At 47.9% G+C, this 120,000-nt stretch overlaps 2 protein-coding genes and 1 pseudogene across 3 annotated transcripts in view; 2 read left to right on the top strand and 1 right to left on the bottom strand.

Annotated features, from left to right (window-relative positions):
- Positions 1 to 48,456: 48,456 nt before the first annotated feature.
- On the bottom strand, positions 48,457 to 56,628 carry ran (RAN, member RAS oncogene family). Its single transcript, XM_087999852.1, has 6 exons — positions 56,571 to 56,628; positions 53,844 to 53,928; positions 52,675 to 52,800; positions 52,396 to 52,583; positions 50,802 to 50,972; positions 48,457 to 49,269 (listed from the first exon to the last, which is right to left on the bottom strand). The coding sequence occupies exons 1-6, from the start codon at positions 56,604 to 56,606 to the stop codon at positions 49,225 to 49,227; spliced, it is 651 nt and encodes a 216-aa protein (XP_087855978.1). The 5' UTR covers positions 56,607 to 56,628; the 3' UTR covers positions 48,457 to 49,224.
- Positions 56,629 to 57,427: 799 nt separating this feature from the next.
- LOC148145350 (uncharacterized) lies at positions 57,428 to 90,995 on the top strand (annotated as a pseudogene).
- A 21,824-nt stretch (positions 90,996 to 112,819) lies between these two features.
- Positions 112,820 to 120,000, top strand: part of LOC122562501 (syntaxin-2) — a 70,542-nt gene continuing 63,361 nt past the window's right edge. For both annotated transcript variants that reach the window (XM_087999851.1, XM_087999850.1), the window contains exon 1: positions 112,820 to 112,963. In XM_087999851.1, coding sequence (XP_087855977.1) covers positions 112,934 to 112,963 — 30 coding nt within the window. In that variant the 5' untranslated portion in view covers positions 112,820 to 112,933. The remainder of the gene's footprint in view (positions 112,964 to 120,000) is intronic.

Genomic DNA, 120,000 nt, shown 5'->3' with positions numbered 1-120,000 from the left:
AATGTAGTCAACTTAGCCACATTAGGGAGATTTAAACTATCTTTAGATAAGCACATGGATGATTTTGGGATAGTGTAGGGGGACGAGCTGAGAATAGTTCACAGGTCGGCGCAACATCGAGGGCCAATGGGCCTGTTCTGCACTGTATTGTTCCATGTTCCATGTTCTATGTTCCATGTTCTATATTCCATGTTCTATGTTCCATCTTCCACGTTCCACGTTCTATGTTCTATGTCCCATGTTCCATGTTCTATGTTCCATGTTCCAAGTTCTATGTTCTATGTTCCATGTTCTGAGGGTGAGGCTTGGCCGAGGATGAGATAGAAGCTTCTCAGTACTACCCCCTTGTGACCAGATTACCAGCAGCTGCTACTGACTGCCTGAAAATTCCTTCCAGTTGCTCCTTGGATCAATGAGGACTTGTGTGTTTGGGAGCTCCTTCCCCCATGCCACATGAATCCCTTTGGAAGGTACAACGTGAAGCAGCTAACTAGCGAAGATTAATGAGATATTGTTATAAGTGACATTATACAGCGAGATTTTGTTCTGTGATGTTTTATTTGAGAACTCCTGATGGAACAGTGTAATTTTAGATTGTTCTGGCAGTGACAGAGATTTTTACAGAATTTGCAGAGCACTTTGTAAAGATTTGATTTCTTTGCTGTCATTGATTCACTTTCCCTTTCTCCTCATCCTCCAGGGGAGGACACTTTACAGCTTCCGGATTGGCCAGTAGTTCCCCACCTCTGATTGGTTAACTTGACCAATCTTGCTCCTTCTTAGACATCGAGTGCCACCCAGGGGTCAAAAAGAAAAGTGAAAAACTTCACCCAAACCAGGAAACCTGACCAATGGGAACACAAACAGGAACCTGGCCCCCACCCTGTGTGTGTGTGTGTCTGTGTGATCTCTCCTACTGCTGCTTGTAAGTGCCCCATGTCGTGAACCCAGCAAATCCTGGCCCCATCCTCTCTCACCCCCAACCCTGTAAAGACCTCCCTTGTCCTCCATCCTCACTCACCTCTACATCACTCTACCCACACCTCCCCCCAAACCCCACCGAACTCTGGTCCTTCCTCCACACCCTCTGTTACTGACCTGCAACATTTGGGAAGCAGGGGTTTTGATCACTTGACAGGGGTGAGGGGGGACTGCAGCTGGGATTGGGGATGGTGTTGGAGTTGGTTTCAGGTTGGGGGTAGGATTGGTGTTGGTGTTTAGGGTTGGTTTTGGGATTAGAGTTGGGGTTTTGGGTTGGGAGTGGATATGGGGTTAGGGTTGGATTTGGAGTTGGGGGGTTTGGAGATTGGAATTGGGGTTGGGTTGAAGTTGAGGTCATGGAGGAGGTTGGGGTGGGGTTTGGGATTGGATTTGGAGTTGAGGGTCAAGAGGGGTTGGGTTGGTGTTGGCGTGATGTTAGGTTTAGTATTGGGAAGGTGGGGTTGTTGGATGGGGTTTGCCATTGGGTTTGGGGTTGGGAGTAGAGTTGAAGGTTGGATCGGGGTTGGTGTTGTGGGGGAGTTGGAGTTAGTGTTGGGAGGTGAGGTTGAAGGAAGGTGTTTGGAGTTATAGAGTCATAGAGATGTACAGCACGGAAACAGACCCTTCAGTCCAACCCGTCCATACTGACCAGATATCCCAACCCAATCTAGTCCCACCTGCCAGCACCCAGCCTATATCCCTCCAAACACTTCCTATTCATATACCCATCCAAATGCCTCTTAAATGTTGTAATTGTACCAGCCTCCACCACTTCCTCTGGCAGCTCATTCCATACACGTACCACCCTCTGTGTGAAAAAGTTGCCCCTTAGGTCTCTTTTATATCTTTCCCCTCTCACCCTAAACCTATGCCCTTTAGTTCTGGACTCCCCAACCCCAGGGAAAAGACTTTGTCTATTTACCCCATTCATGCCCCTCATAATTTTGTAAACCTCTGTAAGGTCACCCCTCAGCCTCTGATGCTCCTGGGAAAACAGCCCCAGCCTGTTCAGCCTCTTCCTGTAGCTCAAATCCTCCAACCCTGGCAACATCCTTGTAAATCTTTTCTGAACCCTTTCAAGTTTCACAACATCTTTCCAATCGGAAGGAGACCAGAATTGCACGCAATATTCCAACAGTGGCCTAACCAATGTCCTGTACAGCCGCAACATCCCAACTCCTGTACTCAATACTCTGACCAATAAAGGAAAGCATACCAAATGCCTTCTTCACTATCCTATCTACCTGCGACTCCACTTTCAAGGAGCAATGAACCCGCACTCCAAGGACCTTACCATTAAGTGTATAAGTCCTGCTAAGATTTGCTTTCCCAAAATTAAGCACCTTACATTTATCTGAATTAAACTCCATCTGCCACTCTCAGCTCATTGGCCCATCTGATCAAGATCATGTTGTAGAGTGAGGTAACCCTCTTCGCTGTCCACTACACCTCCAATGTTGGTGTCATCTGCAAACTTACTAACTATACCTCATATGCTCACATCCAAATCATTTATGTAAATGACAAAAAGTAGAGGGCCCAGCACTGATCTTGTGGCACTCCACTGGTCACAGGCCTCCACTCTGAAAAACAACCCTCCACCACCACCCTCTACCTTTGAGCCAGTTCTGTATCCAAATGGCTAGTTGTCCCTGTATTCCATGAGATCTAACCTTGCTAATCAGTCTCCCATGGGGAACCTTGTCGAACGCCTTACTGAAGTCCATATAGATCACATTTACTGCTCTGCCCTCATCAATCTTCTTTGTTACTTCTTCAAAAAATTCAATCAAGTTTGTGAGACACGATTTCCCACACACAAAGCCATGTTGACTATCCCCAATCAGTCCTTGCCTTTCCAAATACATGTACATCCTGTCCCTCAGGATTCCCTCCAACAACTTGCCCACCACCGACGTCAGGCTCACTGATCTATAGTTCCCTGGCTTGTCCTTACTGCCCTTCTTAAACAGTGGCACCACGTTTGCCAACCTCCAGTCTTCCGGCACCTCACCTGTGACTATCGATGATACAAATATCTCAGCAAGAGGCCCAGCAATACCTTCTCAGCTTCCCACAGAGTTCTCGGGTGCACCTGATCAGGTCCTGGGGATTTATCCACTTTTATGCGTTTCAAGACATCCAGCACTTCCTCCACTGTAATATGGACATTTTGCAAGGTGTCATAATCTATTTCCCGACATTCTAAATCTTCCATATCCTTTTCCACAGTAAATACTGATGCAAAATACTCACTTAGTATCTCCCCCATTTTCTGCAGCTCCACACAAAGGCCGCCTTGCTGATCTTTGAGGGGCCCTATTCTCTCCCTAGTTACCCTTTTGTCCTTAATGTATTTGTAAAATCCCTTTGGATTCTCTTTAATTCTATTTGCCAAAGCTATCTCATGTCCCCTTTTTGCTCTCCTGATTTCCCTCTTAAGTATACTCCTATGGCCTTTATACTCTTCTAAGGATTCACTCGACCGATCCTGTCTATACCTGACATATGCTTCCTTCTTTTTCTTAACCAAACCCTCAATTTCTTTAGTCATCCAGCATTCCCTATACCTACCAGCCTTCCCTTTCACTCTGACAGGAATATACTTTCTCTGGATTCTTGTTATCTCATTTCTGAAGGCTTCCCATTTTCCAGCCGTCCCTTTACCTGCGAACATCTGCCCCCAATCAGCTTTCAAAAGTTCTTGCCTAATACCGTCAAAATTGGCCTTTCTCCAATTTAGAACTTCAACTTTTAGATCTGGTCTATCCTTTTCCATCACTATTTTAAAACGAATAGAATTATGGTCGCTGGCCCCAAAGTGCTCCCCCACTGACACCTCAGTCACCTGCCCTGCCTTATTTCCCAAGAGTAGGTCAAGTTTTGCACCTTCTCTCGTAGGTATATCCACATACTGAATCAGAAAATTGTCTTGTACACACTTAAGAAATTCCTCTCCATCTAAACCCTTAACACTATGGCAGTCCCAGTCGATGTTTGGAAAGTTAAAATCCCCTGCCATAACCACCCTATTAATCTTACAGATTGCTGAGATCTCCTTACAAGTTTGTTTCTCAATTTCCCTCTGACTATTAGGAGGTCTATAATTCAATCCCAGTAAGGTGATCATCCCTTTCTTATTTCTCAGTTCCACCCAAATAACTTCCTTGGATGTATTTCCGTGAATATCCTCCCTCAGCACAGCTGTAATTCTATCCCTTATCAAAAATGCCACTCCCCCCTCCTCTCTTGCCTCCCTTTCTATCCTTTCTATCCTCGGAAGAGCGTCTTATCTTCCGACTGGGAACCCTCCAACCGCAGGGGATGAACTTGGACTTCACCAGTTTCTTCATCCCCCCTCCCCCCACCTTGTCTCAGCCGGATCCCTCCAGCCCGGCACCGCCTTCCTGACCTGCAGTCTTCTTCTTGACCTCTCCGCCTCCATCCTACTCCGACCTATCACCCTCACCTTGACCTCTTTCCACCTATCACATTTCCAACGCCCCTCCTCCAAGTCCCTCCTCCCTACCTTTTATCTTCTCCTGCTGAACACTCTCTGCTCATTCCTGAAGAAGGGCCTGTGCCCGAAACGTCGAATCTCCTGTTCCCTGGATACTGCCTGACCTGCTGTGCTGTTCCAGCAATAAAGTTTCAACTTTGATCTCCAGCATCTGCAGACCTCACTTTCTGCCTCCCTTTCTATCCTTCTTGTAGCATTTGTATCCTGAAACATTAAGCTGCCAGTCCTGCCCATCCCTGAGCCATGTTTCTGTAATTACTATGATATCCCAGTCCCATGTTCCTAACCATGCCCTGAGATCATCTGCCTTCCCTGTTAGGCCCCTTGCATTGAAATAAATGCAGTTTAATTTATTAGTCCTACCTTGTCCCTGCCTGCCCTGACTGTTTGACTCACTTCTGTTCTCAGCTGTACCCATCTCAGATCGATCTCTTTCCTCACTATCTCCCTGGGTCCCACCCCCCCACCTTACTAGTTTAAATCCTCCCAAGCAGTTCAGCAAATTTCCCTGCCAGTATATTAGTCCCCTTCCAATTTAGGTGCAATCCGTCCTTCTTGTACAGGTCACTTCTACCCCAAAAGAGATTCCAATGATCCAAAAATGTGAATCCTTCTCCCATACACCAGCTCCTCAGCCATGCATTCATCTGCTCTATCCTCCTATTCCTGCCCTCACTAGCTTGTAGCACTGGGAGTAATCCAGATATTACTACCCTTGAGGACCTCCTTTTTAAATTTCTGCCTAACTCTCTGTAATCTCCCTTCAGAATCTCAATCGTTTCCCTTCCAATGTCGTTGGTTCCAATGTGGACAATGACCTCCTGCTGGCCCCTCTCCCCCGTGAGAACATTCTGCACCCTCTCTGAGACATCCTTGATCCTGGCACCAGGGAGGCAACACACCATTCTGATTTTTCGCTGCTGGCCACAGAAACGCCTGTCTGTACCTCGGACTAGAGAGTCCCCTAACACAATTGATCTCTTGGAGTCAACATACCTCTCATTGCATTAGAGCCAGGTTTGGGGTTATAGTTGGTATGGAGGGTGGGGATTGGGAGTTGGGGTTTGGGAGTTGGGATTTGGGGGTGGAATTGGTTGGTGGTGTTCCAGATGGTATTGGGGGCGTGAGTTGGAGTTGGGTTTGTGGGTGGGGGTGGTAATGGGGGATAGGGTTGGAGGATGCGGTTTGGGATTGGGTTTGGAGATAGGGTTGGGGTTGGGGTTGGCGGCTAGGGTTTGGGGTGCATTTGGAGGTGGGGCTGGTATTGCATTTTGGTGCTGGGGTAGGGTTGGGGTGTGGGGTTTGAGATTGAGTTTGGGGTGGGATTGGTATTAGGTGTTGGTGTTGGAAGGTAGGGTTGGGGGGTGGGTTTTGGGGTTGGGGCTGGGGTTGGGGTGGGGTTGGTTTTGGGTTGGGGATGAGGTTGGGGTTGGGATTGGGGTTTGGGGTTGGTGTTTGGGGTTGATATTTGGGATTGGAGTTGGTATTGGGGGTCGGGTTGGGGTTGGGATGTGGAGTTCGGGGTTGGGGTTAGTGTTGAGGTTCGGGTGTGGGGTTGGTGTTGGGGTTGGGGGGTGGGGTCAGGGTTTGTGTTGGGGTTGGTGTTGCATTGGGAATGGGATCAGGGTTGGTATTGGGGGTCAGGTTGGGGTTGGTGTTTGGGTTGGGGTTGGTGTTTGGGGGGTTGTGTTTGGGGGTGGGTTTGGAATTGGGGTTGGGTTTGGGATTGTGGGGAGGGGTTGGAGGTGGTGGTTAGGGTTGGGGTTGGGGTTGGAGTTGGGGTTGAGGTTGGGATTGTGGGGTGGGGTTTGCAGGTGGTGGTTGGGGTTGGGGTTGGGGTTGGAGTTGGGGTTAGTGTTGGGGTGTTGGGGGTGGAGCTGAAAAATGTGTTGCTGGAAAAATGTAGCAGGTCAGGCAGCATCCAAGGAGCAGGAGAATCATTCCTGAAGAAGGGCTTATGCCCGAAACGTCAATTTTCCTGCTCCTTGGATGCTGCCTGACCTACTGCGCTTTTCCAGCAACACATGTTTCAGCTCTGATCTCCAGCATCTGCAGTCCTCACATTCTCCGTGTTGGGGGTGGAGTTGGGTTGGGGTTGGGTGTGGGGGTGGGTTTGGGGTTGGTTTTGGGGTTGGTATTGGGGGTCAGGTTGGGGTTGGGGTGTGGGATTTGAGGTTGGGGTTAGTGTTGAGGTTGGGGTTGGGGAGTGGAGTCAGGATTAGTGTTGGGGTTGGTGTTGGGTTGGGAGTGGGGTCGGGGCTGTTATTGGGGGTCAGGTTAGGGTTGGGGTTGGTGTTTGGGTTGGAGTTGGTGTTTGAGGGTTGGAGTTGGGGTGGGTTTGGGGTTGGGGTTGGGGTTGGTTTTGGGGTGGGATTGGGGTTGGTGTTGGGGTTGAGGTTGGGATTGTGGGGTGGGGTTAGGGGTGGTGGTTGGGGTTGAGGTTGGGGTTGGTGTTGGGGTTGGGGGTTGGGGTTGGTATTGGGGTTGGTATTGGGGTTGGTGTTGGGGTGTTGGGGGTGGAGTTAGGTTGGGATTGGGGTGTGGTTGGGGTTTGGGTTGGTTTTGGGGTTAGTATTGGGGATCGGGTTGGGGTTGGACTGTGGGGTTCGGGGTTGGGGTTAGTGTTGAGGTTGGGGTGTGGGGTTGGGGTTGGGGTTGGGGAGTGGAGTCGGGGTTGGTGTTGGGGTTGATGTTGGGTTGGGAGTGGGGTTGAGGTTGGTATTGTGGGTCAGGTTAGGGTTGGGGTAGGTGTTTGGGTTGTAGTTGGTGTTTGGGGGTTGGAGTTGGGGTGGATTTGGGGTTGGGGTTGGGTTTGGGGTGGGATTGGGGTTGGTGTTGGGGTTGAGGTTGGGATTGTGGGATGGGGTTTGGGGGTGGTGGTTGGTGTTGGGGTTGGTGTTGGGGTTGGGGTTGGTGTTGGGGTTGGTATTGGGGTTGGTGTTGGGGTGTGGGGGTGGGGTTGGGGTGTTGGGGTTGGTGTTGGTGTTTGGGATTGGGGTTGGGGTTGGGATTAGCGTTGGGTTTGGGAGTTGAGATTGAGGTTGGGTTTGGGGGAAGGGTTTGGGAGGTGTTTGGGATTGGGTTGGTATTCGGGTTGGGTGTTGGGGTGGAGTTGGTTTGGGGTTGGGGTGTGGGGATGGGGTTGGGGTGTTGGGGTTGTGGTCGGTGTTTGGGTTTGGATTGGTGTTTGGGGGTTGGAGTTGGTGGTGGGTTTGGGGTTGGGGTTTGGGATTGGGGTTGGTATTGGGGGTCGGTTTGGGGTTGGGGTTGGGTTGTGGGGCTCAGGGTTGGGGTTAGTGTTGAGGTTGGGGTGTGGGGTTGGTGTTGGGGTTGGGGATGGTGTCAGGATTAGTATTGGGGGTCAGGTTGGGGATGGTGTTTGGGGGGTTGGAGTTGGGGGTGGGTTTGGGGTTGGGGTTGGGTTTGGGGTGGGATTAGGGTTGGTGTTGGGATTGAGGTTGGGATTGTGGGGTGGGGTTTGGGGGTGGTGGTTGGGGTTGGGGATGGGGTTGGTGTTGGTATTGGAGTTGGTGTTGGGGTTGGTGTTGGGGTGTTGGGATGGAGTTGGGTTAGGGTTGGGGTGTGGGAGTGAGGTTGGGGGTGGGGCTGGGATTGTTGTTAGTGTTGAGGTTTGGGGTTGGGGTTTGGGATTGGGGTTGGTATTGGAGGTTGGGTTGGTGTGGGGTTGGGGTGTGGGGTTCAGGCTTGGGGTTAGTGTTGAGGCTGGGGTTTGGGTTTGGGTTTGGGTTGAGGGGTGGGGTCAGGGTTGGTGTTGGGGTTGGTGTTGGGTTGGGAGTGGGGTCGGGGTTGGTATTGGGGTCAGGTTGGGGTTGGGGTTGGTGTTTGGGTTGGGGTTGGTGTTTGGGAGATTGGAGTTGTGGGTGGGTTTGGGGTTGGGTTATGGGGTGGGATTAGGGTTGGTGTTTGGGATTGGGGTTGGGGGTAGGGTTTGGGAGTTGGGGTTGAGGTTGGGGTTGGGTTTGGGGGTGCGGTTTGGAAGGTGTTTGGGATTGGGTTGGTGTTGGGGTCAGTGTTTGGGTTTGGGAGTTGGGAGTTGGGATTGGGTTTGGGGTGCGGTTTGGGAGGTATTTGGGATTGGGTTTGTGTTGGGGTTGGTGGTGGGGTCAGTGTTGGGGTTTGGGAGTTGGGGTTGGGTTTGGGGGTGTGGTTTGGGAGGTGTTTGGGATTGGGTTTGTGTAGGGTTTGGGGTTGGGTTTGGGGGTGGGGTTTGGGAGGTGTTTGGGATTGGGTTGGTGTTGGGGTTGGGGTTGGGTTTGGGAGTTGGGGTTAGTGTTGGGTTTGGGAGTTGGGGTTGAGGTTGGATTTGGGAGTTGGGGTTAGTGTTGGGTTTGGGAGTTGGGGTTGAGGTTGGGTTTGGGAGTTGGGGTTAGTGTTGGGTTTGGGAGATGGGGTTGAGGTTGGGTTTGGGAGTTGGGGTTGAGGTTGGGTTTGGGAGTTGGGGTTAGTGTTGGGTTTGCGAGTTGGGGTTGGGGTTGGGTTTGGGGGTGGGGTTAGTGTTGGGTTCGGGAGTTGGGGTTGGGGTTGGGTTTGGGTGTGGGGTTTGGGAGGTGTTTGGGATTGGGTTGGTGTTGGGGTCAGTGTTTGGGTTTGGGAGTTGGGAGTTGGGATTGGGTTTGGGGTGCGGTTTGGGAGGTATTTGGGATTGGGTTTGTGTTGGGGTTGGTGGTGGGGTCAGTGTTGGGGTTTGGGAGTTGGGGTTGGGTTTGGGGGTGTGGTTGGGAGGTGTTTGGGATTGGGTTTGTGTAGGGTTTGGGGTTGGGTTTGGGGGTGGGGTTTGGGAGGTGTTTGGGATTGGGTTGGTGTTGGGGTTGGGGTTGGGTTTGGGAGTTGGGGTTAGTGTTGGGTTTGGGAGTTGGGGTTGAGGTTGGGTTTGGGAGTTGGGGTTAGTGTTGGGTTTGGGAGTTGGGGTTGAGGTTGGGTTTGGGAGTTGGGGTTAGTGTTGGGTTTGGGAGATGGGGTTGAGGTTGGGTTTGGGAGTTGGGGTTGAGGTTGGGTTTGGGAGTTGGGGTTAGTGTTGGGTTTGCGAGTTGGGGTTGGGGTTGGGTTTGGGGGTGGGGTTAGTGTTGGGTTCGGGAGTTGGGGTTGGGGTTGGGGTTGGGTGTGGGGTTTGGGAGGTGTTTGGGATTGGGTTGGTGTTGGGGTTGGGGTTGGGTTTGGGAGTTGGGGTTAGTGTTGGGTTTGGGAGTTGGGGTTGAGGTTGGGTTTGGGGGAAGGGTTTGGGAGGTGTTTGGGATTGGGTTGGTGTTGGGGTTAGTGTTGAGTTTGGGAGTTGGGGTTGAGGTTGGGTTTGGGGGTGGGGTTTGGGAAGTGTTTGGGATTGGGTTGGTGTTGGGGTTAGTGTTGGGTTTGGGAGTTGGGGTTAGTGTTGGGTTTGGGAGTTGGGGTTAGTGTTGGGTTTGGGGGAAGGGTTTGGGAGGTGTTTGGGATTGGGTTGGTGTTGGGGTTAGTGTTGGGTTTGGGAGTTGGGGTTGGGGTTGGTTTGGGGGTGGGGTTTGTGAGGTGTTTGGGATTGGGTTTGCGTAGGGGTTGGTGTTGGGTTTGGGAGTTAGGGTTGGGGTTGGGTTTGGGGGTGGGGTTTGGGAGGTGTTTGGGATTGGTTTGGTGTTGGGGTTGGTGTTAGGGTTAGTGTTGGGTTCGGGAGTTGGAGTTGGGGACTGGGGTTGGGTTTAGGTGTGGGGTTTGGGAGGTGTTTGGGATTGGGTTGGTGTTGGGGTTAGTGTTGGGTTTGGGGGAAGGGTTTGGGAGGTGTTTGGGATTGGGTTGGTGTTGAGGCTGATGTTGGGTTGGTGTTGGGGTTGGGTTTGGGAGTAGTGCTATCATAGGCCTGTCAGGTTCCTATATGCCACATGATGGGACCTGCTGAAAAGAGGTGCCTCTCTATGGTTCCCCATATTACAACACAGCCACCAATTCAAGCACAGCATGATCCCACAGATAGAGGTGGAAGGAAGGTCAGGCTGTTCCGACAGTATATGGTGAGGATTCACTATTGGCTGGTACATTTGCTCTTTGTCAGATGATGGTGGACACATTACCAACAGACAGGAACATGGCTTCCCCACCCAGTGAAAAGGACGCCCCCACAGGCCCCAAGAGGGAGTCACTTCGCCCTCTGGAATCAGGTGGTAATTTGTTTGAATTGTTTCCATGTCATGGCAGGAAATTTGAGGTTGTCAAGGGAACGTCAGGGAGCAGCCTTCAGGTGGGTCTTTGAATATTTGCACATTGTCAGCTTCCTATCCCTCTTCCAATCAAAATACACCTCAGTCAATGCTTTCAAGGAACCTGATTATACATTGAACTTAGCCACAGGATTCATTGCAACGATATTGCTTCTCAATGAGTTTTTACTCAGATTGCAGTGTGCCTCAATGTTCCTGAGCTCCTTTTGGTCTGATCTCATTTGGACTGAGCCAGTTGTGAAGGATGAATCGATGCTAATTTCCTCCTGGAAGCACCATCCAGCAGTGAGTAATAACATTTTGAATAAATGAATTGAATTGGCCATGATTGCGTGAAATATTACAGACCAACAGAGACTGGTAGGACTAAACAGCTTGAGGTGATTTTAACAACACGATTTATGTCAGAATCAGCTCGTGTTTGTGTTGCTCCTGTACTTTGCCAATGTTTTGGTGCATTCTTTATTGCAGTGAATCAGGAATGGTAACAGCATATGCACGTGAGTTTTGAAAATATTTGCCCAGTTTGTTTTCCACTGATAAAACTGTCATAATCGTAGAATTCCAGTCATTTCCATTTTACACAATTTGATTTACACAAGAACGGAAATTCCCCGATCGCCTTCCTGTTTGAGGATTTTACCATTATGAAACAGTTAACATGCAGAGACAGAGACAGAGAATCTCTCTTGGTGTAGGACAGCAAAGTTAGAGGTCATTATAACAAGATAACCTCAAGAAATCAAACTGTAAGGGAGGCTGAATGAGGGTTAGACTGTTACTGTTCAATAAGTAAAGATGGGAAGAGATGAATGGCCTCTTTCTGAGCTGTGTATCCAATGGAATATTTTGTTCCTGATAGACCTGCTGTGCACTTCCAGTGTGTCTCATTTACAGACTCTGTTTCCAATATTCCCAAAATTTTGCTTCCAAAAAAAGCCTCTCCGTCTCAGTTTGAAGGATTTGCATAAATGTGGCCTGATCACCCAAAAACAATGATAGAGGGGTAAGGTGCCAGGCACAGTACACACTGACTGGAGTTAAGCCAGCAAACAGACCCTCCCAGTTAGATAGCTGATCACAATGTTAGTGCTTGGCAGACAAACTCCCACCGCCCAGGTCACTGTCATTACCAGTCACAGCCTAGTCTCACAAACAGCTTCTTTATTCCCAGACACAGTCTCTTTATAAATGAGCCAACCCATGCACATCCTGGACAGCTTCAAGCTTCAGTGCACGTTGAGACACAGAATAAAACATCACTTCACTTGATCAGCTTTCAGCAAGATATCAGAGGTGCAGGAGACATCTCGGACTGTTCACAAGTCTCGGACAACCCCAACCCCAAGCCTAACTCTAACACTAACCCTAACACCTCACCCAAACCTGAATCCTAACCCTAACCCTAACTTTAACCCTAACCCTCCAACCATAAACCTAACCCTAACCTTAACCCTAACCAATCCTAACTGTAACGCTAATCCTAACCCTAACTCTAACCAAACCCACACCGAATCCTAACCCAACCGCTCACCCTAACCATAACCCTAACCAAACTCTAACCTAACCCTAACCCTAACCCAATCCTAACCTTAACCGTAACCCAACCCCTAGCCCTACACGAAACCTCACCCTAAACCTAACTCAACCCCTTACACTAACCCTAACCCTAATCCCAATCCTGACCTTAACGCTAACCTGAAACCAATCCCGAACCCTAACCCTAACCCCAACCCTAACTCCAACCCTAACCCAAATTTTAACCTTAGACCTAGTTCTAACCCTACCCCTAACCCTAACTGTAACCCTAACCCCAACCTCAATCCTAGCCCTAACCCCAAACCTAACCCTAACGTTAATTCTAACACAAACCCTAATCCTAGTCCTAACTGTAACCCCAAACCTAAACCTAATCTTAAGTGTAACCTTAACCTTGACCCAAACTCCATCTATAACCCTAACTGTAGCCCCAAAACCTAACCCTAACCTCAACTCTAATCCCAACCCTAAACCAAACTCTAATCCTAACTCTAACTATAACCCTAAATCCTAAATGCTAAACCTAACTCTAACACTAACCATAATGCTAAACCTAAATTTAACTTAGGCCTAACGCTAAACCTCAACCAAACCCTAACTCTAACTCTAACTATAACCCCAACCCTAAACCTCACCCTAACCCTAACCATAGCACTAGCCTTAGTCCTAGACCTAGCTCTAACTAACTTTAACTCATGATGTGGAAGGAATTAAGAGTCTAATGATGATTTGGAGATGTTGGTGTTGGACTGGGGTGTACAAAGTTAAAAATCACACAACACCAGGTTATAGTCCAACAGGTTTAATTGGAAGCACACTAGCTTTCGGAGGGTCGCTCCTTCATCAGGTGGTTGTCTTTAACTCTAACTCTAATTTTAACTCTAACTGTAGCCCTATCACGGCCATGGCTTTACTGGGCCTGGGTCCTAAGCTTCCTCCCTGAACCACTCCATCTCTCTCCTCTTGTAAGAAGCTCCTAACATCAAGGCTCCTTCCCCCGGCCTCTGGGTCAGTGGGTCGCACATCTCCTTACAGGGTTCGAGTTTTGTTTGGTAATCCCTCATCTGTAACACCTCGAGGAGCCATGGGACACCCACCATCAGAGAGAGGGGAAAGGCGGGGGAGTGCAGGGTAATTAGAAAGGGAGGAAACCAGACAGAAATAAACACTGAAGAAGCACACGGCGATTTGTCCGTCTTTCTGAGGAGGGTCAGCCACAACGTGACAAATTGAATCTAATCCCCCACCCACCCCCAGTGCAGAACCATTCAAGAAAGCTCACAACATTCCCTGGAAAACTGAGAGGGATTAAACTTGCTCCAACTGCGGGGGGGAGAGGGCGGGGGGGGTAATTGTTAAACTCACTACTGACACCCTCCCCCTCCCTCACAATGCAAATGCACCACCCCCACCTCACCAGCATCTGCCCCTCTGACACCCCACTGCCCCTGACTCCCCCCCCCAACACCCCACTGCCCCTGACTCCCTCCCTGACACCCAACAATGCCCCCATCCTAACCACTCCGGAAGCTATCCCCACTCCCCCACCTCCCGTCTTCCACCCCGGATTCTCCATGAACCCAACACACTTTCCCAACTCCCAGGTTCTCCCTCATTCTGACCCGACCTGCCCCAATCCCTCCCCCTTATACCACCCAACCCACCCCTACCCTGGCCAGACAGCACCCCCTCACTCCCTCCCCTCCTGGACCTACCATAATCTTCACCCACTTCTCTGGGACCCTGCATCCTCCCTCCCACCTGGTGCCCCATCACCACAGAACTGTTACAGTGTAGGAAAAGGCCATTCTGCCCATTGTGAATGTACCGACTCTATCCCTGAGGGCCAATCTCCTGCCCTTTGCCGCATCTCCCTGCAATCCATTTCCACCCAAACAACCATCCAATACCCTCGCCAATGGTTCAATGGAACCTGCCTCCCCCATATTTCCAGGCAGTGCCTCCCATTCCCTAACCACTCACTGGGTGACAAGGTCCTACCTCACACTACTCGTCCTCGAATTGCAGATCACTTTAAATCTGCACCTTCTCCGAGTGGGAACAGTTTCTCCCTCTCTACACTGTCAACTCCATGCTCATGGCTTTGAAAACCTCAATCAAATCTCCTCTCAACCTCCTCTCCAACGAGAATAGTCCCACACACATGGCACCCAACGCCCCTCCCACATGGCACCCTACCCCCCTCCCACATGGCACCCTACCCCCTCCCACATGGCACCCTACCCCCCCCCCCCCCCCACATGGCATCCAACCCTCCTTCCACATGGCACCCTACTCCCCTCCCAAATGGAAACATAAAACAAAGAACATTACAGCGCAGTGCAGGCCCTTCCAACCTATGGAACCAATCTGAAGCCCATCTATCCCACACTATTCCATTTTGATCCATATGTTTATCCAATGACCATTTAAATGCCCTTAAAGTTGGCGAGTCTACTACTGTTGCAGGCAGTGTGCTCTCTGGGTAAAGAAACTACCTCTGACATCTGTTCTATATCTATCACCTCTCAATTTAAAGCTATATCCCCACATGCTAGCCATCACCATCCAAGGAAAAAGGCTCTCACTGTCCACCCTATCTAACCCTCTGATTATCTTGTAAGTCTCTATTAAGTCTCCTCTCAACTTTTTTCTCTCTAATGAAAACAGCCTCAAGTCCCTCAGCCTTCCCTTGTAAGACCTTCCCTCCAGACCAGACAACATCCTAGTAAATCTCCTCTGAACCCTTTCCAAAGCTTCCACATCCTTCCTATAACCAGACTGTACAGCGTACTCCAAGTGCGGCCGTACCTGAGTTTTGTACATCTACAGCATGACCTCGTGGCTCCGAAACTCAATCCCTCTACCAATAAAAGCTACAAAACTGTATGCCTTCTTCACAACCTTATCAACCTGGGTGGCAACTTTCAGGGATCTATATACATGGGCATTGAGATCTCTCTGCTCATCTACATTACCAAGAATCTTACTGTTAGCCCAGTACTTTGTATTCCTGTTGCTCCTTCCCAGGTGAATCACCTCACACTTTTCCTCATTCAACACCATTTCCCACTGCTCAGTCCAGCCCTGCAGCTTATCTATGTCCCTCTGTAACCTACAACATCCTTCCATACTGTCCACAACTCCACCGACCTTAGTGTCATCCACAAATTTCCTAACCCATCCTTCTACGCCCTCATCCAGGTCATTTATAAAAATGACAAACAGCAGCAACCCCAAAACAGATCCTTGTGGTACACCACGAGTATCCACTAACCTCTCCCTTCTTTCAGCGAGCCAATTTCTGATCCAAACCGCTAAATCACCCTCAATCCTATGTCTCTGTATTTTCTGCAATTGCCTACCATGGGGACCTTTATCAAACACTTTACTAAAATCCAGATACACCACATCAACCACTTTACCCTCATCCACCTGTTTGATCACATTCTCAAAGAACTCAATAAGGTTTGTGAGGCACGACCTACCCTTCACAAAACCGTGCTGACTATCCCTAATCAAATTATTCCTTTCTGGATGATTATAAATCATATGTCTTACAATCCTTTCCAACATTTACCTACAACTGAAATAAAGCTCACTGGTCTATAATTACCAGGATTGTCTCTACTCCCCGTCTTGAACAAGGGAACCACATTTACTATCCTCTAGGCTTCTGGCACTATTCCTGTAGACAATGACGACATAAAGATCAAAGCCAAAGATTGTGCAATCTCCTCCCAACTTCCCAGAGAATCCTCAGACAAATCCTATCCAGCCCAGAGGACATACCTATTTTTAAATTTTATTTATTTTTACACTTTCCAGAATTGCTAATATCTCTTCTTTGCTAACATCAATCCGACCTGATGAAAGGCATGTCCGAAACATTGATTCTCCTGCTCCTCAGATGCTGCCTAACCTATTGTGCTTTTCCAGCACCACACTCTCGACTCTGATCTCCAGCGTCAGCAGTCCTCACTTTCTCCTAGTCAATCCTGTCTAGTTTAGTAGCCTGTATCTCAGTATTCTTCTCCACAACATCATCATTTTCCCGTGTGAATACCAATGAAAAATATTCATTTAGCGCCTCTTCGATCTCCTCAGACTCCACACACACATTCCCACTACTGTCCTTGATTTGCCTTAATCTTACCCTAGTGTAGTCATTCTTTTATTCCTGACATACATATAGAAAGCTTTCGGGTTTTCCTTGATCCTATCCACCAAAGACTTCTCATGTCCCTTCCTGGCTCTTCTGAGCTCTCTCTTTAGGTCCTTCCTGGCTAACTTGTAACCCTCAAGTGCCCTAACTGAGCCTTCACACCTCATCCTAACATAAGCCGCCTTCTTCCTCTTGACAAGAGACTCAATTTCTCTAGTAAACCACAGCTTCCACACTCAACAGTTTCGTCCCTGCCTGACAGGTACATACTTATCATGGACACGCAGTAGCTATTCTCTGAATAAGCTCCATATTTTAAGTGTGTCCATTCCCTACAGTTTCCTTCCCCATCCTATGCATCCTAAATCTCGCCTAATCACATCAGAATTGTCTTTCCCCCAGCTATAACTTTTGCCCTGCGGTATATACCTATCCTTTTCCATCGCTAAAGTAAACATAATCGAATTGTGGTCACATACTGTGTCAGGAAGCCCTCCGGCACACACTGGACAAAATCTGACCCATCTGAAGTACTTGAACTATAGTATTCCCGGTCAATATTTGGGAAGTTAAGGTCAACTACCCTGTCACTCTCACTCCTGTCGAGAATTATCTTTGCTATTCTTTCCTCTTCATCTCTGGAACTATCCGGGGGCCTATAGAAAACTCCCAACAGGGTGACCTCTGTTTCTAACCTCAGCCTATATTACCTCAGTGGATGAGTCCTCATTAAACATCCTTTCTGCCTCCATAATACTGTCCTTGACTAACAATGTCACACTTCCCCCTCTTTTACCATCTTCCCTGATCTTACCAAAACATCTCAACCCTGGAACCTGCAACAACCATTCCTGTCCCTGCTCTATCCATGTCTCCGACATGGCCACAACATCGAAGCCCCAGGTACCAACCCATGCTGGTACCTATCCCCTCCTACATGGTACACCTCCCCTTTCCACCTGACAATCCAGCCCCTCTCACCTGGCTCTCCAGCTCCACCCACCTGGCACTCAAGCCCCTCCCACCCAGCAGTCCAGCCCCTCCTACATGATACACCTCCACTTTCCACCTGGCAATCCAGCCCCTCCCACCTGGCACTCGCCCCTCCCACATGGAATCCCAGCCCCTCCCACACAGCAGTCCAGCCTCCCCATCTGGCACTCAAGCCCCTCCCACCTGGCAATCTAGCCCCTCCCACTCAGCAGACCAGCTCCTCCCACCTGGCACCCCAGCCCCACCCACACAGCGGTCCAGTCCCTCCCACCTGGTACTCCAGCCCCTCCCATCTGGTACACAAGCCCCTCCCACCTGGCAGTCCAGCCCCTCCCACCCAGCAGTCCAGCCCCTCACTGACCTTACAGAGTCCCCTCTCAGTAGTTGTTGCAGTGATTGTCAGATGGGGACCCAGTCTCTCTGTGATACAGTCAGGGCCATGCCAGGTTCCTGCTTCCCCTGGAGGATGGGGGATGGGGGGTGGAGGGTGAGGGGTGGGGGATGGGGATGGAGGGTGAGGGGTGGGGGGTGGGGGATGGGGGTGGAGGGTGAGGGGTGGAGGGTGAGGGGTGGGGGGTGAGGGGTTGGGGGGTGGAGGGTGAGGGGTGGGGGGTGGAAGGTGAGGGGTGGAGGGTGGGGGGGTGAGGGATGGGGGATGAAGGGTAAGGGGTGGGGAGTGGGGGGTGGAGTGTGGGGGGGTGAGGGGTGGGGGGGTGAGGGGTGGGAGCTGCCCTTGGCTGCACTCCCATCTCGTTAATTCCGTCGGAAATGGGAAAGTTTCAGTTCAGGAGTCTGACACAAATCGGATCATTTGGACCAAAGTGATGTACTTTAAACAGCCAATTTAGGCACAGCAAGATCCCACAAACAGCAGGGAGATAATGACCAGATAAACAGCTTCACTGATGTTGGTTAATGTGAAAGTATTGATCAGGACACTGTTGTCTGAATAAATCAATGCAGCCTCCCCCAGCTGGCTCAGACAGCAGTCAGGACCCTGCCAGGATGTTAACATCCCTCAGTGTGCACTGCTACATCACAGTGACATTGAGGTCACAGACTCGGTTCTGAGCTAAAACCTCACACATAACCTGCAGGAGATAGTGACACTCTCTTAGGCTCATCATTTTGAAACGAGGAAGCAAGAGTCTGACTCCAGGCGAGATAACTACTGTGTGACCTATCAAGCTGATATCTCACTCAGTCAGAATACCACTGGCTGCCTTCACAAAGTGTCCTTCTTTACATTTCTGATCATCAAGTAAACAATCTCCAAATACATATAGGGAGAGAACAAAATTAGCAATTTCAATATCTCTCAAATCCTGCATTGTTCAATTGTCCCAGCACAGAAACAATTATGGTCCTGTACTGTCTATAATCAGATGTTGCACCCAGTCTGACCCCACTCTCCCCCCTCACTCCCCACTCCCTTTAATATCCCACCCAGTCTGACCCCACTCTCCCCCCTCACTCCCTGCTCCCTTTAATATCCCACCCAGTCTGACCCCACTCTCCCCCCTCACTCCCCACTCCCTTTAATATCCCACCCAGTCTGACCCCACTCTCACCCCTCACTCCCCGCTCCCTTCAATATCCCACTCTCCCCCTCACTCCCCACTCCCTTTAATATCCCACCCAGTCTGACCCCACTGTCCCCTTCACTCCCCACTCCCTTTAATATCCCACCCAGTCTGACCCCACTCTCCCCCCTCACTCCCCACTCCCTTTAATATTCCACCCAGTCTGACCCCACTCTCCCCTCTCACTCCCTGCTCCCTTTAATATCCCACCCAGTCTGACCCCACTCTCCCCCCTCACTTCCCACTCCCTTTAATATCCCACCCAGTGTGACCCCACTCTCCCCCCTCACTACCCACTCCCTTTAATATCCCACCCAGTCTGACCCCACTCTCCCCCTCACTCCCCACTCCCTTTAATATCCCACCCAGTCTGACCCCACTCTCCCCCCTCACTCCCCGTTCCCTTCAATATCCCACTCTCCCCCTCACTCCCCACTCCCTTTAATATCCCACCCAGTCTGACCCCACTCTCCCCCCTCACTCCCCGCTCCTTTCAATATCCCACTCTCCCCCTCACTCCCCACTCCCTTTAATACCCCACCCAGTCTAATCCCACTCTCCCCTCACTCCCCACTCCCTTTAATATCCCACCCAGCCTAATCCCACTCTCCCCCTCACTCCCCACTCCCTTTAATATCCCACCCAGTCTGACCCCACTCTCCCCCCTCACTCCCCGCTCCCTTTAATAGCCCACCCAGTCTGACCCCACTCTCCCCCTCACTCCCCACTCCCTTTAACATCCCACCCTGTCTAATCCCACTCTCCCCCTCACTCCCCATTCCCTTTAATATCCCACCCAGTCTAATCCCACTCGCCCCCTCACTCCCCGCTCCCTTTCATATCCCACCCAGTCTAATCCCACTCTCTCCCCTCACTCCCTTTAACATCCCACCCTGTCTAATCCCACTCTCCCCGCTCCCTTTAATATCCCACCCAGTTTAATCCCACTCTCCCCCCTCATTCTCCGCTCCCTTTAATATCCCACCCAGTTTAATCCCACTCTCCCCCTCACTCCCCACTCTCTTTAATATCCCACCCAGTCTAATCCCACTCTCCCCCCTCACTCTCCACTCCCTTTAATATCCCACCCAGTCTAATCCCACTCTCCCCCTCACTCCCCGCTCCCTTTAATATCCCACCCAGTCTAATCCTACTCTCCCCCCTCACTCCCCACTCCCTTTCATATCCCACCCAGTCTAATCCCACTCTCTCCCCTCACTCCCTTTAATATCCCACCCTGTCTAATCCCACTCTCCCCCCTCACTCCCTTCTCCCTTTAATATCCCACCCAGTCTAATCCCGCGCTCCCCCCTCACTCCCCGCTCCCTTTAATATCCCACCCTGTCTAATCCCACTGTCCCCCCTCACTCCCTTCTCCCTTTAATATCCCACCCAGTCTAATCCCACTCTCCCCCCTCACTCCCCGCTCCCTTTAATATCCCACCCAGTCTAATCCCACTCTCCCCCTCACTCCCCACTCCCTGTAATATCCCACCCAGTCTAATCCCACTCTCCCCCTCACTCCCCACTCCCTTTCATATCCCACCCAGTCTAATCCCACTCTCCCCCTCACTCCCCACTCCCTTTCATATCCCACCCAGTCTAATCCCACTCTCCCCCTCACTCCCCGCTCCCTGTAATATCCCACCCAGTCTAATCCCACTCTCCCCCTCACTCCCCGCTCCCTTTCATATCCCACCCAGTCTAATCCCACTCTCTCCCCTCACTCCCTGCTCCCTTTAATATCCCACCCAGTCTAATCCCACTCTCCCCCTCACTCCCTGCTCCCTTTAATATCCCACCCATTCTAATCCCTCTCTCCCCCTCACTTCCCATTCCCTTTCATATCCCACCCTGTCTAATCCCACTCTCCCCCCTCACTCCCCGCTCCCTTTCATATCCCACCCAGTCTAATCCCAGTCTCCCCCTCCCCCTTTATATTGCGGAGGTAATTCAATCAGGAAAACTAAGGCACTAATATCTGACAGATTTCCAGTACCTGATAGTTTATACCATACTGGTTTAAGAGTTAGCTACAGAGATAGGTGAACAAACTGGTTAGGATTTTCCCAACTTTCCTCAGATTCAGGGGTGGGTCTGGTGAATTGGAAATGTTCAGATGTAACTAAGTTGTGCAATAAAGGATCGGGAGGGAAAGTTGGGAGGCCCAATACCACTGCCCTGAAATACGCTGAAATCCATTCGAAACCTGCTTTTCAAAAATCATGCTATAGTCAGATGGAGTGATCGTGGTTTTACAAAAGGGAGAACCTAAGTTTAACAAATTTATTAGAGTTCGTTTAAATCTGTAACTAATTGGACAGGTAAAAGGGAGCCGGGAGATTCGGATTTCCAAAAGGCATTTGATATGTGCAATACAAAAGGCAAACACGCAAGATCAGACCTCTCGGTGTGTAGAATAAAATATTACCATGGATGGAGGTTGGTTATGAGACAGGAAACAGACGGTACGATTAACAGAGAATTTTCAATGACAGTACAATCTACTGTGCATGGCTATGTGAGAAGGCAGACTGGGACAGACACAAACAGTTTACAGAGAGATATTAAAAACTGAAAGAATTGCAGATGCTGTAAAATCAGAAACAAACAGAAATTGCTGGAAACGATCATACGCCTGGCAGCACCTGTGGAGAGAATACCGTTTCAGATTCAGAACCATCATTTCTGAGGAAGGGTCACCGGACCCGAAATGTTTAACTCTGATTTCTCTGCACAGATGCTGTCAGACCTGCTGAGCTTTTCCAGTAATTTCTGTTTTTGTTACAGAGAGATACTGATAGGTCAAGTAAATGTACAAGAACATGTAACATGGAGTGTAGAACATAGAACATAGAACATAGAACATAGAACATAGAACATAGAACATAGAAGAATACAGCACAGTACAGGCCCTTCGGCCCTCGATGTTGCGCCGATCCAAGCCCACCTAACCTACACTAGCCCACTATCCTCCATATGCCTATCCAATGCCCGCTTAAATGCCCATAAAGAGGGAGAGTCCACCACTGGTACTGGCAGGGCATTCCATGAACTCGCGACTCGCTGAGTAAAGAACCTACCGCTAACATCTGTCCTATACCTACCCCCCCCTTAATTTAAAGCTATGCCCCCTCGTAATAGCTGACTCCATACGTGGAAAAAGGTTCTCACTGTCGACCCTATCTAACCCCCTAATCATCTTGTACACCTCTATCAAGTCACCCCTAAACCTTCTTTTCTCCAATGAAAACAACCCCAAGTGTCTCAGCCTTTCCTCATACGATCTTTGAATGTGGGGAATGTGTAATGTGGGGAAATGGGAATTGTTCATTTTGGAACGCACAACGAAAGAAGAGAGTATTATTTAAATGGAGAGAAACTGCAGCAAGCTGTAACGCAAGGGGCCTTGGGAGGATGTGTACGTGGAACACAGAAAGCCAGCACATACACAGACGTCAGGAATATTGGCCCTTATATCAATGGAGTATAAAAGCAAGGAAATGTTACTGCAACTGTACAAGATGCTGGGGAGAGCAGCTTGACAGGGTCAATGCTGAGAGGATGTTTCCCATCAGGGTACAGTCTAGGACCAGAGGGCACAGTCTCAGAATAAAGGGGGCACCAATTTCAAACTCAGATGAGGAGGGATTTCCTCTCTCAGAGGATGGTGGGCCTTTGGAACTCCTTATCACAGAGGGCTGTCGGGGCAGAGTCATTGTGGTTATTTACGACTGAGAGAGCAAGATTGGTGATCAGTCAGGGAATCAAGGATCACAGAGAAAGGGCAGGAAAATGAACATGAGTTCGTCAACAGTACCCTTCCACTGACACTCTCATTCGTTTGGCCGAACTGGTCCTCACCCTTAACAATTTCTCCTTTCAAGCCTCCCACTTCCTCCAGACCAAAGGGGTAGCCATGGGCACACGTATGGGCCCCAGCTATGCCTGTCTCTTTGTTGGCTACGTAGAGCAGTTGATCTTCCGTAATTACACCGGCACCACTTCCCACCTCTTCCTCCGCTACATTGATGACTGCATTGGCGCCACCTCATGCTCCCGCGAGGAGGTTGAGCAATTCATCAACTTCACCAACACATTCCACCCTGACCTTAAATTTACCTGGACCATCTCTGACACCTCCCTCCCCTTCCTGGACCTCTCCATCTCCATCAGTGACGACCGACTTGACACTGACATTTTTTACAAACCCACCGACTCCCACAGCTACCTGGATTACACCTCTTCCCACCCTACCTCTTGCAAAAATGCCATCCCGTATTCCCAATTCCTCCGCCTCCACTGTATCTGCTCCCAGGAGGACCAAGTTCCACCACAGAACACACCAGATGGCCTCCTTCTTTAGAGACCGCAATTTCCCTTCCCACGTGGTTAAAGATGCCCTCCAATGCATCTCGTCCACATCCCGCACCTCCGTCCTCAGACCCCACCCCTCCAACCGTAACAAGGACAGAACGCCCCTGGTGCTCACATTCCACCCTACCAACCTTCGCATAAACCAAATCATCCGCCGACATTTCCGCCACCTCCAAACAGACCCCACCACCAGGGATATATTTCCCTCCCCACCCCTCTCCGCCTTCCGCAAAGACCGTTCCCTCCGTGACTACCTGGTCAGGTCCACGCCCCCCTACGACCCACCCTCCCATCCTGGCACTTTCCCCTGCCACTGCAGGAACTGTAAAACCTGTGCCCACACCTCCTCCCTCACCTCTATCCAAGGCCCTAAAGGAGCCTTCCACATCCATCAAAGTTTTACCTGCACATCCACCAATATCATTTATTGTATCCGTTGCTCCCGATGGGGTCTCCTCTACATTGGGGAGACTGGGCACCTCCTAGCAGAGCGCTTTAGGGAACATCTCCGGGACACCCGCACCAATCAACCACACCGCCCTGTGGCCCAACATTTCAACTCCCCCTCCCACTCTGCCGAGGACATGGAGGTCTTGGGCCTCCTTCACCGCCGCTCCCTCACCACCAGACGCCTGGAGGAAGAACGCCTCATCCTCCGCCTCGGAACACTTCAACCCCAGGGCATCAATGTGGACTTCAACAGTTTCCTCATTTCCCCTTCCCCCACCTCACCCTAGTTCCAAACTTCCAGCTCAGCACTGACCCCATGACTTGTCCGGACTTGTCCAACCTGCCTATCTCCTTTTCCACCTATCCACTCCACCCTCTCCTCCCTGACCTGTCACCTTCATCCCCTCCCCCACTCACCTATTGTACTCTATGCTACTTTCTCCCCACCCCCACCCTCCCCTAGCTTATCTCTCCACGCTCCAGGCTCTCTGCCTTTATTCCTGATGAAGGACTTTTGCCCGAAATGTCGATTTTGCTGCTCGTTGGATGCTGCCTGAACTGCTGTGCTCTTCCAGCACCACTGATCCAGAATCTGGTTTCCAGCATCTGCAGTCATTGTTTTTACCCCATGAGGAATGCCGGGTCAGCCAGATTCGTATTGGATGGTGGAGCAGGCTCGAGGGACTGAATGGCTTATTCCTGTTCCTATTTCGTAAGGTTTTATGGAGTGGAGTGTTGCAAGGATCAGCACTATTTACATCAGTGATGTGAGTGAAAGACTGGGGGCCATGTAACACCGTGTATTCGAGCTACAAGTCAAGGCAAAGCTGTGAGGGGGGTACAAAGAGGGGGAGATTCACCAGGTTGATATTGAGTGGTGCGGCAGGTTTCAGGAGCTGTATGCTCCACTCCTCATGTTCCTGTTTGTATAATCAGTGGGAACGTGGCTGGAGTCAGCAGGTTCCACGGGCTGAGACAAAATCTAAAACTTGAACACAAAACAGAAATATAATGAGTTTGCTTCATCTGTGAACAGTCCCTCACTTCAAAACAACAAGAATGGGACAGGCATTACCAATAAACCATAACCAATAAACCATAACCAATAAACCATAACCAATAAACCATAACCAATAAACCATTAACAGTGTTGGAGAGTGTGGTGCTGGAAAAGCACAGCAGGTCAGGCAGCATCCGAGGAGCAGGAGAGTCGATGTTTCAGGCATAAGCCCTTCATCAGGAATGCATTATTGTCAATGTTTTATGTTAATGATTCCTGATGAAGGGCTTATGCCTGAAACATCGACTCTCCTGCTCCTCGGATGCTGCCTGACCTGCTGTGCTTTTCCAGCACCACACTCTCGACTCTAATCTCCAGCATCTGCCGTCCTCACTGTCTCCTAATAAATCATTGACAATAAAACATTAACAATATACACACCAGAGTACAAATGGAGAACACAGAAACTTGCTACACCATTTAATACAATCGTGGCTGACCCTGGTCATGACCTCAACCCACCTACTCCCCCCCACGATGTACTGAGACCCTCTTGTCAGTCACTGCTGCCTTCAAAGTTCTCAATGACTCAGTCTCTACCGCACTCTGGAAAAGGGTTCCACTGGCACGTGACCATCTGAGAGAAAAATAATCTCCTCATCTCCACCTCCAATAGGAGAGCCCTTCTCCCTGCTTTCACCTCTTCCATTCGGAGAAGCCTCCTTACATCTGATAGGGTTCAGCAATTACCCCTCTCATTTTCCTAAACTCCAAGGGGTGCAGACCCAACCTGTTCAATGTTTGCTAATGGGTCACCCCTTCATCCCAAGAATGCACTGAGTGAACGTTTCCAATATAACTGGGTCCTGTCTTCAGTAAAGTGACTGAAAAACCTGCCACAGGCACTTTGGTTAATTCTCTCCTGAAATATGGGTGTTGCTAGCTGGGCCAGCTTTTATGCCCACCAATGCCCTGATAACTGCAGCAAAATATCCGTCTGTTTATATTCCATACCCTGTATTGAATGTGTACTTTACCTTTAAGAGAGTTTGCCTTTAAGGGTTCCTTACGCTGTGCAGTTACACGAGGCCACTGCTGGCTGTTTCTTTGCAAATTGTTCAGATGGAAATCTGGTGTAATGTCTGCTTTATAACTTAGAATGTGTTTTATGGTTTTACATAAACTAACCCACAGAGTTAGTCAATCGCTGGTGAGTGACTGATTACTAGAGCTTTGTTTTAATTTGTTGACAGAATGAGGATGCCACTGGCTAGCCCAGCGTTCATTGCCAATCGCAGGAGCTGGTTAAGAGTCAGCCACATTACCGTGGGGCTGGAGTGATGGGCTTCATAAGCAGTGATGGACAATTTTTGTTCTACAGCTTTGAAATAGGAACAGAATGAAAGCTCCACAAAAAGTCCAAAAAGAAACAGCAAATGAAAACTAACTGAAAACAGGCAGCTACAGTCAGTCACAGCCGGGGAGACATGAACAATTCTGTGGCCGGGCTTTGAAACATCTGGAAAGCTGGAACCAGAGAAAAAGTCATTGAAAAGCTCTTTTCAACAAAAGGCCAGTCACACTTAACGTATTCAGAACAGAGCCAAGTCAGAATCCAGCCAGGCTCAAATCAAGATGCAAACTTTTGTTCCCAATTGCTGGGAAAATCTTAAAGATTTGCTTTTCTACATCAAATACACCTGGAGCTAGAAATGGGAGCTCGGAATGCTGTTAGAGCATTTTAAAATCTGTTAGGAGGTCTGCTGTGTCCCAGTGCAAATAGATTAACCACAGATTATTAGACCATTATCATTAACATGATTTTTATATTCATTCATGGAATGAGGGCATTGTTATCTAGGCCTGCATTTATTGCCCAGGGGGCAGTTAGACTCAACCCCATTGCTGTGGGTCTGGAGTCACATGTAGGCCAGACTGGGTAAGGATGGCAGTTTCCTTCCCTAAAGGAAGTTAGTGAACCAGCTGGGTTTTTCCAACAATTGACAATGGAGTCATGATCATTGTTAGCCTCTGAATTCCAGATACGTTTTGAGGTGTATAAAGGTGATTGTATTCGATTCAAATTCCATCATCTGCTATGGCAGGATTTGACTCCATCTCCCCAGGACATTACCTGGGTCTCTGGATTAAGAGGTAAAAACAATGACTGCAGATGCTGGAAACCAGATTCTGGATCAGTGGTGCTGGAAGAGCACAGCAATTCAGGCAGCATCCGAGGACAGGCAAAATCGCGTTTCGGGCAAAAGCCCTCCTGATGAAGGGCTTTTGCCCGAAACGTCGATTTTGCCTGTTCTCTGGATTAAGAGTCCACCAATATTATCAATAAGTCATCACCTCCCCATAACAACATAAAACATTCAATTTGCTTTCCTAATCGCTTGCTCTGCTGATATACTCACCTTTTGCAATTCCTGTACCAGGATACTCCCATCTGCTGGACCACAACTTTCGGCTTCTTTCTCTATTTAAACAAAATGCTGCTTTTCAAATACATCCTGCCAAAGTGAACGAGTTCACATTTCCTGCCATATACTCCTTACTTGCCCATACACTGACCTATCCACCTCTCTCTGCATACTCCTGGGCGTTTCTTCACAACTCACTGCAAAACCTGGTTTGATGCTGTCAGCAAAGTGAGCTCTCCCATTGGCTGTCGGGCTGAATTCCACCCCTTGCCCCAACCTCCCCCTCCCCTTTGATGGTCAGCATTGCCCCTTACTGGGGTTAGTGTGTAAATTAACCAACTGGAAAACACGGGACTTTTACTGGGGGTGACTTAGAGGTGAAAACGAAATGATTTGGTGATGGGAAAACTACTGCGAGAGCACTTTTGGATATGACAAAAAAGGTCAACTGGGCTTCTCCTCAGTGGGATATTGGCTCCAGACAGGGTAAAGGTCCAGAAAGGAACGGTGAATACTGAAGTTTGTGCAAAACTGGAAATTAATAATAAAACCTTTGTAAATTACTAAATTCCTTTTTGCAGCCTAATGGAAGATCTGGACATTGGTGTTTGAAACAGAGGAGTCACGTTGAACTCTTCAGGTGGAAAGGTACTGCCAGCAGAAACTAATTCCTGCTTCTAGACACAAGCAAAGCCCCTGATGGGTTTTTAAAAAGTGAAATAGATGAGTCTCACTGTGGGATAGTGAATAAAGATTACCCACCAGTGTTATCAGAATTGGAGAGCTATCAGGATGAAGATGTGGACTGATGTCAAGAAGCAACCCATTTATCCCAACCAGGCAGGAGGAACATTAGAAATAAAGTATTTTCAGAACAGAATATTACCGGCCTCTACCACTGAGGTGTTACTGGAGATTCTAATACAATTTAGGGACAGAATTTACAAAAAGAATTGCATGTTGGAGGTATGTATTTGATAAATTTAAGAATAGTAATTTAAGTGAGTCTGCAGGACAATGTTTCGTGGAGTTTTAAAAGTTACATAAAATAAATTTAATCAAGAGGGTCTGAAGTCTGTGCTGCTGTTTAAACCTATTGGAATGTACAGAAACCAATTTCTCCGTTTTGACAGGTATTCACTTTCAGGCTGATACACTCTTTTTGAACAAATGGCTGCTTCCCCAGAAAGTGGCTGAGGGAGCAAATGGTTTGCTGGGAGCTGCTGGGGATCCTGGATGACAGAAGAGATGGAGTACTCCCTGAAGACAGACTCTCAGAAGAGAAACATGTTCCAGACATGGATGGAATTGCTCGAAGATGTTTGAGGGAGGACATCATACCTTCAATCGATTTGTGAATCTGAGGAGAACACAGCAAGGGAGTAATTGGTGACAATGACTGACTCCCAGATATTGATGAGGTTTTAACGAACAGATGTTTCTTGTAGATACCGCAATGTCAGGAACCGTCAACATGAGTCAGGAGACAGGTTCTCAAGTAACCCTTAAAACAATGATGCTTCTGAGAGGGAAGGTGATAAAGCTGAACAGCAAGAAAATGTTAGTGGTTGAAAACAGTCACTGCTCAGCATGTTGGAGCTGGTTTTATTGAACTCCCTGGCCACCCAACATTTATTGCCCATTCCATGTGGAGACATCACATGGGAATGTCAGGGGGAGATTTATAATCTGCTAACATGGTTTAGTCCAAGAGAGACAGACACAGGGGATAGAAGGGGCTCAGGAAGGTTATTGGGAGTAATGGGATAATATTCCTAATAGCAATGCGAGAATTAGACTGGAATGGGCAGATCCCTCAGGAGTATTGAGAAGGATTTGAGGGTTGGAGGATCTGAGCTATAGGGAGAGGTTGAACAGGCCGGGGCTGTTTTCCCTGGAGCGTCGGAGGCTGAGGGGTGACCTTATAGAGGTTTACAAAATTATGAGGGGCATGGATAGGGTAAATAGGCAAAGTCTTTTCCCTGAGCTGGGGGAGTCCAGAACTAGAGGGGATAGGTTTAGGGTGAGAGGGGAAAGATATAAAAGAGACCTTAGGGGAAACCTTTTCACTCAGAGGGTGGTACATGTATGGAATGAGCTGCCAGAGGATGTGGTGAAGGTTGGTACAATTACAACATTTAAGAGGCATTTGGATGGGTATATGAATAGGAAGGGTTTGGAGGGATATGGGCCGGGTGCTGGCAGGTGGGACTAGATTGGGTTGGGATATCTGGTCAGCATGGACGGGTTGGACCGAAGGGTCTGTTTCCGTGCTGTACGTGTCTATGACCCTATGTCAAAAAATCCTACACCCTGTTTGAAAGTTTGGGGGAGTATGTCCTGGAGTTGTGGCAAATTATTATTTCCAAACCAACCTCACTAAAGTAGATTATCTAGTTGTTATCACATGCTGTTAATGGGAGCTTGCTGCATACAATTCGCACTGCTGCGTTACCCTCCGTGATTTAATTAACAAAATAATTAGCTCAAAAACACTTCACCACATCCTGAGTTTTGATCAGAATGCAAGAAGCATTTGTTGCATATTTAAACCCGGTGGAAATGTAAGATAATGCATGAATGACAAGAAGGAAGTTAAAGGCAAGAAAAGTTGTCTGTGAGAATGTAAAAGATCACCAGCAGAGATGGGATCTGAAACCCAGAAGCTGAGAGAGCATTCAGGACTGAGACCATGCTCACTTTACCCCAGAGTCATTCATTGTCTGCGTTTCCTATACAATACCGCCACCTTCTGTCAGAGCAATGTACAGCAGGTCAACGCTCTGAACAGCCTGCCAATTAATTTCTAAACGTGACAAATTGATCATTTAACTGAGATGCATGTTTTTAGTTTACAGAGCAGATGTTGAGAATTTCTTGACGAGTTGATTTATTTCTGGCAGACATGCGACCAATGATGAAGTCACACTGTACTTAGGCAGATTTTCAATGAGAATTACTCATTATAATAAAGACAAATTCTAAACAAAGAAAATAATTATAAGAGTCATAGAGACATAGAGATGTACAGCACGGAAACAGACCCTTCGGTCCAACCCGTCCATGCCGACCAGATATCCCAACCTAATCTAGTCCCACCTGCCAGCACCCGGCCCATATCCCTCCAAACCCTTCCCAGTCATATACCCACCCAAATGCCTCTTAAATGTTGTAATTGTACCAGCCTCCACCACTTCCTCTGGCAGCCCATTCCATACAAGTACTACCCTCGGGTGAAAAGGTTTCCCCTTAGGTCTCTTCTATATCTTTCCCCTCTCACCCTAAACCTATGCCCTCTAGTTCTGGACTCCCCAACCCCAGGGAAAAGACTTTGTCTATTTATCCTATCCATGCCCCTCATAATTTTGTAAACCTCTATAAGGTCATCCCTCAGCCTCCGACGCTCCAGGGAAAACAGCCCCAGCCTGTTCAGCCTCTCCCTGTAGCTCAAATCCTCCAACCCTGGCAATATCCTTGTAAATCTTTTCTGAACCCTTTCCAGTTTCACAACATCTTTCCAATAGGAAGGAGACCAGAATTGCACGCAATATTCCAACAGTGGCCTGACCAATGTCCTGTACAGCCGCAACATGACCTCCTAACTCCTGTACTCAATTCTCTGACCAATAAAGGAAAGCATACCAAACGCCTTCTTCACTATCCTATCTACCTGCGATTCCACTTTCAAGGAGCTATGAACCTGCACTCCAAGGTCTCTTGGTTCAGCAACACTCCCTAGGACCTTACCATTAAGTGTATAAGTCCTGCTAAGATTTGCTTTCCCAAAATTGATTGATATTTAAGAACTTACCTCGATGCCAACGGTCTTTTCACAGCAGAGAGCGGCGCGAGCTGGGCGGAAGTGAGGTTGGAGCACAGAGCTGGTCGGGAAGGTAAGTGATTGTTATTTGAGTGGGTGTGTTCTAGACCCCAGGCCCTACAGAGTAGGGCCTCCCTCCCATCCTCCTCCTTTAACCTAACTTTAAAGTTCACAGGTAAGCTACTCAGTGTTCTTGCTTTGGTGACGAAGTGTAGAGTAATGGCAGCGCAGGCAGTGGAATGTTTCTCCTGCAGGATGTTTGAGGTAGGGGTGACCACCGATACTCCTGCCGACTTCATCTGCAGGAAATGCAGTCAGATCCTGCTCCTCACAGAACGAGTTAGGGAACTGGAACTGGAGTTGGATGAACTGAGGATTATTCGAGAGGCTGAGAAGGTGATAGATAGAAGCTACAGGGACATAGTTACGCCAGAGAACAGAGGTAGCTGGGTAACAGTTAGAGGTGGGAAGGGGAGGAAGCAGGCAGTGCAGGGATCCCCTGTAGTCATTCCCCTAAACAATAGGTATACCACTTTGGATACTGGTGGGGGGGAAAGCCTAGCAGGGGTAAGCTGCAGTGACCGGGTCTGTGGCGTGAGGCTCAGAAGGGAAAGGGGGAGAGGAGGAGAGCGCTAGTTATAGGAGACTCTTTAGTTAGAGGGACGGACAGGCGATTCTGTGGACATGGGCGAGACTCTCGGATGGTTTGTTGCCTCCCGGGTGCCAGGGTCCGAGACGTCTCGGACCGTGTCTTCAGAATTCTTAAGGGGGAGGGTGTGCAGCCAGAAGTCGTGGTGCACGTTGGCACCAACGACATAGGTAGGAAGAGGGGTGGGGAGGTCATTCAGGAGCTCAGGGAGTTAGGCTGGAAGCTAAAAGCTAGGACGGACAGAGTCGCCATCTCTGGGTTGTTGCTGGTGCCACGTGACAGTGAGGCAAGAAATAGGGAGAGAGTGCAGTTGAACACGTGGCTGCAAGGATGGTGTAGGAGGGAGGGCTTCAGGTATTTGGACAATTGGACTGCATTCTGGGGAAGGTGGGACCTGTACAAGCAGGACGGGTTGCACCTGAACCAGAAGGGCACCAATATCCTGGGGGGTAGGTTTGCTAGCACTCTTTGGGGGGGTTTAAACTAATTTGGCAGGGGGATGGGATCCGGACTTGTAGTCCAGCAAGTCGGCTAGCTGTTTGTCAGGATGTCCAAGAATGTAGGGAGGCTGTGAAGAAGGTAGCACTGACAGGGAATACTTGCGGACACAGAGATGGGTTCAAGTGTGTATACTTCAACGCAAGGAGTATCAGAAATAAGGTGGGTGAACTTAAGGCGTGGATCAGTACTTGGGACTACGATGTTGTGGCCATCACGGAAACGTGGATAGAAGAGGGACAGGAATGGTTGTTGGAGGTTCCTGGTCACAGATGTTTCAGTAAGATTAGGGAGGGTAGTAAAAAAGGAGGGGGTGTGGTGTTGCTAATTAGAAATGGTATAACGGCTGCAGAAAGGCAGTTCGAGGGGGATCTGCCTTTGGAGGTAGTATGGGCTGAAGTCAGAAATAGGAAAGGAGCAGTCACCTTGTTGGGTGTTTACTATAGGCCCCCCAATAGCAGCAGAGATGTGGAGAAACAGATTGGCAAACAGATTTTGGAAATGTGCAGAAGACACAGGGTAGTAGTCATGGGCGATTTCAACTTCCTAAATATTGATTCGAAGCTCTTTAGATCAAGTAGATTGGATGGGGCGGTGTTTGTGCAGTGTGTCCAGGAAGCTTTTCTAACTCAGTATGTAGATTGCCCGACCAGAGGGGAGGCCATATTGGATTTGGTACTTGGTAACGAACCGGGACAAGTGATGGGCTTGTTAGTGGGTGAGCATTTTGGTGATGGTGACCACAATTCTGTGACTTTCACCTTGGTTATGGAGAGAGATAGGTGCGTGCAACAGGGTAGGTTTTACAATTGAGGGAAGGGTAATTACGATGCTGTAAGACAGGATCTGAGGAGCATAAGTTGGGGGCACAGGCTGTCAGGGAAGGATGTCATGGAAATGTGGAACTTTTTCAAGGAACAGATACGACGTGTCCTTAATATGTATGTACCTGTCAGGCAGGAAAGAGATGGTCGTGTGAGGGAACCTTGGTTGACGAGGGAGGTTGAATGTCTTGTAAAGAGGAAGAAGGAGGCTTACATAAGGTTGAGGAAACAGGGTTCAGACAGAGCAGTGGAGGGATACAGGTTAGCCAGAAGGGAGCTGAAGAAAGGGATTAGGATCAAGGATAACCCCAAGGCATTTTATGCATATGTGAGAAACATGAGAATGATGAGAACGAGGGTAGGTCCGATCAAGGACAGTAGTGGGAGACTGTGTATTGAGTCGGAAGAGATAAGTGAGGCCTTGAATGAGTACTTTTCTTCAGTATTTATGAATGAGTGGGACCGTATTGTTGAAGAGGAGAGTGTGAAACGGACTGGTAAGCTAGAGGAGATACTTATTAGGAAGGAAGATGTGTTGGACATTTTGAATAACTTGAGGATAGACAAGTCCCCCGGGCCTGACGGGATATATCCTAGGATTACGTGGGAAGCAAGAGAGGAAATTGCAGAGCCGTTGGCAATGATCTTTTCGTCTTCACTGTCAGTGGGGGTGGTACCAGGGGACTGGAGAGTGGCGAATGTTGTGCCCCTGTTCAAAAAAGGGAATAGGGATAACCCCGGGAATTACAGGCCACTTAGTCTTACTTCGGTGGTAGGCAAAGTAATGGAAAGGGTACTGAGGGATAGGATTTATGAGTATCTGGAAAGACACTGCTTGATTAGGGACAGCCAGCACGGATTTGTGAAGGGTAGGTCTTGCCTTACAAGTCTTATTGAATTCTTTGAGGAGGTGACCAAGCATGTGGATGAGGGTAGAGCAGTGGATGTAGTGTACATGGATTTTAGTAAGGCATTTGATAAGGTTCCCCATGGTAGGCTTATGCAGAAAGTCAGGAGGCATGGGATAGAGGGAAATTTGGCCAGTTGGATAGAAAACTGGCTAACCGGTCGAAGTCAGAGAGTGGTGGTAGATGGTAAATATTCAGCCTGGAGCCCAGTTACAAGTGGAGTTCCGCAGGGATCAGTTCTGGGTCCTCTGCTGTTTGTAATTTTTATTAATGACTTGGAAGAGGGAGTCGAAGGGTGGTTCAGTAAATTTGCAGATGATACAAAGATTGGTGGAGTTGAGGTTAGTGAGGCGGGCTGTTGTCGGCTGCAAAGGGACTTAGATATGATGCAGAGCTGGGCTGAGGAGTTCAACCCTGTCAAGTGTGAGGTTGTCCATTTTGGAAAGACAAATAAGAATGCGGAATACAGGGTTAACGGTAGGGTTCTTAGTGAGGTGGAGGAACAGAGGGATCTTGGGGTCTATGTTCACAGATCTTTGAAAGTTGCCACTCAGGTGGATAGAGCTTGTAAGAAGGCCTATGGTGTATTAGCGTTCATTAGCAGAGAGATTGAATTCAAGAGTCGTGAAGTGATGTTACAGCTGTACAGGACTTTGGTTAGGCCACATTTGGAGGACTGTGTGCAGTTCTGGTCGCCTCACTTTAGGAAAGATGTGGAAGCTTTGGAGAAGGTGCAGAGGAGATTTACCAGGATGTTGCCTGGAATGGAGAATGGGTCGTACGAGGATAGGTTGAGAGTGCTAGGCCTTTTCTCATTGGAACGGCGAAGGATGAGGGGTGACTTGATAGAGGTTTATAAGATGATCAGGGGAATAGATAGAGTAGACAATCAGAAACTTTTTCCCCGGGTACAACAGAGTGTTACAAGGGGACATAAATTTAAGGTGAAGGGTGGAAGGTATGGGGGGGGGGGATGTCAGGGGTAGGTTCTTTACCCAGAGAGTGGTGGGGGCATGGAATGCGCTGCCTGTGGGAGTCAGAATCATTGGTGACCTTTAAGCGGCAATTGGATAGGTACATGGATAGGTGCTTAAGCTAGGACAAATGTTCGGCACAACATTGTGGGCTGAAGGGCCTGTTCTGTGCTGTATTGTTCTATGTTCTAAAATGCAGCACCTCATTTATCTGAATTAAACTCCATCTGCCACTTCTCAGCCCATTGGCCCATCTGGTCCAGATCCTGTTGTAATCTGAGGTAACCCTCTTTGCTGGCCACTACACCTCCAATTTTGGTGTCATCTGCAAACTTACTAACTGTACCTTTTATGCTCACATCCAAATCATTTATGTAAATGACACAAAATAGAGGGCCCAGCACCGATCCTTGTGGCACTCCACTGGTCACAGGCCTCCACTCTGAAAAACAACCCTCCACCACCACCCTCTGTCTTCTACCTTTGAGCCAGTTCTGTATCCAAATGGCTAGTTGTCCCTGTATTCCGTGAGATCTAACCTTGCTAATCAGTCTCCCATGGGGAACCTTGTCAAACGCCTTACTGAAGTCCATATAGATCACATCTACTGCTCTGCCTTCATCAATCTTCTTTGTTACTTCTTCAAAAAACTCAATCAAGTTTGTGAGACATGATTTCCCACGCACAAAGCCATGTTGACTATCCCAAGTCAGTCCTTGCCTTTCCAAATACAGGTACATCCTGTCCCTCAGGATTCCCTCCAATAACTTGCCCACCACCGAGGTCAGGCTCACTGGTCTATAGTTCCCTGGCATGTCCTTACCACCTTCTTAAACAGTGGCACCACGTTTGCCAACCTCCAGTCTTCCGGCACCTCACCTGTGACTATCGATGATACAAATATCTCAGCAAGAGGCCCAGCAATCACTTCTCTAGCTTCCCACAAAGTCCTAGGGTACACCTGATCAGGTCCTGGGGATTTATCTATCTTTAACCATCCAGCACTTCCTCCTCTGTAATCTGGACATTTTGCAAGATGTCACCATCTATTTCCCTACAGTCTGTATCTTCCATATCCTTTTCCACAGTAAATACTGATGCAAAATATTCATTTAGTATCTCCCCCATTTTCTGTGGCTCCACACAAATGCCACCTTGCTGATCTTTGAGGGGCCCTATTCTCTCCCTAGTTACCCTTTTATCCTTAATATATTTGTAAAATCCCTTTGGATTCTCCTTGATTCTATTTGCCAAAGCTATCTCGTGTACCCGTTTTGCCCTCCTGATTTCCCTCTTAAGTATATTCCTATTGCCTTTATACTCTTCTAATGATTCACTTGATCTATCCTGTCTGTACCTGACCATAAGACAGAGGAGTGGAAGTAAGGCCATTCGGCCCATCAAGTCCACTCCGCCATTCAATCATGGCCGATGGGCATTTGAACTCCACTTACCCGCATTCTCCCCGTAGCCCTTAATTCCTTGTGACATCAAGAGTTTATCAATCTCTGCTTTGAAGACATTTAGCGTCCCAGCCTCCACTGCACTCCGCGGCAATGAATTCCACAGGCCCACCACTCTCTGGCTGAAGAAATGTCTCCGCATTTCTGTTCTAAATTGACTCCCTCTAATTTTAAGGACTTTATTTAATTTTAAATAATTAAACAATTGTCATTTATTAGGTTTTTTTTGCACAGACTCCTGTTTCCTGTTTTATTTTTGGATCATAGTTGTATTATTCAGTTGTTCCTGTGCTTATACATGTGTGTTGGCCTTCATTGGGAGGGGTTTCGAGTACAGGAGCAGGGATGTGTTGTTGCAGTTATGCAGGGCCTTGGTGAGGCCACATCTAGAATATCATGTGCAGTTTTGGTCTCCTTTTCTGAGGAAGGGTGCTTTTGCCCTTGAGGGAGTGCAGTGAAGGTTTCCCAGGCTGACTCCGGGGATAGTGGGACTGACGAGAGATTGACTAGATTAGGATTGTTTTCACTGGAGTTCAGACAAATGAGGGGGGAATGTGACAGAGACTTATAAAATTCTGACAGGATTAGACAGGGTAGATGCAGGGTGGATATTCCTGATGGTGGGTGTGTCTGAGGATTCGGGGTGGATCATTTAGGATGGAGATGAGGAGACATTTCTTCACCCAGAGAGTGGGGAGGCTGTGGAATTCATTACCATCCTCTGTGTGAAAAAGTTGATGCCAAAACATATAGCACTTTAGGGCGGCACGGTGGCACAGTGGTTAGCACTGCTGCCTCACAGCGCCAGAGATCCGGGTTCAATTCCCGCCTCAGGCGACTGACTGTGTGGAGTTTGCACGTTCTCCCCGTGTCTGCGTGGGTTTCCTCCGGGTGCTCTGGTTTCCTCCCACAGTCCAAAGATGTGCAGGGTCAGGTGAATTGGCCATACTAAATTGCCCATAGTGTTAGGTAAGGGGTAAATGTAGGGGTATGGGTGGGTTACGCTTCGGTGGGTCGGTGTGGACTTGTTGGGCCGAAAGGGCCTGTTTCCACACTGTAATCTAATCTAATCTAATCACTTGGGGCGAATGGGGTCAAAGGTTATAGGGAGACAGCAGGATTGAGTTGGACGATCAGCCATGATGGCGATGAATGGCTGAATGGCCTCCTCCTGCTCCCATCTTCTATGTTTCTGTTACACAATGAGCTCAGCAATTTTTACAATGATCAAGTTATGACTGAACTTCAAAGGAATTGGGATGAAAATCGCATAAAATCAATGTTTCTTGTGGAATCATTCCGCATAGAACTTAGTTCCTGCTTCTCTTAAGGAGATGCCCAGAATCTGTTCTACAAAGAGTTGCATAAAGATGCCCGCCTTTCCTACTAACGCACCTGCATATGGGACCCAAACATACACAAAATCTGATGGCTCTCCCACACACACCAACTTGGAGTATGTCTGGTCTAGTCTGTGAGCAATTGTGTTGGAAGCCGAACATAAAAAAAGCTCCAAAAAAATCAGTTAATCAGTGCAAAAGGTAACTGTGGCATTTCTGACTAGGGAAGTAAATAGCAGCAGCAAGTTTACACAGAGTGTGGTGAGTGAAGAGTGCTTCATCCTAAACACAGCCCTTAGGCAGACAGAGCAGCCAGGCATGAACAGCACCACCGTGCTCTGACCACCTACTCTGCTGGGCTGTTTATTGGCACTGGGACACAGTGCCATAGTGTGGCTGTTACTGGCAAGAGTTCATTTCTCATCACTGCAGCTGGTGATCTAATACCTGATAAAGCCAGTATCAGTAATGGTGACCAGACCGCTGACAAAACCACTTCTGCTTGACTGATACCCCTTCCTCTCCTTAAGACAGTCTGCCTGAATCCATCTCCAAACTTTCAACAGTGGGACAGACTGGAGTGAAATGCCCCAACAAGCCACTCAGTTCAATTTAGGAAAATGGCTCATCACCGAATACTGATGTTTATTGCAAGGAGGATACAAAAGATAGGTAAGTGTTGCTACAGTTGTATAGGGTCTTAGCTAGTCCACATAGAGTCATAGAGATGTACAGCACCGAAACAGACCCTTCGGTCCAACCCGTCCATGCCGACCTGATATCCCAATCCAATCTAGTCCCACCTGCCAGCACCCGGCCCATATCCCTCCAAACCCTTCCTATTCATATACCCATCTAAATGCCTCTTAAATGTTGCAATTGTATCAGCCTCCACCACTTCCTCTGGCAGCTCATTCCATTCACGTACCAATCTCTGCGTAAAAAAGTTGCCCCTTAGTTCCCTTCTATATCTTTCCCCTCTCAGCCCAAAGCCATGCCCTCTAGTTCTCGACTCCCCCACCCCAGGGAAAAGACTTTGCCTATTTACCCTATCCATGCCCCTCATGATTTTATAAACCTCTATAAGGTCACCCCTCAGCCTCTGACGCTCCAGGGAAAACAGCCCCCAGCCTCTTCAACCTCTCCCTGTAGCTCAAATCCTCCAACCCTGGCAACATCCTTGCAAATCTTTATTGTATTGTTTACAAAAAACATATTAGAGGGGGATTCAGTGACCCAGTAGGTCTGAATCTGCTGAGCTTTGCCCAGGACCCAGGCAAAGTGGGGTACCTACCCTCCCCTCACTTTCTAAACAACTAAACATAGCCCTTTCCCAGCAGCTCTGGTCATTCCGCATCAAATGTTAGCAGTTTAATACATTTTAAAATGACCAAAGGTAAAGGACAATGGAGTTCACAACAGACAGGGGCCCCTCCCCCAACCCCCACACCCCCTACTGCAGCAACAGAGGCGTCCGCCACCCCCCAGGGGGGGACTTACCTGCAGAGGTGAGCCTGATCTCAGAGTTCTTGAAACTCTGAGAAGATCGACACGTCCATCAAGGAGACCTGGTCCAGGTGGGAGTCGATCTTGGTCGTGCTGCAGAAGCATGACCGAGAGATCGAGAAACTCGGGCAGTGCATTGGATGGGGCAGAGCAACGGGCCGTGGCCTTGGAGAATGCTGCTGAATCATCCGTGGGTCAGGACTGGGCTCTGGCACATCCGAGTCCAGACCTTAGAGGAACATATCAACAACCTCGATTACCGAGGTCGTCAGGAAAATATCCGGTTGCTCCCGAATGGGAGGAGGAAGGCCAGCTTGTGGATTTCCTGGAGCAATGGCTCCCACAGCTGCTGAAGCTGGAGTGTGGGTTAGGCCGGGTGCGGGTTCAGTGGGCCCACCAAGTTGCTGTGCACAGTCCCAGGTCGGACCAGCGCCCCCGCCCAGTCCTAGTGCGACTCCACCACTACAGGGAAAAACAAATGCTGCTGGAGGCCTCCAGAGTTTTGGGGAAGGATCCCTAAGCCGTAGTATACAACGGCTCCAGAATAATACTGTTCCATAACTTCTCTCTGGTTGTGGTTCGCAAGAGGAAGGCGTTTGATGAGGTAAAGAGGCGTCTGAAGGATTTAAATATTCAATACTCCATGTTATACCCGGCAATGCTGTGCTTCCGTTATGGAGGGTCTGTGTATAACTTCAGATCGCCGGAGAAAGTAAAATAATTTTTGGATGCTCTCAAATAGACTGATGCTTTTAACTATATGGACTTGAACTATGTCTGGGCCGAGGGCATGGCTCTAGCTGGGAGGTGTTATGGTGGGATTATTGGAAGGTAGGAGTGCCCCCTATGGACAAGGGGGAAAGTCTCCTCTTGATTATGTCTTACTTTTTTTTGGAGTAGTTCTTAGTTGTATTTTTAAGTTTATGTGAATTGTTTATGGTCTCTACTCAATGCTTTTTGAGTGGGGTTCTACCTCTTGGGGAGTCTCGGATTTTCTTGAACGATCATGGCTAGTCATTCATTTAAACGGTGCACCTGGAATCTCAAGGGGAGCCACTCGCCAATTAAAAGGAAACAGATATTATCAAGTCTTAAAAAAGAGAACGTTGATGTAGCCCTTCTACAGGAGACACATCTACTTGATAAGGAGCATTCGAAGCTGCAGCAAGAGGATTTGGCCAGGTGTTCTTTTCATCTTTCAGCTCAAAAAGTAAGGGAGCGGCCATTGTTATCCAGAAGCATCTTCCCTTCCAAATGCTAAACCCGATAAAAGATGAGTCCGGATGGTATATATTACTTAAAGCCCTAATATATGGAAAGGAATACGAGATTTTGAACATATATTGCTCCCCCGGGACATCCTTTTAAATTTGTGACAGATGCGTTCTCCAAGTTGATGGCTCTCGGGCTGCATCACACAATTATAGGGGGAGATTTTAATTGTATTATCGACCTCAAGGTGGACAGGATACCTAAGAGCTCCGCAGGTATATCTCTGAGATCTAGGCAGCTGGGTGATCTGAATAGGGAGTTAGGATTGGGAGATGTGTGGAGTAGAGATTTTACTTTTTACTCCAACCCACACAAGTGCCACACCAGAATCGACTTTTTTTTGTCCCCTCAACCTTCCTGAATTCGATATTGTCTTGTAAAATAGGTAATATAACTACTTCTGACCACGCAGCAGTGTATATGGAGGTTAAGACTAGTGATGACAAGATAGGTTCCCGACATTGGCGTATGGACCCTTTCCTATTGAAGGATAGTAAGTTCTTAGAATATTTCTCACAGGAATTTAAAACTTTCTGGGATATCAACTCAGGCACGGCCAGTAACCTGTCGATGATGTGGGAGACTGCTAAGGCATACGCGCAAGGCTTGGTTATCTCATATTCTGCGACCCGGAAAAGACAAAAGGGAGAGCAACAGTGGCTGAGTCAGCGTATGTCGATAGGCCCTCCGTTGCTAAACTACAGCGGATCACAGCTGTCAGGACTACTTTGAATACCGCACTTAGTCAAACAGCAAAGAGGGAGATATTATTTACAAAGCAGAGACAGGGTTAAGCCGGGCAAGTATCTAGAATACCTTGTCAGGAAGGAAAAGGCTCCCCAATCCATTACGTCTATTAGACTTGTGATACAAAAAAAATCAATGCAGCCTTTAGAAAGTTTTACTTCGAGTTGTATAAGTTGAAGGGCTGTGAGGATAGAGCGAGGAAGATGGAGTCTTTTTTTAAAAATCTGGCCCTTTCGGGCTTAACCTCAGAGCAGGTGTCCCTTTTGAATGACCCCCCCCCCCCCCCCCCACTTCGATAAACAAGGAAGTCCAGGAGGTGGTGAGGTAGTTCCAGAGTAGCAAAGCACCCGGACCAGACAGATTCCAGGGTGAGTTCAATAAAGAATTTATAGACAAATTGGCCAGTCCACTTACAGATATGTATAATTATTCATATAGTCAGGGTAGCCTCCCGCCCTCCCTGAGAGAAGCAAATATCTCTCTCATTCTTAAGAAAGGTAAAGCCCCAGATGACTGTACCTTGTACAGACCTATATCTTTATTGAATGTGGACTTTAAAATTCTCTCAAAAATGCTGGCAATAAGACTGGAGAGGGTTTTACCTTTTATTATAAAAGAGGATCAGACAGAGTTTATCAAGGGTCACAGATCTACTAACAATATGCAAAGAATGTTAAACATGGTATAAGTCTGCCAGCAGGGAGTGATCCCGGGATTAGTCGTCTCCCTAGATGCAGAGAAGGCATTCGATCAGGTAGAACGGCCATATCTATTTTATACTATGGAACGGTTTGGCATTGGAGAGGTTTTTGCCGAGTGGGTCGCAGTATTATATAATGGCCCGAGAGCAGCGGCGATTACCAACGGCATAAGATCGGATAGCTTTAGTGTTGGCAGAGATTGTCATCAAGGGTGCCCTATCTCACCACTACTTACACTGGTGATTGAACCGCTGGCGGAAGCTATCCGAACTGACCCAAATATAACGGTCCCGGAGGGAGGATTGGGTTTAGCATTAAATCACTCGTTACGCGGACATCCTTCTTTTCTTAACTGACCCATCGATATCCATGCCCCGCTTAATCCAAGTGGTTAACTTGTTTGGTATGTTTCGGGTTACAAAATTATCTTTACAGAATCAGAGGCTATGCCGCTAGGTCTTACTAGAGTATCCAATTTTCCAAATGGATCCCACTTCCCTTTTCAGTGGTTACTGAGAGATTTTCTCTATTTAGGTATTTTTATTACCTCTGTATTTGGTCAGCTATATAAAGCTAATTACTTGCATTAATTAGAGAAAATAAGGCAGGACCTCCAACGCTGGGAAGGTCTCCCGATATCCTGACGAGGAAGAAGAGGTTTGATCATGATGAATAGTCTACCCCACCTACATACCCCATGAGAATACTTCCTCTGATGTTGCTGCGTAAGCTTTATGGTTGGCTTGGCTCCTTTATTTGGAACCATAGCCCCTTACTAAATTAGATAAGTTGCAGCTCCCACAAGGGGAGGTGTAGATTTTCCAGATTTCAGAAGGTACCAACTGGGTTCTCTGCTATCATATGTGGGTGGTTGGCTCTCTTGTCACACAATCAATTTGGCTGGATATTGAGGCTTCCCAAGCAAAATGTCCCCTCATCAATCTATTATTTATGGATGAGAGTTATTACAGAGCATTGTAAAACCCAACTGTATTAAATACAATCAGAGCTTGGAGGATGATGCAACAGGATGAGGGTAATTTACAAAAAAACCTCCCCTTCTACTCCTACAGTGGGAACGTTGGGATTTCAGCCAGATTTGGCTGACACTGGATTTAAAATTTGGGAGTCCAGAGGTATCTCCCGTTTTGGAGATCTGTTCGATGGGGAGGTCATGATGTCCTTCAAACAGTTGCATCAGAAGTTCGGGTTGCCTAGGTACGGGATTTCATACAAAAAAGACCACACTGATGACTAATCGGTACAAATCAGGTATGGAAAGGAGAGTGCTTCGGCCGATGGGTGCACCCTCAGTTAGCACTCTCTACCACTTGCTAGGTAATAAGGTATCGAAGGACATGGAATGGTTATATAAACCCTGGAATCAAGAATTAGGGATAGAAATCTCCTTAGAGATATGGGAGGATATCTGGGAAAATGCCAGGAAGGTCTCTATCTGCAATAGAACTGGGTGGCACGGTGGCACAGTGGTTAGCACTGCTGCCTCACAGCACCAGAGACCCGGGTTCAATTCCCGCCTCAGGCGACTGACTGTGTGGAGTTTGCACGTTCTCCCCGTGTCTGCGTGGGTTTCCTCTGGGTGCTCCGGTTTCCTCCCACAGTCCAAAGATGTGCAGGTCAGGTGAATTGGCCATGCTAAATTGCCCTTAGTGTTAGGTAAAAGGGGTAAATATAGGGGTATGGGTGGGTTGCGCTTCGGCGGGTCGGTGTGGACTTGTTGGGCCGAAGGGCCTGTTTCCACACTGTAAATCTAATCTAATCTAATCTAATCTAAACTCAGGCTACTCAATTGAAGATACCTCATAGGGCTCATATGGCACCAGAGCGACTTGCAAAGTTCAAGGCAGGAGCATGTCCCATGTGCCCTAAATGTAAAATTGAAGTTGGCACTCTCACTCATTGTTTGTGGACATGCCAGAAGATTCATAGATAGTGGGATAGTGCAGCAAATACCTTCAAAGATTTTGGGAACAGAGATTGGGTTGGACCCAGTGTCTCTCCTTTTGGGCTTTCCAAATTTCCTTTCTCCAGATACATAGGGGAATGAACTATTTACTGTCCTTTCCTTTTGTGTGAGGAAAAATATTTCAGTAAGTTAGGTATCAGAAAGTCCCCCAGGCCATTCAAATTGGCATAGGATAGTTTATGGTATATATCCCCCTGGACTTCCTTACAAGTATGGTGCACCACAAAAGTAATTGTTTTATAGAACACGGCAGCACTTTTTGAACTACACCGATGCAGATGTATCAGCCACACGGTTTAGGGCCTTTGTTTAGCAGTGAGGATGATGTTTGTTGGTTTGGGGTCCAGAGGAGGAAGAATCCCTTATAAATACGGGCTTTGTTATGATTTGATATAATTGCATTTTGAATGCATATTTATTTATTTACTTTTTTGTTGTTGTTAGTAATGTACTATACTGTGGTTTATGTATATATATATATATATATATATATATATGAGTCTTCTTTCTTATATCTTATTTTGTATTTTGGTAGCTTGTAGAGTAGATTAGCAGTTAGTTTTAATTCTTTATTAGTGTTATACTGTAAAGTGGGTACACTATTCAGCATTACTTTTGTAAAAACTCAATATTTCCCTTTCAATAAAATTTTTTTATACACCAGTATCCTCTCATGAGGTACGTGAAAAGATTAGGTCTGCACCCATTAGGAGTTTAGAACGAGCTGATCTTATTGAAACCTGAGGGGAGGGGACAAGGTGGATGCTGAGACGGTTTCCTTTTAAAAGAAGCATCTAAACAAGATCACAGATTCTAACTACAGGAAAAGACCCCACGATGACATATCCTTTGGAGATATGCCCCGCCACCTCTTCCTGGGCAAGTCCCTCATTCAGCAACATTCCCCAGCCATCCTAGGCATTAAAGAAAACTCCACCCCACAGCCTCAGAGGACAGCTCTTTACAATCAAACACTCCTCTGTAAAGAGAATCAGTAACCGAAGCACATTGGTGAACTGCCCCACCAACTAGAGTTGGCTTCCCTTCAGAGAAACCATCAGAAATTGCTGGAGAAACACGGCATGTCTGGCAGCATGCATGGAGAGAAACCATTAATGCTTAAGGTCCAATGACCCTTCAGAACCAAACCAGAAATATTAACTGTGTTCTCAGGACAGTTTCTCCAGCAATTGCTGAAGTACAGATTTCCAGCATCTGCAGCTGTTTAGTTTCTTTCCCTGGAGGGAGTCAAAGTATTGTAACAAGCACACGTCGATTAATTTGGTTTCTTAGGAATGGAGGCCAGCTGACTATAACTCTCCAGCTTCCAGAGTCAAGATAATGTTGGCAATGTCCCTACCTGAGTCAGGAGGCCTGCATTAGTGTCTCACCTGCTCCAGAGGTGGGTCACTAATAAACCTGCTGCAGCCATGTAGAGAAAAAAAACTGATCAATAGAAGCACATTGGTGCTGCAGTGGTGTCCCTGCCTCTAAGCCAGGAGGCTCACATTCAAATCTCTTCTGCTCCAGAGTTACATTATAACATCTCTGAACAGGTTGATTAGTAAATGAAGGGGTAAAAGAAATCAGGATGAATGAACTCTTTAGCAGGCCAGAGGATCTTAGCTTAACCTGCACCCAAAAGGATTCCTGCTCCCATTTCAGATGGCAAAAGCCATTTTGGCAGTTTATGGGTAATGAGATTTACAAACCTGTTCAATCCTCTCCACCATCGCAGATCCTTCTCGACTCTGAATACTTTACAATCTCAGTCACATTGGACCCTTCCCCAGTTTCTGCAGGTACACCCATGTACACAGCAGCATTTTAACCAGAACCTTATCCACTGACTTTCTTGATAAACCAAAGATTATATTCTTCAAATAGTAATGTCATTTTTGTAATGAATGTATAACATTTGTGCACAAATCACCTATGCTTCTATTACTGTGTATTTTTACATTGATAGCTGTCTCAAAGCTTCACTTGGTCAGGGTTTGCTGCTGTTACACTTGCCTCTTGACCATCTAGAGTATTTGATCAAGCAGGAAATACCCAATACCATAGTTGCCTGTCGATAAAGTGTTTGGTGCATTGGTCAATTTCATGACTCTACTGAACCCATAACCATAGTTCATGCCAGCCCAGTACAAAATGAAGCAAGAAGAGGTAGCCCATCAGTGGCTAACCAGAAAAATCAGGGTTAGTATTACATCTCAGGAAGAGGTGCAGATATTGGTTTTAAAAACATAACAGTTTAGAGTTCAGCAAAGGAAGGAAATACAGCCATAAATTGACTAGAAAGGTCTTTTCCCTGTTTAAGTGGGATTGTTCAAAAACTAGGTGTCACTTTTAAAAGGAGGAAAAAATGATTAAAAACCTTGTCCTTTTTAAAAAAATGATTGTGTGAAATGAAGTGGTAGTGGTGAATGCAAGTACAGTTACAAGACATCTGGATAAATACATAAATAGGAAAGGTTTGGAGATATGGATTAGGAACAGGTAGGTGGACTAGTTTAGTTTGGGAACATGATCAGTGTACATGTTTGAACTGAAGGGTCTGATCCTGTGCTGTACGACTGAGTTTGTTTGCAGAGGTCATACAAAATAATTGGTAAAGACAGGCTCCTTACAGTGAGAAGGAAGTTATGATGAACAAAGATAGCAGACCAATTAAATACAAATTTTGACTCTGCCTTCAGCAACAGAAAACAAATACCATCCCAACAATGTTGGTGATCAAAGTCTAGAAAGACAGAAAATGAAGGAAAATCAGTACTAGTAGAGAAATGGTATGGGGAGATTGTGGTGGTTAAGTGTCAATAAATCTCAGGCCTTGATGATCTACATCCTAGTGCACTTAAGTGAGTGGCCCTAGAAATAATGTGCACATTGGAGGTTATTTTCAAGATTCTAGAACAGTTCAGACAGATTAGACGACAGCTAAATGCTACCCCATTATTTTAAAAAGGAAATATACAGGACAGAATCACTTAACCTATCAGCAAAGGAAAATACTAGAGCCCAAATTTGAAGGATTTAATAGCAGTACTCAAGAGTGGCAAGACTGGACAGTCTATATGGATTTACAAAAGCAATAGTGCTTGCCCAGAATTGAGAGGATGTGACTGTTAGTTAATAAAAGGGCAGCTGTCAAATGAGATTTATTTCTGCTTTCAGGCATTGCCCAATACAATCTCAAGAGATTAGCATGTAAAGTTAAACTGCATTGATCAGGGATATCAAGCACTGACATGGAGAGGGGACTGGCTGGCAAAGATGAAACAAACAAACAACAATTATGGGTCAAATGGAATAAGTGACAGTTATGTCTTTTTTCGATTTTTGTTTTCAACACAGACATCAGGTGCAGGTAGTGATATCGTGGCAGATGGCAGCCCGGGGAAAAACTGCTGCTGCAAGGCAAGGGTCAACCTTTCAGTCTTCAGCCCCCACTTGCCTTGCTCATTTTGCATTTTATCACAGCCAAGACCACAAGGCAGCAACTTTTTCAACATGTGGACAGAACTTGCACTGCAACTATCTAGTCATACTGCTATAAAAGCACACAACAGCAAATCCTTTCCATGTCCAGGAAGGAGATAGTTGCCAATTGTGATACATGTAGGCAAATACCAAATAGGTTACTTTATTCAGGTAGAAATTAATTGGAGAAAACAACTCTAATGAGCTGTGCTTTTATTGAAATACCAGAAGTTCACACCTTGGTAGCTGCACACAGATGGGTTACCCATGCATTATAGTCAAGACAATTAATCCCATTAGAAAGAATTGACCAACTTACAAAGTAACCATCATTGATGCTATGTTCAGGACCAGAAGATTCCCCAAATCAAATAGAGAGCCAGGATTGAATGGATTAAAGGGTACCTTTTTTGCAAGGGGGAGGGGGCACAGAAGAGTTCAGACCTTAAAACAGATCTGCCACACAAGTGCAGCAGTCTACCATGCATTCACCTATCAAGGTGAAAGATGCTGGCGCTGCTAACACATTTCTACAAACAAAAACTAGGCCTGACCAATGCCTCTTTCTTCTGTCCACATTAAACTGCTCAGACCCTTCCTCTCAAATGCTATACATTTGACTCCTCCCACATTTAGTTTTCAATCCCAATCATGGCATTTCCAGAATTCATTCCACCCTGTTACACTTACTTTTCCTTCTAGATTCTGGTCTCATTCCCTGAAACCAAAAAAATTTCCAAAGCCCAGCCACTTTAGTCACAATCCATGTTCCCGTACCGTAAACATACCCAGGAATATTTTGACATCTCAATCACTGGTTGGTCAAAATGGAATTTTGCTGGATTCCCCTTGCATATATAATATGTAAAACAGGTAGCATATAAACATTAGAACAGCTCTGCAAGTGAAAGTGATTGAACAAATTAACTAACATTACAAGCCACAGCCCGATTGCAGCAAAATCTCATGGGTTGTTAAAGGCATTCTTTGTACCAAACTTGCAAGTTTGTGTAACACCAGATCACATAAAACACCAGCACTATATTGTGAACTAGTATCCCCAGCACTGGGAACATTTATTTTACCTCAGGTTCTATTAATGTCATTTGAAAGACAGCAGAACAGTCAGTCCTTCCCAAACAGGAGGAAAAAAAACTTTAAAGAGACAGTCGTGTACAGTCACTGCAGTTACAATGCAAGCATTACAAGTGTACAAGCCATCAAAAGTTTCCATTTAAAGAAATAGCAACTGGGGTATGATGTTTCCAAATTCCTGAACCTATGTAGCTAGATGCAATATAAATTCAAATCAGTCATCCAGAGTGGGTTCAGGACTTAATTCCTTACCCACAAAAGGCGGTCTAAATACTAGCAAAACCAAACCGAGTTTTGAAAGGAATGCTCAGTACTTTAAATGCCACAATTCATTTAGTTATTTGGAATATAACTTTATTAAGATCACAACTTTATGATCCAAACAAAAAGTTAACAAAAAAAAGAGTAGGAATGACATTAACATACAACTTGTAACGATGTATATTGTGATTCTACCTGTATCATAAATTAAATTATGCATACACGCCAATGTTGCAGTCTATCAATACAGTTTTAGTATCAAGTACACAGGTCCAAGTGTGAAGGAAATTGTCATACTGCACACCATTCACTCCCAATTACAACTCCTTTAGCCCCCTTAAGATTTAAAGATTATAAGCAGTTAAGTTCTGTTCAGCTAATTAACTGGCAAACACGCTGCATCACAGGACAGCGCCTATAAAACTAGGCTGCTGGTGCTTGACTCCAGCCGTTAAATTACAGGTCGTCATCTTCATCTGGCAAAGCAGTGCTCTGAGCAGTCTAGGATAAGAAAAAGTACAGTTTAAAAAAGATCATGTCAGACTTTTTTTTTTAAAAACAAGGAGTAGGGGTTGTAGGAGGGTGAAGAGAGGAGCAGGCAGGGGTGCTTTAGCCAGCAATACAACTACATTAACGGATCTTCTGGTTCAAATTAGTACAACACAAGAACAGCAATAATTATACAAACAGAACAGGACTAAGTCACTGAGCTCCTCAAACCTGCTCATTATTCAGGAATAACTCCATATACCTAACTTTAGCCCATATTCCTCAATACCTTTTGAGCAAAACGCTCAGATTAAAAAACTGATTAACAGTTTCATTTGCAAAACGCAACCACCACTTCCTGGTGATCCGGTTTCCTCCTACAGTCCAAAGATGAGAGTTAGGTGAATTGGCCATCCTAAATTGCCCATAGTGTTAGCTGCATTAGTCAGGGGGAAATGGGTCTGGGTGGGTTACTCTTCGGAGGGTCAGTGTGGACTGTTTGAGCCGAAGGGCCTGTTTCCACACTGTAGGGAATCTAATCTAGTCTGATTCTGTAATGTAATTATTTGCAATCGTAAATAGGTTACAGGCAATTTAAAACCAAAACTCCCAAATTCAAAACTCTGAAGTGCAGAATGACTGCTATGTTTGAAGTTTCAGGTTAATCCAAAATGCAATCAGAACAGATGAACATAATCTAAAGTGAACAAAACCATTTTTAAATTTCAATTTAAACTCCATTGCCACTAACTATCCTTATGGCACCAGCTATTTAAGCTAACTTCAAGGGAAAATGTCCACAAGTCACAGCTTTATTACCCAAGTAAATATTCCAATTTAAATTTCCACTAATTAAAAACAATGGGCAGAACATTAGTTATCATTACTGTGTACCAAGTCTGCCACACCAGTAAACTCTTAAGATAAAAGAAATATTACACCTATAATTAGAAGGGATTGCCTCAAGTAGCAGAAAGTGTTGCTGATAGCTGGTAGGCTTTTACCAAACTGATGCTATTAAGACTGCAGAAAGCTATAATTACAACTCAATTCACTGAAAACCTCAGGATATTGCAACTGAAATCACTAAGATGACATGTTAGAGGGGCACACTAAAAAATGTGTTTCAGCAGTTATCTTGCAGATGCAAGATATTAAAAAGCATTACATTGCTTAAATTTTACTTTTGAACCTGCAGACAGTTCAAGTATGAACCTAATGTGTGCATTTGCCATTGTGAAATGACAAAAATAAGGAAAAAATAAACCTGATGCCACTAAATGCCTGACAGTCAAAGAGATGCTGTAAAAGCAAAAACCAGAGGACATGAGCATTTTCTGGACCCATATATTCAAGTTCCTCACCCAGACCAAACTATAACACAATCAAGTCTAAAAAGGAAGTGTTTAAATCTTGGACAAAGAATAATAGATACTAATCACACTACACTTGTGTAAGAAGCGATAATTTAAAAAAAAACAGAAGTACTTGGTTTTCCATTGCCCCTTAATATCAAACTAACAAATAGTGGAGCAATACTGTACCTTCAGGTCTTGCTCGTACTGTGCTGCTAATACAGGGTCCATCTGAACCTCTGGTGGTGCCAAAGCTGGCATAGCAACAAACTCCAAATTGGGATCTCCAATCAGCTTTCTGGCAAGCCACAGAAATGGCTTCTCGAAGTTGTAATTACTTTTGGCAGAAATGTCATAGTACTACAAGGAGGAAAGAGATGTCACTGGCTTATTTAAAAAAAGATTGTCACTATCTGGTTCATACATTTATAACCCACTGAACATCTTTTTATTCATTTGCACAGGATTAATAACACATCATTCTATTGACAAACCTCTGATAATATTGCATAGAGCAGAAAAGTTATGTACAAACTCTAATACACTTTTTAGTGGAGATAAACAGAATACCAAAGATGCCTTCAATGCTCTGTACAAAGACAGTATTACTTTCCAATTTCATTAACTGTTTGAGCCAAATCTATAAAATCACTTCCCTTTTTAACAAGATTGACAAGCAAAAATACCAAACCTTAGCACCTACCCTCAACAGTAAAAAGTAATCATTGTACTTCTTCACAATAATCCAGAAAGTCATTGCCAATAATCACAGCCTAAACCAGATAAATGTGAAAACCAATGTAATTTTCCTCATGATACAGAAGATCAATAAATCTTCTATGCTGGTGAAATTAGTACACTAATTCCTAGGTTAGTGAAGATGAGGAGGTGCCAGATTTGAACTGGGGTGGACAAAGTCAAAAATCTCAACACCAGATTATAGTCCAACAGGTTTATTTTGAAATACCAGCTCTTGGAGCCCTGTTCCTTCATTGGGTAGCACTGACAGCTACATTAAGAAACAGGGCTCTGAAAGCTAGTACTTCCAAATAAATCTGTGACTATAACCTGGTGTTGAAATTTTTAAGCTAGGTCAGTGAAGCAGATGATCAGTTCTCTTTCCTGTCTCATACTCACTTCAGCTTCTGTTTAGACTTGTCACATCTTCAATGTGGAACTGACACTTCAGAAGGGAAGCTCAAATGAATTCTTGCACAAAGGTCCCAGCCTGACTAGAGCCAAAAAACCAGTACAAATTGTCCTGGCTGACAAATTTAAATAAATGGTTTCAAATGTAGCAGCCAAGTATCTGGTCAAAACCAGTACTGCTTCCTGCCCACATATGGTTTTCCTGTAATCATCCGATCTTTTTATCTTGTACTCAAAACTGAGTTTCTGAGATCAACTGAATGGATTCATTCTGTATGAAGGAAACTACATCAGATTCAGAATGGCAAACTTTGAAAAAACTGACCTACAACTTAACTGAAAATTGTATCTGACTATTCTACATTTTAATCCATAATACTCATCATTAACGACCCAATATTGCTTCAGGCAATCCCAAACTCCACATAAACAGATTCTCTTATGGACTAGTTTTCAGCACTTCAACACAAAGCTTGAAGCTTTAATTTAGGAAGACTGAAACAGTTATCTCCACTGAACTAATAGTTCAAACAAGTATTTCAGATCACTACATGGCATAAATCCTGGTTACAATTTCTTGAGCCAATAGAATTTGCGTACTCATCTCAATCATATAGATACTATAAAACCATACCTGAAGATTTTTCTTCCTGTGGAAGACAATAGATTTTGCCTTCACTTTTCTGTCTTTAATATCAACTTTGTTGCCACACAACACAATGGGGATGTTTTCACACACTCTCACCAAGTCTCTATGCCAGTTAGGCACATTCTTGTACGTCACTCGTGAAGTTACATCAAACATAATAATGGCACATTGAGCTGTGAAAGAAAGTTGTAGTTAAGCCCAAGACATCATTTACAGGATATAAAATGTTCTAGTGTCAAGTAGTGTGTAACACTAGACACTTACCTTGAATGTAATAACCATCACGGAGACCACCAAATTTCTCCTGACCAGCAGTATCCCAAACATTAAATTTAATGGGACCTCTGTTAGTAAAGAACTCAATTGGGTGAACTTCAACACCCAAAGTTGCTGCAAAGGGTAAACACATTACATTGGCATTAGTATGGAACACCAAATTAAGCATATTCACGAAGTTTTGATGAAATAAGAGGGTTGATAAACATCTAGACTGCCAAAAAGCATTCATTAAAGCAATAAACTGGTTAGCAAAATTAAAACAATTTCAGTCATTCCACTGATTAACAGAAGGACTGAAAGTGGACTAGATTATTTTAATGTGAAACAAGTGCACTTTGATACACCTGGTCATAAATTCTACATGTATTGATCACCAAAAAAAGGTGATGAGACTTCAGAAAGACTACTATAAAGGGCAACCAAATTTAAGGCAGCAAAATGTGAAGTTGTTCTCCTTGGTAGAAAGACAATTAAAACTAATGGCACAAATCTAAAGGATGGAGGTAAACAAGTCTTCAAAGTAGTGCAACATGTCAACTATTGATAAAGAAAAAAGATCGATAATTTTATGAAAGTGAGAAGGACCTAGCAGGAAAAAACTGAAGTTAAACATTTATAAAAGTAATTGGTTAAGCCTTAGATAAGTCATTGCATCCAATTCAAAGCACCACACTTGAAGATGTCATTGTCTTAAGATTAAGAGGATTTTAACAGCCCCATTTCCAAGGTCTCCTTCAAGTAGGTTTAGGAGATGAGACTTAAGTGTTTCTTGGAGAAAGTGAGGACTGCAGATGCTGGAGGTCAGAGCTGAGTGTGGTGCTGGAAAAGCACAGCAAGTCAGGCAGTATCTGAGGAGCAGAATTGACATTTCAGGCAAAAGCCCTTCATCAATTAAAAGTGTTTCCAATGGTAGAAGAATCCGTAAACCAGAGATCAAAGATTTAAGGTTATGTTCAAAACAGCTTTTCTAAAAAAAGCAATCAAAAATGCAATCAGACTAGAAAAACAGATGTAGACTCAATATTTGAAAACAGCAAAAGTAATTTAAGAGAAGTTTCATATAGCTGGTGAAGTAAGGGAGAGTGATTTCAATAGCTTTTACAAACAAAAAGACAGCCACATGGAGTAAATCTCCTGCCATCATTTTAACATACCTACATACTTCTTTTCAAACTCGCCAGTCATGTGGCGCTTCACAAAAGTAGTTTTCCCAGTACCACCATCTCCAACAAGTACAAGCTAGAAAAAAAATTACCCAAAGTTACAAGGATGCAAATCCAATCTTCAAATACACATCAAAAAAATTTAAAAAAGCACATGCAAAAGTAATGCCCCAGTGAATAGATGACATGAATTTATACATGCAAGCATCTATGATTCAGTTAAATTTAAGGGGCATAGACTTTGCTAAGTGTTATGTGGGTTAGATGGAGCCCTTCAAGTCTGGTCCACCATTCAATAGGAAATGACTGATATGACATTCCTTATATCCTTTTAGTATGGTAGAGGCAGAAACACTCAACATTCTAGTACTTGCGTGCTCAAGATGCCAAGGCATTCAAGGCTATGGGCTAAGTGCATGGAAAATGGGATTAGAATAGTTGGGTGCTGACCAACACAAACTGGATGTACTCTAACACCTTAGTTCTGTGAATTTAATAGGAGAAAGCATCAGCCTTACATGACTCCAAGCTACAGTGGCCATTATCAATACATGGATCAACTATCCACCATCAAATTAAAAAATGAAAAGTCGGAGCCAATAGTCAATGCTTTCTCACCCAGTAATTACAATCAAGTCACTCTTGCAGCATTTCTAAACATTAACGGCCTTGGAAAACTAAAGTTACCAAAACGTTCATTATTCAGAAAATAAAACAAGGAACTGCAGATGCTAGAGATCCAAAGCAAACAACAAAAAAAAAATCACTGGAGGAATTGAGTCTGGCAGCATCTTGACAGAAAACAAGAGTTAACTGTTTTGTGACATGCGAGTGTGGTGCTGGAAAAGCACAGCAGGTCAGGCAGCATCAGAGGAGCTGGAAAATTTATGCTTTGGGCCGAAGCCCTTCATTCCTGATGAAAGGCTCCAGCCCAAAACATTAATTTTCTTGCTCCTTGGATGTCAGTTTTCCTGCAAGTCTCAACTCTGATCTCCAGCATCTGCAGACTTCATTGTATCTTGTTTTGTGACATGACCTGGTGTAAAGGGGTGAACAAGGGCTACTTTTAGCACAGCCAAGTCATTTCTATTTATTCAATAAACACCCATTATCACTTATCCAGCTTCTCTTCCCTGGCTTACTAGCAAACAATCCTTTTGCTTACTATCATTATCTTCACCTCACCCTCACTTGATTTTGCCCCAATCCTCCCATCAGCATCAATACCACTTTCCTTAAACTGCAGATGCAGCCAGAATTAACATTGAGTTCTGCCAGACTTGCAGAATTAAAAATACCAGTCAGTATTTCAGTTACACTAAAACAGTTGGTCAAATGAGCACTGAATATTCAGGGTTAAAGGTTGCCAAATTTACCAAGCACTTTAAAACTAAAAAATTCAAACTAGTAAGTCATAACAGTACGATTGGGTTGCTGAAGAAAAAATTACATTTGGTTGTGAGCAGGGTTAAAGTCAGCCAGCCATACAAAATCAAAATTTTAAATTAAATTTAAAAAGACTATAAACACAAATGATCTGCTAGTGGAATCATTTACCCACTTAAGTGAGCATGAAAAGACTTGTTGCAGCTTTAACAAACATTCGAGAACAATATACACACCTGATATATCTGGATGTATATTAGAGCCCCGTAACTGATGCCCAAAACCACATATAGAAGCGAACCCACCCACTTAAATGAAAAACTTACCTCCCCAGCAGCCCCTGATTCTGGAACTTTCATGTAATACGTCAGGCCGTGGTAAACTGCGGGTAACTGAAACCACTGACCGAACCCCCAGATGTGGCAGTCACCCTGTACTTACATTATTAACATTTAAAACATTATTTAGTTGCAGAAAGTCTATGTAGTTTTTCTCTTGATCATTACCAAGAATGCTGGAAGTACAATGGCACAAGCCAAAGTAATGCTTACTATAGTACTTCTACTACTACCTACAATGACCAGTGATCTTCACAAGGGAAACCTGAAAATTATTCCACTGACAGCACGTTATATCCCATTTCTATTGCTCTTTACTTACCTCTTTGCTGCAATGTTCATTGTGTCACATAATATCAGCCTTCACCTTCAACATTACACAGAGTCTGCTTATTAAAACATTCCATACAAACCACTCAACATTTTAAATGTGGATCTGGAAAGCTAATTTCAGCACAAACTCTGCTGAGAGATTTACAATCCTCTCATGAGCTGTACTGTACTGACATTCACGACACATGGCAAGTAACATGAAGGCTGTATTAACTGAAGTGTGCCTACAGAAGAGCCAATTCTTCAATCAAAGTATGTCACAGGCACACCATGTACATCTAAACTACAATGCAAGAATCATCTACAGTACTTTCACAGGCAGATGTATTAATGCAAATAGATTAAAGATAGAGAAAGTGTCACAATCATTGCTTGTGATACTGAATCTAAAGACTCCAACCTCATTTAAAAAACAAAATACATGGACGGGCCAACAGACCCAACATTTGAGCATTAAGTGTGCAGTTGTTAAGTGGTCAAGAGTCAAACAATAGTTAATTTCTAAAGAAAGAGAAAAAAAAACCCAAGAACCAATGCACAAGAGGGGCTGTTCCTCTGTTCAAAGTTGCATGCAGGTCTGTAAGTTCAGGTGAAGCATGCAGAGAAGAAACTGGTTTCTGAAAGGGATGCATTTACATTCACTCCAGGACCAAATTCTTACCTTGAATTCAATTTTAGATTCTCCTTGCTCACTCATGGCTTTTTTTTTAAATAAAAACCTTTTAAGAGAAAAAAGGAATTAGCAAGGTGTCAGAAGCACACTGTGCAGACATGGCGCTTTTGTTTTAAAGCGAGGGAAGAGGTGAAAGGATACCTGCCCGCTGAGATAATTTACAAAAACACGGAAAACGGGCAGGAATTCACAATAAAAAAGGGTCGGGACGGGGACGGAGACAGTTTGTTCCCCCCCCCCCCCACGTGAGCGATGGTTAAGGATTTAAAACAAAACGGATAGAAACCAGCGGGAGGCGCCGAGCACGGGGCTCTCAGGCAGCAAGGAGGCCGAACAAAGGGGCTCCGGCCCCCGGGGGAGGGGGAGGGGGAGAGGACGGGGCTCGCGGCCTTGGCGGGGCCTCAGGCGGGAGCTGGGCCCGGGGCAGAGGGGCGCCATGTGCTGGCGCCACCCGGGTGGTAGGCCCCGGGGCCCGGCCACCATCCGCACCCCTCCCTGCCCCCCCCACCCGGGGGATGGGCACATCCTCCCCCACCCCCACCCTCACCCTCACGCTGGCGGGAAGCGGCGGTGATCCCGGGCCGGCCGGCCGGCGGGCGGGAGGGAAGGCCTGAGGCCTGAGGCGAGAGCGGGAAATGGCGCCGCGGCCTCGCGGGCGGGAAAGGCCGGCTCCCGGGGCGGGGGGGGTGGGGGGAGTCTCTGTCCCCCTCTCCGTACCCCCCCCCCCTCCCCTCCCGGCGGGGAGGTCAGGGACACACTCGCCGCACCATCTCGCTCCGGCCGCCCTCCCCATCACAGAGACACACGCGCGCTCTCTCACCTTCCAGAAACTTCTCTCCCTCAAAATGGACGCTCGAGCCTCAAATAGTCTGCTCAGCGCGGCACGTGACCAGCGGGGGACGCGCGTGCCCGCGGCGGGGTGGGACGTGCGCGCCGCCGCTGGCGTGTGGGCGGGAGGGGCGGGGCTCAGGGATGCGGGACGGGCTGAGCCTGCGCAGGCGCCGCCTCCCGTCGGGCGCCTCCGAGTGAGCATGCGCATCGGGAACATGTAACCACAAGGACCCCATGTGACTTGGTCAGAATGTATCATCCCTGCATCCACGTGGTTGTCTGTGTGGCTGGCTGGTTAGCCTGGTTAGCCTGTGAAGCACTTATAACACTGACAGTGCGGGTTCAATTCCCATACACAGTTGAGGTTACTACAATGGACTAACTAAACTTGTGGGTGGCGGGCACAGTGGTTAGCACTGCTGCCTCACAGCGCCAGAGACCCGGGTTCAATTCCCGCCTCAGGGGACTGACTGTGTGGAGTTTGCACATTCTCCCCGTGTCTGCGTGGGTTTGCTCCGCTATCCTCCCACAGTCCAAAGATGTCCACGTCTGGTGAATTGGCCACACTAAATTGCCCATAGTGTTAGGTAAGGAGTAAATGTGGGGGTATGGTTGGGTTGTGCGTCGATGTGGACTTGTTGGGCTGAAGGGCCTGTTTCCACACTGTAATGGAATCTAAAAAAAATCTAAACTTCTTCCCTCACCTGAGGAGTTGGTGACCCTCAGGTTAAATGACAGCCAGCTGAATGCCTTTGTGGTGAAAGGTTAGCCCTCCAGTCTGGTACAACTATGGTAACTTGACGTTGCTCACCATATGGCTGTTTGATGTATTACCATTCCTGTGTTTAATTTATTTTTCATTTCCAACACTACTCTGCATTTTGGATAATGCTGGGCACTCAAGTTCATGAAGTAAATTGAATGAGGAGATAGACAGATTTCAAATTAGTCATGGATTGGAAGGTGGTGAACAGCAGACAGGAAAGTGCTGAGATAGGATCAGCCATGATTCTGTTCAATGGTGGAGCAGATTCAAGGGGCTGAATGGCCTAATCCTCCCAGTCCATAACCTCTAATACTTGGCGCAGCACTTTTACACTCTCATCAGCACCAGCTGGAGCTTCTACCTACAGCACATGGACTGCAGCAGTTCAAGAAGGCAGCTTACACCTCCTACTCAAGCATCAACTAGGGATGGTCAGCAACACAAACACCACCCAACTGAATAAGAAAAAGTCCTGAATAACAGCATGGAATGGTTACAGTGCAGAAAATAGTCATTAGACCCATCACTTCCATGCTAGTTCACTGATACAATAATTCAGATAGGACAGAAACACAGCTTTTCACATTGATACAACTGTCAGCAAGGCACAACTCCACCTTCTTCCTCAGGCATCTCAGGAAATTTGCATGTTCACAAGGATGCTGCCTGAGCCACTGTGATCTCCAAAATTAAAGGCATGCCATCTGAATAGAGTCATAGAGATGTACAGCATGGAAACAGACCCTTCGGTCCAACCCGTCCATGCCGACCAGATATCCCAACCCAATCTAGTCCCACCTGCCAGCACCCGGCCCATATCCCTCCAAACCCTTCCTATTCATGTACCCATCCAAATGCCTTTTAAATGTTGCAATTGTACCAGCCTCCACCTCATCCTCTGGCAGCTCATTCCATACACGTACCACCCTCTGTGCGAAAAAGTTGCCCCATAGGTCTCTTTTATATCTTGCCCCTCTCACCCTAAACCTATGCTCTCTAGTTCTGGACTCACCTAACCCCAGGGAAAAGACCTTGTCTATTTATCCTATCCGTGCCCTTCATAATTTTATAAATCTCTATAATTGTCCTTTATTGTCCAGTACTTCCCAGGAGCCGAAAAACCAATTATTAAAGTTCACTTGAGAATGTAACTTTTAAAAAGTTTTTGCGATTTACATATGAAAGAACTGAAACCAACATGGTCATTCTAAACGATGAGAGACTTAACCACCATCTGGGTCTTTTTCAATATATAATTTCAGTTACATCACACTGTAAACTTTTGCTATAAATTCTGTAGCTTACGATCTTATACTCCACAACCACCTGATTGAGGAGCAGCGCTCCGAAAGGTAGTGCTTCCAAATAAACCTGTTGGACTATAACCTGCTGTTGTGTGATTTTTAACAATATAAATGAGTAGAGAGTACAAATGGACATAAACAGGTATAATATAGTTTCTGTTATGGAGATATGGCTGCAGGATGACCAAAGAGAACATAGAACATTCCAAAGCAGTACAGGCCCTTCGGGCCTCGATGTTGCGCCAACTTGTGGAACCAATCTGAAGCCCATTTAACCTACACTATCCCATTTTCATTGATATGTTTATCCAATGACCATTTAAATGCCCTTAAAGTTGACAAGTCTACAACTGTTGCAGGCAGTGCTTTCCATGCCCTAACTACTTTCCGAGTAAAGAAACCACCTCTGACATCTGTCCTGTATCTATCACCCCTCAATTTAAAGCTCTGTACCCTCATGCTAGCCATCACCATCCAAAGAAAAAGGCTCTCACTGTCTACCCTATCTAACCCTCTGATTATCTTTTATGTTGTGGTTCTGTTCGCCGAGCTGGGAATTTGTGTTGCAGACGTTTCGTCCCCTGTCTAGGTGACATCCTCCGTGCTTGGGAGCCTCCTGTGAAGCACTTCTGTGATCTTTCCTCCGGCATTTGTAGTGGTTTGAATCTGCTGCTTCCGGTTGTCAGTTCCAGCTGTCCGCTGCAGTGGTCGGTATATTTGGTCCAGGTCAATGTGCTTATTGATTGAATCTGTGAATGAGTGCCATGCCTCTAGGAATTCCCTGGCTGTTCTCTGTTTGGCTTGCCCTATAATGGTAGTGTTGTCCCAGTCGAATTCATGTTGCTTGTCATCTGCGTGTGTGGCTACTAAGGATAGCTGGTCGTGTCATTTCGTGGCTGGTTGGTGTTCATGGATGCGGATTGTTAGCTGTCTTCCTGTTTGTCCTATGTAGTGTTTTGTGCAGCCCTTGCATGGGATTTTGTACACTACATTGGTTTTGCTCATGCTGGGTATCAGGTCCTTCGTCCTGGTGAGTTGTTGTCTGAGGGTGGCTGTTGGTTTGTGTGCTGTTATGAGTCCTAGGGGTCGCAGTAGTCTGGCTGTCAGTTCAGAAATGCTCCTGATGTATGGTAGTGTGGCTAGTCCTTTGGGTTGTGGCATGTCCTCGTTCCGTTGTCTTTCCCTTAGGCATCTGTTGATGAAATTGCGCGGGTATCCGTTTTTGGCGAATACATTGTATAGGTGTTCTTCTTCCTCTTTTTGCAGTTCTGGTGTACTGCAGTGTGTTGTGGCCCTTTTGTGTGTGTTGGGGTGGTTGCTTTCGTAGTTTAGGACTTGGTCTGTGTGTGTGGCTTTCCTGTATACCTTTGTGGTGAATTCTCCATTCGGTGGTCTCTGTACCATCACGTCTACAGATTCAATCAATAAGCACATCGACCTGGACCCAATATACCGACCACTGCAGCGGACAGCTGGAACTGACAACCGGAAGCGGCAGATACAAACCACTATAAATGCCGGAGGAAACATCACAGAAGCGCTTCACAGGAGGCTCCCAAGCACTGAGGATGTCGCCTAGACAGGGGACGAAACGTTTGCAACAAAAATTCCCAGCTCGGCGAACAGAACCACAACAACGAGCACCCGAGCTACAAATCTTCACACAAACTATCTTATATGTCTCAATTAAGTCACATCTGAACCTTATTCTCTCTAATGAACACATCCTCAAGTCCCTCAGCCTTTCCTCGTAAGACCTTCCCTCCATACCAGGTAACATCCCAGTAAATCTCCTCTGAACCCTTTCCAAAGCTTCTACATCCTTCCTTTAATGCGGTGACCAGAACTGTACGCAATACTCCACCAGAGGCCGCACCTGAGTTAAGTACAGCTACAACATGACCTCGGGCTTCCAAAACCCAATCCCTCTACCAATAAAAGCTAACACACTGTATGCCTTCTTAACAACTCTATCAACCTGGGTGGCAACTTTCAGGGATCTATGCACATGGGCACAGAGATCTCTCTGCTCATCTACCCCACCAAGAATCTTACCATTAGCCCAGTACTTTGCATTCCGATTACTCCGTCCAAAGTGAATTACCTCTCACTTTTCTGCATTAAACTCCATTTGCCACCCCTCAGCTCAGTTCTGCAGCTTATCTATGTCTCTCTGTAACCTTCAACTTCCTTCAGCACTGTCCACAGCTTCACCCACTTTAGTGTCATCTGTAATGTGTTCTGGCACTATTCCTGTAAACAATGATGACATAAAGATCAAAGCCAAAGACTCTGCAATCTTCTCCCTAGCTTTCCAGAGAATTCTAGGATAAATCCCTTCTAGCCCAGGGGACTTATCTATTTACACACTTTTCAGAATTGCTAACACCTCCTCCTTGCTCACCGCAATCCCATCTAGTCTAGTAGGTCTGTATCTCAGTATTCTCCTCAAAAACATTGTCTTTTTCAAATGTGAATACTGACGAAAAAATATTCATTTAGTGCTTCCCCTATCTCCTCAAACTCCACGCACAACTTCCCAGTACTATCTTTGATTGGCCCTAATTTTTCTCTAGTCATTCTTTTATTCCTGATATAGCATAGAAAGCTTTAGGGGTTTCCTTGATCTTATCTGCCAACGACTTTTCATGTCCTTCCTGGCTCTTCTTAGCTCTCTCTTTAGGTCTTTCCTGGCTAAAGTGTAACTCTGAAGCGCCCTAACTAAGACTTCACGCCTCATCCTAACATTAGCCTTCTCCTTCCTCTACATGGACCAAGACTTGGGGCTGGTCACCCTCTCTCCTCAGGACCCCAATGACACGATCAGAGACATCACAGACCCTGGCACCGACCATGAGTCTCGTTCGTTCCCAACAAACCTATCTGAGCCTCTTACTATTGAGTGCCCAATGATTAACACTCTCCTCCTTTCCCCCCTTCCCTTCTGTGCGACAGGGACAGATCTGTGCCAGAGATCTGCACCCCGCTGCATGCCCCTGGTAAGATGTGCCCTCCAACAGTGTACTTGTTTTTCAGGGGAACAATCACAGGGGATTCCTTCACTGACCGTTTTTCCCCTTCGAACAGTCACGCAGCTTTCTTCATGCCTAGGAGTAACTGCTTCCCTGTAACTCTTATCTATCACAGCCTCTGCCTCCTGAATGATCTGAAGTTCATCCAGCTCCTACATTATCAGGACTGTTTGACAGGCTTGAAAACTCTCATCACTATTGGCTACCCCTTTCTATTTGTTAGCTCCACCTAAATTAATTCTACAGCCTTTTCTTCTGATTGGAATCCCCTCTCACTGATATGCTGATCCTATCCCTTACTAACATAACTACTCCCTCCTTTTCCTTTGTGCCTCTCCTCCGTAGATGTTGAATATCCTTTAAACAGGGAAGGAGGGGCCACTCTGTTTGGAGTTTTCTATAGGCCTCCGAATAGTTCCAGAGATATAGAGGGTAGGATAGAAAAGATCATTCTGGATAGGAGCGAGAGTGATAGGGGATTTTAGCTTTCCAAATATTGACTGGGAATACCATAGTTTGAATATTTTAGATGGGTCAGTTTTTGTCCAATGCATGCAAGAGGGTTTCCTGACACAGTATGTAGACAGGCCAACAAGAGACAATGCCATATTGGATTTGGTACTGGGTAATGAACCCAGCCAGGTTTTAGATTTGGAGGTAGATGAGCATTTTGGTGATAGTGACCACAATTCAGTTATGTTTACTTTCGCGATGGAAACGGATAGGTATATACCCCAGGGCAAGAGTTATAGCTGAGGGGAAGGCAATTAAGACTCGATTCAGCAAGATTTAGAATGCATAGGATGGGGAAGGAAACTGCAGGAGATGGACACACTTAAAATGTGGAGCTGATTCAAGGACCAACTACAGTGAGTCCTTGATAAGTATGTACCTGTCAGACAGGGAGGAAGTGGTTGAGCGCAGGGGCAAGGTGGTAAAAGAGGGGGAGGTGTGGCCTTGTTAGTCAAGGACAGTATAATGGTGTCTGAAAGAACTTTTGATGAGGCCTCATATACTGAGGTAGTGTGGGCTGAGGTTAGAAACAGGAGAGGAGAGGTCACACTGTTTGGAGATTTTTATAGGCCTATGCAAAGTTCCAGGGAGATGGAGGAGAGGATCGGCAAAATGATTCTGGGTAGGAGTGAAAGGAACAGGGTGGTCATTATGGGGGTCTTTAACTTCCCCAACATTAACTGGAAATGCTATAACTCTAGTACGTCGAATGGATCAGTTTTTGTCCAATGTGTACAGGAGGGTTTCCTGACACAGTATGTCAAAGGGCTGACAGGAGGGGAGGCCACATTGTATCTGGTGCTTGGTAATGAACCAGGGCAGGTATTTGCTTTAGTAGTAGGTGAGCACTTTGGAGAGAGTGACCATAATTCGGTTATGTTTAGTTTAGCGATGGAAAGGGATAGGTACATGCCACAGGTCAGGAGTTATCGATGGGGCAAGGGCAATTATAATGCGATTAGGCAAGAATTAGGATGCATAGAATGGGGTAGCAAAATGCAGGGGATGGGGACAATTGAAATGTGGAGCTGGTTTAAGGAACAGATATTGCATGTCTTTGATAGGTATGTCCCTGTCAGGCAGGGAGGGAGCAATAAGGTAAGGGAACCATGGTTTACTACAGAAATTGCATCTCTAGTTAACTGGAAGAAGGAGGCTCGTGACGGTGAGACAAGATGGTTCAGATGAGGCGATAGGGAGTTACAGATTAACTAGGAAGGATTTAAAGAGAGAGTTAAGAAGAGCAGGAGGGGACAGGAGCAGTATTTAGTGAATAGAATAAAGCTTTCTATAGGTATGTGAGGCATAAAAGGATGATTAGGGTAGGAATAGGGCCTGTCAAAGACAGAAGTGGGAAGCTGTGTGTGGACCATGTAGAGATCAGACACATGCTAAACGAATGTTTCTCATCTGTTTTCACTCAAGAAAAGGTGAATATCGTAGCGGAGAACACTGAGATATGGGATATTAGACTTGGAAGGATTGAAATTAGTAAGGAGGAGGTGTTATCAATTCGAGAAGGAGTGAAAGTAGACAAGTTCCCTGGGCCAGTTGGGATTTAGGTTGAAACTTTATTGCTGGAACAGCACAGCAGGTCAGGCAGCATCCAGGGAACAGGAGATTCGACGTTTCGGGCACGAAGGATTCCTGAAGAAGGGCCTGTGCCCGAAACGTCGAATCTCCTGCTCCCTGGATGCTGCCTGACCTGCTGTGCTGTTCCAGCAATAAAGTTTCAACTTTGATCTCCAGCATCTGCAGACCTCACTTTCTCCCAGTTGGGATTTATCCAAGGATTCTCTGGGAAGCTGGGAGGAGATGGCGGAGCCTTTGGCCTTGATCTCTGAGTCATTATTGTCTCCAGATTTAATACCAGAGGACTGGAGGATTGCAAATGTTGTGTCCTTGTTCAAGAAGGTCAGTAGAGATCACCCAGGTAATTATAGACCAGTGAGCCTTACTTCTGTTGTAGGAAAGGTTTTGGAAAGGATTATAAGAGATCGGATTTATAATCATCTAGCAAGCATCTAGATAGTCAATATGGTTTCGTCAAGGGCAGGTCGTGTCTCACAAACCTCATTGAGTTTTTAGAGAAGGTGACCAAGCATGTAGATGAGGGTAGGGCAGTTGACGTGGTATACATGGACTTCAGTAAAGCCTTTGACAATGTTCCACATGGTAGGCTGTTGGAGAAAATACAGAGGCATGGGATAGAGGGTGATTCAGCAGTTTGGGTTAGAAACTGGCTTTCTGAAAGAAGACAGCGAGTGGTGGTTTATGGAAAATATTCAGCCTGCAGTCCGGTTACTAGTGATCTGCCACAAGGATCTGTTTTGGGACCATTGCTGTTTGTCATTTTTATAAATGACTTGGACCCAAGCATAGGTGAATGGGTTGTTATGTTTGCAGATGACACTAAAGTCGGTGGAGTACTGGACAGTGTGGAAGAATGTTACAGGTTGTGGGGGAATTGGATAAACTGCAGAATTGGGCTGAGAGGTGGCAAATGGAGTTCAATGCAGCTAAATGTGAGGTGATGCACTTTGGGAAGAATAACAGGAAGGCAGAGTACTGGGTCAACGGAAAGATTCTTGGTAGTGTGGATGTGCAGAGGGATCTTGGTGTCCATGTGCATAGATCCCTGAACGTTGACCCCCAGGTTGATAGTGCTGTTAAGAAGGCATACGGTGTGTTAGATTTTATTGGTAGAGGGATTGAGTTCCGGAACCGCAATATCATGCTGCAACTGTACAAAACGCTGGTGCGGCCACACTTGGAATATTGTGTACAGTTCTGGTCGCCCCATTACAGGAAGGATGTGGAAGCATTGGAAAAGGTGCAGAGGAGATTTACCAGGATGTTGCCTGGTCTGGAGGGAAGGTCTTATGAGGAAAGGCTGAGAGACTTGGGTCTGTTCTCATTGGCAAGAAGGCTAAGAGGGGATTTGATAGAGACATACAAGATGATCAGAGGATTAGATAGGGTAGACAGTGAGAGTCATTTTCCTAGGATGATGACGCCAGCGTGTACGAGGGGGCATAACTACAAATTGAGGGGTGATAGATTTAAGACAGATGTCAGAGGCAGGTTCTTTACTCAGAGAGTGGTAAGGGTGTGGAATGCCCTACCTGCTAATGTAATTAACTCAGCCACATTAGGGAGATTTAAACAATCCTTAGATAAGCACATGGATGATGATGTGATAGTGTGGGGGGATGGACTTAGATTAGTTCACAGGTTGGCGCAACATCGAGGGCCGAAGGGCCTGTTCTGCGCTGTATTGTTCTATGTTCTATGTTCTATGTTCTATGTGATATTCTTGTCAGAATTGGGAGTTTAGGGTGAGTTTACGGGTTATTGAGGATTATATCTGCAATAAATGCCTTTGGTTGAGAATCCTATCAGATCGAATGAATTGGTTGAAGAGACGGTTAGATGCAATGAGGAATTTACAAGAGCAAGGGGTTGTGATAAATGGCAGTTATAGGAAGTGGGGAAGTCTCAGATACAGTCACGTAGATGGATTAACTCCAGGAAAGGTAAGAGAGGTAGGCAGTCAGTGCAAGAGTTTTCTGTGGCTTTCCCCATTTCAAACAAGTATGCTGTTTGGAAAATCTAGGGGGTGATGGATTCTCAGGGGAACGTAGCACGAACAGCCAAGTTTCTGGTATTGAGACTGGCTCTAATGCAACGAGGGGTACGTCGGGTTCCAAACAATCGATTGTCTTAGGGACTCCCGAGTCCGAGGTACAAACAGCAAAAAAGCAGAATGGTGTGTTTCCCTGGTGCCAGGATCAAGGATGTCTCAGAGAGGGTGCAGAATGTTCTCAAGGGGGAGAGGGGCCAGCAGGAGGTCATTGTCCACATTGGAACCAATGACATAGGAAGGGAAAAGGCTGAGACTCTGAAGGGAGATTACAGAGAGTTAGGCAGAAATTTAAAAAGGAGGTCCTTGAGAGTAGTAATATCTGGATTACTCCCAGTGCTACGAGCTAGTGAGGGCAGGAATAGGAGGATAGAGCAGATGAATGCATGGCTGAGGAGCTGGTGTGTGGGAGAAAGATTCACATTTTTGGATCGTTGGAATCTCTTCTGGGGTAGAAGTGACCTGTACAAGAAGGACGGATTGCACCTAAATTGGAAGGGGACTAATATACTGGCAGGGAAATTTGCTAGAACTGCTTGGGAGGATTTAAACTAGTAAGGTGGAGTGTGGGACCCAGGGAGATAGTGAGGAAAGAGATCAATCCGAGACGGGTACAGTTGGCAACAGAAGCGAGTGAAACAGTCAGGTCAGGCAGGGACAAGGTAGGACTAATTAATTAAACTGCATTTATTTCAATGCAAGGGGCCTAACAGGGAAGGCAGATGAACTCAGGGCATGGTTAGGAACATGGGACTGGGATATCATAGCAATTACGGAAACATGGCTCAGGGATGGGCAGGACTGGCAGCTTAATGTCCCAGGATACAAATGCTACAGGAAGGATAGAAAGGGAGGCAAGAGAGGAGGGGGAGTGGCATTTTTGATAAGGGATAGCATTACAGCTGTGCTGAGAGAGGATATTCCCAGAAATACATCCAGGGAAGTTATTTGGGTGGAACTGAGAAATAAGAAAGGGATGATCACCTCATTGGGATTGTATTATATACCCCCCAATAGTCAGAGTGAAATTGAGAAAAAACTTGTAAGGAGATCTCAGCTATCTGTAAGAATAATAGGGTAGTTATGGTAGGGGATTTTAACTTTCCAAACATTGACTGGGACTGCCATAGTGTTAAGGGTTAGATAGAGAGGAATTTATTAAGTGTGTACAAGAACATTTTCTGATTCAGTATGTGGATGTACCTACTAGAGAAGTTGCAAAACTTGACCTACTCTTGGGAAATAAGGCAGGGCAGGTGACTGAGGTGTCAGTGGGGGAGCACTTTGGGGCCAGCGACCATAATTCTATTAGTTTTAAAATAATGATGGGAAAGGATAGACCAGATCTAAAAGTTGAAGTTCTAAATTGGAGAAAGGCCAATTTTGACGGTATTAAGCAAGAACTTTCAAAAACTGATTGGGGTAGATGTTCGCAGGTAAAGGGATGGCTGGAAAATGGGAAGCCTTCAGAAATGAGAATCCAGAGAAAGTATATTCCTGTTAGGATGAAAGGAAAGGCTGGTAGGTATAGGGAATGCTGGATGTCTAAAGAAATTGAGGGTTTGGTTCAGAAAAAGAAGGAAGCATATGTCAGTTATAGACAAGATAGAACATAGAACATTACAGCGCAGTACAGGCCCTTCAGCCCTCGATGTTGCGCCGACCTGTCATACCAATCTGAAGCCCATCCCACCTACACTATTCCATGTACGTCCATATGCTTGTCCAATGACGACTTAAATGTACTTAAAGTTGGCGAATCTACTACCGTTGCAGGCAAAGCATTCCATACCCTTACTACTCTCTGAGTAAAGAAACTACCTCTGACATCTGTCCTATATCTATCACCCCTCAATTTAAAGCTATGCCCCGTCGTGCTCACCGTCACCATACTTGGAAAAAGGCTCTCCCTGTCCACCCTATCTAACCCTCTGATTATCTTATATGTCTCTATTAAGTCTCCTCTCAACCTTTTTCTCTCCAACGAAAACAGCCTCAAGTCCCTCAGCCTTTCCTCGTAAGACCTTCCCTCCATACCAGGCAACATCCTAGTAAATCTCCTCTGCACCCTTTCCAAAGCTTCCACATCCTTCCTATAATGCGGTGACCAGAACTGTACGCAATATTCCAAGTGCGGCCGTAGCAGAGTTTTGTACAGCTGTAGCATAACCTCATGGTTCTGGAACTCGATCCCTCTATTAATAAAAGCTAAAACACTGTATGCCTTCTTAACAACCCTGTCAACCTGGGTGGCAACTTTCAGGGATCTGTGTACCTGGACACCGAGATCTCTCTACTCATCTACACTACCAAGAATCTTACCATTAGCCCAGTACTTTGCATTCCGGTTACTCCGACCAAAGTGAATTACCTCACACTTGTCCGCATTAAACTCCATTTGCCACCTCTCAGCCCAGCTCTGCAGCTTATCCATGTCTCTCTGTAACCTACAACATCCTTTGTCACTATCCACAACTCCACCAACCTTAGTGTCTTCTGCAAATTTACTAACCCACCCTTCTACGCCCTCATCCAGGTCGTTTATAAAAATGATGAACAGCAGTGGACCCAACACCGACCCTTGCGGTACACCACTGGTAACTGGACTCCAGGATGAACATTTCCCATCAACCACCACCCTCTGTCTTCTTTCAGCAAGCCAATTACTGATCCAAACTGCTATATCTCCCACAATCCCATTCCTCTGCATTTTGTACAATAGCCTACTGTGGGGAACCTTATCGAACACCTTGCTGAAATCCATATACACCACATCAACCGGTTTACTCTCATCTACCTGTTTGGTCACCTTCTCAAAGAACTCAATAAGGTTTGTGAGTCACGACCTAGCCTTCACAAAACCGTGCTGACTATCCCTAATCAAATTATTCTTTTCTAGATGATTGTAAATCCTATCTCTTATAACCTTTTCCAACACTTCACCAACAACTGAAGTAAGGCTCACTGGTCTATAATTACCAGGATTGTCTCTACTCCCCTTCTTGAACAGGGGAACCACATTTGCTATCCTCCAGTCTTCTGGCACTATTCCTGTAGACAACGAGATTTAAAGATCAATGCCAAAGGCTCAGCAATCTCCTCCCTGGCTTCCCAGAGGATCCTAGGATAAATGCCATCCGGCCCAGGGGACTTATCTATTTTCACACTCTGCAGGATTTCTAATACCTCTTCCTTGTGAACCTCAATCCCACCTCGTCTAGTAGGCTGTATCTCAGTATTCTCCTCAACAACATTGTCGATTTCTAGAGTGAATACTGTCGAAAAATATTCATTTCATGCTTCCCCTATCTCCTCTGACTCCACACACAACTTCCCACTACTATCCTTGATTGGCCCTAATCTTACTCTCGTCATTCTTTTATTCCTTAAATACCTACAAAAACCTTAGGTCTTACCCTGATTCTATCCATCAACAACTTCTCATATCTCCTCCTGGCTCTTCTGAGTTCTCTTTTTAGGTCTTTCCTGGCGACCTGGTAACCCTCAAATACCCTAACTGAGCCTTCACATCTCATCCTAACATAAGCCTTCTTCTTCCTCTTGACCAGCAATTCCACTTCCTTCGTAAACCACGGCTCTCGCGCTCTACAGCTTCTTCCCTGCCTGACCGTTACATACTTATCTAGGACACACAGTAGCTTTTCCTTGAATAAGCTCCACATTTCTAATATGCCCATCCCCTGCAGTTTCCTTCCCCATCCTATGCTTCCTAAATCTTGCCTAATTGCATTGTAATTGCCTTTCCCCCAGGTGTAACTCTTGCCCAGTGGTATACACCTATCCCTTCCTATCGCTAAAGTAAATATAACAGAATTGTGATCGCTATCACCAAAGTGCTCACCTACTTCCAAGTCTAACACCTGGCCGGGCTCATTACCCAGTACCAAATCTAATGTGGCTTCGCCCCTTGTTGGCCTGTCTACATACTGTGTCAGGAAGCCCTCCTGCACACACTGGACAAAAACTGACCCATCTATAATAGTCATACTATAGTCAATATTTGGAAAGTTGAAGTCCCCCATGACAACTACCCTGTCTCTCTCTCACTCCTATCGAGAATCATCTTTGCTATCCTCTCCTCTACATCTCTAGAACTATTTGGAGGCCTATAGAAAACTCCCAACAGGGTGACCTCTCCTTTCCAGTTTCTAACCTCAGCCCATACAACCTCAGTTGATGAGTCCCCAAACATCCTTTCTGCAACTGTAATACTGTCCTTGACCAACAATGCCACACCTCCCCCTCTTTTACCATCTTCTCTGTTCTTACTAAAACATCTAAATCCTGGAACCTGCAACAACCATTCCTGTCCCTGCTCTATCCATGTCTCCAAAATGGCTACAACATTGAAGTCCCAGGTACCAACCCATGCTGCAAGTTCACCCACCTTATTCCGGATGCTCCTGGCGTTGAAGTAGACACACTTCAAACCAACTTCCTGCTTGCCGGTGCCATCTTGCGTCCCTGAAACTTGATTTCGGACCTCCCGACTCTCAACCTTTTCTATACTCGAACTACAATTTTGGTTCCCATCCCCCTGCTGGATTAATTTAAACCCACCCCAATAGCCTTAGTGAATTTCCCCCCCCCCCAGGATATTGGTACCCCTCTGGTAGATATTGCTTTATTACAGGAGACACACTTGGATGACAAGAAGCATCTGAAATTACAGCAGAATGGCTTTGATCGGGTTTATTTTTCATCTTTTAATACCAGAAATAGGGGAGTGGCTGTATTTTTAGGAGGAATCTCCCATTTAATTTACTAGAGTGTGTTAAAGACACACACAGGAGGTTTATAATTCTCAAAGCCCTGATAAATGGGAAGAATATAGTGTTTTAAATATTTATTGCCCTCTAGCTGATCCCCTCAAATTTCAAGTAGATGCATTCTCTAAACTGATCAGTCTTGAGTCCCGGCATATCATTATAGGGAGAGATTTTAACTGTCTCATGGATCCGACAGTAGACAGGTTGCCCAAAGGTCCCTCAATACCCTCTGTACAAACTAAACAGTTAGTGGGTCTGTGTGGGGAGTTAGGGTAGGTGGACGTCTGGTGGCATTTCCACCCTACAGGCAGGGATTTCATGTTTTTCCCCAATCTGCACAGATGTCACACCGGATTCGTTTTTTTTCTGACCCCTGTGGTAACCCTGGATTTGGTGGCAACTTGTACGATTGGTAATATTACCATTTCTGATCAAGCTCCAGTGTACCTGTTGGTTAAGATTAAGGACATTATAGCGGGTTCGATGCACTGGCGAATGGATCCCTTTATCCTTAAGGATAATAAGTTTGTGGAGTACTTCTCTATGGAATTTCGGGCATTCCTAGACATTAACTCAGGCTTGGCTGGGAGCCCATCTGTCCTTTGGGAAACTGGCAAAGCCTATGCCGAGGATGAGTTATTTCCTACTCTGCCAGTAGGAAGCGGCTGAAGGGTGAGCAGCAACATGTCCTCGAAGCACGGTTGACAGGCCCTCATTGGTTGAACTACAGAGGGTTACGGCACTGAGGTCTGCATTGAATTCCATGGTCACACAGACGGCAAAGAAGGAGCTGGCATTTGCAAAGCACAGGTTATATGAACATGGTGACAAGCCAGGCAAATACTTAGCATACCTTGCCAGGAAAAAGAGTGCCCCTCAAGCCATTACAGTGGTTAGGGAAGGGTCTGGAAACCTACCATGTGATTCCAAAAAATTAATGTGGTGTTGCAGAGATTTTACTCTGAATTATACCAAGCTGTGGGTGGTGAGGAAGAATAGCCAAGATGGAGTCCTTTTTTAAGGATCTGGAGCTGCCGGGCGTGACCCCCAAACCAAAGTCTTTTCTCAATGCCCCCTTATCAGAGCAAGAGGTACAGGAGGCTGGGAAGCAGTTTCAGAGTGGAAAGTTGCCAGGTCCTGATGGACTTCCCAGCGAATTCTCTAAGGAATTTATAAACATATTGTCAGGCCCGATGTTCAACATGTTCAATGCCTCGTACAGTCATGATCATCTCCTGCCATCTCTAAGAGATGCCAATATTTCACTTATCCTTAAAAAAGGGAAGGTCCCGGAGGACTATGCTTCATACAGGCTCATTTCACTTTTAAATACTAACTTTAAAATCCTCTCTAAGACTCTTGTGTTAAGGCTGGAGACTGTGTTACCTTCTATTGTTAAAGAGGACCAGATGGGCTTCATAAAGGGCCGCAGATCCTCCAATAACGTTAGGAGGCTGCTTAATGTAATTCAAGCGTGTCAATAACAGCCAATACAGGGATTCATGATTTCTCCAGATGCAGGGAAGGCATTTGACCGAGTTGAGAGGCCTCTGGAGGGGTTTGGTTTGGGTGAAGTCGTTATAAGATGAGTAAAGTTTCTCTACAGTGACCCTCTCGCTGCGGTCATCGCCAATGGGGTACGATCAAACAATTGTAATATTTTTAGGGGCAGCCGGCAGGGCTGTCCCCTTTCACCATTGTTTCTTACGTTGGTGACTGGACCATTGGTGGAGGCCATTCATGGGGATTCTAGTATACCAGCTCCAGAAGTGGGGTCAAACTTTACATAAGGTTTTGTTGTATGCGGACGATGTTCTAATTTCTTTGTCAAATCCAGCAGTTTCGTTACCTCGCCTGATACAATACCTCTTGGTGTTTGGCACCTTTTTCAGGGTACAAGATTAATTTTGCAATATCAGAGGCTATGCCTATGGATAGTCTTACGAAGGTGCTAGGTCTTGAGGGCAAATCTTGACTCCTGTTTAAGTGGTCACGGGGGGGCTATATGTATTCGGGCATATTCATTACTCCAGATCGTGATTGGTTGTTTAAAGCTAATTTTGTTCAATTATTAAACAAAATCAAACAAGACCTTCAACGATGGGAGGTGCTACTGGCCTCACGGTTAGGTCGGAAAGCGCCTATTAAGATGAATATTCTCCTCCCTTGGTTGTACCTTATACAGATCCTCCCCCTGATTTTCAATAAGCAAACACTCAGGAGGCTGAACAGCTGGTTCAGCTCCTTTATTTGACATTGTAAGTGGTCCCTTATTAAATTAGCTAAACTGCAATTGCCTCACAGATTGGGAAGAGTGGATCTCCTGGATATTAAAAATTATCAACTAAGCTCGCTTTTATCTTACACAAGTGATTGGGCCTGTGGTTCGATATCGAAACCTCCCAGGCAGGGTGACCCCTTACTAGATTGTTGTTTTTGGACAAAATGAGGACAGTTAGGGAATATTACCATAACCCAATAGTTTTCAATACTGTTAAAGTATGGGGGGCAATTCGACAGAGGGAAGGCAATATCTTTTTTTACACATTTTGCTAGATTTTCAACCAGGGATGATAGATTCAGGATTCAAACATTGGGCAGCTGGGGTTTGTCTTGCCTGGGCAGTTTATTTGAGGGAGACACAATGATGTCCTTTGATCAGTTGGCACAGAAATACAAGCTATCTAACAGGGACCTCTTTTTTTTTTCAACTTAGGGATCTTATTAAAAAAAAACTACACTTTTGACTGATCCCTACAAATCCAAGAGAGGAGGGTGTTCAGTGCTAAGAGTACACTTTCTGTCTGCACTTTATATCATCAGTTGGGCAGTGCCTCTTCAGGTGAGTTTGATCGACTCTGCAGGGTGTGAGAGAGAGAGAGAGAGAGAGTTAGGTGTTGAAGTCTCCTCAGAGGGATGGGAGGATATTTGGGAAAACACAAGAAAGACATCAATTTGCAATAGGACCCATGCTTTACAGTTGAAGATTCTCCACAGGGTCCACTTGGCTCCGAATTGTTTGCCAAAATTTAAACCAGGAGTATCTTCAACATGTCCCAAGTATAAGGTTAGTGTGGACACTCATACCCATTGTCTGTGGTCCTGTGGGAGGCTTCAAACATACTGGAGCAGTATGGCTGGTGCAATGGAGGGGATTTTGGCTGTGAGGTTGGAAAAGGACCTGATATCTCTTCTTCTGGGCCTGCCCAGTGTCTTCCCTGCAAATGCACATAAGAAAAAACTTTTCAATATCCTCACTTTCTGCGCAAGAAAGAATATCTTGCAAGGTTGGGTATCTGAAAAACCCCGGGTCTGTCGGGTTGGCAAAACTGTGTTATGGAGCATGGTCCCTTGGGTTTTCTCACAAATACGATATGCCATAAAACTGAGAATTTCTATAAGTCATGGCAGGCCTTTTTGGAATACCTGGACACAGATTTATCTGCCACACTAACAACGGCTTTTATATAGCCGTAACAACTGTGCTTTGTGAGGCCAATATCCAGAGACGGGGAACTGCGAACGTATGAATAGGTAAAAGTTAATGGTCTCTATATTTGAGAGTGAGTGTTTTGTTTGGCTGCGCTGTATTATTATTTATTAGTTTGGTGTTAGTTATTATTTATTTAGTTCAGTAGTTGGTGTTTGTATTATGTTTATTTTTATATACATATTTATGCATTTGTACATGAGGGCGGATCGGGTTTCTTACATTTATCTTTGGTGTTCTTTCTTGGTATTGTTTTGAATTATTTTGTTTTGTATTTGTTGTAATATTTAAAAATCTATTTTTCAATAAAAATATATTTTAAAAAAGATAGTGGTAGTAATCTTCCAGATTTCCTTAGATTTGGGAAAATTCTCAGAGGATGGAAAACTGCCGTGTAAAACCTTTTATAATAAAAGGGAAGGAGACAATGAACATATGAGAAACATCGGCCTGTGTTTGGGAAAGCAACATGAACAAAGAGTAAACAGAGATCAGTGCTGGGGCCTCAATTATTTACAATATATATTAATGGCTTGGATGAGGAAAGGGAATGTACTGTAGCAAAGTTTGCTCATGACACAAAAATAGGTGGGAAAGCAACTGGCAAAGAGGCTGCAGAACACAGCAGGAGGCTATTCAGCCCCTCGAATCTGTTCCACTAATTCAATGAGACCATGGCTGATCTGTGGTCCTAGACCATATCATAGAATCTCTACAATGTAGAAACAGGCCATTCAACCCAACAGATCCACACTGACCTTCCAAAGAGCATTGCATCCAGACTCACTCCCCATCCCTATAATGCTGCATTTCCAGTGGCTAATCCACCTAACCCTACACATCCCTGGACACTACGGGCAATTCAGCATGGCCCATCCACCCTAACCTGCACAACTTTGGACTGTGGAAGGAAACCGGAGATAATGTGCAAAGACAGTCACTTGAGATTGGAATTGAACCTGGGTCCCCAGCGCTGTGAGGCAGCAGTGCTAACCACTGAGCTACAGTGCCACCCCAGCTCACAGCCATGGGCCCAAAGCCCTTAATACCTTAACAAAGATGTATCTATTTCAGATTTAAAACTAACAACTGATGCAACATCCACTGCAGTTTGTGGAAGAGAGTTCCAAACCTCTCCCACCCTCTGTGTGTATAAGTGCTACCTAACATCTCTCCTGAACCCTCTGGCCCTCATTCCCTCATTCCTAGCTCTAGAATCTCCAACTAGTGGAAACAGTTTATGCTAATCTACCCTGTCTTTTCCTGTTAATATCTTGAAGACTTTGATCAGATCACACTTTAACCTTCTAAATTCTAAAAACAAAACAACCTAATTTGTACAATCACTCTTCATAACTTAAGCCCTGAAGTCCAGGATATAGACAAGCTAAGCAAGTGGCTTGGAAGATGTAATATAATGAGGGAAGATGTGAGGTTATGCACTTTGGCAGAAAGAATAGAGGAGCTGAAGATTATTTAATAAAAGTAAAACTGCAGGAAGCTACAGAATGGAAGGATTTGGGATTCCTCACCAATGAATCACAAATAATCTAGTGTCCAAGTACAGCAGGTAATAAAGGGGGAAAATGGGATGTTGGCCTTTGCTTCAAAGGCAATGAAGTCGACAGGGCACTAGTCAGACCCCAGCGGGGATATTGTGAACGGGGTTTGGAGACAGTACAGAGAAGGTCCACTCGGCTGATCCCAGGGATGGAGGGACTGTCTCTGAGGAAAGGTTCATTCGGTTGGGCCTGTACTCATTGGAGTTTGGAAGAATTAGAGGTGACCTTATTGAAACATATAAGATTCTTAGGAGGTTTGACAGGGCGGATGCTGAGATTCATTCGCATTGTGGAAGGGTCTAGCACCAGAGGACATCATCTTAGTGTAAGGAGTTGCATATTAAAGACAGAGATGAGGAGGAATTTCTTCCCTCAGAGAGGAATGAACTGTGGAATGTTTTATCACAGACAGCTATCATAGGCTAGGTCTTTGAGTATATTTAAGGCTGACGTAGACAGGTTTTTAATCATAGAATCATACGGCTCAGAACCAGACCCTTCGGCCCAACTAAACCAGGTTTCCTAAACTGAACTGGCCAGATTTACCTATGTTTGACTCATATCCCTCCAAACCCTTCCTATTCATATATCCACCCAGATGCCTTTTAAATGTTGCCATTGTACCAGCCTCCACCACTTCCTCTGGCAGCTCATTCCGTACCACCCTCTGTGTGTAAAAGTTGCCCCTTAGGTCCCTTTTAAATCTTTCCCCTCTCACCCTAAACCTATGTCCTCTAGTTTTGGACTCCCCTACCAGAGGGAAAACAGTTTTGCTGTTCACCTTATCCGTACTCCTCATTAGTTTATAAACCTCCCTAAGGTCACTCCTCAGCCTCTTATGCTCCAGGGAAAATAGCCCCAGCCTATCCTTATAACTCAAACCCTCCAGTCTCAGGAACATCCTTGTAAATCTTTTTTTGGATCTTTACTAGTTTTATAATATCCTCATAACAGCAGGGCAACCAGAATTGTACACAGTACTGTAATTTGGCCTTGCCAATGTCTTATACAGCTGTAACATAACGTCCCAACTCCTGCACTCAGCATGCCAAATGCCTTCTTCACCATCCTGAATGGGAGGAAGTGAGGACTGCAGATGCTGGAGAGTCAGGGTCAAAACGTGTAGCATTGGAAAAGCACAGGCCGGTCAGGCAGCATCTGAGGAACAGGAGAATAGACGTTTCTGATAAAAGTTCTTCATCAACCCTCCTGCTCCTCAGATGCTGTCTGACCGGCTGTGCTTTCCCAGTGAGACACTTTTTGACTCTGTACTCATTACAGGTTCTGAGTTGCTCTGGAGAAAATTAACCTGCTGCAGTCCATTGTCCTGGACGCAATAACTGGACAAGTAATATTGGATTTAGTAACGATTTTAATTTGTGGCTTAATTAGTAATCTTAATTGAGCATGAAACAATTTCAAATAATGATCATAACATCAACAATTCATTGTAGTGTTTAAGAGTGAAGGACATGACTCAGCTGCGAGGTCAGGCTGACATTAATAAAATGAGATAAGACAGAGATTGTCCACAGTAAACTGAGAAATCTGCTAAAGGGTAAAACAACTGAGAATCAACGGAAGATATTTAAAGAAACATTTAATACAATATAGAGCCAGTTTTTCCCCATGAGAGAGAAACTCTACAGAAAAAACAGCCAACATCAGACAACTACAGAGACAGTATAAAACTAAAAGGGCTTTCAAAAATGCAAAAAAAGCTAGCACAGATCCTGATGAATGTCAAAGGTACAAACACTAGCAAGGGGTCACCAAGCAGCTGGTGAAAGGAGGACTGCCCAAGCGTATTGAAACCAACGAGAATATATGTTATGGTTACAGAAAGGAAAGTCGGATGGTCAGGGGGCGATGTTGGCTGAAAAGGGGGAACTGTCACTAATTCTGGGGAAAAGCAGACATGTCGAATAATTACTTTCCATCAGACTTTAGAAAAGGAGAACAGTTTGGCACAAATGCCAAGAATGTTAACAGGGGCTGAGTAAAGTTAACAGGGACTGAGTAATGTTAACAGGGGCTGAGTAATGTTAACAGGGGCTGAGTAATGTTAACAGGGACTGAGTAAAGTTAACAGAGGCTGAGTAATATTAACAGGGACTGAGTAAAGTTAACAGGGACTGAGTAAAGTTACAGGGACTGAGTAATGTTAACAGGGACTGAGTAAAGTTAACAGGGACTGAGTAATGTTAACAGGGGCTGAGTAAAGTTAACAGGGGCTGAGTAATGTTAACAGGGACTGAGTAAAGTTAACAGGGACTGAGTAATATTAACAGGGACTGAGTAAAGTTAACAGGGACTGAGTAAAGTTACAGGGACTGAGTAATGTTAACAGGGACTGAGTAATGTTAACAGGGGCTGAGTAAAGTTAACAGGGGCTGAGTAATGTTAACAGGGACTGAGTAAAGTTAACAGGGGCTGAGTAAAGTTAACAGGGACTGAGTAATGTTAACAGGGGCTGAGTAAAGTTAACAGGGGCTGAGTAATGTTAACAGGGACTGAGTAAAGTTAACAGGGACTGAGTAAAGTTAACAGAGGCTGAGTAATATTAACAGGGACTGAGTAAAGTTAACAGGGACTGAGTAAAGTTACAGGGACTGAGTAATGTTAACAGGGACTGAGTAATGTTAACAGGGGCTGAGTAAAGTTAACAGGGGCTGAGTAATGTTAACAGGGACTGAGTAAAGTTAACAGGGGCTGAGTAAAGTTAACAGGGACTCAGTAAAGTTAACAGGGGCTGAGTAATGTTAACAGGGACTGAGTAAAGTTAACAGAGACTGAGTAATGTTAACAGGGGCTGAGTAAAGTTAACAGGGACTGAGTAATGTTAACAGGGGCTGAGTAATGTTAACAGGGACTGAGTAATGTTAACAGGGGCTGAGTAATGTTAACAGGATTTGAGTAATGTTAACAGGGAGTGAGTAAAGTTAACAGGGGCTGAGTAATGTTAACAGGGGCTGAGTAAAGTTAACAGAGACTGAGTAATGTTAACAGGGGCTGAGTAATGTTAACAGGGACTGAGTAAAGTTAACAGGGGCTGAGTAATGTTAACAGGGACTGAGTAAAGTTAACAGAGACTGAGTAATGTTAACAGGGGCTGAGTAATGTTAACAGGGACTGAGTAATGTTAACAGGGGCTGAGTAAAGTTAAGAGGGACTGAGTAATGTTAACAGGGACTGAGTAAAGTTAACAGGGGCTGAGTAATGTTAACAGGGGCTGAGTAATGTTAACAGGGGCTGAGTAAAGTTAAGAGGGACTGAGTAATGTTAACAGGGGCTGAGTAAAGTTAAGAGGGACTGAGTAATGTTAACAGGGACTGAGTAAAGTTAACAGGGGCTGAGTAATGTTAACAGGTGCTGAGTAATGTTAACAGGGACTGAGTAATGTTAACAGAGGCTGAGTAATGTTAACAGGGACTGAGTAAAGTTAACAGGGGCTGAGTAATGTTAACAGGGACTGAGTAAAGTTAACAAGGACTGAGTAATGTTAACAGGGACTGAGTAAAGTTAACAGGGGCTGAGTAATGTTAACAGGTGCTGAGTAATGTTAACAGGGACTGAGTAAAGTTAACAGGGACTGAGTAATGTTAACAGAGGCTGAGTAATGTTAACAGGGACTGAGTAAAGTTAACAGGGGCTGAGTAATGTTAACAGGGGCTGAGTAAAGTTAACAGGGACTGAGTAATGTTAACAGGGGCTGAGTAATGTTAACAGGGACTGAGTAAAGTTAACAGGGACCGAGTAAAGTTAACAGGGGCTGAGTAATGTTAACAGGGACTGAGTAATGTTAACAGGGGCTGTGTAATGTTAACAGGGACTGAGTAATGTTAACAGGGGCTGAGTAAAGTTAACAGGGGCTGTGTAATGTTAACAGGGACTGAGTAATGTTAACAGGGGCTGAGTAACGTTACCAGGGGCTGAGTAAAGTTAACAGGGACTGAGTAATGTTAACAGGGACTGAGTAATGTTAACAGGGGCTGAGTAATGTTAACAGGGACTGAGTAAAGTTAACAGGGACTGAGTAATGTTAACAGGATCTGAGTAAAGTTAACAGGGACTGTGTAATGTTAACAGGGACTGAGTAATGTTAACAGGGGCTGAGTAAAGTTAACAGAGGCTGAGTAATGTTAACAGGGACTGAGTAAAGTTAACAGGGGCTGAGTAATGTTAACAGGGACTGAGTAATGTTAACAGGATCTGAGTAAAGTTAACAGGGGCTGTGTAATGTTAACAGGGACTGAGTAATGTTAACAGGGGCTGAGTAATGTTACCAGGGGCTGAGTAAAGTTAACAGGGACTGAATAATGTTAACAGGGGCTGAGTAATGTTACCAGGGGCTGAGTAAAGTTAACAGAGACTGAGTAATGTTAACAGGGACTGAGTAAAGTTAACAGGGGCTGAGTAATGTTAACAGGGACTGAGTAATGTTAACGGGGCTGAGTAATGTTAACAGGGACTGAGTAATGTTAACAGGGGCTGAGTAATGTTAACGGGGCTGAGTAATGTTAACAGGGGCTGAGTAATGTTAACGGGGCTGAGTAATGTTAACAGGGGCTGAGTAATGTTAACAGGGGCTGTGTAATGTTAACAGGGACTGAGTAATGTTAACAGGGGCTGAGTAAAGTTAACAGGGGCTGAGTAATGTTACCAGGGGCTGAGTAAAGTTAACGGGGCTGAGTAATGTTAACAGGGGCTGAGTAATGTTAACGGGGCTGAGTAATGTTAACAGGGGCTGTGTAATGTTAACAGGGACTGAGTAATGTTAACAGGGACTGAGTAATGTTAACAGGGGCTGAGTAATGTTACCAGGGGCTGAGTAAAGTTAACAGGGGCTGTGTAATGTTAACAGGGACTGAGTAATGTTAACAGGGGCTGAGTAAAGTTAACAGAGACTGAGTAATGTTAACAGGGACTGAGTAAAGTTAACAGGGGCTGAGTAATGTTAACAGGGACTGAGTAATGTTAACAGGATCTGAGTAATGTTAACAGGGGCTGAGTAAAGTTAACAGAGACTGAGTAATGTTAACAGGGACTGAGTAAAGTTAACAGGGGCTGAGTAATGTTAACAGGGACTGAGTAATGTTAACAGGGACTGAGTAAAGTTAACAGGGGCTGAGTAATGTTAACAGGGGCTGTGTAATGTTAACAGGGGCTGAGTAAAGTTAACAGAGACTGAGTAATGTTAACAGGGGCTGAGTAATGTTAACAGGGGCTGAGTAAAGTTAACAGGGGCTGAGTAATGTTAACAGGGGCTGAGTAAAGTTAACAGGGGCTGAGTAATGTTAACAGGGGCTGTGTAATGTTAACAGGGGCTGAGTAATGTTAACAGGGGCTGAGTAAAGTTAACAGGGGCTGAGTAATGTTAACAGGGGCTGAGTAAAGTTAACAGGGGCTGAGTAATGTTAACAGGGGCTGTGTAATGTTAACAGGGGCTGAGTAAAGTTAACAGAGACTGAGTAATGTTAACAGGGACTGAGTAATGTTAACAGGGGCTGAGTAATGTTACCAGGGACTGAGTAATGTTAACAGGGGCTGAGTAATGTTACCAGGGGCTGAGTAAAGTTAACAGAGACTGAGTAATGTTAACAGGGACTGAGTAAAGTTAACAGGGGCTGAGTAATGTTAACAGGGACTGAGTAATGTTAACGGGGCTGAGTAATGTTAACAGGGACTGAGTAATGTTAACAGGGGCTGAGTAATGTTAACGGGGCTGAGTAATGTTAACAGGGGCTGAGTAATGTTAACGGGGCTGAGTAATGTTAACAGGGGCTGAGTAATGTTAACAGGGACTGAGTAATGTTAACAGGGGCTGAGTAAAGTTAACAGAGACTGAGTAATGTTAACAGGGACTGAGTAAAGTTAACAGGGGCTGAGTAATGTTAACAGGGACTGAGTAATGTTAACAGGATCTGAGTAATGTTAACAGGGGCTGAGTGAAGTTAACAGAGACTGAGTAATGTTAACAGGGGCTGAGTAATGTTAACAGGGACTGAGTAAAGTTAACAGGGGCTGAGTAATGTTAACAGGGACTGAGTAATGTTAACAGGGACTGAGTAAAGTTAACAGGGGCTGAGTAATGTTAACAGGGGCTGTGTAATGTTAACAGGGGCTGAGTAAAGTTAACAGAGACTGAGTAATGTTAACAGGGACTGAGTAATGTTAACAGGGGCTGAGTAAAGTTAACAGAGACTGAGTAATGTTAACAGGGACTGAGTAATGTTAACAGGGGCTGAGTAAAGTTAACAGAGACTGAGTAATGTTAAGAGGGACTGAGTAATGTTAACAGAGGCTGAGTAAAGTTAACAGGGGCTGAGTAATGTTAACAGGGGCTGAGTAAAGTTAACAGGGGCTGAGTAATGTTAACAGGGGCTGTGTAATGTTAACAGGGGCTGAGTAAAGTTAACAGAGACTGAGTAATGTTAACAGGGACTGAGTAATGTTAACAGGGGCTGAGTAAAGTTAACAGAGACTGAGTAATGTTAACAGGGACTGAGTAATGTTAACAGGGGCTGAGTAAAGTTAACAGAGACTGAGTAATGTTAAGAGGGACTGAGTAATGTTAACAGAGGCTGAGTAAAGTTAACAGGGGCTGAGTAATGTTAACAGGGACTGAGTAAAGTTAAGAGGGACTGAGTAATGTTAACAGGGGCTGAGTAAAGTTAACAGGGGCTGAGTAATGTTAACAGGGACTGAGTAAAGTTAACAGGGGCTGAGTAATGTTAACAGGGACTGAGTAATGTTAACAGGGACTGAGTAAAGTTAACAGGGACTGAGTAAAGTTATGAGGGACTGAGTAATGTTAACAGGGACTGAGTAAAGTTAACAGAGACTGAGTAATGTTAACAGGGGCTGAGTAAAGTTAACAGGGGCTGAGTAATGTTAACAGGGACTGAGTAATGTTAACAGGGACTGAGTAAAACATCAGTATTGAAGAAACTTAAGGACACAGAGTGCCAACACCGTGGTCCTAATGGTTTACACTCGAGGGTGTTGGAGGATGGAGGGGAGCACATTGTAGATGTCCTAACTATAATCTTTCAGAGTTCCACCAACACTGAAGTTGTCCCTCTGGACTGGAAAATTACACGTCACTCAGCTTTTTAAGAATGGAGAAAGAGAAAATGGTCGAGAATCACTGAGCAGCTCACCTGACATCTGTGAAGGGGAAATTGTTGGAGTCTATAATTAAGGGTGGGGTCACTGAACACCTTGAACAGTTTCAAGGCAAAGCCAGCATGGATTCAGGACAGATAGGCCATACCTGACAAATGTCATAATTCTTTGAAGAGGTGATTAAAGTAATGGACAGGGGAATGTTAATGGATATTGTTTGTATGGATTTGCGTAAGGCATTTGATAAAATCTCCCGATAAAAGACTGTTATCTAAGGTAGAAGTGCACAGAATTGAGGGTAATTCCTGACATGGCTGTGAATGTGGTTGAGTGGCAGGTGACAGAAAGTAGAGGCAGTGGGTGGATACACAGATTGGCAGGATGTGTCCACAGGGATCTGCCTTAGAGCCTCAATTATTCACATTATTCATTAACAACTTGGACTATGACATAGAAAGTCAAATTTCCAAATTTGCTGATGACGTAAAGCGAGGCAGTCTTGCAGACAATGTGGATAAACTTGGTGAATTGGCAAAACTGTGGCAGATGGAGGAAGCAAGTGTGAGGTTATCTGTTGTGAACTGAAAGAGGATGGACCAGGGTATGAAGTTAAATACGGTGAATATCCAAAGAGCTTGTATTCTGATGAAAGGTTAACTCTGCTTTCTCCCTGTGGATGCTGCCAGACCTGCTGAGTTTCTCTAGCCATTTCTGTTTCATTTAACATTGCCCCACTCAACATTACTTAGTTTTAACATGTCCATTCTTTGAGGCGTCTATATTCCCTTTGCATCACAGCTCTGTATTATCATAATTTGCATCCTCTGCTGCTATTGTAAATCACCATCCAGTACCATGCTGCCTACATCCCAGGGCTCTTGCTTCCTGCTTAGCTTTGTTTCCAACTCAATGTCACAGTGGACTTCCTTCCCAATTCTGTTGTCTCCCCATCAGGCCACATCTCCCCCGCCCAGATCTAACGTCCTCCCCCTGGGTCCTCACTTCCCTCCTGATCTCAAACTCAGACCCTGAGCTCCATCTAGGGGCAGAGGTCAGTCAGTGCAGGTACTCCTGCACAATTCAGTGTCTGCCACAGGATGGAGTCTGGTGAATTTAACAGTACTGTGGCATATTACATTTTCCTTTTAAATTTTTGACATTTGTTTCATTTGTTAATGGAGGAATTTAGCCATTTAAAATATAGGTGGCACTGTATTAAATTGGGTACAAGTTTATTTGTTTGCTCTGCTAAGAAAAGCCCTATGGAAGCTAACTCCAATTTTAACACCGGTGTCCATGGGAATCAATGTTTCACTTAAAGTTGCAACCTTCCAGAACTCAATTCTAACTTTAAATTAGGACATCCCACATTTACAAGTTTTCTGATGATATAAAATGAGATGAAAATGGGAAGAGGATGTGAAAAGAATTCTCAAGGATTTTGACAAGTTGAGTGAGTGGGCAAGAATATAACAGATGGAATAAAGTGTGGAAAAATGTGAAGTTTTACCTTTTGTTGGGAAAACCAGAAATGCATGGTATTTCTCCAATGGTGAGAGAGTGGGAAATATTGATGCCCAAAGGGATCTGGCTATCCTCGGTCAGAAATCACCAAACACTAACATGCAAGTGCAGCAAGTAATTAGGAAAGCAAACAGTATGCTGGCATTTATTACAAAAGAATCTGAATAGAGGACTAATGATGTCTCACTGGAGTTGTATCGAGTTGTACGTTGGCGAGACCATATTTTGAGTATTGTGTACAGTTATGGACTCTAGAAGGCGAAAGTGAGGTCTGCAGATGCTGGAGATCAGAGTCGAGAGTGTGGTGCTGGAAAAGCGCAGCAGGTCAGGGAGCATCCGAGGAGCAGGAGAATCGATAGGATTGGAGCAGAGGGAGTGGAGGGCTGCGCGTTGTGAGGGTGAGAGGTTGGAGTGGGGGAGGGAGGTAGACAGTTTGAGGCGGTTAATGTCTCGCTGGCAGTTGGAAATGACGAGGTCGAGGGTGGGTAATAGGCCAGCGCGGGGTCTCCAGGTGGATGGAGTGTGTTTTGGAGGTGGATTTCCTGCTCCTCGGATGCTGCCTGACCTGCTGCACTTTTCCAGCACCACACTAATCTAGAATATGGACTCTCAAAGACATTTACTTATTACCCCAGTTGATGGCAATATGGGGCAACTCAGATCCCAGAGTAAAACTTGACTTGATGGATCATAAGTTTTACTTTACAGTTTGAAATTGAGCTCTCTGTGTCTGTCCTGATAAGTTCAAGACAAAACAAAATCCTTCACCAACTTCTCTCCCTCTCTCTCCAGCAACAGTAAGGAGGTTATGCTAAAACTGTTCAAAACATTGATAGTTTTATTTTTGCAATTTGGTTACCATGGCAGTCAGCCACAAGAATATATACAAGAGGCTATAAATGTACTTTTAAAAAAAAGAACAGCAAATTTTATTACACATAAAAGAGATGAGAAAGAACCATTCGATACAATACAATTGAAATGGGCTTATGACAGCTGTCAGAAATTAAGTATGAATTCTTTTGCCCTCGATAACAATCTAATAGCAAGTGAAACCTCAGTGTCGGGCCTCCCTGCTCTGGCTTCACATGGTACTTTGCATTCAGTTTTTTTCTGACCAAGTTCTGCAATCACTTGATGCTAGCTTCCTCAGACAATGTCTCTTCATGAGATCCTTGAACAGACTGCTAACACAGCTCACTTATTTCTTAACATGGATTCCTTAACATCTTCTCCCATAGCCTTCTGTTTCTGGAGCTTTCTCTTATTTACATTCACCATCGAGACTTCTTTTCTTGTGGCCTGATTGATCTGGAAACTGCTAAACTACACTGCTGCTCTTTCAGGCTCCCCGCTACCAGCTGACAGAAATCTGCAAGCTCTCTGTCCTTCTAGATGGTCTTTCTAAAGGAACTGGCTTCTGTCTCTGCCTCTCTGTGTCATAGGACAACTTGGTGCGAAGCAGCAGCCAAATATTTCTCTCTTCTACTTATTGTTTTCTAATGCACTGAACTATTCATCTCAAAAATGCATGCCAACACATTTCCGGGCACCCGGAGGCCACACACACACAACTCAAAGAGAAACAAAGTCCTCCCCTTCCTCAACAACACCACAAAAAGATCAAAGTCGGTGTCCATTTTCAAACAGGCGTTACCAAATAAGGATAGTGGGCGGCACGGTGGCACAGTGGTTAGCACTGCTGCCTCACAGCGCCAGAGACCCGGGTTCAATTCCCGACTCAGGCGACTGACTGTGTGGAGATTGCACGTTCTCCCCGTGTCTGCGTGGGTTTCCTCCGGGTGCTCCAGTTTCCTCCCACAGTCACAAAGATGTGCAGGTCAGGTGAATTGGCCAGGCTAAATTGTCCATAGTGTTAGGTGAACGGGTAAATGTAGGGGAATGGGTCTGGGTGGGTCACGCTTCGGCAGGTCAGTGAAGACTTGTTGGGCCAAAGGGCCTGTTTCCACACTGTAAGTAATCTAAAAACCTATTGCCCCACACAGACTGACCTGTGGGATGGCGGGATAGTTCTTTCAGGGGAGATTGGGTCTGCGTTCTGTCGAGTTTTGAAAAATGAGAGGCAATCTCAGTGAACCTTACAGGTAAAAACGATGACTGCAGATGCTAGAAACCAGATTCTGGATTAGTGTTGCTGGAAAAGCACAGCAGGTCAGGCAGCATCCAAGGAGCAGGAAAATCGATGTTTTGGGCAAAAGCCCTTCATCAGGACCTGCTGTGCTTTTCCAGCACCACTCTAATCCAGTGAACCTTACAACCTTCTTTCAGGGTCAATGGAAGAGGATGTTTTCCCAAGCTTGCGCTGAGGGAGTGGGTTGGGATAGGGTGAGGAGAGGGGTCTAGAATCAGGAGACACCATATTCAGAGATGAAGGTAAAGAGGGATTTCTTCACTCAGTGAGGCGGGAGATGTTGACTGACTGCTCTATACACAGAGAGCCTCCCAGATACTGGAGTCATCAAAGGATGTTGAGATTGCTTGGGTAAATGGCCTTGAGGTATCGAAGCAGCCATGGTCTAGCTTAATGGGGAGGCTTGATCGAGAGACAGAATGGCCTCTGTCTGTTCCAGTTTCCGATACTGCGAACACTGCGAGATCCTTCCTGCTGACCCTGACCAGGCCACTCGTGGCTGTGAACATCTCCACTGAACCGAATCCCAATCTTAGCTCCACCTTTACAGCTCTATCCACATTCCTGAATTCCCTTGTCCCTCATTTCCCAGAGCAAACCCGCACCGACACGGGGAGAGTGTACACGCTCCGCACCGACACGGGGAGAGTGTACACGCTCCGCACCGACACGGGGAGAGTGTACACGCTCCGCACCGACACGGGGAGAGCGTACACGCTCCACACCGACACGGGGAGAGCGTACACACTCCGCACTGACACGGGGAGAGTGTACACACTCCGCACTGACACGGGGAGAGTGTACACACTCCACACCAACACGGGGAGAGTGTACACACTCCACACCGACACGGGGAGAGTGTACACACTCCACACCGACGCGGGGAGAGTGTACACGCTCCGCACCGACACGGGGAGAGAGTACACGCTCCGCACCGACACGGGGAGAGAGTACACGCTCCGCACCGACACGGGGAGAGAGTACGCACTCCGCACCGACACGGGGAGAGTGTACATGCTCCGCACCGACACGGGGAGAGTGTACACGCTCCGCACCGACACGGAGAGAGCGTACACATTCCACACCGACATGGGGAGAGTGTACACACTCCACTCCGACACGGGGGGATTGTACACGCTCCGCACCGACTCGGGGAGAGTGTACACGCTCCACACCGACTCAGGGGGAGAGTGTACACACTCCACACCAACACGGGGAGAGTGTACACACTCCACACCAACACGGGGAGAGTGTACACACTCCACACCGACGCGGGGAGAGTGTACACGCTCCGCACCGACACGGGGAGAGAGTACACGCTCCGCACCGACACGGGGAGAGAGTACACGCTCCGCACCGACACGGGGAGAGAGTACGCACTCCGCACCGACACGGGGAGAGTGTACATGCTCCGCACCGACACGGGGAGAGAGTACACACTCCGCACCGACACGGAGAGAGCGTACACATTCCACACCGACATGGGGAGAGTGTACACACTCCACTCCGACACGGGGGGAGTGTACACGCTCCGCACCGACTCGGGGAGAGTGTACACGCTCCACACCGACTCAGGGGGAGAGTGTACACGCTCCGCACCGACACGGGGAGAGTGTACACGCTCCGCACCGACTCAGGGGGAGAGTGTACACGCTCCACACCGACACGGGGAGAGTGTACACGCTCCGCACCGACACGGGGAGAGTGTACACGCTCCGCACCGACTCAGGGGGAGAGTGTACACGCTCCACACCGACACGGGGAGAGTGTACACGCTCCGCACCGACAGGGGGAGAGTGTACACGCTCCGCACCGACGCGGGGAGAGTGTACACGCTCCGCACCGACACGGGGAGAGTGTACACGCTTCGCACCGATGCGGGGAGAGTGTACACGCTCCGCACCGACACGGGGAGAGTGTACGGACTCCGCACCGACTCGGGGAGAGTGTACACACTACACACTGACACGGGGAGAGTGTGCAGAGTCCACACTGACACGGGGAGAGTAAAACACACTCTACACTGACATGGGGAGACTGTACACACTCCCCACAGACAGAGGGAGAGCGTACACACTCCACACCGACACGGGGGGGGGGGGGGAGGGTGTACACACTCCGCACCGACACGGGGGGGGGGGAGGGTGTACACACTCGGCACCGACTCAGGGGGAGACTGTACACACTCCGCACCGACACGGGGCGGGGGGAGGTGTACACACTCCACATTGACACGGGGAGAGCGTACAGAGTCCACACTGTCACGGGGAGAGTGTACACGCTTCACACAGACATGGGGGGAGTGTACACAGTCCACACTGACATGGGGAGTGTGTACACACTCCGCACAGACACGAAGGAGAGCGTACACACTCCACACCGACACGGGGAGAGTGTACACATTCCACACAGACACGCAGGGAGTGTACACATTCCACACAGACACGCGGGGAGTGTACACAGTCCACACCGACACGGGGAGAGTGCACACACTCCACACAGACACGGGGAGCATGTACACACTCCACACAGACTCAGGGGGAGAGTGTACACACTCCACACAGACTCAGGGGGAGAGTGTACACACTCCACACAGACTCAGGGGGAGACTGTACACACTCCACACCAACACGGGGAGAGTGTACACACTCCACACTGACATGAGGAGACTGTACACACACCGCACCAACACGGGGAGAGTGTACACACTCCACACCGACACGGGGGGAGTGAACACAGTCCACACCGATACGGAGAGAGTGTGTACACACTCCGCACAGACACAAAGGAGAGCGTACACACTCCACACTGACACGGGGAGAGCATACACACTTCACACTGACCGGGGAGAGCGTACACACTTCACATCTACATGGGGAGACTGTACACACTCCACACCAACACGGGAAGAGTGTGCACACTCCACACCGACACGGGGGGGGGGGGGGGGGGGGAAGATGTACACACTCCATATTGACACGGGGAGAGCGTACACACTCCACACTGACACGGGGACAGTGTACACACTCCACACCAACTCAGGGGGAGAGTGTACAGACTCCACACCAACACAGGGAGAGTGTACACACTCCACACAGACATGGGAGTGTGTACACAGTCCACACTGACATGGGGAGTGTGTACACACTCCGCACAGACACGAAGGAGAGCGTACACACTCCACACCGACACGGGGAGAGTGTACACACTCCACACCGACACGGGGGGAGTGAACACAGTCCACACCGATACGGAGAGAGTGTGTACACACTCCGCACAGACACAAAGGAGAGCGTACACACTCCACACTGACACGGGGAGACTGTACACACTCCACACCGACACGGGGGGAAGATGTACACACTCCACATCAACTCAGGGGGAGAGTGTACAGACTCCGTATTGACACGGGGAGAGCGTACACACTCCACACTGACACGGGGACAGTGTACACACTCCACATCAACTCAGGGGGAGAGTGTACAGACTCCACACCAACACAGGGAGAGTGTACACACTCCACACAGACATGGGAGTGTGTACACAGTCCACACTGACACGGGGAGAGTATACACACTCCGCACCGACATGGGGAGAGTGTACACACTCCACACTGACACGGAGAGTGTGTACACACTCCGCACAGACATGAAGGAGAGTGCACACACTCCACACTGACACGGGGAGAGCATACACACTCCACACCGACATGGGGAGACTGTACACACTCCACACTGACACAGGGAGAGTGTACACACTCCACACCGACACGGGGAGAGTGTACACACCCCACACCGACACGTGGAGAGTATGCACACTCCACACTGACACGGGGAGAGTGTACACACTTCACACTGACATGGGGAGAGTGTACACACTTCACACTGACACGGGGAGAGTGTACACACCCCACACTGACACGGGGAGAGTGTACACACTTCACACTGACACGGGGAGAGTGTACACACCCCACACTGACACGGGGAGAGTGTACACACTTCACACTGACATGGGGAGAGTGTACACACTCCACACCCACACGGGGAGAGTGTACACACTCCACACCGACATGGGGAGTTGCGTACACACTCCGCAACCACACGGGGAGAGTGCACACACTCCACACCGACACGGGGAGAGCGTACACATTCCACACCGACACGGGGAGAGCGTACACACTCCGCACCGACACGGGGGGAGCGTACACATTCCACACCGACACGGGGGGAGTGTACACACTCCACACCGACACGGGGGGAGCGTACACACTCCGCACTGACACGGGGGGAGCGTACACATTCCACACCGACACGGGGGGAGTGTACACACTACACACCGACACGGGGGGAGTGTACACACTACACACCGACACGGGGGGAGCGTACACACTCCGCACTGACCATCACTCTAAGCTAGAACGATGTGAGTGTCTCTGATGCTGTGAGGCTGCAGTGTTAATCACTGAGCCACCGTGCCCCTTTATTCTGAGACTGTGCCCTCTGGTCCGAGACCCTCCCATGGGGAGAAGCATCCTCTCTGCGTGACCCTGTCAAGCCCCTTAACAACCCGATATCTTTCAGTGTGATCACCTCATTCTTCTCACCCCTCCCAGCCTGTTTAGCCTTTACACAGAAGATAATCCTTCCAGGCCTGGGATCATCCCAGTGAACCTTCTCTGAGCTGTATCCAATAAAGTTATATCTTTTCCTAAACAGAAGACCAAAACTGCTCACAGTGCTCCCGATGTGGTCTCCCCAGCACCTTGTCCAGTTGCAGTAAGACTTCTCTACTCTTATACTCCGACCCCCTTGAAATCGAGCCCGAAATTCCATGGCCCTTCCTGATTACCTGTTGCCCCTGTGTGCTAGCTTCCTGTATTCTGTGGACAAGTCCCTCCAGTCCCTTTGTGTTGCAGCTTGCTGTAGCTTTTCTGACAAGTGGAAAGTGGAGAGTGGCCATTTGGGTAGCAAAGCATTGAACATGAGACTTTCCTTGAACACCAAAACGTTAACAAAGACTATTGCCTATTCGCTGTTTATGAGAATATAGAGTGACTTTGGAAAGCAGCAGCCAACAAAGTTCGAAAGAAAAAGGGGGGGTGGATTTTTATTGCTTTAATTGCAGAGAAAACAGACCTGAAAATGGTGAGTTTTGAGGAGCTTTGTAGCTCAGGTTGAGGTTCTGGATGCAGGTTTGCTCGCCGAGCTGGAGGGTTCGTTTTCAGATGTTTCATCACCATACTAGGTAACATCTTCAATGGGCCTCCGGATGAAACACTGGTGGCATGGTCTGCTTTCTCTTTGTGTGTTTAGGTTTCCTTGGGTCGGTGATGTCATTTCCATGTGGAACTCCATCAACAAACACATTGGCTTGGATCCCATTTACCACCCCCTGAGAAAAAGAACAGGAAATGACGTCACCACCAAAAATGACATCATGACCCCAAGGAAACTTAAACACATAAGTAGAAAGTAAGCCATCCCACCAGTACCACATCCGGTGGCTCACTGATGATGTTACCTAGTATAGTGACGAAACGTCTGAAAACAAACCTTCCAGCTCAGTGAGCAAACTACATTCAGACCTGAAAATCCTGGTGGATCTATGCTGCTGCAGTATAATAACAGCCTCTGCACAGAGGGAATGGGTGTTTTTTTCCATACTTTCCTGAAGTGGTGGAGGCTGGTACAATTGCAACATTTAAGAGGCATTTGGATGGGTATATGAATAGGAAGGGTTTGGAGGGATATGGGCCGGGTGCTGGCAGGTGGGACTAGATTGGGTTGGGATATCTGGTCGGCATGGACGGGTTGGACCGAAGGGTCTGTTTCCGTGCTGTACATCTCTATGACTCTAAGATGTGGGCAGCTGCTGGAGCCATTTGTGTCATTGCCGTACTGTTTCTCTCAGGCAGTAAGAGTCAGGAGTTGGAACTAAAAGCAGCACTTTCTGTATCTCTCTCAATGACTGTTTCTCATCTGAATCTGAAAACTGATCTGAGGGTTTCCTGTCATTCTGTGATCAATAATCTCATAAACTCAGTGACAGGAATCTGAAGGAACTGTAAAAAAGGCACTACATTCCATCCTTTTAGTTTGAACACAGAGTTTTCCACAATTTTCCATTAATCTGTGTGTGTGAGCGCATGTATGTGTGTGTGTGAGAGTGTGTGCGTGCGCACGTATGTGTGTGTGTGAGAGTGTGTGCGTGTATGTGTGTGTGTGAGAGTGTGTGCGTGTATGTGTGTGAGAGAGAAAGAGTGAGATGACAGAGAGATTTAGAGCATATAACTAAACTTGCATTGTAGTTTAATTGATAAGCAGTTTGCCAGGTATTTGAAGAATAAATTCACCTGTAAACAACATATCATTTTGAGTTTCTCCAAAAGCCTGATGAACATCCTTTTGTTCTGGTTAACAGAAATAAAGTGAGACAAAGTGACCATTTTTGGTAATTGAATAAGACTTACACTTTCAGTACAGTTGATGGAGAAGTGGGACTTGATTTCCAGTAAACACCTCCTGAAGAGTCCTTACATAGCAAACTTTACCACGACTGATAAAACCTTGGTCGTAAATTACCTGAGCTTTGGAATTTTCATCTGCTTATCATTTCAATTAATGTTGTACTCACCCGATTGAAATTCCCTAGTTTAGATAAAAGAGAAACAGGAACTGCTCATGAATCAATCAATCATTTCCCTCCTTTCCTGCTATGTGGCACCTGGTTTTTTTATTTGGAATATTTTGAACCCATATATTCATCCTTGAACTTGTCTAACTCTTGCCACTGTCTCCACGTAACCTTATCTTTCTGGGGAGCAACTTGTGTCTTCCACAGTGACTAGAGGCTAAAGTAGTTGGAGAGAAGAGCCCACTACTTCCCCTGAATTCCAGCATGAACCAAATTCCCAGCCACACGCTCTGTCTGTGTTTCACTCAGATGTAGTCTCCCCTCCATGAGCTGCCTTACCCCTGGGACTGTGTTTGGGTGAAGGTTGCATTTGGTCAGGGAATGTGTTTGGTGGGGGATATATTTGGTCAGGGAATGTGTTTGGTGAGGGATATATTTGGTCAGGGAATGTGTTTGGTGGGGGATATATTTGGTCAGGGAATGTGTTTGGTGGGGGATATATTTGGTCAGGGAATGTGTTTGGTGGGGGATATATTTGGTCAGGGAATGTGTTTGGTGGGGGAAATATTTGGTCAGGGAATGTGTTTGGTGGGGGATATATATGGTCAGGGAATGTGTTTGGTGAGGGATATATTTGGTCAGGGAATGTGTTTGGTGGGGGATATATTTGGTCAGGGAATGTGTTTGGTGAGGGATATATTTGGTCAGGGAATGTGTTTGGTGAGGGATATATTTGGTCAGGGAATGTGTTTGGTGGGGGATATATTTGGTCAGGGAATGTGTTTGGTGAGGGATATATTTGGTCAGGGAATGTGTTTGGTGGGGGATATATTTGGTCAGGGAATGTGTTTGGTGGGGGATATATTTGGTCAGGGAATGTGTTTGGTGAGGGATATATTTGGTCAGGGAATGTGTTTGGTGAGGGATATATTTGGTCAGGGAATGTGTTTAATGAGGGATATATTTGGTCAGGGAATGTGTTTGGTGGGGGATATATTTGGTCAGGGAATGTGTTTGGTGAGGGATATATTTGGTCAGGGAATGTGTTTGGTGGGGGATATATTTGGTCAGGGATGTGTTTGGTGGCATAGAAGTCCATCATTTGCCCTCTGGGATCAGCTCTAACATTCTATTAGATCAGGGCTGAGCTGTTTGAGTTTTGAATTTCAAGTTTCTATCTAAGCCAACAACTCTTATATCCCAGCTGAGGACACACCCGTATCTGCCTTTAAAGTATTCAATCACCATCTCCACTGCCTTCTGAGTTCCAAAGACAGGTTCTAAAGTTACACAACCTTCTCAGAGATTTCTCCCCGTCTCTGTCTTAAAACAGCAACTTTAACCTTTAATCACTGCCCCGGATTCTAAACTAACCCGCTAAAGGAAACATCCTTTCAATATCCACCTTGTCAAGACCACGCAGGGTCTTATTCAACTCAGTCCTCACTATTCCAAAACCAGGGGAAACAAGCCCAGTCTCTTTAATGCTGTCTAAAGACAACCTACTCATTCCAGCAATCAATCGAATGAACCACTTCTCACTGTCTCCAACACATTTACCGTCTTCATTAAATACAGAGACTAAAACCGCACACAGTATTTGAGATGTGGTCTCACCAATACTCTGGACAGGTCATTCTAAAATAACGCAGGTTTTGTCAACACAGATTGGCCATAATGTGATTAATACACTATGGACACTGCTTGGATAATTGCAAACTTTCTACTGAACGGGCAGAGTGATTTCCCACAGCATGAAGTTGCAGAGGAACACAGCTGTTATAGTATGTCAGAATGACCTGGAGAACTGAAGCATAACATGCTTACTTTTATGTTCATTTCCTCTCATAATAAAGGACAGTATTCCATTATCCTTCCCGATTACCTGCTGTACCTGCTCACTAACTTCCAGATTATTTGCTGGACTTGCACACTAACCTCCGGTTTACCCTCTGGACCTGCTCGCTAACTTCCGGATTACCTGCTGGACCTGCTCATTAACCTCCGGATTACCCGCTGTACCTGCTCACTAACCTCCGGATTACCTGCTGGACCTGCTCACTAACTTCCAGATTACCCGCTGGACCTGCTCACTAACTTCCCGATTACCCGCTGTACCTGCTCGCTAACCTCTAGATTACCCGCTGTACCTGCTCGCTAACTTCCAGATTACCTGCTGGACCTACTCATTAACCTTTTGTGCCTCCTGCAGTAGGATACCCAGATCCCTCTGCGCTGTGGAATTCTGCAGACCCTGTTTTAGTAAAACTCTGCGTGGTCATTCTTCCCGCCAAAGTGAACAATTTCATATTTTTCCATATTATACTCCATCTGATTGCTTTTTGCCCACTCACCCAACCTATTAATAGCTTTACTGGAGAGGAGACTTTGGGAAATTTTGACCATAACATGATAGAATTTTACGTAAAGTTAGAATGTGATGTCATTCATTCTAAAAATAATCTCTTCGTTCTGAACAAAGGAAACTATATGGGAATGAGGGGCACGTTGGCTCAGGTAGATTGGGAATCTAAGCTGAAAAAAAGCGAAAAAGATCTGTGCTAGCTAGACCATACTTGTGGGTCATTTGCTCAAAGGACATCGTTATTTCAGCTGCAAATAATTCACCCAAAAAGGAGGTTCACTGAGAGCTGCTCAGAGCTTAAATCCGGGCACCACTGTCCCCAGCTGAAAACCCAGCACATCCGCTATCGGGGTAAGGAAGGAGTTTTGGACATAGTACCCTCCCTCTGCCGCATTAGCCTCCATGCCTTACCAGTATTAATAATCATCGGATTACGGCAAAATTCCATGACCGTCTTCATTTTATGCAAGAATAGCAGACTAATGAGGAGACATTTTGCCGGGAGGCCTGTGTATGTAGCCACATTGACGCTGGGTCCTTATAAGCCCAATCACTAACAAAAGGAACTCAATCAGTATCTTTTAATATCTGGGAAGACCACTACCCCCAACCCATGAGGCAACTGTAATTTAGACATCTTGATAAGAGGCCGCCTGTGGTGCCAAATAAAGGAAGCAAACCATCCAATAACTCTCTGGAATTTTTGCCTTGGGAAAATCAAAGGGAGCATCCATATGTGAGAAACAAAACTCACTCACAGTTCAGTCTGAGGCAAAGCCTTGGAAGCAAGAACGTTTTATTTTGTAAGGTCTTGCAAGAACGGGCGCCCGCGTGAGCAAGCAGGCAAGCAAGCGCGCACGACAAAGCATGTACGCATTCTTATTCAGTTTGCAAGTTGCGGAATCACACCTCCCTTTTTCCCATTAGTCTAGTCTCATCCTATCATAAGTCGATTACCTCACTTGTTTTTCTCTAATTTTCCTTATCTGGCTATCCTGCTGTCCTTGTCCTTGTTCGTTACAGCCTTCCTGTTATTTTATCCAGTTCCCCTTATCGTACCATAAGCTTATTGTGAAATGCCCCTACTGCTTCTTTTGTGGTCAGCTACAACACTTTAAAGTTATTTCTTAGCTTAAAACTATTTCTTAAAAAAACCTTCTATATTCGTTAAAATCTTAGCCTTAAGTATGCTGCAAGAATCCCGCGACCGTTTGTGTAATGTCCCCCCCCTTCCCCCACAACACCCCACCGCCCATCGGCAAAAACATCTCGAAGCACCACTGCCTGCAGAAACTACATCTCTAACCTCCCACAATTCCCCCTTTTTCTTTTTCTCTAACTGTTGTTTCTGCACTTATTAAGTCTCCTTTAATCCATTTTCTTATGTTCTGCCCTCTTGCGCTTTTTGGCAATGAGGTTCACAATCTTATAGACGGTATCATTTTACATTTGTGTTTTTCGTCCCTCGAACTCTAGGAGCGTTCTTTGACTCTCTCTTTGTTGCATATCACCTGTTGATTGTAAAAGCATCTGATGATGTATTTGGGTTCCCTCCCCAAGGGATGCCATCGGTCGGCTCATTCCCCATTTTAGGACATTGAACCCTACCACCAGACTCACTAATATCAATAATCCATAGATTGACTAACCACCTTCCCCAACCAGTCAATCCCCAATTCCCCCATTCCCATCCCTTTTCATTCCGGTACCGATTACCGGCCTTCTTTATTTTGGCGATTTTGTCTCACACGTGTTTGGAGATATCAGCAATGTTAGAGGAGACCTCAGGTATGTAAGTACAACACTCCTCCCCAGTTAGTGCACAGGTACCACCTTTCTCTGCCAGAATATAATCCAGAGCCATCCTGTTCTGAAGGGTCGTTAGTCTAGTGGCAATCATTTGGGTCGTTATGGCTGCTACTTGGGATTGGGTTTCAGCCAACGCAGCAGCAGTATTGTTGGACAGCTCTTCCAGGGAAGCCGCCAACTTTTGTATTTCTACTCCTGCTCGAGCAGTCCCATACATAGGTATCAAAGTCCAGAGGAGGCGATCTCCTTCGGTTACTTTCCGGGTTACTCGCCTTCCTATTTATTCCGAGGTATTTTTGGGGCTCTCTTTAACAGCCTCAAGTGGGGAATTATATAGGCGAGGTAGCAGCAGCCACTCCAGCCTTTCTGGTTTTGGGGTAGTGTCTGAACTGGATGGTCCCAACACCCATTCCCGATACATCCACCACTCCAAACGTACTTCTCGCCGGGTATACGTGGGTAGGCCTTGATGCCACCCACCCAATATGTCCCATTCAATACTTGGGGAATGGTTGTGGGAGCAGCTTGGCTCGTGTGGACACAAGATGAATTTCCTAATTGGAAGAGTGTGGTATTATTCTGATTACAGAAACAAGTGGTATTTACGGCTCCTTTCGGTGGGGAGACTCTAAGGCCACCGATAGCCCGGGGTTTTCGGGGCTGGTCGAGAGAACCATCCCGCAAAGTTATAATTACCCCAGTCGTATTTCCATTTTGTATTGTTGAGCCCACGTCGAATTGTTGTACATCGTACATTTCTCTTTTTTAAGTGTATTACCGTGAGAGAAATTCTGGATTCCCCATGGTGCGGGATCTCCGCACATACCCAACAGTCAGTATTCCCCTTTAGTTTAGCTTAATTCTGACATAAAGCGGTAAAATGATTTCTCTCACCCCCCTTGGCAGCTAACGCCAATATTATTGTGACAATATAAAGCTGACCACTCATTTCAGCTTACAACCCTATCTGTCTATTCCCTAACCCTTTGAATGCCAGGGAGGAGTGAGTCCACACAACACTTACAATTGTCTTGGGATAGAGTTTTTAACCATTACTTAATAGTCTTTTACCTCAGTCCATTCTTTTTGCTCAGCTTGACTTTCAGAGGGTTGTCTGTAGGATGTGCTTGCCACTCTGCCGAAGGGGAAGGAGCGTCCACGGGGCCTTTAACACGAGTGTGATGATGCCACCCTTTCTCAGCAGTTCGGACGGCTGTTTCAGTAGTCAGGAGGGTTAGGAACAGTCCCTCCCATCTTGGGTGCGGTTTGGTATCTTTCCAGGTCTTTATCAGGACCCAATCACCCAGTCATATCCGATGTACTGCGAACTCAAGTGGAGGTGTCTGGGTCAACAGACCCTTCTTCCTAAGGACAGACAAAGAAGAGCTGAAAGCCACAATATAGTTCTTTAAAAACTTATCATTGAACTCTACAGTTGGTAATTCCCCTCTTCCACCCAAGAAAGGTAATCCAAACATCATCTCATAAGGAGAGACACCTATATCACGCCTAGGCGCAGTCCCAATGCGTAGCAACGCGATAGGTAAACATTTTGTCCGTGGTAATCGAGTCTCTAGGACTAGCTTAGACAATTGCTTCTTTCAGGTTTGATTCATTCATTCCACCCGTCCAGAGGAAGGCGGGTGCCAAGGAGTGTGGAATTCCCAAGAGATCTCTAATCCCGCCATTACTTCTTGTAGGATCTTAGAGGTAAAATGGCTACCTTGGTCTGAATCTATACTTTCCAACACTCCATATCGAGGAATTATATATGTTCTAAAAGAGTTTTCACTACTCCCTTCGAGGTGGCTGAGGACATTGGAAATGCCTCCACCCACCCAGTTAGGTGATCCATTAGGACTAATAAGTACTTTTGTTTCCCTACTGGGGGTAATTCTGTGTAATCTACCTGTATTCTTTGAAAAGGTCTTACCCCAGGGTTTCTTCTACCTCTTGGCCCCCCTCTCGTTACTTTCTTATTAATCTTTTGGCAAGTCGGGCATCCTGCGCATACCTACTTGGCTAATGTGTGTATCCCTTTATATCCGTACTTCCTTAACACTATGTCACACATGGCTTGGGAGCCCCAATGACTGACTTGGTGCAAGGTGGCTGAGATGTTTCTCATGACTGGTTTACTCAACAACTCCCTCCCATCCGGGAGGATCCATCTTCCTTCGGTTGTCTTAGTGGCCCCTATTTCCTGGAATTCTTTTTCCTCTTCTTCTGCGTACACAGGGTTCACAGAAGAAGACTCCACTAGGGGTGTGAGAACCTCTATTTTTGTTACTGTAAGGTTCATAGCTTGTCTGCTAGCCTATTCCCTCTTGCTTCTAGAATGTTCCCCTTCTGGTGCCCAGGTACATGGACTAGAGCTATTTCCCGGGGTAATTCCAAACTTTTCAACACTTGTCCTATCAACTCTTCGTGTTTTCATTCCTTTCCCCGGCTATTGATTAGTCCATATTCTTGCCATATTTTTCCGAAGGTATGTACCACCCCATAGGCATAATGAGAGTCGGTGTAAATTGTCCCATCCCGGTTCTCTAATTGGTTTAAAGCTTGGTTTAATGCATACAACTCACAAGTCTGGGCTGACCAATGTGCTAGGCAACCAGTCAGCCTCAACCGTTCGATTCTCATTACCGTCCACTACTGCATGTCCATTGTGTCTTTTTCTTTGTACTACTCTTGATGACCCGTCTATAAACAGTCTGTCCCCATCATGTAAGGGGATATCCTTTAGGTCCTGTCTAACTTTGGTTTGATACTCTAGGATATCCAGACAGTCAGGTTCTAATTCTCGTTTGTCCAGAGGTTCTCCCCTCCATAGGAAGGTGGCTGGGTTTAGACAGGTGTCTGTTGCTAACACGAGGCCATCTCTCTCCATCAGGATGGCTTCGTATTTCAAGATTCGTGAGTCTGCCAACCATCTCCCTGCCTTTTGGTTTAACACAGTTCTGACTTGATGGGGGACACTAACGACTAGCGCCCCTCCAAAAGGAAGTTTACGGCTCTCCTCTACCAGTATGGCAGTGGCTGCTGCTGCCTGTGTACATTCAGGCCATCCTCTCGAGACAGGGTCCAAGATCTTGGACAGGAAGGCTATGGGCTGCCTCCTTCCCCCTCCTTTCTGGGTTAACACTCCTGAGGCTGCTCCATCATTTACTGTCACAAAAAGGTGAAATGGTTTATCTTGGGAGGGAAGGGCCAACACCGGAGCTCGTAATAGACTACGCTTCAACTCATGTAACCCTTCCTTTTCCTCTTCTGTCCAGTGCAGTCTTCCATGTTCAGATTCTGTCAATTTGTAATATAACCCCTTTGTTTTCTGGGCGTATGCTTCTATCCACAATCTACAATAGCACACCAGCCCCAAGAACTTCCATAATTCTCGTTTGGTGGTTTGGAAGGGCAGTTCTACTATCCCTTTAATTCTCTCGGGGTTAATGCACCTAGTGCCCTCACTAATAAGGTGTCCTAAGTATTTCACCTCTTTCTCTACATATTGCAATTTATTCCTAGATACTCTTAAACCCTGTTGCCCTAGGAAATTTAACAGCCTATTGGTGGCCAAACTCACGTCATCTCTCTTTCGTCCTGACACAAGTAGATCGTCCACATATTGTCACAGTGACGTCCCTTGAGGCATTTGATGTTGTTCCAGGACCTGTTCCAGTACTTGCCCGAGTAGATTAGGTGATTCTGTGAATCCCTGGGGAAGTACCGTCCATCGGAACTGTTGCTTTCTACCAGTATGGGTTTTCCCATTCAAAAGCAAACATGTCGCAGCTTTCTGGGGCCAGAGGACAAGCCCAGAATACATCTTTTAAATCTATTACACTAAACCAGCAGTGGTCGCACGGTATCTTGCCTAGCAAAGTATATGGATTGGGGACCACCAGGTGTCGTGTTCGAACCAATCGATTCAATGCTCTGAGATCCTGCACCAATCAATAGGTTCCATCTGGTTTGCGGACGGGCAGTATTGGGTTATTAAAGGGTGACATACATGGTTCTAATAATCCAGTTTTTACCAAAGAATCTATAACTGATTGCAGACCTTTACGACCTTCCAGTGATATGGGGTATTGTCTAACCCGAACTATCTTATCTTCTTGAATCAATGTAATTACCATCGGAGTAATAGTTAGATGCCCTGTATTACCCGGTCTCGCACACACATCAGGGCTGATTTGTTCTTCTTCACTAGGTGTTAACATAGCCATCGTTACGGTCACTGCAGTATTCTCCACCCCAATTTTTAAGCTTAACAATATAATCAAATCCCTACCTAATAGATTACTTCCTATGTCGGGAATATACAATAATTGTCCTGTCACTTCCTTATCATTTCCTCTAATTAGGGTTGGCTCAAAAATAGGCACCAAGAATTCTTCGCCTTTTACTCTGGAAACCCTGAGACTCTTGTTAGTCAATTTAACACCGGTAGGTCTAAAACTTAGGGATGACCGTGTCGCTCCCGTTTCCACCAAAAATACTGCCTCCTCCCCTTCAGGTCCCACCTTTAGATTTATCAAGGGTTCCCGGTGGGTTTCAGGAGGAAGGAGCCTCTGCCTCCCCTAATCCTCATCGAAGGTCATTCGGGAATCGGCTTCCATTTCTCGTGCTAATCCCGGGCATTCCCGTTTAAAATGCCCCACTTTCCCGCAATGTTAACACCCTGTCTGTTGCCTCCTTCCCCAGGTGTCCGACCTTTGTCTTTCGTGTCCTCCCCTATCCTTCCTGTTATCCCCGATCCCAGCCTCCTTTTTGTTATTTCTTCTACTGCTGCCACCATCGTTTTGGCTTTCTGTTTCTGCTTCTCGTCTTCCCTTTTCACATACACTTTCTGTGCCTCACATAACAGCACTTCCATCCGTCTTTCACTCCATCCATCTAATTTCTGTTATTTCTTTTGTATGTCCGGCCATGATTTAGTAACAAACTGGACCTTTAAGAGTCCCTGAGCTACCGGATCATCGGGATCCATTCCCGAATATTTCCTTGTGGCCTCCTTGAGCCTTTGAAGAAATGCAGAAGGGGTTTCATCCTTCTCTTGTCGTACTTCGAAAGATCTAGGTGCCGTCTCTTTAATTCCCAATATTACCATTTCCCTTAGATCCCGCATTGATTCTCTATCGCGTGTTCTATTATTATCCCAGTGAGGATCGGCATTCGGGAATTTCTGATCTGCCGGGAGTACATTTAGTCTGGCCGATGCCTCTTTTCCCATTCCCATAAGGCCGCTCTCTTGATCATACCTCGTTCTTCCCCTGAAAATAGGGTTCCCAGAATTGCCATCAGTTCTCCCCAGGTATATAAATTGGGCTCTAGGAATTGATCTAACTGTTCGGCCAGTCCCACCAGATCCTCGATCAAACTTTTCATTTCCTTCTTAAAGGCCCTAACTTCACTACCATTTAAGGGAGCATTTACATATCCGATTGTACCATCCCCAATCGGGACCTCTCGTAAGGGACATAATTTTATATTTTCCATTATCTCTGCACCTCCTTTACATGTGGTGGCTCGGGTGATTCTAGCCCCCCCCCCCCCCCCCAGGTTCTGCATCTTTTAGCTCAGAGTCCGTTTCTCTTTCAGTTACTGGAGTTGCTTTTGGCTCTGGGGCCGTAGGCTGGCTGGAGAGACGGGATAGACATGTCTCTAGAGGAGGGTATGGGGGCGGTAAACAGGTTAAGGGATCCCATTGTAGTTTCCCTTGTTCATTCTTTTCTTGCTCGTTCCCTGATTCTTCCACCTCCATGGGATATAGTTTTACCCCCGCACCCCCTATCCTGCAAGCCGCATATTCTGACTCTTTTTGACTGTATGTTTCTTTCCGATTGACGTATATATTTAGATCTTGGCACAGCCAATCTTCATCGGACCCATGTTTGGGCTAAAAAATACCAGTCTCCTTAATGCTTTCTCAAGTCCAGACAAAACAACAATAGTTTATCATTATAGCCTTATCTTTCCCCCGCGTCCGGGAGTTGTGTTCCCAATTTCCCAACATTCTCCCCAAAGGACTGTCGGGTGGAATATATTCCCCTTTAACGTTATTTACAGATCAATCGTTACCCAGACAACTCCCCGTGCCTCCCATTGTTGCTAATTTAATTAATCTTAATGAGGTCCGGTGTCACCTTCTTCCACACCCCCTTCAGGGTCCTGACTAGACACCTTACTCGTCCAATTAGTCTGGCCAGTAATATGCTATATTTTATATCTCGCCAATTCCCCGTACTTTTCGTACGTTCCCGAAGGCAATACTTAAAGGTCTTTTTCTTACCTTGGTCTGTGCTCAGAGTTACCTGGTCGTTTCAGTTCGCCCCGTCCCGTGGCAATACCTGCAGCAATACTGCTGCCTACCCCGGTCACCCGGATATATCTTTTAAGACCTTCCCTTACCCGGGTCTTGTGCACAAGAGTTACCCGACCGAACCCGCCGCGTCTGCCCGTCTTGTTTCCAGGGGTCTCCCAGCCCGGATCACGCTCGCCCAAACCATGAATGACAAGCAAGGGAGTTGGAGATCATCAAAATCGGTGAGGTGCACCTTCCCCGTCGTCCCAAGAGTGTCGAGTGGTCGGAGTTTCGGATCCTGGACGAGCCCCCAACTGTGAGAAACAAAATCACTCACAATTCAGTCTCATTTGAGACAAAGCCTTGGAAGCAAGAACATTTTATTCTGTAAGGTCTTGCAAGAACGGGCGCCCGCGTGAGCAAGCAGGCAAGCAAGCGCGCACGACAAAGCATGTACGCATTCTTATTCAGTTTGCAAGTTGCGGAATCACACCTCCCTTTTTCCCACTAGTCTAGTCTCATCCTATCATAAGTCGATTACCTCACTTGTTTTTCTCTAATTTTCCTTATCTGGCTATCCTGCTGTCCTTGTCCTTGTTCGTTACAGCCTTCCTGTTATTTTATCCAGTTCCCCTTATCGTACCATAAGCTTATTGTGAAATGCCCCTACTGCTTCTTTTGTGGTCAGCTACAACACTTTAAAGTTATTTCTTAGCTTAAAACTATTTCTTTAAAAAACCTTCTATATTCGTTAAAATCTTAGCCTTAAGTATGCTGCAAGAATCCCGCGACCGTTTGTGTAATGTCCCCCCCCTTCCCCCACAACACCCCACCGCCCATCGGCAAAAACATCTCGAAGCACCACTGCCTGCAGAAACTACATTTCTAACCTCCCACACATATGGCATAGAGCAAACAGGGAGAACATTCATTTTGACAAGAGATACCCGGCCAAGCCAGGATATTGGATGTGCTGCCCATTGTTGAAGATCTTGCCTGTCAAGCAAACTGCCTTAAACAACTGATCAAAGGCAGGAGTAACAAAGATGCCGAGGTTAAAAAAAACCCCTCCTGTGACCATTTGAAGGGGAACCGTGATTCGGCCTGCACCTCACATATTCTCCTCAGAGCCCCCATAGGCACAGCCTCCGATTTTGAGAAGTTAATCTTATAACCCGAAAAGGAGCCAAGTACATCGATGCATTGTATAAGATGGGATACAGTGACCTGTGTGGATTTGACAGAAAAACCAGAACATCATCTTTGTATAATATGATCCTATGCAATTTTGATCTTACTTTCGGGGTGGCTATAATAGGATCCGTACAGATTGCCTCTGCCAGCGGCTCAATCACCAATGTGAACAGTAATGGTGAGAGAGGACAGCCTTGCCGACTGCCCCTACAAATAGCAAAGTTACTAGACCTCACACCATTGGTGAGAACTGCTGCCGGGGGTCAGCATAAAGGACCCTCACCCTCTTAATAAAATCCTTCCCCAGTCCAAATTGTTCAACGGTGTAAAAAAGTTTTGGCCACTCGACCTAATCGAATGCCTTTTCTGCATCTAAGGAGACTACTAATCCCTGAACTGACTGTTGCTGACACGCTTGAATCATATTCAGCAAACTCCTGACATTATTACAGGATCTACAGCCTTTTATAAAACCCGTCTGCTCATCCCTAACATTGGAAGGCAGCACAGTCTCCAATCTTAACGCAAGAGCCTTCGACAAAACTTTAAAATCAGAATTCAGAAATGAGATGGGCCTACAGGAAGCACATTCTTCTGGACTCTTTCCCTTCTTAAGAATGAGAGAAATATTAGCCTCTCTCAGGGATGGTGAGAGATTAGATTACCCACAGTGTGGAAACAGGCCCTTCGGCCCAACAAGTACACACCGACCCTCCGAAGAGCAACTCACCCAGACCCATTCCCCTACATTTACCCCTTCACCTAACATTACGGGCAATTTAGCGTGGCCACTTCACCTAACCTGCACATTTTTGGACTGTGGGAGGAAACCCACGCAGACACGGGGAGAATGTGCAAACTCCACACAGAGAGTCGCCTGAGGCGGGAATTGAACCCGGGTCTCTGGCGCTGTGAGGCAGCAGTGTTAACCACTGTGCCACCGTGCCGCCCAGATGATCATGGCTGAACGAATCATTATACATGTCTAACATTGGTCCTGACAGTATACTTATAAATTCTTTATAAAACTCATTGTGGAGACCATCAGGCCACTCGCTTTCCCATTCTGCATCTGTTTAACAGCTTCCAGTACCTCCTGCACTGTTAAAGGGACATTAAGGATAGACGCCCGTTCAGAAGTGACACTTGGAAGGTCCAAGTTCTCAAAAAAGGATTCTATTTTAGCCCATCCACCCTCACAATGCTCAGACTGGTGGAGGTAAAAATAGAACTTATGAAATGCTGCACTGATCTTTTTAAAGTCACCAGTGACCATCCCAGTCCTGTCCTGACCTGAGGTAATGGGGGGGCTTTCTTTCTTCTAACAAGATACACTAGAAACCTGCCCGGCACGATACCACAGTCGTTGTTTTGCAAAGGATAGTTCCTTCCTTACTGTCTGTGTTAGCACGGAATTCACGGGGGAACCAAAGGGCCATAACCCACTGCAGCTTAACCAACGATAGCTTGTCCAAATACGCCCTTTCAGCAGTCTTTAACTGTGCCTCAAGCAGGTGCTGTTGCTCCCTCTTCTGCTTTCTGACTAGCAGGGTAAGTCTTTGCCATCTCCCAACGAGTAGACGGGTTGCTCACTGTGTCCAAATTGATGGAAAAAATACCTTAAATTCATTGAGAAAATATTCAATGAACTTTCTGTCCCTAAGAATAAAGGGATCCATTTGCCAATGCCGAGAGCTTGCAACACTGCCCTTCACCTCAGTCTCTGGATATACTGCAGCATGATCTGAAATAGTGATATTTCTAATTACACAGGATGTTACCAAATCCAGGGATAATGCAGGGGTTAGAAAAAGATCAATCCTGGTATGGCACTTGTGTTGATTAGAAAAGTAGGTAAAATCTCTACCAGTGGGGTGAAGACACCTCCAAACATCGGGCAATCCCAATTCTGCACCTAAGTCTGTTTCGATTGTGGAGAACATGGTGAGGGGCCTTTAGACATTCTATCCACTGTGTGGTCCATAAGGTAATTATAGTCTCCCCCTATAATCTCTGGCGCTGTGAGGCAGCAGTGCTAACCACTGTGGGCGGCACGGTGGCACAGTGGTTAGCACTGCTGCCTCACAGCGCCAGAGACCTGGGTTCAATTCCCGCCTCAGGCGACTGACTGTGTGGAATTTGCACGTTCTCCCTGTGTCTGCGTGGGTTTCCTCCGGGTGCTCCGGTTTCCTCCCACTGTCCAAAGATGTGCAGGTCAGGTGAATTGGCTATGCTAAATTGCCCGCAGTGTTGGGTAAGGGGTACATGTAGGGGTATGGGTGGGTTGCGCTTCGGCGGGGTGGTGTGGACTTGTTGGGCCGAAGGGCCTGTTTCCACACTGTAAGTAATCTAATCTTATAATAAGCTGCCAGGGTGCAACAGCCATCAATTTGGAAAATGCGTGTATCAAAGATTTAAGAGGGTGGGCTGGGGGAACAATACACATTCAGGATATCATACTCTTCTCCATATACTCTTCTCCATGACAAAGCGCCATAGTCATCGTGAATCTGTTCTAGCAACTTAAATGGAAGCTTCTTCCTAGTGAGTAGGGGCACTCCCCTGCTGCTGGTATTAAAGGAAGTGGAGTAGCCCTGATCAACCCCCCCCCCCCAACCGCTGCAATTTCAGATGTTCTTTATCACCGAGCTGAGCCTCCTGCAAAAGGGTAATATCCACACTCTCCTTTCAAAGACTAGAAAGCAGCTTTTTCCTTTTAACTGGTGAATGGATCCCTCTAACATTCCAGAGACACCATTTGAGGGCAGAATTAGCCATGACTACAACACCATTTAATCGCCAAAAAGGAAGAATTCGGTTTACCAACTGCTGAGTATAAACAAACCAAGATTCACAAAGCCTAAAAAAAACTAAGCTAAAACTACTACATTTAACATTCTACTAACTACTACTATGAAGGTATAAGATGTACTGTACTTTTAAGAGAGTTGAAGGACTTAGCAAGCACACAGAGTGCTGGAGAATTTATAATGTAACATTTGGTCCAGCAGCTAGTAGCACCTGAGTTGCTATGAGACAAAAACAGATTCAAATTTGTCCAATCAATTTAAATTATGACCAAAAATACTACACTCCAATCAAACCAATGAAACAATCCAATGTTTTGAGGTATAAAACCGAAAAAAAAACTGAACAGTTGAGGGAGAACTGCCAAGCCACCAACATATGCAGACTGCCCAGAGAATAGCTCTCTTAAAGGTACCTCTTAAATTTTTGGTAAATCTTAATTGGAGATTTTATTGGACTAGTATCATGGAAGGGAAAGTAAAAGATTGGTTAGAGAAAGGAGTTGTAAAATAGTTGTTAGTTAATTATTCTCTGTTAGACTTTTAAAAAAAATAAAGTTGTTAAATTTTATTTTAATAGTGACCTTTAGGATAGTTCTTGCCTCTTGAATTTTAATAGATTACAGCACGGGTTAAGTCATTTCTGTGTTGCTGGTTTAAATTAGCAGGGGAGGTTTACCCTGCGTCAGAACACTGCACATACAAAAAAACCAATAAACTAAACCAAATACTAAACACATAACATGGGGCTCTACCCCCTGCTCACAGGGGACACTTACATATTCCAAAAACACCATCATACCTCCTTCCAGTTTGAGCCGCATCCCAGACTCAGGCCAAAACAAAAGGAGAGATTAAAATAAACATAATCTTAACAAGAAAGTTAAAAAAATGACACTTGACTCATCCCCAAACATACTTTATCAGACACTAATATCAGAAAAAAGGTTCAACAACCTGTTCTTAAACAAACATGGGAGAGAGAAAAAAGGATAAAGAAGTGCTATTATTCAGGTCCCTTAAATTATTCTATTTTAAAGTGTCTAAAAACTTATTCACTTTTTCCGAAGAGTCAAAAGAGTGGACAGACCCATCATACATAAAGTGAAGCACCGCCAAGTACCTTCGGGAATACTGGATGCCAAGGTCTCTCAGTCTTCTCATGGCTTCATCAAAGAGCTTTCTTTTCCGGATTACAGCTGCTAAGAAGTCCTAAAAGAACATAATCTTGGAGCCTTGGTATGTTAAGGCCTGTGGACCTTTTCCCTTTTTTCTAGAGGCTTCGATAATTTTAACTTTGTCCCTATAAGTGTAGAGTTGCACTGGGATCACGCGAGGGCGCTGGTCCGAGCTGGGCCTGCACAGTGCAACGCAATGGGATCTTTCAACTTCTACCTGGCCTAACGCAGCTTCCAAGCCCAGAAATCAAGGCAGCCAGCTCACTGGCTGGTCACCTTCTAACTCCCTCCAACATCCCCAAAACGAGGACGTTCTTCGTCCTACATCTGTTCTTGAGGTCATTGACCTGCTTCTGTAAGGTAAGGACCTGCTTCTCCAGTATTCAAGTTCTTTCTTTTGAAGAATTGATCCCTGTTTCTGAAGCCCCAATCCTCCTTTCAATTTCCTCTGTTCTGCATCCTAGGCCTTCCAGCTGCTCTTTATGTTTGTGAAGCATTGCCCATGATCAGGTCCAGTCTGGTGTGAAACTTCTCTTCAATTGATGACTCGATCATCTCTCTCAGCTTTGCAAACTCCATAGCCAGGGTCTAGTGAGTGAGCGACTCTGATGGTAGAGGGAGCTGCAGCTGTGACCGTGGAGGCTTCTGACTTCTCAGGTGAGTGTGTGCTGGAACTTGGTGGAGCCTGTAACTTTAGCCATGTTTCTTTGATAAAGCAGGCTTTATGAAAGAACTTACATAAGGTCTGTAAGTTCAAAAGCTCTTTAAAGACCAAATTGCTATGGAAATGATTAAAGTGGGAAGTTAAGAGTGCAACTTTGCCTGGGTTAGGATGCAGAGCTCGGCAAAGCAAACCTCTCAGATCGCTGCCATCGTGGATAGCCCCTTCAATCATGTTTGATATCTTTCCAAACCCCATCCTCCTGCATAAGCCTTCATCCCTGTACCATTCAAGAATCTATGTCTGTCCTAAACACACTCAGTGACTTGGGCTCCACAACCAGGTGGCTCAGTGGTTAGCAATGCTGCCTCATAGCGCCAGGGAACTGGGTTCAATTCCAGCCTCAGTTGATTGTCCCACATTTGCCCCGTGTTTGTGTGGGTTTTCTCTGGGTGCTCCGGTTTCCTCCCACATTCTATGTGCCATGGGAAATTGCCCATAGTGTTAGGTGCATTAGTCAGGGGTAAATGTAGGGGAATGGGTCTGGGAGGGTCAGTGTGGGCCTGCTGTGTGTGCAGGCTGTAGGGAATCCAATCTCCTGTGGGCTCCACAGATCACCCCACACACCCCCCACCCCCACCCCACACACACCCCCACCCCACCACACACCCCCCCCCCCACAACCCAACCCCACCCCCACCCCACACACACACCCCCACCCCCACCCCACACACACCCCCACCCCCACCCCACACACCCCCACCCCCACCCCACACCCCACACACACCCACACCCCCACCCCACACACACCCCCACCCCCACCCCACACACACCCCCACCCCACACACACCCCCACCCCCCCAACACACCCCACCCCCACTCCAACCCCACCACACACATCCCCCACAACCCAACCCCACTCCCCCCCCACCCCCACCCCACACACACACCCCCACCCCCACCCCACACACACCCCCACCCCCACCCCACACACACCCCCACCCCCACCCCACACACACACCCCACACACACCCCCACCCCACACACACACCCCACACACACCCCCACCCCACACACACCCCCACCCCCACCCCACACACACCCCCACCCCCACCCCACACACCCCCACCCCACACCCCACACACACCCCACACCCCCACCCCACCCCCACCCCACACACACCCCCACCCCCCCAACACACCCCACCCCCACTCCAACCCCACCACACACATCCCCCACAACCCAACCCCACTCCTCCCACACCCCACACCCACCCTCCCTTACACCACACTCCACACCCCCCACACCAACCCCACACACACACCCCACCCACTGGGCGGGGTTCCAGTTAGGGGCGGGGATTGATTTGGTGGGTGGGGTTACGGCGAGTGGGCGTTGGAAACACGCTGAATGGGCGTGGTTGGGGTGAGAGTGAGTGGGCGGGGTGAGAGTGAGTGGGCGGGGTGAGAGTGAGTGGGCGGGGTGAGAGTGAGTGGGCGGGGTGAGAGTGAGTGGGCGGGGTGAGAGTGAGGGGGCGGGGTGAGAGTGAGGGGGCGGGGTGAGTGAGGGGGCGGGGTGAGTGTGAGGGAGCGGGGTGAGAGTGAGTGGGCGGGGTTAGTGTGAGTGGGCGGGGTTACATAGCGAGGGCAGAGTGAGAGCGGGGTGAAACTGAGTGGGCGGGGTCACACGGCGAGGGCGTGTGTGTGGGCGGAGTGAGAGTGAGTGGACGGGGTTGAGTGAGTGGGCGGGGTTAGTGTGAGTGGGCGGGGTTACATGACGATGGCGGAGTGAGAGTGAGTGGGCGGGGTTAGTGTGAGTGGGCGGGGTTACACGGCGAGGGCGGGGATGAATGTGAGTGGGCGGGGTGAGAGTGAGTGGGCGGGGTGAGAGTGAGGGGCGGGGATGAGTGTGAGTGGTCGGGGTGAGAGTGAGGGGGCGGGGATGAGTGTGAGTGGTCGGGGTGAGTGTGAGTGGGCGGGGTTAGTGTGAGTGGGCGGGGAGAGAGTGCGTGGGCGGGGTTAGTGTGAGTAGGCGGGGTGAGAGTAAGTGGGCGGGGTGAGAGTGAGTGGGCGGGTTAGTGTGAGTGGGCGGGTAAGAGTGAGGGAGCGGGTGTACACGGCGGGGGCGGGGGTAAAAAGTGAGTGGGCGGGGTGAGAGTAAGTGGGCGGGGTGAGAGTAAGTGAGCGGGGTGAGAGTAAGTGGGCGGGGTGAGAGTGAGGGGGCGGGGTTAGTGTGAGTGGGCGGGGTGAGAGTGAGGGAGCGGGGTGAGTGTGAGTAGGCGGGGTTACACGGCGAGGGCGGGGTGAGAGTGAGTGGGCGGGTGAGTGAGTGGGCGGGGTGAGAGTGGGTGGGCGGGGTGAGTGAGTGGGCGGGGTGAGAGTGAGTGGGCGGGGTGAGTGAGTGGGCGGGTGAGAGTGAGTGGGCGGGGTGAGTGAGTGGGCGGGGTGAGAGTGAGTGGGCGGGGTGAGTGAGTGGGCGGGGTGAGAGTGAGTGGGCGGGGTCAGTGCGGGCGGTGACCTGTGCGCATGCCCGGACCCGGCAGCCCCTCCCCCTCCCCCGGTGGCCGTGCTCGGTACCGTTCCCCCTGCCCTGACCGCCCCGGGGCCGAGCGTCGATCCGGCGGATCCCGGGAGTGAGTCACTGAGCCCGGGCCGTCCCCACCATGAAGGACCGACTGGGAGACCTGCACGCGGTAAGTCATGGGCCGGGGGCCGGGGGTCGGGGGTCAGGGTCAGCCCGGGCGGTGGGGGCGGGCTCGGGACACCCCCTCCCCCCTCCTCCCCCCCCTCCCCCCTCCTCCCCCCCCTCCCCCCCATGCTCCCCCCCCCCCCCCGCCGCGGCACCATCCCGGAGCCGGTCACGACTCTCCCCCGGGCCCCGCCTCCTCTCGGCCGGGACCGTTATCCGGCGTCAGCGGCGGGAGCGCCTCCGTCACCCCCCACCCCCCCACCCCCCTCACACCCCCACACCCCCTCACACACCCCCCACCCCCCTCACACACCCCCCACCCCCCCTCTCACCCCCCCACCCCCCTCTCCCCCCACACCCCCTCACACACACCCCCACCCCCCTCACACACCCTCACACCCCCCTCACACCCCCCTCACACACACCCCCACCCCCCTCACACACCCCCCACCCCCCTCACACACCCCCCCACCCCCCTCACACACACCCCCACCCCCCTCACACCCCTCACACCCCCCTCACACCCCCTCACACACACCCCCATCCCCCTCACACACCCCCCCATCCCCTCACACACACCCCCATCCCCCTCACACACCCCCCCATCCCCCTCACCACACCCCCCCATCCCCCTCACACACCCCCCATCCCCCTCACACACCCCCCCATCCCCCTCACACACCCCCCCACCCCCCCCTCTCACCCCCCCACCCCCCTCTCACCCCACACCCCCTCACACACCCCCACCCCCCTCACACACCCCTCACACCCCCCTCCACCCCCCTCACACACACCCCCATCCCCCTCACACCCCCTCACACACCCCCCCACCCCCCCCTCTCACCCCCCCTCTCACCCCCCCACCCCCCTCTCACCCCCCCTCTCACCCCCCCACCCCCCTCTCACCCCCCCACCCCCCTCTCACCCCCACACCCCCCTCACACACCCCCCCACCCCCTCACACCCCCCTCACACCCCCCTCACACACACCCCCATCCCCCTCACACACCCCCCCATCCCCCTCACACACACCCCCATCCCCCTCACACACCCCCCCATCCCCCTCACACACCCCCCACCCCCCTCACACACCCCCCTCACACACCCCCCACCCCCCTCACACACCCCCCCCACCCCCCTCACACACCCCCCCACCCCCCTCACACACCCCCCCATCCCCCTCACACCCCCCTCACACCCCCCCCACCCCCCTCACACACCCCCCCCACCCCCCTCACACACCCCCCCACCCCCCTCACACACCCCCCCCACCCCCCTCACACCCCCCACCCCCCTCACACCCCCCCCACCCCCCTCACACACCCCCCACCCCCCTCACACCCCCCCCACCCCCCTCACACCCCCCCCACCCCCCTCACACACCCCCCACCCCCCTCACACACCCTCACACCCCCCCCCACCCCCCCTCACACACCCCCCACCCCCCTCACACACCCCCCACCCCCCTCACACACCCCCCACCCCCCTCACACACCCCCACCCCCCTCACACCCCCCCTCACACCCCCCCCACCCCCCTCACACACCCCCCACCCCTCACACACCCCTCACACCCCCCCACCCCCCTCACACACCCCCCCCAACCCCCTCACACCCCCCTCACACCCCCCACCCCCCCTCACACACCCCCCCCATCCCCCTCACACCCCCCTCACACCCCCCCCACCCCCCTCACACCCCCCTCACACCCCCCTCACACCCCCCCCACCCCCCTCACACCCCCCCCACCCCCCCTCACACACCCCCCACCCCCTCACACACCCCCCACCCCCTCACACACCCCTCACACCCCCCCCACCCCCCTCACACCCCCCCCACCCCCCTCACACCCCCCCCACCCCCCCTCACACACCCCCCACACCCCCCCCACCCCCCTCACACACCCCCCCACCCCCCTCACACACCCCCCCACCCCCCTCACACACCCCCCCACCCCCCTCACACACCCCCCCACCCCCCTCACACACCCCCCCACCCCCCCTCACACCCCCCCACCCCCCTCACACCCCCCCACCCTCACACACCCCCCCACCCCCCTCACACACCCCCCCACCCCCCTCACACACCCCCCCACCCCCCTCACACACCCCTCACACCCCCCCACCCCCCTCACACACCCCCCCACCCCCCTCACACACACCCCCACCCCCCTCACACACCCCCCCACCCCCCCTCACACCCCCCCACCCTCACACACCCCCCCACCCCCCTCACACACCCCCCCACCCCCCTCACACACCCCCCCACCCCCCTCACACACCCCCCCACCCCCCTCACACACCCCCCCCACCCCCCTCTCACACCCCCCCACCCCCCTCTCACACCCCCCCACCCCCCTTTCACACCCCCCCACCCCCCTCTCACACCCCCCCACCCCCCTCACACACCCCTCCACCCCCCTCACACACCCCCCCACCCCCCTCACACACCCCTCCATCCCCCTCACACCCCCCACCCCCCTCACACATCCCCCCCATCCCCCTCACACACCCCCCACCCCCCTCTCACACCCCCCCACCCCCCTCTCACACCCCCCCACCCCCCTCTCACACCCCCCCACCCCCCTCTCACACCCCCCCACCCCCCTCTCACACCCCCCCACCCCCCTCTCACACCCCCCCACCCCCCTCTCACACCCCCCCACCCCCCTCTCACACCCCCCCACCCCCTCTCACACCCCCCCACCCCCCTCACACCCCCCACCCCCCTCACACACCCCTCCATCCCCCTCACACACCCCTCCATCCCCCTCACACCCCCCACCCCCCTCACACACCCCCCCACCCCCCTCACACACCCCCCCACCCCCCTCTCACACCCCCCCACCCCCCTCTCACACCCCCCACCCCCCTCTCACACCCCCCCACCCCCTCTCACACCCCCCCACCCCCCTCACACACCCCTCCATCCCCCTCACACCCCCCCACCCCCTCACACACCCCTCCATCCCCCTCACACACCCCCCCACCCCCCTCACACACCCCCCCACCCCCTCACACACCCCTCCACCCCCCTCACACACCCCTCCACCCCCTCACACACCCCTCCACCCCCCTCACACACCCCTCCACCCCCCTCACACACCCCTCCATCCCCCTCACACACCCCTCCATCCCCCTCACACACCCCTCCATCCCCCTCACACACCCCTCCATCCCCCTCACACACCCCTCCATCCCCCTCACACACCCCTCCATCCCCCTCACACACCCCTCCATCCCCCTCACACACCCCTCCATCCCCCTCACACACCCCTCCATCCCCCTCACACACCCCTCCATCCCCCTCACACACCCCTCCATCCCCCTCACACACACCCCCATCCCCCTCACACACCCCCCATCCCCCTCACACACCCCCCCATCCCCCTCACACACCCCCCCATCCCCCTCACACACCCCCCCATCCCCCTCACACACCCCCCCATCCCCCTCACACACCCCCCCATCCCCCTCACACACCCCCCCATCCCCCTCACACACCCCCCCCATCCCCCTCACACACCCCCCCATCCCCCTCACAACACCCCCCATCCCCCTCACACACCCCCCCATTCCCCCTCACACACCCCCCCATCCCCCTCACACACCCCCCCATCCCCCTCACACACCCCCCCATCCCCCTCACACACCCCCCCATCCCCCTCACACACCCCCCCATCCCCCTCACACACCCCCCCATCCCCCTCACACACCCCCCCATCCCCCTCACACACCCCCCCATCCCCCTCACACACCCCCCCATCCCCCTCACACACCCCCCCATCCCCCTCACACACCCCCCCATCCCCCTCACACACCCCCCCATCCCCCTCACACCACCCCCCCATCCCCCTCACACACCCCCCCATCCCCCTCACACACCCCCCCATCCCCCTCACACACCCCCCCATCCCCCTCACACACCCCCCCATCCCCCTCACACACCCCCCCATCCCCCTCACACACCCCCCCATCCCCCTCACACACCCCCCATCCCCCTCACACACCCCCCCATCCCCCTCACACACCCCCCATCCCCCTCACACACCCCCCCTCCACACCCCCCTCTCACACCCCCCCTCTCACACTCCCCTCTCACACCCCCCCTCTCACATCCCCCCTCCACAGCCACCCCCTCACACACCCCCCCTCTCTCTCACACCCCCCTCCTCTCCACCCCCCCTCTCTCACACCCCCCCTCTCTCACACCCCCCCTCTCTCACACCCCCCCCTCTCACACCCCCCTCTCTCACCCCCCCTCTCTCACACCCCCCCTCTCTCACACCCCCCTCTCTCACACCCCCCCCTCTCACACCCCCCCTCTCTCACACCCCCCCTCTCTCACACCCCCCCTCTCTCACACCCCCCTCTCTCACACCCCCCCTCTCTCACACCCCCCCTCTCTCACACCCCCCCTCTCTCACACCCCCCCTCTCTCACACCCCCCCTCTCTCACACCCCCCCTCTCTCACACCCCCCCTCTCTCACACCCCCCCTCTCTCACACCCCCCTCTCTCACACCCCCCTCTCTCACACCCCCCTCTCTCACACCCCCCCTCTCTCACACCCCCCCTCTCTCACACCCCCCTCTCTCACACCCCCCCTCTCTCACACCCCCCCTCTCTCACACCCCCCCTCTCTCACACCCCCCCTCTCTCACACCCCCCCTCTCTCACACCCCCCTCTCTCACACCCCCCCTCTCTCACACCCCCCCTCTCTCACACCCCCCCTCTCTCACACCCCCCCTCTCTCACACCCCCCCTCTCTCACACCCCCCCTCTCTCACACCCCCCCTCTCTCACACCCCCCCTCTCTCACACCCCCCTCTCTCACACCCCCCCTCTCTCACACCCCCCCTCTCTCACACCCCCCTCTCTCACACCCCCCCTCTCTCACACCCCCCTCTCTCACACCCCCCCTCTCTCACACCCCCCCTCTCTCACACCCCCCCTCTCTCACACCCCCCCTCTCTCACACCCCCCCTCTCTCACACCCCCCCTCTCTCACACCCCCCCTCTCTCACACCCCCCCTTCTCTCACACCCCCCCTCTCTCACACCCCCCCTCTCTCACACCCCCCCTCTCTCACACCCCCCCTCTCTCACCCCCCCTCTCTCACACCCCCCCCCCTCCTCTCACACCCCCCCTCTCTCACACCCCCCCTCTCTCACACCCCCCCTCTCTCACACCCCCCCTCTCTCACACCCCCCCCTCTCTCACACCCCCCCTCTCTCACCCCCCCCTCTCTCACACCCCCCCTCTCTCACACCCCCCCTCTCTCACACCCCCCCTCTCTCACACCCCCCCTCTCTCACACCCCCCTCTCTCACACCCCCCCTCTCTCACACCCCCCCTCTCTCACACCCCCCCTCTCTCACACCCCCCCTCTCTCACACCCCCCTCTCTCACACCCCCCCTCTCTCACACCCCCCCTCTCACACCCCCCCTCTCTCACACCCCCCCTCTCTCACACCCCCCCTCTCTCACACCCCCCCTCTCTCACACCCCCCCTCTCTCACACCCCCCCTCTCTCACACCCCCCTCTCTCACACCCCCCTCTCTCACACCCCCCCTCTCTCACACCCCCCCTCTCTCACACCCCCCCTCTCTCACACCCCCCCTCTCTCACACCCCCCTCTCTCACACCCCCCCTCTCTCACACCCCCCCTCTCTCACACCCCCCCTCTCTCACACCCCCCCTCTCTCACACCCCCCCTCTCTCACACCCCCCCTCTCTCACACCCCCCCTCTCTCACACCCCCCCTCTCTCACACCCCCCCTCTCTCACACCCCCCCTCTCTCACACCCCCCTCTCTCACACCCCCCCTCTCTCACACCCCCCCTCTCTCACACCCCCCCTCTCTCACACCCCCCCTCTCTCACACCCCCCCTCTCTCACACCCCCCCTCTCTCACACCCCCCCTCTCTCACACCCCCCCTCTCTCACACCCCCCCCTCTCTCACACCCCCCTCTCTCACACCCCCCCTCTCTCACACCCCCCCTCTCTCACACCCCCCCTCTCTCACACCCCCCCTCTCTCACACCCCCCTCTCTCACACCCCCCCTCTCTCACACCCCCCCCTCTCTCACACCCCCCTCTCTCACACCCCCCCTCTCTCACACCCCCCCTCTCTCACACCCCCCCCTCTCTCACACCCCCCCTCTCTCACACCCCCCTCTCTCACACCCCCCCTCTCTCACACCCCCCCTCTCTCACACCCCCCCTCTCTCACACCCCCCCTCTCTCACACCCCCCCTCTCTCACACCCCCCTCTCTCACACCCCCCCTCTCTCACACCCCCCCTCTCTCACCACCCCCCCCTCTCTCACACCCCCCCCTCTCTCACACCCCCCCCTCTCTCACACCCCCCCCCCCTCTCTCACACCCCCCCTCTCTCACACCCCCCCTCTCTCACACCCCCCCTCTCTCACACCCCCCCTCTCTCACACCCCCCCTCTCTCACACCCCCCCTCTCTCACACCCCCCCTCTCTCACACCCCCCCCTCTCTCACACCCCCCTCTCTCACACCCCCCCTCTCTCACACCCCCCCTCTCTCACACCCCCCCTCTCTCACACCCCCCCTCTCTCACACCCCCCCCTCTCTCACACCCCCCCTCTCTCACACCCCCCCTCTCTCACACCCCCCCTCTCTCACACCCCCCCTCTCTCACACCCCCCTCTCTCACACCCCCCCTCTCTCACACCCCCCCTCTCTCACACCCCCCCTCTCTCACACCCCCCCTCTCTCACACCCCCCCTCTCTCACACCCCCCTCTCTCACACCCCCCCTCTCTCACACCCCCCCTCTCTCACACCCCCCCTCTCTCACACCCCCCCTCTCTCACACCCCCCTCTCTCACACCCCCCCCTCTCTCACACCCCCCCTCTCTCACACCCCCCCTCTCTCACACCCCCCTCTCTCACACCCCCCCTCTCTCACACCCCCCTCTCTCACACCCCCCCTCTCCTCACACCCCCCCTCTCTCACACCCCCCCTCTCTCACACCCCCCCTCTCTCACACCCCCCCTCTCTCACA

Source organism: Chiloscyllium plagiosum, unplaced genomic scaffold (genome assembly GCF_037043375.1).
Source record: "Chiloscyllium plagiosum isolate Xiang-an unplaced genomic scaffold, Cpla_swu_hap1 HiC_scaffold_24, whole genome shotgun sequence".
NCBI classification, from domain to species: Eukaryota; Metazoa; Chordata; class Chondrichthyes; order Orectolobiformes; family Hemiscylliidae; genus Chiloscyllium; species Chiloscyllium plagiosum.
Note: the sequence above shows the minus strand (reverse complement) of the source record. Positions and strands in the feature narration are given on the sequence as shown.

Excerpts from the sequence above, each read along its gene's own strand:
- ran (XM_087999852.1), bottom strand. The coding sequence starts at position 56,606 with ATGAGTGAGCAAGGAGAATCTAAAATTGAATTCAAG. Across the intron at positions 53,929-56,570 it reads AATCTAAAATTGAATTCAAG|CTTGTACTTGTTGGAGATGG; the intron begins GTAAGAATTTGG and ends TTTTTTTTCTAG. Across the intron at positions 49,270-50,801 it reads AGTACGAGCAAGACCTGAAG|ACTGCTCAGAGCACTGCTTT; the intron begins GTACAGTATTGC and ends TTCTTATCCTAG.